Genomic DNA, 144,179 nt, shown 5'->3' on the forward strand with positions numbered 1-144,179 from the left:
GTCAAAGGCACCCTCCACCCACCTGCCCGCGTGGCCCTGGCAGTGTAACTTCTACTCCTACCTACTTCCCATATTTGCCCTGAGCAACTGACCAGGACCCCAGCTCCCACAGCTGTGTGGCCTGCTAGTCAACAGCCAGCAACCAAGGACCTCCTGCCTCCCATGGGATAACATTGTGCAACACTCACTCTGCCCCCTTCTGACACAGTCCCACAGAGGGTGTACCAACTGTACAAACCTGAGCCTGGGGGAACCTTGAGTCTGTGCACAGAACCCTAACTCTGCCAGTCGAGTACTTACCAAACAGCCGATAAACAAAATGTGTTCCATAGGGTAACATTGATTTATAAGACAGTCCTTGTAAGTGTTGAGATCCTAAAAATAACAAGTTTTGCTTGAAAAGAACCAACTAACAGAAATTGAAAAAATCAACTGCTATTAGGAGAGATCCCAATGCTGGATCTTGTTGCCCAGCACTGACCCTGAAACCCACTCACAACCGTACTTACCAATCACACTATTTACTTCCATAGGAAATCATTGCCAGTGACTGTCTAATTTCTTCTTAGGGTCAAGTTAAGTACTTGCTAATTATTTGCGGAAAATCACAACAGCAACTACAATGGATATACTCACATGTTTCCAAGACCTTGCACAGGACTGAATATAGGATCCAGGCCATGACTTACAAAAGTAATCCTGCAAGTAATCATTAACAAATCACTTCAAACTCACATTGAGCTCAATGTATTATTGTGTTTGAAATTGTGTTGCCTATTGCAACAACTTGTAACTCTTAACTACCAAAGTCAATGGCAAATTGCCAAAGTATGTAACTAAGGCCTCACAATCTGAGTAAGTATCTGTTGATACCTATTATTGGTTATAAAATAAAACAGACATATATTTTCATATCAAAAACAGTGGCCTTGAGTTCAGTTATTGAGTGTGTGAGACCACCTGCTGACTGAGTGTGTACAACTAAGGATTTGTACTGTCCTCTGATCCTGCCTTACTGCTTGACCAAGGTAACACTTTATAGAGTAAGGTCATTTCTTACTTTAAACTCTGCACAGACTCTGGTGACTGTGGACTCTGTGCACACCGTACCTATATTGAAACAGCATATACCTAGCCACTTTCTAACAAGATGCATCTGTGACAACATGTACAAGTCTGTTGCAGGACAGAAGTAGTGTCACAAAGAATGATAGCAAAGCATACTCTCCCTTCATATAGCCAAACACGGGACGTGTTTGCCAAAGGTTGATGTGATGTAGCACATTGCATGTCACATCTCTAGGTGTTCACAACAGATTCACATTGCTGAGGAGACCCAAGGGCACAGGTCTAACCTACATATATGGAACTACAAACTAGGCCACACTGAAGTTGAGTCCACAATACTTACTGATTCCAAAGTGCATTGCGTCAGCTAGCTCCTACCTGTGCAAAACCTATGCAATAGCTACTTCTGAACACTGCCATGAAGTGCACATATATCGGCCAATGTGCCCACGGATGTCATGTGAACTGCACTCTGCATATAGTCTTGATCAGTGGAAAGATTACAAGGGTGTCATCACTATGAGACAATGCGATAGTAACAGCTGGGATGAGTGGCTATGGCACTGTTGGTACAGGGAGCAATGCAGCATGTGACCACTTGTGTGCAGCACAACTGTGTATCTGCAAACCAACATCATCAGGTCCCAAGCCATTGCTGTAATGAGTAAGTGTGTCACAATAGCAAGAAACTCGAAGTTAAATCTGTATCCCAGACAGTGCTAATACTCCAAGACACCTGTGAGTGACCTCTATTCCAAAGTCATTACTCGGACTCATATCACTCATGTGACTCACTGACACATTAGTGCCATGTGACATTAACAGTGGAACCACAAATTGCAAACAGCATGCATGGAATGGAGATCGATTGGCCACGGCCAGGAACATGTGAGATGTTTGAGGTCACCATGAACTGTCACCAGAGTAGGCCGTAAACCACACTTGCTAATCTATCAGACATGCAAGGTCATTGTGCTCACATCTAAGGTATCTGGGCTCTAGCCATCCTGCTGAGTGACAGGTCAAGACCATAGTTACACATACACTGATTTCTCCACAGATGGTATGATTTGCACACGATGGTGCAAGACCCACTCCCCCACATCAGCCATGATATAGGTGCGAGCAAAAATCTATGTTCAACCACATTTATTTAACAAACACATATCTATAAAAAGAAAACCTACACTAATCTATGTCCCTAACTCTAGCCCTAACCTAAGTACAAATCAGAATGCTACATAAAACTATCTTAAATAACTATTTACAAATACAGAACATGAATAAATACATCAACCCCCCACCCAAAGATAAATGAAACCTATCCCCAAATCATATGAAATACAAATAGTAGAAACAGTCTAAAACTAACCCTAACTAAGCCTACACTAAACCTATGCTAAAAAACACATACAACTAGGACATGACACAACATAATAATAAAAGGGGGACACTGTGGGAAGGGAGAAGGGGGGAGGTGAGAACTGGGGTAGTGTTCAGGGCAGGTCAAGGTGTTCCCTGATCTCATTGATCTGCCGGTTAAGGTACGAGTACTCATGGCGGAGGTCCTCGAGGAGCTTAGTGTGGCGATTGAGAGTCTGCATTATGAGTGACAGTCCAGGGTCCATGGTGGCTGGTGCCGGTGCTGGTGCCGGTGCTGGTGCCGGTGCAGGGGCTGGTGCAGGGGCTGGTGCCAGTGCAGGTGCTGGTGCAGGTGGCGGTGCATGCTGGCCTGGCACTGGTGCGGGTGTGGCAGCAGGGGGACCAACATCCCGGGATCCCACGACGACACCTGAGGTGGACGGTGTTGAGCCGCTGACAGGGGTGACACATTCTGGCAGCGTCGGCCAGGTCCCTGCCCTCCTCTCGGCTCGGTACCTCCGTGCCATCAAGCGGTAGCCCTTGTGTACCTTACGCACATGGAGGTACCGGTCCTTGGCCACCTGGAACCGGTGCTGTTCCTCAGGTGTCATGTTGTCTGAGAGAATAAAAATCTATGTCAGTTTTCGTTGCCTTACACTATGTAACCGTACAACATGAGATCTGTATCACAAGTGGAAAAAAACATGTTAAGTCAAGGACTGACCTGTTAAACACAATGTCTACGCATGATTAAATAACTACATGCTGTTAAGACTGACATGACAGTGCATGGCATGGGACATGCACTGACACAACAGAAATCTAAGGATACACTACAAACATGGCACCTTTGGACAACCGGGCTGTGTGTGACCTGTACAATTGACTTCATTCGGGAGGCATTACCCCTACGTGCACAGCTCAAACCTCTCCCACCCTGTGACACAGCTGCATCCGAATTACAATGCACATGTGCAGACATGTGTGTCCCCCAGGAACTGTGTGCAGTACAAGAAGTCAGTGGCAAGACAGGCAAGGGGGTATGTGTGCAGTTGTGAATACCTACCTATTGGAGTCTCACACTACGTGCACAATAACACGCCTGGGACTGCCCTAATCACACTTGTAATCATGCTGCATCCTGCCGCACACATGGAAACATGTTTAGGGTATGAATGCGGACTTAGGCACTTACTCACTCCACCATTACTATGCAATTGGTGATAGTCATCCACTGCGAGGGGGATACATCATTGACCCACAACTGCCAGTCATGCATGTGTTATAACCCCCAATCGCAATCCATAGTAGAGATGAGCATGCATGCTTCAACTACGTAAACTGTTACAATGGATTACACTTTGTAATGGCACACTGGGGTCATGAGGATTGTGTAATTGTTACACACAGATCTTGTTGCGGCAGTCCTGATTAGCTGATCTATGTGACATCAAATGATGCATAGCTAATGCATGCCAATGAAATGTGTGTTAAGTGATGTCATAAATTGTGTCCGATGAGTTTGAACACATGATCCTGATTCCAGCCTGGTATGTCCACACGGACATAGCCTGTCAACACCACTGTAGTGCACAAATATAAATTCTCAATTGCCGTACACATCAATGGAATGTGTTTGTGTAACACACCATTGACAATATTGGATCAGAGCTACACCCTGCCACTTCTGCTGCTGTGCTATGCAGCATACCTTAGGCATCACTGTGCCAAGATGTCTGACCTTGTACGGACATTATAGCACTGCCTCATTGTGCATAATGCTACACCCACTGCACGCCGCTTGGACGATGTCAAACGCATGTATGTGTGCCATCTTGCTTAGGCTGCACAAATGAACATGGGAGTAAATGCTAGTGGCCTATTGCCATCACAACTGCAGTGTAAATGCCTAGTTGGCAGCATTATTTGCTCGCTAATAGGCACATACATTGACATGTGTATCAATGACTGTTGATGGACAAAATCACAAGTCTGAATGATGTGCATTGTACTCCTTTACCCTACCATATTAGACACAGTACGGAAAGGCTGAATACCTCAGCACATCATAGGCAATTGACATGCCATACACACCCATACTGATAATCAACGATGTGCTGCATTTGGCACAGACACTCATGACCACGCAACATACCAATGGTTCTTGTCACTACTCACCAGTGGCGTGTGGGTCCCGGAAACGGTCAATGTCCCCCTGGGTGATCGCTTGGCGGCCATCTGTGAGAGGACAAACGCAAATAGGTGGTGTTAGTAAACCCCAGCAAAGGTGGCATATTCACAACGTGAATAGTTACAGTGACAAACAATGCAACATCGCTGTGGTGTTGACTTCATGTTGGCAACCTGACTGAGCCTACTTTGAATGGCATCCACACACAAACATGTTGAAGCAGATGCTGCACAGCCAAAACATCACTGCTGGCCGAGATGCACTACAGAGTTGTTTCACGCAATATCAAGGCACCTCATCCACACAGAGCGCAAACTATACCATTTTAATCATCATCCTTGACCAATTGCAGCGGCTTTCAGCACTGTCTCACAAAGGCCACCAATATGCAGACTCCACAAGAAAGGGATCCAAGACAAGGCCCTCAACTGGATCTGCTCTGTCCTCAACGTACATACGTGTGGGTCAGACCAGGCGTGGAGTCCCCCAGAGATCCTCATTCAGCCCTACAACCTTTCACATCTACATGTCTGGGCACGCCACAATCGTGAATAGCTATGGACTCAACATTGTATCATAGGCATACGACTGGCAGCTCCTCCTCGACACATCCAGCCAACAAAACTACAGCAAACAAAAATATTGCGAACCAATGACAGAGCTTGCTAGATGAATGTCAAAGAGCTGCATACAAGTGAGCAACAACAAAATAGAAGTACCCATCATGCGCAAAAACATACACGCATGTAATTACACAGGCTCCTCACACGACATGGGGGACCCACTCCCCAAGACTGCCCAAGCACGCGACATGTAATCCATCATGGACTTTCGATGTCCAAGATAATTGCAAGATCGATCCGGTCTCATCATCGTGCTTCCACACACTCTGCCTCCTATGTCAGACACTCAAATGACTCCTACTCAGACACACATAGACACTCACTCATGCCCTGTGCAATAGCTCACCCAACTACGGCAACACAGTCCATGACATATTTAACATGAACCACAACCGCAAGCTGCAGGACATCTCAAATGCAACCACAGGACTGATCATCAACACCTCCCACCACCTGCGCACACTCCACAGTCTCCACATCACAGCTTGAGTCACATTCAAAATGTGCAACCAGGATCACACAGCCATCCACAACACTGGGCAAACATACCCTAACATCCAACTCTATTTCCATGGCACATCAAAGGACCCGACGATCCAAGCAGCTGGCCCATGCCATGTTCCCTGCCCCAGAGGGACCTGATTGTGAGTTTGCTCCTTTTCCTAACTTGCAGATATGGCCTGTGGCACACTTACGCTACACCTCTGACAGGCAACATTGGTCTCCATCTCCAAGCACTAACTCTGAACATTGCTCTTCAACAGACACACCCCTGGATATACTTCAACATGCAAACACCGCCATGCCCCTGCAACCCTTCCTGCAGAGTATTAGCTCACATTAGGCATGTGTGTTTTGGGAAGTTTGACACCGGGGATGTCCATTCCTATGTTGTATTTCCAGTGGCACATCCATCACACAACATTGTTCTAAATGTACATGTCACCACTTGCACACGTTACCAGCTGAATTACCAGCACCTTCAAGTTGGTGGTATGTTGCAAATTCTTATTGAAAAGCTATTTTTTGCTTTTTTCTAGGTGACATGTGGCGAACATTCATGCCCTTATGGCATGTATGTGCACCATATGCGCACACATGCTAATTTCAGGGGTGCATCAGGGTGTACCCATGACACCCTTGCACCTTAGAAATAATTCTGATTTAGTGATTACCAATTTTTTATTTGCAATTTGAGACTGACTTCCCATTCATTCCTATGGGCCTCCTGGCCCTTAGTTATGAATGTGAAGGTATTCCTTAATTGCAAAATTGCGATTTGACATTTGCAATTAAGGAATAATCCGAATTTGGTACATATGTGCACATTTTTACATACCTCCCCTTTTGCGATTCTCAAATTGCGATTCTCAACAAATCGCGATTTGCGATTCGCAAATACGGTTTTTGAGACATATGCCCCCTTATCTTCTTCTCACACACGTCACTCATATATGTACGTAACATTAGTAGTGGCCAACAAGGGAATTGGTACTTAAAACCCTGGATGCCAGGCATGACACCGGTGTAATCCAGCAGGTCTGCCTCCCGCGCCAGCATGTCCTGCCAGCGGTGCTTCCACTGCCGCACAGTCCGGGTCAGTTTGAAACAGCGGAGCATCTGCGCCCGCACGCGCTCCCAACGCAACTTGCGCACCGCAACACCATACCCCTGGAGGATGCGCCCTCCCCTCTCCAGCCATAGAGGCAGGTAGCACCGCACCAGCCACAGGAATCCCCCCAATGCCTCCTCAGACATCCGCCCTGACCTGCCCACCCCCGGCATCTCCACACACCCCAGTTCTCAACACCACAAGACAAAACTAAAAACCCAATGAGGAAAATAGTAACAAAAACCCACACAAAACACAACAAGACTGAGGACACTAGACCGTATAAAGTAAATTAAATGTAAAACAAATCAAAAAAACACGATAGACAGGACACAGCACCACAGCAACACTCCAATCCAAACTCTCCAACAGCACAATCACACCAACACCTCCTCACTCAGCCAAATCCAACAAAATGTGCTCAAAAGAGAAAGTGAAAGTGAATGCCACACACATGGAGACAGGAAGCAGGCATAGATCACTTCCTGTGTGTCAGAGACAATTTTTTTCACATAGCAACAAGAAAATGCACGCTAAGGGGCCGCTACTGTACTCTGGCTGATACTGTAATGGGTATGCGGCCCGTTTTCATGATTAGCGATCAAATTCTGCACGCTAAGGACCCGCTAATGTCAATATGCTTACTGTAATGGGTATGCGGCCCGTTTTCATGATTAGCGATCAAATTCTGCACGCTAAGGACCCGCTAATGTCAATATGCTTACTGTAGTGTGTATGCGGCATCTTTCATAGCTTTCAATGGTTTTCTTCACGCTAAGAGGCTGAAACTGGCCTGATGCTGATACGGTATTGGGGAGTGTGTCTAGCCATGTGCCTTACAAAGCGCGTGGGATGTATCATCGTGTTTGCAATGTGGATCTCACATCCTGGAAGTCATTGGCCAGTGATGGACATTCAGGCCAATACTGTGGTCACTGCACAATAATACAATGTAAAGATAGGTTTGAACAATGTCGGCCAACTCCATTTGAGTGTTACCTATGTTTCTAGTAAGGCAGGCTAATGTTGGTAAACAAGCTTGCTGGCTACATCTGGATGTCAGACGTGCACGCATTGTGTGCATTTACACAGTTTATAAGCCGCCACACGTAGGCCGGACGCACACCGGAAGAGCAAAATGAGCCACTAGGAGCGTCTTCCATTTTCCAATGAATAACCATGTAGGACGGAGAAGTGGACCAATCATGAAAAAGTGCCAAAAGACACCCCTCCCCCAATTCGCCTCCCACAACCCCACCTTCCCCAATAGTTTCAGCCTACCTAGATAGAGTAAGCATACACAATATGTGTGTAAGGGGGCCCCCTCGTCACTCCACTGTGTGACCGGCAGTGGATGATTGCCCCATCGTTGTTATGCATCACACCTGCAAGTACTTTGGGCATGTGACTTCCCTCATATCTCTCGACAATTAAGTCACAAAGGGCAAACACGGAGTGGACAAACTCTCTCAGCCTTCCCTCGGCAGCCCAAGACAGGCGCTCAAGAGCTAATAGGTTAGTTAGACATTGTAACCAGAACATGAGCCCTGGAAATGCCATTTCCCCCCACTGTGATAGGATCACAGTAGGATCACCGGCCTGTCTGCCAGCAAAGCTGTGACTATTTGCCTAGCCCTGAGGGATGTCATTGAGAAGGCATTTGGCTGTGAGAGGCCAAGGAGAGTGTACTCTGTTGCGCCGGGCATTGCTATGTCGCACGCTGTCTCTGTTATCGAAGGACTCACCACAATATATCTTCAATTTTTGGCAATGCCTGAGTAAGTGCACAAGTGTACCACTCATCCTGCAGCCCTGACAGCAGCAATCTGGCTGGCTGTTATACCAGACATGTAGTTGCACAGGTGTGTGACAACAATGAGAGCAAACCTTATAGGGGGTTCCAGTCCCCGCTACACTGTGCACAGTGTGGTGTGCGCAATACAGGATACGTTCCTATTCCTTGGCTTATGTTGGCCTCCGCAGCTACATTTCCATCAAAACCTGCACTTTTGTGCACTGACCACTCAGAGTGGTGATGAGCATTTTGTACAGCTCCGATATGGGGAATGTTTGTCCTCCTTACATGCTGACCACTTTGCATGTGACGTAACCAACGTCGAGTCCCGTGACCCAGTGTGTTGTTTGGCATTCTGAATACACAAGAGCATTGGGGAAATCATAATCCTGTATGGGCCACAGACATGGCACAAGCCCTTCCAGATCAAAGATAGACCCTATGCTCTTGCAGCCCAGTTTTTGGCAGCAATGGAATATTGCTGATTCCTGACCCGGGGGCAAATCAATTTTGTCCATGCTGTAGTTTGTTGGTGAGGGGAACGAGGCCCACACCTTCCATACTGCCACACTGTCCAGGACCTTGTGGGTGGGCGCCCTAACTGGCAAAGAGTCCAAGCCCCAGGGCCAGTGCTTATGGGCTAGCCACAGTTAGATCCAGATTTTTTTTCCCACCACAGACTGGTCCATGAAGTTCCGTTGCTTCTCCCATAGCAGCCTTTTCCATTCAACTATGTATCAGGGGCATGTGGCTTGTTAGCAGCCACCAATGAGGTGGAATCCCAGGCAGCCTTTAATTTGTGGCCATGTAAACTGCACATGTGGGAGGCAAGTCCGCTTGCCCTCCCTGACAGACTTAGTTATGATGGCTTGCAATAGTGTGAGTGCACGGTGGTGGGACACCATGTGTCCAAATTGACATACTTTTGAAATGCGTGGACGACTCAACATTTACCCTCCCGCTAGGCCACAAAACATGTGAGGCTCAGTTTTGAGCAGGAGTCGAGCGCCTTATCCGTCTCATCCAATAGTGTGGGATATTTGATCATCGTTGTACAGGCAAGAGTCGGAGCAAGTTGTAGGGCCAGGTACTGTGTATCCCACTGCACACAACAGAAAGGGAAATTTTGTTCCATAGCCAACACTTCCTCAGGGGTATACACAGACTACCTTTTATGTTCAAAGGCAGTCAACACCAAAAATGGCATGTGACATTACTCATCCCCACATCTTTGTGTGATTTCACAGACATTCATTACAAAAAGTGATGTGAATTGTAAGGTTATTAATCCCCTGGGGTGGTCTGTAGGTGTGGGTATGTGTGCATATTGACCCGACAATAAGGGTGGGCATGATGTGCCCTACTCACACGTGCAGCTCCAAAAGCACTGTGGGGGAGTAGGAGTGAAGCTCCAAGTCATCCAAATAGACATGTCTTGTAGTTCCGCATGATAGCATGCTGGGTGTGAGATTGGGTGAATTTGACTTTCATATCATCCATGGCTTTGCTTGTGGCGTAAGGGGCAGCTCTCCCTCTGCCTTGTGATTTGCCGATCCCAAGGGCCAGGTTGTCAGAGCAGCTGTTCCTCATGAGAATGTTGAGGTTGACTCTGTCATGGATGTCTTTGTGGCTGATGTGTAGTGATTTGAATGTGTGTGTGAGTAGTTAGCGGCTTACTTTCTCCTTGTTGTTGCTAAATTGGATGTTCTGTGTGTGTTGCCTCTTGTGTTTGGGATGTGTGTTTCTGAAGACAGGTGTGTCTGCCGCTTTCATGCTGTGTTATAACTTGTGTAGTGGCATTTTGTGTCTCCCTGCGTAGACTTTGTTGCAGTAGTCCAGCCTGCTGTGGATGGGTGCCTTTTGGCCAATTGTTATACTTCCTGGGATTATACGTTGTGATGGATTAGGTTGGGTCTGTAGGCAGCTGGAGCATGCAATGGAGTAGATCTTGCTGGGCAGGATGATGTTGTACTTGGGATGATGGCAAACTTGCGTGCATGGTCTGTCAGTGAGGGCGGGCTCACACGGGCTGTCATCCACCATAGGTTGTCCCATGCGGATGTGGATGGAGCGGAGATGAGGAGGTCAGTCTTCTCACAGTTGATCTTTATTCCGAGGTGTGTCATCCAATCTGCTAGTTCCGACATTCATTCCTGGGAGCTGGCTTTTGAGTCTTCAGCGTTATTCTTGAGGGGGAGGATGTGCTGTGTGGTATGATATGCTTACCCCGTGCTGTCTAGCAATGGCAGTGAGTGGGGACATGTGCATTTAGCAAAACGTGTGTGTTAGTGACGCTCCAGTTGTACTCCAGGAGGGGCCTTTTCCTTGTATCCCCTTGTGGTGGTGTCTGGCATGTGGTGTGTGAGAGGGTGTTTGTGGCTTCATAGAGGTGTAGTAGAATGTGTTGTCCACAATGTGACACAGGTCAAGTGGCATGCATATTTACGCATTGTCAGCATGGTGTAAGTTATTGGTGCTCTGCTTTATACACAAACAAGACTGGGAGTGGTCCATGATGGAGTTCTCTTCAATGTAGCCAGTCATCTGGGTGTTTATGTGTCTCTCAGTGACTTTGTGCACCACGAGGTGCAGGGAGATAGTCAGATAGTTCATCTTGTCTGTTTGGTCATACTGCCAATGTGCTGCTTTTTTTAAAGTAGAGCCGGTCTACACGGTCTTCCAGAAGGTGTCCAGAGATGGTGTGCATGTGAGCTCTGCTGGTGGCTCATTCAATGTCTTGGATGCATGCAGAGATATATTTTCATGCTTGGCACCATTCAACACCCACTTCTCAGATTTGATCGACATTCCATACACAATTTTCAGATTTGTCCTGAAACTTTAACAACGAATTGCCCATGAAATTCATTATTTTGCACTTACAAACACATGAAATTTGCATTTGTAATGATAAGTACACCCTGTGAATCATGGTTTGCATGCGTTTTGACACAAGCATTGGGAATTCTGTGCCAGATTTAACTCCTTGTAAAGCCAAGTTTTGCACGATTGACACCCTGTTGACTCTCTGTGATGCAGGAACATACACCACAGGATTGTCATTTTGGACTCTTACTTGCAATTATTGTACAATGGTAACATTTCATTGTGATATACTGATGCAGGAAAATGACTTGCAGACAGGGTATGTGTGTTGAGTTTGTTTATTGTCACAAACACTTATTGAGGCACATTTCCATATACATGTATTGCTTTTTGTCAGTCACAATGTGATGTGCTCAAGTGAAATAATTGTTTATTATCCTGTCCCTTCGGGCAATTCCAGCAGCATTGGCAGTGTTGTGTGGGCCACCTCGTTGATCTTCCTCATCATCTTGGTGTTCGGCCGGTGCTGCAGGCACTTCGATCCAGGGAGCATTTGTGTGGACACAAATGTTATGCAATACACAACATGCTATTATTATTTTGTTGACCATTTCTGGGCTGTACAGCAGTTTGCCACCTGTAATGTCCAGGCACCGGAAACGTGACTTGAGCACGCCAAATGTTTGCTCCACGATCCCACGTGTGCGTCGATGTGCAGCATTGTACTGCCTCTGTGCCTGGGTGGTGGGGTTTCTAATTGGTGTCATCATCCACGGACAGAGAGCATATCCTTGATCACCTATGAGATGTAATAGGGAGATGTGTACATGATTCATTAGGCATACTATGTTGGCAGTGTTGACATATTTTGCTATTGTTCTTTTTGCTATATTTTGACTTAGGTTAGACGTGTTGCTTCTGGCTATTTAGCGGCATCAATGCTGAGTACATTGCCTCAGTGTTGATCCTCCAATCATACTTTTGCTGGTGTTTGCTGCACGGTTGCATATGTGTCTCTACAAGTGTCCAAAATGGGAATGATGCCTGCAGAATAACCACAGACACCGACAGGCAGTCTGGCTCTCCTAACATCTAGCCATAGCACTGATCCACACTTGTTGCAGTCACCGCCATGTGAATGTTCAGATGACTTCGGCCACACATGGCACAGCCGACATTCAGACATGCATCTCATGCTGATGGCAGACCTGTAACACCACACAAGCCACGCAATTGAATGTCCCAAGGTAATACGGAGTAACAGACCACAGTCACCTCATCTGCAGGGCCCAATGGGGACAGTGAAGGTTGGCACACACCATCAACACTGACTTGTGACACCACGTGAACTTACTGGCCTGCGTCATCTGTCACTAGCAGAGCATTAAATTCACATGACACAACTTCTCACAATCATTCTCACTATGTGGTTTCTTCAACAAGATCAGACTGTCCACACACTTCCCCACGCTGATACACATGGCATGGCTCACCTTTGCACACTTCTTAGCATTTGTAATGGATTAGCATTTGACAGGTCAATTACTACACACAAGTGGCGACCGAATACACATCCACTTACTCATCGGGCAACCACATGACACACCATATGACAGGGTTGAGGCTGTGAAATATTTGTGGCAGAGTGAGAGAGGAAATGCTACTAAACACCATCAACAGCAGCATCCAACAACACTGCAGTCAACAGCAATGGCGCAGTATGGTGGTTTAATGACACAATTTCCGGCCTATGCATGCACATTTGTCCCACTCTCCACTTCCTACAATCAAAGTGCTTTGTTACAACCTTGGTCACAACAGACCGCAGACTTGACACACTGATTGTACATGTGTAAGTACTTGTGAAACGTTGGCTCACCCTTATAGGTCACCGTGAAAAAGTACTGTAACAAAATCATCTTCATCAACCATGCGACCACACACCGTACTGGTATACCAGTCCAGATGGCTTTTATAAGGTACATGGATAGCCAGGTACTGTGGGTTACTCTACACCATGGGTACTCACATACTTTCTCTCTGGTCCCAATTTTGCTGTGTGGTTTGTGTCCCTGTGGCACACAGGTGGTTCGGGGTCAGTGGGGAAGGCGGCAGGGCTAGTGAGTAAGGGAACTGCCATGTGGTTGGACACAGGCCCCTGGTGCGCACACCCTTGGTCACTGAGCCACCAGAACTGGCATACACACATCTCTCTCTCTCACTCTCTCTCTCTCGCTCTCTGCCTCCCTCTCTCTGTCTCCCTCCCCCACTCTGTCTCTCCCTCCCTTGCTCTGTCTCTCCCTCCCTCCCTCGGTCGCCCTCATCCCTCTGTCTCCCTCCCTGTGTCTCTTTGCCTCTCTCTCCCTCTGTCACCTTCTGTCACCTCCCCCCCTGGCAGCCTGGCCTGGGACAGCTTCCTGGGCACACACACAGCCACACCCCAGTACATCACAGGTATTTCATGGTGCATTTACTTGTTAACTAATGTTTGTTGTGTTTCACCTCTTGGTGCACATGCATCTCCACTCTGTCTATTGCTGGACTTGCACAGCCCCCGTGGGGCGGAGTATCTCAGAGTCTGCGCTGTTGCGGCAGTGTTTGGTGGCACTCTTATGAAATCTGCAGACATGGCACACAGGTACAATGTCGGCAACGGACACGGCCAAACAAGACAGTCTTGCCAGGCTGCTGGCAGCACGTGTGCCATACTGTGAGTAGCCATGCTCTACACAGTGGAGCCTGTATACCTCATCCTCGTACACAATACATCCACTTGTGCCCATGCATTTAGTGCCACCCCCCCTTCAGTACCTAGGCAATGTATTTACATTCTCCCTCTAGATGGGTCAACATGATAGTGTTTTTTGTGCATGTGTTGTGTTCAGTTGGTACTTACCGACGAGGAATGTATTTCCATATGTGCCATGCTGGAAGCGCTGGTTTATGATGCAGTGTCGGAAGACGAATGCATCATGCACACTCCCTGGAAATTTGGCAACGACATTTGTGAACAGTCCGTGGTGGTCCACTATTGCCTGCACATTCATTGAATGGGTGTGCTTTCTGTTGCGGTAAATGTGTTCGCTGTCCGCAGGGGGCACAAATGGTACATTTGTGCAGTCAATTGCACCAATCACCTGTGGTATGCCAGCAATGGCATGGAATCCTTGTTTGATGGCAATCTGCTCCTGCACAGTGTTGGGGAAGTATAGGTTCTGCGGAATCAGGCTGTGTATGGCATCCAAGACAGTGGGGAGGAAGGTTGAGAAGGATGCCTGTGATACCCCACCGACTCTGGCTGTTGTTGGTTGGAATGTCCCAGAGGCCAAGAAGTGCAGCACAGCGAGCAGTTTTGTCTGCGGAGGGATATTGGTTGTACGCTCTGTTGGTGGCGTCAGCCTGTGGGCAATGAGGGTCAGGATGTGCTGGATGGATGTCCTTTTGAACCTGTAGTGGGCTATGACTTCCTCTGACCTTAAGTTTGTGAGGTATACACGTCTGCGCAGTGAGCGCTGTCTTTTTCGTCGCTGCATGGGTGGTGGTGGTCCCGGTGGTGGTGGCATTGGCGATGGCGGTGGTTGTTGTAGTTGCTGCTGCAACACTGGTTGGAGTCAGAGCTGCAGGATGACTATCTCCATGGCTTCAGTGGCTGTTCTGGGAGGCTCGGCCCAAATCTCCCTTATATACACCCACTTATCTCCAGTTTAAGTCGGGGTTTTATCAGGTGTTAGGAACTGGAGTTAGCGGGAGTTAGCGTGCGTTTTTTTGTAGCTAAGCGTTTTGGAGATAACCTTGTTAATATGGAGCAGCTGTGTTAGCGACGTTTTTCGTGAAATTTCAGTCAGGAACGCCTACCTTGCATATCATTAGCGATATTTATCGCTGGCTTGGAAGGCGACAAAAATCTGGTCGCTATCGCTGGAAAACTCACGCTAACAGGGGTTAGCGTTGCCTTGTTGATTAGGCGATAGAAATATCGCCGCTTTCTCGACGCTAAAGCGGCGATAACAAATTATCGCCGACTTGTTGATATGTCCCCTTGGGTGGCAGCAAATGAATCTAGAGTTTTGGTTCGAAAGTGAAGAGGAACGACTTAATTTCAAAAAGTGCCAAACTTTACTCTTAGACAGAACAAAATAACTTGATTGCAGTACAAGACCAAGCGTTTATCTCTGAACTAATTCTGAAAGGTCATGCAGGAAAATATGCTACATCTTAAACAAACAACACAGATGAGCTGTATGCATGTATCTTAGATACACACTCGTACCTTCATTCCTCACGAAGCAGATGAATCCATCTTTTGGCACTGTTCAGCAAACAAATATGATCGGGAAACGAACCACACTGCAGTTTTGCACTTTTCTAATGTAAACAATTGGGAGCTGTGAAGAGCAATATATACCTTTTACCAGAGGGTACAGATGTTTCACCCACAGAGATGCAATGCATAACAAAACTGTAACAAGTGCCAGATATGAACCAATTAAATCTCATAGGCCCGTGTATTGCCAGATTTTCCTTGGATGTGGCGTTATGGCTAGAGTTGCCCACTTTGAAACTGGTGAACGAGGTTCGAGTCTCGAGGCTCAACATCCTGTGATTCCGTGCACACACCTAATCTCTCTTTGTCTAAAAAATGTATGTTACCTTGTGTACTGTAACTGGTGCTCATATAAACTTCTCTAATACCCTTGGGTGGAGTTTGTGCAACTTAAAACGCCCAAAAAAGAATTCCAGATTTGGGTTTGAAAGTGAAGGAGCTATCTCTCCTAGTTCTGCAGTAGGCCTCAAAATGAGTTAACTAGGGTAGTTTTGGTACTTTCTCGCAGTATAAGTAACATGTACCTCCTAATCAATTTATCAGCCTTGGAAGAATGAAAGGCTAGTTTGTCCCTGACGACACTGAATCTTGTGACTTGAAGATCACATACACGCACATATGCCTGCACGAGCGAGCCCTTAATTCTTGGCGCCATATTCCCAGCATGCTCTGGCTACAGATACCTATAACTACTAGGACCTCGTAGAATTTGACCGACTGTCAGCTCATAAAGACTGTCTCACAGTCCGCTAGAATTCGTGACATGCAGTATCTTTGCCATATTCAATTATTTCCTTACTGTGGCCGTGTGTAGGAGCTGCCAAATAATAAGTGGGTTGCACCCTTTATTATATGGCAGCTAAGATGTTCACTTTCACCACTTTCCAACTTCCTGTTTTGCTGTGTGTGACTGCTCCTCCATGGCCCTGACCTCGGGCCCAGCAGTCACATGCATCTCTGTGACATGGCTTCCTGTTTTCTGTGACCCAAAGGGGATGCAGCAGAGATCAAGAAGGAAAATCTGCCGAAAGCACACATGCCAACTAAATAAGATAAATGAACAGTATTTATATTCGGCTTTCATGTTCTCTTAACCCATATGTGGCTTTTTGAGCTTTAAATATTCTTTTCTGGTGCATTTCACATAACCTTTTTCCAGCCCTCTGGAGCTGAATGAAGAAATATGAAGAAAATAAATACTAAGAGAAAAGAATAAAACTCCCAAATGTATACCTCGCACATCTCATGATCTTTACAGGCAGTGTCTCCAGTTTTCTAAGGCTGCCTTCTTTAAAAAGCTGACAACTCATGACTGTACGGTGAGTTGAAATTATTGTTATATGACACTTTAGAAGAAATTGCTAAAACCTATAGCTGTCCTTCTAGAGTCAAATGTAAGGATCCTTTCACATCATTAAATCCCCACCAGCCAAAATCTTTAGCTCTTCACACTAAGAGAATCATGCAGAAAATACAGGTGATCTTGTGAATAATACTGTGGAGTAAAGGGTGACACAAGAATGTGTGCTAAACATCACCAAAAATGCTAACGCAACTTTACACATCGCAACCTATCGCGGGAAAATAACCCTGTGTTAACGTGGAATTCACAACACGGCGGTAGCATGCGATAGTCTGCCGAAAACGCGGCCAATGTCCGCGATACAACCACCCCGATGGAGATAAAAACACAAACCACAACACGAGAAAACGTGCGATGAGCCCATTCGTGATGAGGAAAGCAGGGATAAGCACTGCCAGGCCAGCGAAAAACACGGCAGGCAGGAATAAGCACAACAAAAGCCTGAAAAAGAAAGACAAACCAAACAGAAAACAGCCAACCTCAATGGAGGCAACCCGAGCCAGCAGACAACCCCACCAGCCCCATTCGCAACAAAACATTGTACATGGCAGGCCATCTTGGACAAGGTGAATGCAGCCTGAGAGCGGAGGAGGATAATGGCAGAAAACCAGAACTTCCAGAATGATGCGAAAGGCACAAACACGCCAACAACAAGAAGGCAGCAATGCACACCGGAGGTGGGAGTCCAGCGCCACACCAGGAGCTGGATGACATGGAGGAAATGGTGTCCACCACATCAGTCTGGAGATCGTGGCAGGACTCGGGGACCGGAAACTGCCCAAAACAAGACACAACAGCAACAGGGAGAGGAACCAGCAGGGCCTGGGGGGACGGGGGGAGATGGGCACAATGGCACACATGCACAATTAAGCACAGCCCAACTGCAGACAAACCATGCCCAAGAGTAACAACACCAACCAGGAGCACAAGTCACACAACCCGGCAATATCACACCACTGAACAAGCACAGAAGTGAAAGCCACACCGCCTGAAAGGGAGAAGGGTGAGCCAAATCAGAGCTGAAGGGACATCTCACACACAATGCAGCACACACACATAGGAAGCAGAGCACCCCAACATCGAACACAATGTGGTACAAACACCAACTTGTGCACAACCAAACACAGGACACAAGTGCACCCGCCTGTGGCCGGTAAACGGCCATACGCATCTGGCAAAGCACAAAACAGGGACATGATAATGCACAAGTACAAACACACAGTCCTGATTTGGTAGCAATGCATGTATGGGAGGGAGCCAGAGAGTCCATGACACACACATTGGCATACAAATCAAGACACAACACAGTTGGAGACAAGTGAAAGTGCGGAAACTTTATCAACAAGTGCGTGTCAGTACGGCCAAGAGAAGTGCCACGATATGCAGACAAATGCAGCAGCATGTCTGAATGAGGAACGTAGGAAAGCGCCCATGTCCACCTCAGGGGAGTCCCTCACCAACACAAGTCAGTGCCAACCCGCGTTGGTTGTCCGCTCCTGGATCATGAGTTCTGGCCAATGCAGCCATGTCCACTGTCGTCTTGGGACATGTGACCAGATTCCCAACATGCAACCATGTGTCGGGACACGTGCAATGGGTCACATCCAGTTGTGGCTGCAGGTACCTTGTCACTCGTCCATGAACGCGAGTGCAACTGCGTAGGCCAACATCTCCAATGAGTGATCGTCGTCCACCACATCCATCAGCTGACCCGGACAGATGTGCCTACTCCAACAACTGGACCCAATGTGCACCAAAGCCCAATCGGGTAGTGGATCAATGTGCTCACTGCACACGACGGCTCTTGCAATCTCCCAGGTCCAGTTTCCAGCCTGCATGCCAAACATCCATGCATGCCATAAACGGGCATTCCGGTGACACTCCTGGTCGTGGGCCAACAGGGGGCGCACACACACGTCGTAATTCAGGTCAGCTACCATTACGTTGGAGAGGCAGACATCCATGGACCTCTTGAACATGCATGAGCGGCAATGCAACACAGGCTGCACGCAGGTGACGTTCGCAAGGTGGAAGCTCAGCCGGTAACTGATCCGCAGCACTGCCAACGGCAGTGCCCCCAGTACATGCAGCAGACGTGCACGGTACAGGTCCACGTGACTGGAGTCAAGCATGTGTCCGGGATGGTCTGCCATTGCGTCAGTGGCTCTGCTTGAAGCGGCACTGGCTTTTCCTGCGCCAGTCCTGTGGATTAAATGGCACAACTCGGTGCAATGAGCAGTGTCTGTGTGCAACGGGTGCAGGCCTAGGGTGGGGTGGGAGTACGTATGAAGGCCATTTCATGCACGCCAACTACGACCAAGGACTTCTGCGTGTGGGATGTGTACACGTTGGTCTCACGTCGGGCAGTGCGTAGTGTGGGAGTCGCAAGCAAATGCTATCGTATCTGTCAGGGCGTGCTGGTCACATGCAAGTTCCTGCTCAGAGCTGCAGATGTGCTACCGCCTGATAGTTCAGACAAAGGACCTTTCATCCCTACAGTAACCTCACCAGCTGCATGCATACAGGAGATGTACAGAGGCCGGTCGTGGGACGTCTGCGTCCTTGGGAATCATAGATGATATGCCCAGCATGTGGCACATGAGCGGACTCACAGTGTGTCACGTCACACAGCTGCTCCTCCCTGCCACGAGCCCCCACACTTGTATGCGCTGCACGGTTGCATCACATGCACTCCTACGGGACACCATTCGAATGCCTGTCCGCGCATGTCCAGCACCATGCCAACAACATCGTGATGCTGGCCTTCGAAGGTGTGCGCCCACTTGGGTGTAGGCCAATGGTCCGGACAGGGCGGGCACAGGTGTACAGCCCATGGCTGGCTGTGATCGCGCTGCGAATGAAGCCAGGCAACAGACTCATGCATCCGCGGGACTGATACACATAACACTTGGCATGCATGTGCCAAGAACCCGAGCGGTCTTGCGCTCCTACATGTCCCCGTACCTGCGGGCCGCCCTCCTGGTGCATGCCACATTGCAACATCGACTACTGTGGCCCTGGTGGCGACAACACCCCAACACAGAGACACACTTAGTGCACTTCCTGCCCAGGGCCAGGTCCGAGCCACGCCCTGCTCCCCCTGCCGAACCAGCACACGCGGCTTGTGCATGAGGGGGGTAGGGGCAGGGCTACATGTCGAGGGCCACTGCCAACGCTGAGGTGACATGGCAACGTCCGCTGAAGACAACACACTGATGTTGCAGGGCCGGTGCCCATCATGCTGACACAATGAACACATGGACACACTTGCTCAGATGGTGTGAATGGCTATGGGCACATGCGCACGGCCACATTTATTAGCAGGCACACTTACCGAGTGACACCTGTGTTGGATGTGTGTGGGGTATGTGCATACCAGCCGGCAAGGCCTGCCTGGTGCAGTCAGAAATCAACAACAGTGTACATCGTAAAGGACACAACCATTCAACCATAAAGGCCCCATGACTTGTGCTGTACAGAGTTAGTAGCCCCGGATGCACAGCGTCCTGCACGTGCCTGCTGCCATGGGTCGCTGACTTGCGGGGCACTGGGGTAGGGTCACGAGTGCAGAGCAGGTTCCTGAGATGTCAAAGGGCCGTGCCGCGGAGTGTCTCGGTGGACAGTGGAAGGTGTACCCCCAGGGCATGATGCAGAGGGCAGGCCCACGCTGAACGCTGAAACAGTCACTATTGTGGAGATGAATGGAACAGACACATGTCGGACACCAAGTCCGGTCCAGCCAGATAAAGATGCAGAAAACCACTAGGCCATGGGCTCTGACAACACCAAGGTCCAACCAGATGGTGCCCATAACTCACTGCACACAGAGTTAGTGGCACCAGTGCTGTTAGGGGATGCCGCCAGCAATGAGGCGTGTCCAATGGTATGGATTCCTCCACATCCTACCCAAGACACAGTTCCACATGTGTGACCTACTGGACCGCAGTGTAAGCCTGAGGCAGCGGACAACACGAGCCATTCACGGAGTGTTGCCGGCATAGGTTGGATGGCCCATCCGGCCTGCGTAGTTCAGGTTCAGTGGCACCACGGGACGCAAGCTTGCGGTGAACAGGGTTGATGGCACCAGGTCAGTTGTTGAAAGCGTTCGGCCACCTCCGTGACTCTGATCCGGCTTTCTTCCGGGCTGAGCCATATCTTCCTCTTACTCCTCTCCGTGAGTTCACTGGTGTGGACTCTGCCATTCATGATTCGCGACTAGGTGCTGGATATGGGACCGACTGGTCCACAGGGTAGTCCTGGTCCCTCATCCACGTGTCGCCGGCTTGCGTTGAACAGGGTTAGTGGAACCACGTGTCGCCCGCTTGCATTGAACAGGGTTAGTGGCACCACGTGTCGCAGGCCTGCCATATGGAACTATGCCACACTGATCGAAGGGAGTCTGGTGCTGTGGCCGCTGCCCCGGCTTTGGGGTCACTGCCATTCAGGACTCAGGACACAGTTTCACATGTGAGACCTCCTGGGCCGAAGAGGACGTCGGTGGAGTATGTAAATAAGGAAGGAGTAATGTGGGCCAGCGTCGGGGGGCCAGCGATGGTCTGCGGAGGCTGCAGAGGTCGAGGGACTGGTGCTTGCATCGGCACATGGTGGGCCCTCTTTGACATACGCCGGTGTAGGCAGGTGAGCGGAGCCTCGTTGGTGCGCTGGGGCAGACCAGCGGGTCCGGGGACCAGCGTCCCAGGGTGCAGCAGGCACACAGGGACGCAGGCCCTGCCGTGCTCGGCGTGGGACTCGTGGCGGGCTGAGAGGTGCCGCCCTGACAGACGCGTTGTCCATTCCGAATGAGAACCACTACCAGTGCGACAGGCTTTTTGTTCACGCCCCTACGCAGGCCTGGCGTACGCAGGTCCAACCCACTACGTACGCGCATGCAGGGGGGGACGTAACGTGTGACATTTCCGCGTTCTGCCCCACAGCTTATGGGGACATGGTGACGTCCACTGGCCAATACACTCCATGCACCAGCAGTTGATCTCCACATGGCCATTTCCATGGTTTGCACTCTATGGTCTGTCCGGCACCACCTTGCCACACCTGGCTTTGGGTAGGTTCATATTCCTTAGTCACTTTCCACTCTTGCACATGCCTGCTCCATGCCTCTCCTCACATCCTGTTATTGTGTGTCTGTGGTGCCATGCCGTGGCTGGATTGTGGACATGGCAAGGCCGGATACCCAATGGAGTCGTGTTGTGGTGTCTGGTCGGATGGCATGTTGTGCGTCCTTTCGAATGAAGTTGTGCTGCATGTCCATTGGCAGTGTTGTGAGTTGCATGACTGTGGGTCTTCCGGTGTGGCTCTTGGCTGGGCTCCCTTTTATGCTGCTGGTAGTCGTCCTGCTTAATACCAGCAAAAGTCAGGTGTTTATTCCCTGGTGCTACCACGGCTTATCGTCTGTTTTTGGTGCGCATCGCAGATCTGGCAGTTCGTTGTGAAAGTGGTGTTGTGGTTTTTTCGTGTGTTTTTGCACGGGAACGCCTACTCTGCATCTCATTAGGGTTAGTTGGTGGTGTCCATCGTGGAGGTAAATTTTGGGGCAGTTATCATGGGAATACTGGCGATGTTTGCAGTTTGCACCGGCTTGTGAATGGGGTGTTACATCTATCTCCACTTTTGATGCGTTAAGGTGGGAATAAATCGGAGATAAATCCTTGTGAATATCCCCCTAAGTGATTAGGCCAGAATCACAGGATGTTCAGTGTCATTACCGCGACTCAAACTCAGTTCTCCAGATTCGAGGTCGACACCCTAGCTGTTAGGCCAACTCCTCTCGAAATTTGGTTTCGGCTCCCAATCTACATGTTGACCTTGTAGTAAGAGACTACACTCCTCACAGGAATAAGGAAAAATAGATTTATTACAGAATCATTACATTTGCAATCCAGAGAAAAAATTAAGAATCACTTAAAGGCTTGAATATAGTATTGCGAGGTCAAAAATTCTGTAAATCTCCTAGTTAAACAGAATTATTGTAAAACCCAAAAGTCAAATTCATAGAGTGCTGACAGCATCCCAAAAGGGAATCTGAGAACAAATGGACAGAGAATAACGCAAAGCCAAGTGCCAAAAATCAAAAACAAGAAAGTTCAACAGTTTCCCAATACCCAGGTGCTTTTATACAAGAAATGCATAAGCTATTAAAGGATTCTGCAAATTCAGTATGGTATAATTATGGTTCGGGTTGCAATGGCAAATCAAGAAATGTCAACCTAATATTTTAAATCCATAACACTAACCCAATACGTACGGTAAAATAAATCTTAAATCTTCTGTCCTCTCCTCAGCAACTGCACTCTGTACTACACCAAATTAAACCTTTTGCAAATAATGGTTCATAACATTAGTACACTTACAGTGGATCTTCCAACTGAAGTCCTTGAAAATGATATTGGGTATACCATGAAAGCTTAATTCACTAAACACACTTCCTAATACAATTGTTTAATCCCACACCCTTGATGTAATTTACTCGGTGTTCTGCAGAAGCAATGGGAGAAATGACTTGCTGTGGGACTGTGATTCGGAGGTGTCAAATAGCAGGAACAAGATGAGCAGAAAATATCAGAACTACATAATTTATTTTTTCTCCTCATACAGCCAAATCACTAGATGGGACTCCTCTAACCTCCTACCCGAAGGCGAGAGGAGAGCTTTCCCCTCTAGATCACACCATTACCTAATCCCACTCCCGTTCACATATCAGTAGAGGCCCTTGGGTGTTATTAGGGAGGTTAGATCCAATGGTATGCAGGCTTAATCATAGGAATCAAGTTTACTGCTCAATCCAATTTGATAGAGCCATCCAAACTTTATTTTTACTTTGTTGGTCACAGGCCATATCAGATTTGGAAGTATAAATAATTTTTTTCAAACAATCAGCAAAAATCGGAGGTTGTTCTGACTTCCAGACCCTACAGATCTCTCTTCTTGCCAGTATTATAACATAAAGTACAAAATTAGAATCCATATAATTCACACGATAATTTTTCATTAGACCAAAGAAGATCAGGCTAAGACTTACTTCTATCGATTTCTCCAACACAGCTTCCAAGAATTTACAAACCTCCATCCAATAAGTTTGAATTCTTATACATTCCATAAATATGTGTATATCATCTGCCTCTGGATACTTACACCTTGGACAGCAATAGGCTTTCCCCGTCACCTTAGTTAACTTTAGCAGAGACCAGTACACTCGATACATAGTATACAGATGATTTCTTCTCAATGCAGCTGGTTTAACTATGGCCTGTAGCATAACAAAAGAATCACACCATAGTTTATATAAATCCAATTCATTGTCTCCAAACTCTATTCCCCATGCTCTTATAACTTCGGATTCCCCTTCAACCTCTCCATCCAAAAGAGCTCCATACCAGAAGGAGACTTCCTTTTTCCATATACCTGTTCTAGTGATTATATCCGCGTTACAGTTTACCTCCTCCTCCCCCTCATGCCAATCCTGTGACATCAACCAGGATGAAATCTGATAAAACTTAAATCTTGAGAGGGTTCCTTGGGTTAGCCTATCAAAAGCCTCCCAACTCAATAATTTACCATCTTCTTGCATATCGCCCCAGAATTTTATGCCCCCCATTTTTAGGGGCAAGCTCAATTGATCTTGTAGGCACTCAGGTGTCCCAGGGGAGTCCCAGATGGGGGCTTTTTGCGCATAATATGGAATTCTCATTCTGCTACTTATATGTTTCCAAATCTTTAAGGCTGCCCTCAAAATCTTCAGACTAACTTTTTTTTTAAACTTTGGATGTCCATATTTAAATAAAAAGAATTCCTGAGCCTGTGGTATGTCCTTTAGCAGGGCCTGGAATAATAAACCTAAAGAAGATGAGTTTGTTTTATTGGCCAGCATTCTAAAAATTTTAAATTGAAAAGAGTAGCAATATATAAGTAGGTCTGGTAGTGCCAACCCACCCACTGCAAGGCCTTTTATGAGTTTTTTCCAGGCTATTCTAGGGCTCTTCGATGCCCAAATAAAAGTACCTATTCTTCCCTGTAGCGTAGCTATATTCTCAGTCTTAAATGACAATGGGATTGAGTTGAATAAAAAAGTGATTTTTGGCAATATAATCATTTTCACAAGATTAACCCTCCCATAAATATTAAGAGGGAGGTTCGACCAACGTGTAAGTAGGCTATTTACCTCCTTAGAAACCCTCTTCCAGTTTACATTTGGAATATCCTCGAGCTTCTGTACTAACTGGACCCCTAAATACCTCATATGACTTCTCGCCCCCAGACTTACTTTCACTTGGTTCCATTCCATTATTTCAGTTTTTCCTTTATTGATTTTATATCCTGAAACTTCACCATATCTTTCAGCCTTCTCAATTAGCCTAGGAATGGCGTCTATTGGATTTGTAGTGTAGAGAAGCAAATCATCTGCATATAGGGCAAGCTTCAATTTCATATCTCCCATTATGAATGGATGTATATCTGGATCCATCCTAAGCTAGCTGACAAATGGCTCGATATATAGGTTAAACAGGAGTGGTGATAAGGGACACCCCTGCCTTGTACCCCTAGAAATGAGTTTCCCAAAGGTATACCCAGTTAACCTGGTCAAAAGCTTTTGCAGCGTCTATGGCTACTATCGTCAGAGGTGCCCTCTTTACTTCTGCCATATCAATGGCCCCCATTACCTGGAAGGTGAGTTCATTTAATTGTCTCCCTGGTATGAAGCCTCTCTGATCGGAGTGAACTATAGTTTTTATAACCTTCGCCACTCTTGCTGCTAATATACCTGTAAAAATCTTGTAATCTGAATTTAGTAGAGATATTGGTCTATATGACTCAATGGACTGCGGATCTTTATCAGGTTTTAAAATTAGAGTCACCGTAGCTTCCATCCAAGAATCCGGAATTTCTTCCCCTTCAGCATATATTTTATTAAACAGTTCTTTTAAGATTGGTACTACAATCTCTAAAATAGTTAGAAAAAACTCAATTGGAAGTCCATCCGGGCCTGCAGCTTTTCCCCTGACCATTTTCTTGCATTGTGCTCTAATTTCCTCCTCAGTTATATTCCTCTGCAGGGCTAGCCTATATTCTTCGGTCAGTTGAGGGAAAGTAGTCAATTTTAACCACTACTGGATCACCTCTTGTCCTTGTTCAATATCTTTTTTATATAAATCTTTCATAAAGGTTCTCGCCTCCTCTTGAATTTTTTTCATCTTCACTTATTACATTTTGCGAGCCTCTTTGAATTAATTGTTTTATCGAATTCCTAGTTCTATCTGCCCTTGCTTTCCAGGCCAACAGAGGACCACGTTTCTCACCATACGAGAAATGCTGCAGCTTGCTAACTTTCCATCTTTCAGAGAGCTTCCTGTCAAGATTTGCTTGGTATTCTGCCTGCAATTTTTCCAACTCTTTCTCTAGCCTTGGCGCTGCACCCTCATTCTCAATAGATGCTTTCTGTACTTCTGTCTCTTTCTCCTTTATCTTACTTATCCTGTCTGCTTCCTCAATTTTCATAGTCCTCTTTCTCCCAACTGATATGGATATAAAAATCCCTCCTATATAAGCCTTAAAGGCCTCCCATACAGTTTGAATCCTAGCTGTACTATTATTAAATTCGAAATAGTCTTTTGTTTTATTCCGAATCTTCTCAGTAACTTCATCGTCAAGTAACATGGTCCTATCTAGAGTCCACCTTCTTTGTATTTCTCTTTGCTTGAACTCGAATAGCAAGGCTATAGCTGAGTGATCTGAAAGAATAGCTGGAATATGGTATATCTCCTTGGCCTCTGAAAGCAATACCTGGTCAATAAGAAAAAAATCTATTCTTGAATGATGTTTATACTTTTTGCTATAAAACGTGAAATCTCTAATTTCTCTGTTTTTAGTCCTCCATACATCAACTAAGTTAAAGTCTTTGATTATATTTTTTAACAGGAGAGAGGTCTTAGGTGGACTACTATATCTAGCTTTGGACGTCCGATCCAATTCTCTATTTAGGACCAGGTTGAAATCCCCCCCTATTGTTATCGGTATTGAGGTGCTCAACAAACTAGCCTCAAGTTTCAAGAGCGCCCCAGGATTATCCTGATTCGGGCCATAATATACAGCACATATAAGGGGTGTACCCTGAACTGTTAAGGTAGCAACCAACCATCTCCCAGACTGGTCTGATTCTTGTTTTACTACCTTTATTGCAGTGTTTCTTCTAATGACTAAAGCGACTCCCCTAGTGCTTCCCCTTTTATTAGAGCAAAGGACCTCTTGGACCCATCTCGCCTTGCTGAGCTCTTGTTTACATTCCTGGGATTCTAGGTGTTTCTCCTCTAAAAAGCAGAGGTGGGCCTCACTATCCTTTGAAAACTCCATTACCCTAGACCTCTTTTTCCTATTCCTTAACCCATTAACGTTCCATGTTATCATCTTAACTTTATTAAACCTGCTCATCTTGCTTCACCCTGGGCTCTTCCTCCATAAGTTTTTTTTTACTTGTATGAGGACTGAAATTTTTTCCCCCTTTACTCCCTATACCCAGTGCCCCCCCACTACCTCCCATGAGGATCCCCCCTTCTACCTCTTTGGCGATTGTATCGCCTAAGGGACCCTCTACTGTGCTGCGAAGCATTATTCCATATCATGCTCGCCTGAAAAAAAGGAGGGGAAAGAGAAGAGTCATTTTTCCTTCTCTTTGCCTCTCTATTTCTCTTCTCTTTTTCCCTTTTTTTTTCGTTTCTATCTCTCTCCTTGCTGTGCTTCCCTCTTCCTTTCCCTTTTCTTTTCCTTCCCTTCTCTCCCCTTCTTTTCCTTCCCTTCCTTTCTCTTCTTTCTTCTTCCTTTGTTCAAAAAGAATAAAAGTTAAATCTAGATTCTCTATTTACTACATTCTCTATTTACTACATTCTACTGTTTCATTTGTGCTAAGAGAACATCAACTTCTTCAGGGGAGGTAAAATTATACATCTTATTTTGCCACATTATTTTTAACATGGCTGGAAATTTCATCTGAACTTGGGCGCCTCTACCTCTCAGTTCAGGCATCCTAGTCCCTAAATCCCACTGCCTCTGCGCAGTCCTCTTTCCAAGATCCGACCTGATCTGGTATTCAGTCAACTCCCATTGTAGGCTTGTTTCTTTTAATGCCCTCCCCAAAACCAACTCCTTAACTGTATAAGAAAGAAAGTTTATCAAAACTTTTCTTGGGGCTTTTCTTGCTGGGTGCATCTTGAAGGGATCCCTATGGATTCTCTGGATTTCCTTGTCTAAATCTATATCAGGTCTGTCTTTTAGGATCCCCCCCGGAGAAGGTTACATATGAATCCTTTTAAGTCTCCACCTTCAGCCCCCTCCGGAATTTTGAGGATTCTTACATTATTTCGTCTTGCTTCCATTTCGAACCTCTCCAGATCCTCCTGTAGAGCCTTGTTTTGAGTCTTCAACTTCTCTAAATCTTTAGTATTTTCTGATACCGTCGCTGAAAGTACTTTAACTTCAGACTCCAAGACTCCAGTGCGTAAGGCTATGTATTCCAGTTTTTTTTCTAAAGACTCGCATTTTTCATGGATTCCCTTTTGATTAGCCTCGGAGATTTCAAACTTTGAAAATAAATCGCCTCTTAGATTTAACAGTATTGACTCCAGGTCAGGCTTATCTCCCAATCTCGATCTCGATCTCGATCTCGATCTCGATGGGGTAGTTATTTTTTCTTTGTCCGGAGAGACACCTTTTTCCGGTAATTGTACAGATTCCAATGTTAAGTTTGTGCTGGGAGGGTGTGCTATACCAGGGATAATGCATCCCATATCCAATAGCCCCTCTACTACTGCATGATGAGCCTCCTGCTCCCCCTCCTGCCCCCCTCTTCATCTGCTGTTAACAATGTGTATCGGTTTTTTAGAGTTAATATAGTGGACTGCTGTGACCCCCACTCCTCCCCAATCTGCCCCTGCTCCTTCTCCTGCTCCATTATTTTGAAATAGGATTTCAATGAGGGGGTAGTCTTAACTAATAAACACGCAGACTTGGGCTCTCGTCGCTTCTTACTCTCCACTGGTTTTGTTGCAACCTTCTTTTTCCTGGGGGTAACCGGGAGTACCCCCTTTATGCTTTTTCCCTCCACTGCTGATTTTCGCTTAAAATCCGGTTGAGAGCGTCGCTGGTACCTATTTCTGCTTCCACTTCTTGAGAGGGGGACTGGATTTCCTATAGGCAGGTCAGAATTTTTTTTTTCCGCCTCTTGTCCTTTCAAATTTAGTTCATCCTCTCCACATTTCTCAGCTGAGAACTACATACATTTTTGATAAAAATAATGATTCACACAAAAATGTGGCATAACTTCCTTACAATCTTACTTACACTTTCAGGTGGTTTAGAAAATGTATTTCGAGGGCAAGCTCATTTGTTCAACAACTACAACGCTATACATTATTAAAATAATTATTTCCACATTTTCTAAAAGCTATTACAATAGCCACAACTGCCAGATACCGGCAGACACACTAGCAACAGAGCAACTGACCACTAACCATAATGTGCAACAACGTTTCGCTGAAAATTCAAAATTACCATTAGCAAAGGCAACAGGTCACATTTTCCCAATTCTATTGTAGCCACCACTATTGACTTTGCCATTGCCGGCAACTTTTATACTGAACTGGTGGGTGTTGTTATAGCAAATAGCAGAAACAGCCAAGCTAAAAGCATTACAAAAAATTCTTCTATACGTTCAAGATGTCTGCCACATTATGTGATACAATATGACTACCCATTGAGGCAGCCATCTGCAAAGTAACGAAAAAGTTCTTTATTTTCTATATTCTCAAGATGGCTGCCACATTGCATCATGCAATAATGCAATGTCATAAGGCACAGTGGTGAGGGGTGGGGAAGCAACAGAAGGGGTGAGCAACTAAACGGTGTTGGCGAGCAGCAGAAGTGAGGTGGGAGGGGCAGGGGAGCAATGGAAGGAGGACTGCAAAAATAACAAGCATTTGCAATGCAATAGGTCTCGTATTTACGCAAGTTTGAGCTATCGACATTGCAAATGACAATGCCTTTTTTTATTTAAACATAAATAAAAGGCATTGTCATTTACAATGCCAATAGCTTAAATTCGCATAAATGCGAGAACTATTGCATTGCAAATGCTTGTTAAATGTTGGCACAATAAAGCCAGATACTATGACCCTGGTTACAAGTCAGTCGGAGAGATATTCCTGTGGGGAAAACCACCGCAACTGATTCAGAGTGACCCAATGTCACAGGGCACGAAATGACCGGGTGCAGAGACCAAGTGCAGACTGGATCCCAACCGATCCCCTTCAACAGCAGAGGGGAAGTATGCAACACACCAAGAAACTGGCATGTTAACCAACACATAGCAACTCACTGTGTCCCGGGCTCACATTTACTGCCTGGTAGTAATTGTCCCCAGAATCTGGTAAAATCTGTGGTTCGTTATCTGGTAACTTTGACCCGCGTAGTTATTCACCATTACTGAGTACCTGCACTTCTCTTTTTCAATTTCAAACACTGCTCACAATGATCTAAACGCTTAGCAAAACGTTCCTAGAGTGTCCATAAAGTGGGAAGTTGGCCACTTAAAACATAAATAAATAGTAAATATACAACATGGAAGTGTGTAACGTGCCCAAACACCAGCGTGCCCCGTTTCATTTCTGCTCTCCACCTCTACTCTATTCACTCCCAGAGTAAGCTCACGTGCTCCCAGGGTCGAGTGTGCACGAGCTGTACCCGTCACGTTTGAGGCCCTCATAACGAAGGTGTGAATATGTGCATCGCGTTCTCTCCACGTGCCATTTGCAGGTGTGTAATTGGCCGTGGCAGCTCGCTATACTGCTTGCGTCAAACCCTGTCTCTCCCTCCATCGCGACAGGCCGGCAGATCAACTGTGTGCGACGAAAAGGGCAGGCCTTAAAGAGTAAGTACCGTCACCGGCTGACTCGTCGCACAGGATCAGGGCGTGTCCACTAGTGCTCTGCCGCGCTCCTTTATGCTATAGCGTGCAGTACCATATATATAAACCCGTATCATAATCTGCATATCATGTTGCCCCCCCCCCTCCTCCCAGCGGGCTATGCATCCTGATCACAAGCTGTGCAATGTAGCCCTCTGCAGCTTCAGTATCCACACTCATGGCAATCGGTGATTCACATTCATAATTTTCACACCAGACAGCCACCTGCAGTCTCTACACCTTCACAATCTGCACAGCACACAATTCCTGCAGCCCCTGCACTCCATCACAAAATTTAGAACATACAATCCGAAATCCCATCACAATCAGTAAAACACACAGCCCTGCACCCCATCACAATCTGTACAGCACACAGCCTTGCACTCCATCACAATCTGTAAAACAAACAGCCCTGCACCCCATCACAATCTGTACAGCACACAGCCTTACTCTCCATCACAATCTGTAAAACATACAGCCCTGAACCCCATCACAATCTGTACAGCACACACCCCCTGCACCCCATCACAACCTGTACACCACACAGCCCCTGGGGCCAATGTGCGCCATCACAATGTGTAAAACATACAGCCCTGCACCCCATCACAATCTGTACAGCACACAGTCCTGCACCCCATCACAAGCTGCACAACATACATCCCCTGCACCCCATCACAAGCTGTACAACATACAGTCCCTGCACCCCATCACAAGCTTACAACACACAGCCCCTGCACCCCATCACAAACTGTAGAATATACAGCCATGCACCCCATCACAATCTGCAGAACACAGAGCACCTGCAGCCTCTGCAAACACGTTCATTGCAACAAGCAGCCCTTACAACCTCCACAATCTGTACACCATGATATCCCTGCAACCTTTGCACCCCATCATACTCTGCACTGTACACCACAGAGCTCCTGCACACCTTTCAAAATCTCTACAAAACACAGCCTTTTTTTACCCCCCCCAGTCCTATCACCATCTGCACATCTCATAGCTGATAGCTCTCTGCAGTCACAATATGTACATCACACAATCACAATGCATCTCACTTCACAATCTACACAGCATAGCACTTCCCATTCCAATCAGACTCCGTACAACAAGCAGTCCCTCCAGCCTCTGCATCTGCCATCACAATATTTGCAATACACACCCAATCTTACTATCACAATGCCATAGGCCACCCATTTCAATCTAAGTCTGCAATATACAATCTCTACAACCCAAACATTTCATAGTAAACCCCATCACAATCTGTACAGCTCAACACCTCCAGCAGCCTCTGTGTCTCCCACCACAATCAGTACAGCATAGCGCATGCATTTCCATTACACCTTGAAACACACAGCCACTTCAAGTCTGTACATCACAGTCCCTCCCTCCAGCCTGCACAATCTGTGCAGCCACAGCCTACTAGCATAGTCGGGTTCGATGGACTCTATTCCTCAGAAGGAAAAGGGTCCCCGGCTGCTGTTTAAATTATGATACAACAATATTCAGGGTTCAATGAGCCCCTCTGGGCCTGGGTGCCACTGCACCTGCTGCACCAATGGATGCTCCGCCCCTGCTGCTGCCCTCGCCTCACCGCAATGCACACCTCTGCAGCCTCTGTGTCCTCATCACAATCTGTCTATCACGCCGCCCCTGTAGCATCTGCACCTTCCATCAAACTCTGCACAACACACAACACTGCACAATATGTTCTGCGCCTTCCTCCTGCAGCCTCTACATCCACCACCCTGACACTTCGAACTGTAACACACACAGCTCCTGTGTCCCCATCACACCTGAACAACACAGTCGCCTTCAGCCCCTTCATTGAGGCCCTGAAGCCCCATCACAACACACAGCCCCTGTATTCCCCACCTCAACCTATAACACAGGCCCTGCAGCCTCAGGGGCGTAGGAACCGTGGGAAACAGGCGGATATATCCACCCCCATCCACATCTTTGAGTGAGTGGTGGAGAACATCCCCTCCCCCAGATGTTAAAGTCGAAACTTATTTCAGACAGTGGCAGATGTGTCTCCGAAGCCATGCTACACACCACAGCTTACTGAAGCGCTGTAACAGGAGGGGCAAACTCTCTGGGGTCTCCTGGTTTCTTTGCTTTGTTAATTATTTTATTGCAGTCATGCGGTCGAGGCTCTTCTGGAAGAGTTCTTTTGTCAATACAGGCCAGCCATAGGAGTAAAGGAAAGCAAGGCATGCTATTTTATGATACTATTACTACTGGCTCAGCTGACCTAAGAAACAAGCTCAGGGTCGGAGGCCTTCGCGCAGTCTGCACATTAAGGTGCTGACTGCGAAAGCATGATAGTCATCCCGGCTTCCACCTTCACTGTGCAACCACAAAAGGAACAAGCTTTGAGAATTAATCACGCGGAACTTCCTGAGAGAGCCCCATGATTGATTGGAAGGGAGGGGGAGGGACAGCAGAGAGAGTGGGGTGGAGGAGCTGGGAAAAGACACAAGAGGGAAAACAAAACAAGCCTCGATCCCTTGTCTTTATGGGGCCATGTGTTTCCTTACGACAGAAGGAAAGCAGGCGAGCTAGTCCAAGTGGGCTGGCACAAAAAGCCAAAGGGAGGCAACATACATAGCTCATTTCCAATGGCTGGCCACTGTTTAGCATAAACGGTGACACCAGCCAGTGGAAATGAGGGGTGGGGCTTAAAGCCCTTTTCTGAAAATCCTCTCCTACAAAATCTCTCTCCCTGCAACGCCACGGGAGACCTAAAAAGCAGGATAGAGAGGGGTGGGGAATCAATAGACAAACTGGGGATGGGAAAGCAACACAAAGAGTGTGGCGGCAAAGATATGACCGTGTAGGAAATACAAAGGAGGAAGGGGAAAGAGCAAGAAAAACTTGCACTCCCATGGAGTGCTAAAAGCAAAAGAAAAAATAAGTAGTTCCCTCAATGTAAGCAGTGGAAGAATGCAAGTTACAGTTAAAAGGTTGGTGAAAAAGTTGTTCTTTGTACACAAGAAGAGGAAGGAAAACCATTGAATAAGAAGAAATCAAATGAGATTCAAGAAAACCAACCAATGATGTGCAAGGGGCTCACCTCAGGCCCACTTTAAAAATTGGTATTTTCCACAATAGGACTTTTGACAACCGACTTCACATCTTTGTGGAGGCGAGACCTAAACAGAAGCCAGACCTGCCTCCAAAATAACCCAAGAGATACCTTGCCCAGAAAACCCAAGAGAAACCTTGCCACCAAAATGTGGTAATTCAATTCTCCTAGCCTCTTTGTAGGAACTTAACAGTTAGGTGCCGATTCCGATCCTGTAAAACCCGGGTACCAATGGTCGTACGGAGCGTATTCTCCGTCCGACTCGTACCCGGGAAAACCACCTTACAAACCTGCAAGTACGATTCGTACAGAAATACCATTTCCGTACGAGTCGTAAAAAACACCGACCGGCAAATAAATACCCACAATTCCGATCCGGGACATCGCGTACGTGACGTCCGGACGGAGTCAGGCAGCGTTTTACGGACCAGCAAGTACGATCCGTGCCCACGTCACTCCACACCGCTCATTTTTTACGGCAGCCAAAAACTCCCGGGAAATTGAGGACGACGCGAAGAAGGAGCACCGGTACGTGACGGACAGCCATGGACCCCATCCTACGTGTCATCCCGGCCCTCCTAGCCTCCGACCTGGTGCACAGAAACCGACGCAGATGCCGCAGAAGGTCAGAACAACACCCAGGGACAAAGGGGGGGGGGCGAGGGGCAGGAAACATAACCCCCACCCAATGTAAAACATATATATCCTGCACATAAATTACCTCCATGGTCTGGTCACTTCGGGGGGCGTGTCCACCAATTCCACGTACCGCCACAACGGAAGTGGACGTGGACGTGCGTCACCACTACAATGGTGGTACGGCACGTACCCACGCCCCCCAGAGCGTGGGTACGGTCCGTACCACCATTGTAGAGGTGACGTAGGGGTACGCGTGGTATGGACCGTACCCACGCTCTGAGGGCATGGGTACGGGCCGTACCACGCATACCCCTACGTCACCCCTACAATGGTGGTACGGCCCGTACCCACGCCCTCAGAGCGTGGGTACGGGCCGTACCCCTACGTCACCCCAACAATGGTGGTACGGCCCGTACCCACGCCCTCAGAGCGTTGGTATGGCCCGTACCACCATAGTTGGGGTGACGTAGGGGTACACGTGGTACGACCCGTAACCATGCCCTCAGAGTGTGGGTACGGGCCATACCCCTACATCACCACAACTATGGTTGTACGGCCTGTACACACGCTCTGAGGGCGTGGGTACGGGCCGTACCCTTACGTCACCCCAACAAAAGTGGTACGGGCCGTACACATGCCCTCAGAGCGTGGGTACGGTCCGTACCACCATTGTAGTGGTGACGTAGGGGTACGCGTGGTACGGACCGTACCCACGCTCTGAGGGCATGGGTACGGGCCGTACCACGCGTACCCCTACGTCACCACTACAATGGTGGTACGGGCCGTACCCACGCCCTCAGAGCGTGGGTACGGCCCGTACCACCATAGTTGGGGTGACGTAGGGGTACGCATGGTACGACCCGTAACCATGCCCTCAGAGCGTGGGTACGGGTCATACCCCTACATCACCACAACTACACACACTCTGAGGGCGTGGGTACGGGCCGTACCCCTACGTCACCACCATTGTAGTGGTGACGTAGGGGTACGCGTGATACGGACCGTACCCACGCTCGGAGGGCCTGGGTACGGGCCGTACCACTCGTACCCCTACGTCACCACTACAATGGAGGTACGGGCCGTACCCATGCTCTGAGGGCGTGTGTACGGCCCGTGCCACTATTGTTGGGGTGACGTAGGGGTACGGTCCGTACCCAGGCCCCAGAGCGTGTGTACGGGTCGTACCCCTACATCACCACAACTATGGTGGTACGGCCCGTACACACGCTCTGAGGGCGTGGGTACAGGCCGTACCCCTACGTCACCCCAACAATAGTGGTACGGGCCGTACACACGCCCTCAGAGCGTGGGTACGGCCCGTACCACCATAGTTGTGGTGATGTAGGGGTACGGACCGTACACACGCTCTCAGAGCGTGGGTACGGACCGCAGCACGCGTACCCCTAGGGCACCAGTACATCAGTGATACAAGGCGTACACACGCCACAAATGTTGTCATAGGGCCTGGTGCAGCATCCAACCAGTATATTGGGGGGGTGTATGCCCAGGAGAGCAGTGTACTGCACCAAGGGTGCAGGCGAGTGGGTGGGTGTCTGCCTAGGATTCACATCAGTGGACAGAGACATGTGAGGGGTGGGTGCAGAGGAATACCTGCAGTGGACAGAGACATATGAGGGGTGGGTGCCTATCACTCCCAGCAGTGCCCAGACATATGAGGGGTGGGTGCCTATCACTCCCAGCAGTGCCCAGACATATGAGGGGTGGGTGCCTATCACTCCCAGCAGTGGAGAGAGACATGGGGGTGGGTGCAGAGGAATACCTGCAGTGAACAGAGACATATGAGGGGTGGGTGCATATCACTCCCAGCAGTGCCCAGACATATGAGGGGTGGGTGCCTATCACTCCCAGCAGTGCCCAGACATATGAGGGGTGGGTGCCCATCACTCCCAACAGTGGACAGAGACATGGGGGTGGGTGCAGAGGAATACCTGCAGTGTACAGAGACATATGAGGGCTGGGTGCCCATCGCTCCCAGCAGTGGACAGACATATGAGGGGTGGGTGCCTGTCACTCCCAGCAGTGCCCAGACATGTGAGGGGTGGGTGCCTATCACTCCCAGCAGTGGACAGACATATGAGGGGTGGGTGCCTATCACTCCCAGCAGTGGACAGAGACATGGGGGTGGGTGCAGAGGAATACCAGCAGTGGACAGAGACATGGGTGTGTGTACATCATCCTCAGATGACCACAACTCCATGGGTGTATGAACGCATCCACAATGTGCGACTATGTTGAGAGTGCCATAACAACACATCACTGACAGCAGTGTCCCACTCCCATGAGGATGTATGTCCTTCCCCCACTGCATGACACACCACATGTGTGTGTGATGACAAATAACACATGCATACCCACCCCTGGCGGATGCAGCACAATACACACACTGAGATCATGCCACAAGACTGTATAGTCATGTTAAAGCCTACTAAACTAAGAGAGCCAAAGGGAACACACACTGTCACGCACATTCCAGGACTGATAGGAATGTACATGGAAGGAATAGGGTGGAGTTCCCACAGATACAATGCTCACAATTGTGAGTCAGGTGCCCAAATACCCTGCAGAACAAGTAACATATGTGTGCTATGCTGGGAGTACACACATGCATAGTGCGTAAAAGGGACAATTTCTACATGAAGGCATGGCAACATACTCTATACACAAGTACAGTGACTACCAAGGATGGCACAGACGATGCAGGTGGAGACATTGATGAGCAGGAATGGCCATAGTTGAAGGGATCCGTCACCCACAAAGGAAATGTAGACACAGGTCAGCACAACAATTGTGCAACTCCCTGCAGGGAAGATGTCAGGTGCCACAGAGGAAGGAACACTCCTTGGGACAATGTCTCCAAACACAAAGAGCATACACGACCAAAGATTCTTTTCATAGAACTTGTGATGGCACGCAGATACCAGGGTCCACCCCATGAGCAGCAGACTACAACATTTCCCAGATACCCAACACATGATCACCACCCCAACTCATGGAGCATCAGCACCAACATCAATACCTGAAAACCAATTGTGGTCAAAGGAAAAACAAAATGCTTTATTCAGCATTAAATTAAAAGGTATAAAAGGACAATATTTACAAAGGCCATAGGCCAGTCCAGATGCGAAGTCCTGGGGGGAGACACATGTCCCCGCGTCTCCCCGAGCTTGCCTGCACATACTAAACCTCTGGTTCAGCGACTAGGGGGGGGGCATCATGTGGGGAAGGACCAGGCACCGCAGGGACAGGAGAGGGAAGGGTAGGTGTTGTGGGTGCAGGGACGGACGACTCCACCACAGAGGGTGGGGCAGCGCCAAAGGTGGAGGTTAGCATGGCGCTGCACACGTCCGCAAGCTCGGCCAGCGTCTCCCCTGCACCCGAAGGAACCACAGGCCCCAAGGAGGGGGGGGGGGTCAGAGGGATGGGTTGCAGCGCTACTGGGGGAGGTGGTGGACGGGGGGGGACTCAACTCCCCTACCCGTGGAGTGCCTTGCCCGTTTGCGTGATGGTGAACCAGTGGGGCTGAGGCCCAGCACAGCCAAGTATGTCTCCTTCTCAGACTGTGGGGCAGGGGAGCCGAGGGAAGTGACATTGGAGGGACTGGGGAGTGAGGCATGCAGACTTGGACTGTGGCTGCGTGTCTGCCTGTGTGCCCTAGACCCAGTGGGTGTGCCTTCTTCCCCCTGAGTGTGCGTGACAGGAGGTGTGCGCTTGCCCTTCCCTGTTGGTGTGCTGCCTGTGTCTGGTGGGGTGCGTGGCTGGGAATATCTGTGTGTGCTTGGGACAGGCATGGGAGTGGGAAGTGTGGATGGTGCAGGGGTAGGGGGGGGACGAAGCACTGCAGGAGACTCACTGCTGCCATCAGTGACGAGTCCATGGACCTCAGCAACATCCGTTGGTCAGACATCGCTGATGGCATGCCCTCCATGTACGACACCATCTGTGTCAGCAGTCTGGTGTGGCCATGGAGGACAGTCAGGATCGATGTCTGCCCAACCTGCAACTGCCGCTGAATGTCCACAGACTCGGCAGTGAGGGCAGCAGGGGAGACAGGGGCAGGGGGTGCGGTGCCTGGCACGAAGGAGACATGTTGTTGCCCTACACGGACAGAAGGAACCCGAGCAAGTGGGAGGGCGGTGATGGGAATGGAGGAGCCTGTGACAGTTGTAGTGCTGCTGCCAGCTGTTGGAGCAGCCTCCGCCCCCTCGGGGAGCTCAGCCTCGGACCCGTCAGCGTCGTAGTCGGTGTTGGTACTAGACAGGTCCTCCGCCTGATTCCCCTCGCCCTCCGTGCCACTTGATTCCGCCGACTCCCCAGCAGTGGTGGCACCGGTGCTCGATCCCTCCTCCTGGTCCGTGCAGGTGTCTCCCTCGGTGTCCCCCGATGATGCTGTGTGCAAGGTGAAGAGACATGAAATAATCAGTCACCTGTGTACATCTGACACATGAGTCAAAACAAAATCGGTCACAGTGCATATCAGGAAATGCATCATGAGTAACATCTAGAATACTCCGCACATATGTAAGCCATGCACTCCCCAGCTGGTTCACCCACCATGCCCCCTGAAAAAATGAACATCAGGACACAACAGCAAATAACTCGATATCAAATTATACTGAGAAACTAGTGTCTGTGAACAGTGGAGCACAGCCAGACTATGAAGGCATGCCACCTCTTGTTCACTGTGAAAGAAACAGTATTGGTGCACCCAAGGCCAAATAACAGACGCCAATGCTGAAGGTGTCCCCACACTCAGAGACCTGTGACTACCTAGTAAACCCTAAAGAAATACATTGTGATCCCTTGGGAATCACAACACTTTACACAATCGGCATGTTTGGAATGTGTGAATGTGCCACTTTTGGAACAGAACACACATGTGCCTGGATAACAGAAGTCACACAAGGCGGTGCACAAAAAACTACTTTTACACAGTCATTGTATGAGCTGCCAGCCTAATGCAAACAAGCCACTGTTAAGAAGAAATGTGGTATCAGGAAGTACATATACAGGGCACCACGGTAGTCTGGATGACTTGACACCCGTAAGTTGGTATCAGCAACAACCGAGGAATAACCCTAATGCAACCACACTGTGGGAACATGTATATGTATAATCTCTAATCAATTTTATTACAGAACTGTGCCTTTGTTTTAGGTTTAACTCTTTTATTAGTTTTAACCTGGATAAAGTAACATCGACAGCATCAGCAGCTTCCGCCTACAACCCTGCGGGCCGGAACGTTACTGAATGGCTTATCAGCACTCCTACCGGGTCCCATGAGTAGATCAAGGTTAACACAGCATGTCGCCTACAACCCCTCAGGGCCGGCCGCGTCTCATACTATCGAAATTTCGAAAGGCTGCAACTGACATAGGGTGTATCCTGTGCGGTCGGGCCCGCAGGGCACCCTTCAGAGAAGCGTCCATACTTGATGAACCAGGGTCCGGTCTCTACCTCTGGCCCGTTGGCTACAGTTCGCCCCTCCGGGCTGCAATCCGTCGTGATACTCAGAAAACAAAACGAAATCCCGCCCCAACTCCCTCCGCCCTCTCCCCGTCCCCCCACCCACAACCCTCGGTCCCTACCCCCCCCCATCCCAGTCCAGTGCGTGCTGCCCGTGAAGTCCGTTAGGTCGTGTTGCCTGTTCCAGGGGCCATCCTGCCGACCCAGTCAGTAGGCTCTCTCAAGGGGCGGATTCCTCCTGCGTGGTGAGTCTCAGGAGTCGTAGGTATCGGGGGCAAGTCAATTCTCTAAATTCTGTGGTCAATAGGGATCGGAAAGGTTGCCAGATGTCATTAAATGCCTCCGTGTCTCCTGCCACTATCAACGCAGTTTTTCCATGCCTAACACGTGCCAAAATCTATGCAACCAGCCCGTGATCGTGGGGGGTGTGGGCGTACGCCAGTGTACCAGTATGTTCTGAATGGCAGATCCCAACGCTATGGCGATCTGCCTGCCTCTGCGGGATTTTAATGGGTACATCAAGTCGTTGGGGAGGCCCAATAAGATATAGGCCGGAAAGCGTGGCAACTCAGTCTGGAAATGGGAGTCTACCTCAGCTATCACTTCTTTCCAGTAGGCGGCCAGCAGGGGGCAGTCCCACAGAATATGTGTCAGTGTTTCCGTTTGCCCACAGCCCCTCCAACAAGTGTCCTCCTTGCTGCTATCCATAGCGTGTATACATGCCGGGGTGTAGTACCAGTATGTGGAGACTTTGGTGAAAGTTTCGGTGAGGCCCGTGTGATATGCCGAGTGCCTAGCCCTATAAGCTATCTGTCTCCATTCGTCATGACTCGGGGTCCTTCACAGCTCCCTCTCCCATCGTTCACGTCCCGGGTTATAAAAGAGCGAAGGGGGCACCTGGAGAAATCCATACAGGTCGCTGATGAGTTTGGTGTCGGACGTCCGCGTTAGCAGCCAGCGTTCGTAGGGGAGGAGTCGTCTGTCCGCCGCCTCGCGCACCTGTGGGTGCAGCGCCCAGTGGCGAACCTGTAGGTACCGTAACCTCTCTGTTTCTGGCAATGCATAATCTCGTCTGAGGTCCGTGAAGGAGATAATCCCTTCCGCATCGTATAGATGGCATAGAGCTCTGCATCCTGCCTCTCGCCAGTGCCCGAACGCACCCCTCTCCGTCCCCGGAGTGAAGTCTGGGTTGTCCGTCAAGGGCGTCAACGGGGAGGGGAACGTAGTCAGCCCGTGCGTGAGATTTGTGGCGTCCCAGATCTGGAGCTGCACTCTGGTGATAAGGGAGGCATATAAATTAGCGGGTCGGTGAGCTCTGCGCAAAAATGGGACCTCCTGTAGAGGCCTCCCCGCCACCGCCTGATCCTGGAAGAGCCAATGCTTGTCCGACTCCCACCTGCTCCACTCCACCAGGTAACGCAACTGTGCTGCGTAAAAGTATTTGCGGAGGTCCGGGACGCCAAGCCCCCCCCGCCTCCGGTGCTAGCAATGAAAGTGCTCTCCTCATTCTGGGTTTCTTGCCCTGCCAAATGAAGCGTCCCAGCTCCGACTGCATCTGACGGAGCCAGCCCGCTGGTGGGCGCAACGGGAGTGCCCGAAACAGATATAGGATCTGAGGCAGGATTGTCATCTTGACTGCTGCCACTCTGCCCAGCAAGGAAAGGGTGCCTCGGTCCCAGCGCGTCAGTTCTTCCCGTATTTTCCGGCCCAAGGCGGTGTAGTTGGCCAGCACCATTGCTGGTAGGGTCGGAGCCTGAAGGACCCCCAGATAGAGCACCGGTTCCCGAGACCAGACTATTGGGACCGGATGTTGTAAGAGGGTCCTGGTCACTGGTGCTAGGGAGAGATCTAAGGCCACTGATTTCCCCATGTTCATCTGAAATCCTGCCACCTCTGCAAAGCAGGTTAATTCGTCAATGCAGGCCGGTAGAGCCGAGAGCGGGTCGTCTAAGGAGAGTATCACATCGTCCGCGTATAGGCTGATGGCATGACTAAAGCCACCGAATTTCACCCCTCTTACCGCCGGGTTATCCCGGATTCGCTGTGCAAAGGGTTCCATGTATAACGCGAAGAGTAAGGGTGACAGCGGACATCCCTGTCTCGTGCCTCTTTCAATGTTGAAGCTCTGCGAGCTGTACCTGTTGACTCTTACTACGGCCGTTGGGGATCTGTAGCAGTTAAAAATCATGTGGCGAAATTTGTCCCTCACCCCCATCTTCTCCAGCACCTGTTCTAGGTACGGCCAGTGTACGCGGTCAAACGCTTTTTCGGCGTCCACCAATAATAACATCCTCTCCCCTCGGATTCGTGACGCCTTCTCAATGAGGTGTGCAATTCTCTTGGTGTTATCGACCGTTTGCCGTCCGGGAACGAAACCCGCTTGGTCCGGGTCGATGAGACCCGGCAAGAGGGGGGCCAGACGTGCCGCCAAGAGTCCCGTGTATAGTTTAAGATCGATATTTAGGAGCGATATCGGCCGGTAGGAGCCACAGTGCGATCTGTACTTTCCCGGCTTGGGGATGACCGCAAGGGACGCCCGCAGCAGATCTGGAGGGATTGCACCCGGTGTTGCGAAGGTGTTGAACAGGCGCGTGAGGGTCGGTGCCAGTAATGTGCAAAACTTTTTATAGAAGAGGGACGTGAAGCCGTCCGGCCCCGGGGATTTACCATGTTTGAGACGGGCTATAGCCGATATCACTTCTTCGGTCCTAATGTCCCCCTCCAGTGCCTCCGCCTGGGAGGGCGTTAAGGACGGTAGGGAGACTGGGGCCAGATATCGCTGCGCTGCGAGGGCGTTCGGAGGATCTCCAGCGTACAGGTCCGCATAGTACCTGCGAAAACGTTCCGCTATGTGAGCATCCTCCGTAACCGTGGACCCCGTGGGATCGGTGATCGCCTTCACCGTGTGTTTCTGTCGTGTGGTTCTGAGCTTGCTCGCTAACAACCTACCGCACTTGTCCCCTCCGGTGTAATAGATATGTTTAAGGCGCAGCGCCGCATATTCCGCACGATCCATATCCAGGGCCGTCAGGAGCTTTCTCGCCCCTTGGAGTTGCCGCCAGATCCGGGGCGCACCCGTCCGGCCATGCATGTGTTCCAATTTGCGGACCCTCTGCGTGAGCTCCTCCCGTTTCTCCCGTCTGTTAGCGTTATCTGCCGATGCAATCGCGATAAATTCCCCAAGAAGTACCGCTTTCAGAGCCGCCCATTGGGTCGCCCGAGACGTGTCAGGGGTCTCATTATGGGCCAGATATTCCTGTATCGCCTTCGTCACCTGCTGGACTACATCTCGTCTACTGAGCAGTGTGTCCCGCAAACGCAAGACCCGAGGAGGGTATGAGGCCGGCGGTAAACTGAAGGCGGCTGTCACAGGGGCGTGGTCCGACACAGAAATCACTCCCATGTCTGCCTCCGTGGCTAAAGCGCGTACCGGTCCCGAGACCAAAAAGTGGTCCAGCCGTGCATACGTCTTGTGCGCATGCGAGTAGTACGAATAGGACCGTTCCGCAGGGTGCATGTGCCGCCAGAGGTCCCCCAAACCCATTTCTGCTAGGTGTGCCTTACTCTCCTTCGAGAACTCCCCTGTCTGTGGAGAGCGCTGGGCGGATCTATCGGCAGCGCCGTCGAAGACCATGTTGAGGTCGCCCCCTATGATAATGTGCCTATCCTGCGTAACCGCGATCTCCTCCAGTGCCGAGCTGAGGAAGCGTTCTTGCCGTTCGTTCGGGCTATAAATAGACCCAATCGTGAATGTGAGACCAGCCACGCGGACTCTATAGGCCAGGAATCGACCTTTCAGTTCTGTTTGTTTGTGAAGTATTTCCACTCTAAAGCGCCGGGCCACTAGTATCGCCACCCCCGCTGTTTTAGTGTTGCAGGATGAGTAAAATTGTGTAGGGAAAGCGGAGGATCGCAGTCTGGGACAGTCCCGGGGCAGGAGGTGTGTCTCCTGTAGGAGGCAGATATCTGCCTGGGTGTTCTCTAGCAGGGATAGTACGGCCCGTCGTTTGATCGGGTTATTAAGGCCCCTGACATTGAGCGTGACAATTTTAAATGTTGTAGGTGTCATGTTGTAGACTCGACCAGACCGCCCCTGCCTCCTGAGAATCTACGGACTATGGTGCGTTCGCCACTACGGCGGTTGCGTCCCCGGACACGCACTGGACTGCCTCCCCTCCTCCCCTGGTTCCTCCCCCCCCCCCATTCCCTTCCCAGCGTCAACAAGTACACCTCCCTCCCCACACCACCCACCAGCTCCCCCTTTGACAATGAACCTACAACCCTGAACCCCTTTTCCCCTGTATATCCCTCCCCAACCCCAGACCCTGAGTCGTGATGAAACCCCAACAACCTTTGAACCCCTTCCGTCCTCTCTCCCACCCCCAGCCCCAAAGACCCACAAACCATAGTCCCAGTCCGTGGAAAGCTACCTGAGTGGACGTCCAGCCACTGTCCCCTCTCAGCGGCCCCCTCCCCCCCCCCGGCCCCCAAACCTGCAATATGAAGTATGCTGCGATGATCTCCCCCCGGAGTGTTCTTAAGCCGTCACCGCAGTGTCACTGGCGGCAGTGTCCCGGGCCACCTCGAGCACCGCGTTTTCCATGCCGGCCCTGACGGTAGAAGAGTCCGGCCTCCCGGCACGTCCACGGGAGCGTCTCCTCGACACCCTCTGCCAGCCATCCCTAGTCGGGCGCTCCCGGCGCGGGGTAGTCCCCTCTTCCTCTGTTGCGGTAATGCCGAGGACCCCACAAGTCTCCTGCAAGGAGCGCAGTTGGTGCATGGCGCCGTTCCACCTGAAGATAAGGCGGAAAGGGTGACCCCAGGCGTAGGGCGTCTCGTGCTCCCTCAAAAAGTCTGTGGCGATCCTGAAGGCTTTGCGTTTCTGGAGCGTGATTGCTGATAAGTCCTGATATAAAGCAACAGGGTGGCCGCGAAAGGTCAGAGATCGTTGCTTCCGAGCTTCAGCCAAAATGCGCTCCTTGAGCGGGAAGTCCGGGAGGAAGGCCAGAATGTCCGGTGGCGGGGCCGACGCCCGCTGTGGCGGCCCCACTCTGCGCTCTGTCTATCCGAATGGGGAAGTCCACCGGTTCTCCCATGATCTCCCTAAACAGGGCCTGCAGGTAGCCCGCCGCATCGGCGCCCTCCTCCGAGGATGGCACTCCCCGGACCCGAATGTTGTTCCGCCGGGATCTGTTTTCAAGGTCCTCGTTGTGCGCCTGGAGATCTAGCTGTTGGTCCCGAAGGCGCAGCACCTCCTGCTGCAGCTGTTCGATTTCGTCGTCTCTCAGTTGGCTTGCGCTTTCCACAGTGGCCACCCGTCCCCCCAGGTCATCCACCTCTCTCCGTACCTCTCGTACCTCGCCGGCCACTTCCTGTTTCAGCGTTTGAAAGTCATCTCTGAGGAAGCTGAAAAGGGACTCCAGGAAAGATCTCGTGACCGGCGGCTCCTCGTCGTGCGCGGTCCGCGGGCTCCCGGAGGGGCCTGGCGATGGCTGCCCCCTCTCTGTCCGCTGGTGGTGCTTGCTGAGCATCTCTGGGAGAGTACGGTCTCCCTTCTTACCGCCTCTGTTGCCCGCCATTGTGGTGAGAACAGAGATCCGCCAACTGCCACAGTGCCACGCACCAGTCCCTGGCACTGTACCCTGGGAGGTCTCCTCGCACCCCTCTGGGCACTCGTCGTCGGCCTGTGCCGTGTAATTAGTCACAATCCACTCTCATGCACCAGGGTTCTACCAGTCTGTGCCACGTTGCTCAGGCCTGTGCCCGCCCGCCCCGCAGAAGGGCCCGTTAGGCCGCACCGACCCAGGGACTTGAACCGCTCCAGTCACCACTCCCTCGTACCTCTTGGGGCAGCGCTGGGCTGCGAGGCCCACTCCGCCTCTGGGGTCGCGCTCCGCAAGCCGTCCGCGGCGCAATCGCCAATGAGAGGAGTGACCGCTCTCCACACTCCAGGGGCTTCGCCAGGCTCGTCTGCCCCCTGCTTCTGCTGCCAGGCCCTCGGTCAGCGGCTCCGCCTGAACCGGGCACAATCGCCAGGGAGACTAATCCCTTCCGTTGCTGGGCAAGTGGTCCCCTCCTCAAGGTCGGGCTACGCAGTTCTACTGCACAGCCTTCACCACGCGGGACTTTGGGGGCTCCCTCCGTCCTTCTCTACTACCCCCCCCGTGCCTCCTCACCAGAGGCCTCGGCGCGCGGCCTCATCCGCGTCGCTCCACACCATCGGAGGCGTCGTCGTTTCTCGATGGCCTGTGTGTCCCCGGGGGTCTTCCTCTCCACGATTCCGCCGACACACCGTCCACGTTGCGCGATGGGCCCGACCGGGTGCTTCTCGGCCGCCGGCCGCCCCCTGCTCCGTGACCGCTGCCCGGCTCTTCTCCGCTGCCCCTCGCGCTCGGGCTCTGGGGTGCTCTGTCTCCGGCCGCACTCCCAGCCAAGCTCAGGGAGGCGGCGCCGGTCCCGGGGGTCCTGTCCCGTCCCCAGCCGCTACCGCAATCCCCCGCCCAGCGTGGCTTCTCCGATGGCGGTATCACCAAGCGGGGTTACGCCGCGCTGCGCGATCTCCGCCAGCACCCCGGCCACACTTCACCAGGCGCTCCGGTAGGCCGCAGGGCCCGGCCCCGCCTCCGCGCTGCTCTCGCCCGCGTCTCTGGGTCCCGGCTGGACTCGGCTGGCCTTCACAAGCTGTAGAGGTGTCGCCGTCAAGCCTCCGCCGCCACCATACCCGTTTCCAGCAGAACGGGGGGAGATGCTGCCAAAACGAGCGGTTCAGGGGCCAAAGGGCTCAGGAGCTCGCGGAGAGTGCGACCGCTCACCCCACCATCTTGGCCACGCCCCACCCCGCCTTTGTTTTAAATGTGCCAGCGTGTCCCCTAAAAGTGTAAAGGTGGTTTCTTGTGCACTTACTTGGGAGACATCTGTCATGCAGGCACATTATTGTCCTTCACAACAAAAAATCAAAGTCAAGCATATAAACTATTGGGACATGTTGACAAGTGTAGTCAGTGCCAAGGTACAAGACATCTTGACTAACAACTTGAATCATGCCACCTGTCACATGGCCATCCGTACCGTGATGACACAGTTGGCAACACATCTGACCCACTACCTGTCATGTGGAGTGGCACACATGTCCAGACACAGGACAATGCATTAGCTAATGGCCCTGTAATTGTGTCGGAATAAGGAGCACCTGCAGTGAGGAGACACCCTCATGGGAACCAAGAATGTCCACACAGATGTCAGCATACACAGACCAAACTACGTAGCATCTGGAGCACACACCGGTGCCAAAAATGGATTTGCAGGAAACATGTCTTTTAACTTTTGCCACATGCTGCAATGCACAAACATTACACCCTGCACAACATGCCTGGGTCACTGCACATTGAGTTTCTGTCCAGACAATTATCACACACAGGTCAGACCTGGCAAGGAGACATAAGGTTTGGACATGTAGGCCTTGCCTGTACAAGCCCCCCCTACCTGAGACAATGTGATTGAGACAGAGCAAGTAGTTACACCTCTTAATCTGGGATTACTAAAATGTGCATCAAGAACTCCTAAATGTACTCAACATCACCTTGTGAGGCTGACCACACATATTTGTGACAAACAACCATCAACAGATAGTTGTACATAGACACACAGGCACTGGCCAGTGTGAGAATGCACAAGCCTAATGGGGTCACCATGGACAGTGGACACATGTAGCACACTTTACGTAAATACAAATGAGGCCATGGAACAATGCCACAGAGGCCAACCTATGCTGAACACACAGTGAATGGGCACAGTGTTTGATGCCACACATGATTCCTAGGAAAAGGTGTCTCAGGGGACTGTAGTGGGCACACTGCTCCATGGTCCTGGAATGATCTGACTGTGACAGGAGCAACCATCCCGGCACTATGCATATCTTCCACTCATGCACATTATGTCTGAGGCCACTACATCGGTCATGCATGCTGCAAGTCTGTTTATTTGAAACCTCACACTCCAATGTTGAGACTCAGGACAGTGCCAACAATTATGGACCTCCAAATGAGTGAACAGGAGAGGGCACAGGCAAGGTACCAACACATGTCACAGACCACCCCCACCCATGATGCTGAAAGCAGTGTGCACCTTGATTAACTTGCAGCCTAGATGACCATGTGCAATAGTGATTACACACAGACCAGGGAACACATGTCAAGAAGGGGAAGGGAGGAAGAACAGCACCGGTTGACTTGGGGGAACAGGATATGCACTGCACATATAAACCCTGGCAGTGTATCCAGGCGACTGAGCACTTCCAAAAGCTGGTGACACACAACAAACACACATGTACCTACCCCCTTCCTGCTGCTGTCTCTCCTGTAACCGCCTATCCATCTCAGGGAAGACCACCGGCAGGAGACGCTTCATTTGGTGGGTCAGGCGCCGGCGCCCGCCGTGGGGGCGTGGCGGTGAGTCCCCCAGCAGGACCCGGGCGATCCTCCTGGTTCAGCACCGGATGTCCTGCCAGCGTTTCCTCACTTGGGGCAGGCGCCGACTGCAACCCTCCACCGTATTCACGGCCCTGAAGGCCCTCTTCCAAATTCTCCCCTTCTGGTAGGCGGTTACCTGTGAGGATGACAAAGTGAGACTAAATCACTACACCTGCTCCATGTCACAGAGACACACATTTTAACATCTTTGATTTGTTGAACAGGGCATAGTATGCTGCCAACTAATAGCACCTTTCTCATAGGGACATTCGCCTCTGTGTAAGCGCCAATGCACTACATGGCATTGAAAGTACACAGGTGGCATGAGGGGTTCGACACACTCCCTGATCATGGCACACACTGTGCATCACAAGCAACACAAGGCTGATGGACAGCACCTCCAAGCAGTCACATGCCCCATGCCACTGACGCAACCTCAGCAGAGTACACAGACACACACAGGCACAGATCATTCACCTGCCATTGGCAACAGCGGATACAAACCTCACTCTGTTCATGTGCCACTGGGGGTGTCACAGGCGTGGGCCTAGCCCAGCAAGTCAGACACACAGCACGGCTTACTTCTCACATCAGATGGGTAGAGCAGTTGCTTCCTCCATGCAGCTCTGGTGCAGCACTCCACATAGACACTCACCCACATGACAAAGAACATTCACACACATCAATGTCCAGGGGGCGTACACATCATTTGGACACTCTCACCACAGCTCCACTCAACCCACACACATCTGTGGGTACAGTCACCTGTCACACCGGGGGGACCACTGATTCACCTCAGGACTATAGAACAAAAATGCCCAAGAGGATTAGCCACGCTGAATGTGCCATGCACCATGCAGTGAATGTCATAGTAAGCACAATCCAAGTGAGGAGGGCACACATGAACCACATCATGCTCTGCATGAGAGACATAAGCCATTCCCCCCTCCACCCCCCCGGGATCCACTCTAAACAACATTGCATGTCTGTCACACCTGGACACAATGCCAGAAGTGACATTCACAAAAAAAGGGGCACAGTCAAAGGTAGTGGAGTCAGCATGCACCTGCTCCCCTGGTCTCCCATACAGGCTGGGGTACTGTGGGAGGATGACGTCCAGCAACGCCTCATTCTCTTCCTGTGTGAATGGCTGGGCCCTCTCCACAGACCTTGACATGGTGCCAGAGGAAGACAAGACAGCAGCAGTGGTGTCGACTGACATGTTGTGCAGGCAAGTGCCCTCTCATGGGTTCTGCCTGACTTATATCTGCCTTGCTGGCCTATTTCATTTACAGGAGTAGAGTGATTGGTCAGACTCATTTGCATCCTACGTTTCCTCCAATCCCTGTAAACATACACCAGTGACAGCATTAGCATCTTTCAAATTTGCAGCAGCATGTCAAATCAACAACCACTTTGCAACAATGTATAATGTGGCCAACTGCTTTTTCCAGCCCACATGATGGAAAAATGTGATCTTGAAACTCGGTATCCATGACAACCAGCATGCATTTAGGCCCTAATACTTGTCCCTTATGTGTCCCCATTGTAATTTTCAAATCCCCACACAGGTACGGTGCGTTTCACACGTACCCCTAGGGCACCACTACTATAGTGATACGGCCTGTACACGCGCGTGTACGGGTCGTATCCCTATAGTAGTGTTGCCGTAGGTGTATGCCATAGTGATACGGCCCGTACACGCGTGTGTAAGGATCGTATTCCTATAGTAGTGTTGCCGTAGGTGTACGCCATAGTCATACGGCCCGTACACGCGTGTGTAGGGGTCGTATCCCTATAGTAGTGTTGGCGTAGGTGTACGTCATAGTCATACGGCCCGCACACGCGCGTGTACGGGTCGTATCCCTATAGTAGTGTTGCCGTAGGTGTACACCATAGTCATACGGCCCGTACACGCGTGTGTAGGGGTCGTATCCCTATAGTAGTGTTGGCGTAGGTTTACGCCATAGTGATACGACCCGTACACACGCGTGTACGGGTCGTATCCCTATAGTAGTGTTGGCGTAGGTGTACGCCATAGTGATACGACCCGTACACGTGCGTGTACGGGTCGTATCCCTATAGTAGTGTTGCCGTAGGTGTACGCCATAGTCATACGGCCTGTACACGCGTGTGTAGGGGTCGTATCCCTATAGTAGTGTTGGCGTAGGTGTACGCCATAGTGATACGACCCGTACACGCACGTGTATGGGTCGTATCCCTATAGTAGTGTTGGCGTAGGTGTATGCCTTAGTGATACGACCCGTACACGTGCGTGTACGGGTCGTATCCCTATAGTAGTGTTGCCGTAGGTGTACGCCATAGTCATACGGCCTGTACACGCGTGTGTAGGGGTCGTATCCCTATAGTAGTGTTGGCGTAGGTGTACGCCATAGTGTTACAACCCGTACACGCACGTGTATGGGTCGTATCCCTATAGTAGTGTTGGCGTAGGTGTATGCCTTAGTGATACGACCCGTACACACGCGTGTACGGGCCGTATCACTATGGCATACACCTACGCCAACACTACTATGGGGATAGGACCAGTGTGTACACGTACGTGTACGACCAGTGTGTACACCTAGGTGTACACACTGGTCGTACATGTACGTTTACTACCGTAGTACACGTACGTGTACACACTGGTCGTACACGTACGTGTGTACGGTCCGTACACACACGCGTACTCCTACCCAAACCCAATATAGTGATACGACCGTACACACGCCCTCAGAGCGTGTGTATGTTGCGTTTCACAGCTTACACTGGTGATAGGAGGCGCACACGAAAGGAATGGAGGTTTCTGACTCGCACAAGGCTGTACATCAAGTCATTGTCAGTGCAGTCCTTCATGTCAAGGGCCTAGGTGTGTCAGGCAGTGATGTGGCACATGTCTCCTCATGTTTTGGCACAATAGATGTGTGGTGACCTGTGTACACATGTCATGTGTGATGGGGCACTATGTTGCACACTTCCTCTTCACACTTTGCACATGTCTGCATGTAGTACAAACGTGTCAAGCACTGCATCACTGGTATGGCACAGTCCCCAACACCCGCAACTGTCCCCTGATGCCAGGTACACGGATAATTACACCTGACATCTAACTACCAGCGTGCCACGATGTGACTATGTCATGTGTGTGTCATGTGTTCCCATGAGCTTGCTGTTGGTGTTCCGTCAACTGCATCTGCTGTTGCTGCATCCAACATGTGTCTGTGTGTAAATGGGCATGGCACACAATTACGCACACCATGCCACATGTGGAATCCCATGTAACGTGTGTCTGTATGCATCGAACATGGTATTTCGACCTGAGGACATATCTGCGTTGTCTCAATGTCTGTGTTATCAGTTTTGACATGTACCCTTTCATGGCAATGTGTGTGATCTGTACTTTTTAAATGACATGTGACGTGTGCGTCTAGCTTGCCGAAAGCTGTCTGAATGAGATAACATCCTTTGAATGCAGATATGTGGATGTATGTCACTTCTATAATGTGTCTGGCTGTTCACTTACACTGGCCCACAGCTAGTTTCATGGCATGTCATGTAGACCATGACAATCAACGTTTGTAGCTGGCTCTTCGTAGGAGTATCACCTGGCTGGCATACGTGTCCTGGATGTATTGCACGGACCAGACTCTGTATTTAGCAGATGTGTGTTAGCTGTTGAACATGTGCTCAGTTCATTGACATTGGTGTTGTAATGTACTCAATCTTTGTTATTCCTTCCAAATTTCTGCAGGGCACCGCCTCTCCCCCGACCAATGCCAGACTTGGGTGCCATGAGGGAACGTGACTGCATACGCCGTTACAGATTCACCCAACAGTTAATTGAGGACCTGACAAACAGGCTGGCACCACACCTCCAACCGCGACACAGTTATCCTACTGCGCTGACCCCCAAGATGAAGGTGATGGCAGCCCTACATTTTTTTGCCACCGGTACATTTCAATTCACCATAGCTGATGTGGGTGGCATGTCCCAGACCATGTTCAGCCGTGTCCTGCATGATGTTTTAGAAGCCATGTTGGAGCACCTGGATGAATTCATCCATTTTCCAACTCCTGAGCAGTTGACAGGTATCAAGGGTGAGTTCTATGCCCTGGGAGGGATGCCCCATGTAATTGGGTCCATTGATGGGACACATGTGGCTTTAGTACCACCACAGGCACAGGAGGTAGCCTATCGAAACCGAAAACATTATCACTCCATTAATGCCCTTGTGGTGTGTCTACCTAACATGCTGATTTCCCATGTCTGTGCACGTTTTCCAGGGTCAGCACACGATGCTTACATCATGAGGCGTAGCAGGGTGCCAGAAATGATACTGCGGCTGCACAACGAACGAGCATGTCTTGTTGGTGGGTATACTCTGTTTGTCCTGTATTTAGCATTATCTTTGTATCTTACTGCATCTCCTGGCCCACATCTTTACATGATGTTTCCATGTAGGGGACTCTGGCTATCCCAACATGCCATGGTTGATGACGCCTCTCCGCAACCCCATAACAGCTGCAGATCACCGTTATAACAACACCCATGGGCAGACCAGGCTAGTGATTGAGAGGACGTTTGGCCTCCTGAAGAGCCGATTCCGGTGCCTTCACAAGACAGGCGACTCCCTCCCATATGCACTGGTGAAGGTCTGCAAAATCTTCATCGTGTGCTGCATGCTGCACAACATGGCAGTGGAGAAAGCTGTGCCACTCATCCTGGATCCGGATGAGCAGGAACATCCACCCGTGGAGGATAAAGGGCTTGGTCACGAGGCAAGTGAGGAGGAGGAGGAGGAGGAGGAGGAGGAGGACATCCGGAGTCAGCTCATACGCAACTTCTTCTCATAATGGTGAGTCCCTGGGTCTGAGTGTGCACGCTTTGAGCCTTGTGTGGCATGTATTGCAATGTGTGTGTCTAGCTGACTGTATGCTAAGTGACTTAGAGGTGTGTTCTGATGTGTCACTCGAGTGATGATGTCATTCCACACATTGTAGCTGAGACAGTAAATTTAAAACTAGCATGGTGACAACCTTATTCCTGTAGAGTAAATGACCATGCATGCGGTTGACTATCTTTTCGCTGACTTCTTGTGTGTCTGTCATCCCCAGGTAGTTGTGCATGCTGTCTGCTCGTGGCATCGTTGGGCTCCTGCTATTCCTCATGAGTATTGCAACGTGTGCTGAATCAGCGTTACATGCACAGACATGGTGAAAAGTCTCCTTTGGGTAAGGATTGCAGCAAGGCATTTTGGGTGTGGTAGTTGTTTGGAACGTGTGGGCACTGCTCCTGTGCAGTTTTTATTACTATGCATACGTGTCGATTCACCATGGGGCACATGACATGTAGCATGACTCCCATGAATTGATAGTCACCCTACGTGACAGTCATCTGTAATGGGATCGTGGATTGTGATGAAGGCATCAATGTGTGTAAAACTTCCCTCTGAAACATACGGGAGGCTACGGGTGGACATAGTGTTGGACATCCCCATAAGAGGCTCAATGGGGAATTGCAGCCTCTCCGTGTGCAGCAGGGGTTGTTTGGCTCACCCCCTTCACTTGTGTGCCAGTTCAATGGATTTACAGCATCTGTGGTGTGAAGGGGGTGTCCAGTGTAGGTCCCACATGTTCAGCCAAATGACCTGTGAGTCTGTTCATATTGATGCATTTCCCTAGGTGTGAGCCTGAGTAATAAAGGTGTTCCTCACCCTCCAAGGTGCCTCATCTCTGTCAATGCAGGTCTCTTGCCACTGTGCATGCGGCATCTCTGGCATAGTTGTCAAAGATTGTGCATATGAGTCTATGTGTAGATTAGCAACATGCATGCTGTTCTTCATGTATTTGATTCTCTATTGTGCATGAAGTCCATGGGTGTGTATGTGTTTTGGCAAGTTTGTCCCCACAACGCGCCATCAACACCTGCTGAGGGTGTGTTTCCTGTGCGCAGCTCGGCCTTCAGTTTCCTGATCCGGTGTCAGTCATCTTTGGTGATTGTGCATCCATTGTCTCTGGGTGTGCCATGGAAAACCGGACACTCCTTCCTTTACATACACCTGTTGCAGTTGTCCTTTCTGACATCCTTGTCTTTGTGTGCAACTTGTCGCATAGTTTCCAGGACATGCCGCCTGCTGTTGCAGCCCCTGCAGCAAGGGCACACGAAGTTTCCGGATTTGGCAACACACACACATCAAAGATGCTCCTCCCTTTCTCCCTCAACCCATTCATTTGGCTGTCATCAGCTTGTCTGTGCCACAGTTGCGGCCACGCGGTGCCAAAGGCTGGACCGTCTGCACATGCAACGTGCACATTGCACGACCCTCAGGTCCTTGCATGACGCACATCACACTACAGTCTGATGTTGCAGCCACCCTCCAAGCAATGTCCATCCTCAAATCTACCGCCTGCTCTCAGGCATACACTAAGCGCACACACAACACCTTTGCATGATGAGTGTGCAACTCCAACTGCCTACACAGCACTGCCACGCCTTCCAGGCCCTGTCACACCAACCAGGTCATGTCCCTCCTACTCCCCACCGGCTCTGTACCCCAGCAAAGCCATGGGAGTGGGACTCAAGGCTTCTGCATGTAGTATGGTGTCGTCGTCCGGCACATGGCACAGGTATCATCTCTCAGCGTGTCATTCTACAATGTTTCCAGGACCCCCCTCTCCACCATCACATGCGCACAGCACCTCATCATCAGCTCGTATGCCATTGACAGCCAGGTGCTCCTCACCCTCACCAAGGACGCAGACATTGCCAGTTCTAATATTCAAGAATGCATGAGATCCATTGATGAATGGCTGAACATCAGCCACCTGAGGCTGGAATTGTACAGGACTGAGGTCAACATCTGAGGATTGTCCCCTTACAGCTGGGTCAACTGCTTGTGTCCCACCTGCAAGAGCCCTGCACAAGCACCCAGTGTCCACGCACACAAGATGGTGTGCATCATGGATTGCTTGCTCACATTTGCCATGATAATCACCAGCATATGTGCCTCAGCCTGCAACACCCTCTGCATTATGCACATGATCCCCAGATAGATCCACTCCAAGGAAAGACGGACCATCCCCCAGGTCCACGACAACATCCGTGTCAAATACTGCCCTGCCCTCTACGGAGCAGGCACATCCAAACTCCCGGGAAACTTGTCCACATCCAGGGTGCATCTGCACACCTCAGCTTCAACATCCGGCGCACCAGCCACATCACCGTCCAGCAGAGATAGCTGCAATGGATCACTGTCTGCTGCAGGATGACCTTCACACTACACACCCACACTCAGGAGGCAGGCCACAACCCCGAACCCAAACCAACCTTGTACCACTGTCATCCGAGACCCCGTTGGGCCATCTCCGTGCATCCAACCTTGCCCTGGACACCATTCTTCACATCCACCTTACTCCAGCATGCAGGACATAGTCCTCCCACCTGGCCACACATAACTGGGACTCCCTCCCCGGGAACCTCCACATGAGCCATGACCTCTGCGCCTTAATGATACTCTTCCAAATAGGTCTGTCCGCACAGTATTGCAAGCCCCCCCTCAGCAGCTTGAGGACATCACAGGTGAGTATTGTGCTCCATGTCTGCATTGAATGATACATTGTGACCCATGTGTGTCCTGTACCAGACTCAGATCCCAGGGTATGGATGGGTGGAGTTAGTTCAACACTCATGCATAGTTTGACATTTACAAACACATATGTTGTGGACTAATGCAAAATGACAGCAACATCTCATGAAAAAATAAAGATTTTTATTTAGGGTGGGGTACGTGTTTTGGTAGATAAACTAAGGTGCTCTACCGGGTGCATAGAATCCAAAGTTCACAGGGGGAGATGGGATCCTTTGCTTTGGAAGTCATCAGAGTCCAGACCACAGTGTTGGTCATCATTGGTCAGACTGTGACCAGCAAGTCCATGTGGCAGAGAATGTCATTGGATGAGGTGCTGCTGTTGCGTCAGAGGGCCAGGTGCCAGGCCAGGTGACCTGGGAGATGTGGATGGTCCGCTGACTCTCACGGTCTTTTCCGTGGACGACCCACCTTCCTGGGGGGACCCTCAGATGCAGGCCTTGACGATGCTGGTGATGCTCCGTCGGACGAATCCTCCTCCTCCTCCCTCCCTGTGGCTGGTGGTGGTCTTCGCCTGGTGGCACAGGGAGGGTTGCCCATGTTGTCGGCGATCCGACGGAGTGAACGGCTAATGTCCGTTTGCACCGCCAGGAGCTCAGCCAGTCTTGCCTCGATCCGTCCTTGGTGTTGTTGTTGACTGGCATGTTGCTCGGCCTGCAGGTTCTTCATCTCGTCGAGGGTCCCCTTCATCTCTGTGAGGCTCACCACTACCTGGCTGATGCCCCTGGTGTCACGCCGGTATGTGTCCAGGATGTGGCGTATGTGTGACATACAGGTTCCCTCAGCTGGCTGGTCAGATTCGCGCCTCCGCCTGCCTCCACTCCCACCACCCCTGCCCACACGAGCCTGGCCTGCTGTTTTGGGCACATCGGGTCTACGGGACCCCTGAGGGATGGCATTTGCGGGGTTGTCTGCCTCCTCCTGGGTGGCCGGAGAACCTTGTCCCTCCTGGTCAGACTGGCTCTGTTGTTCAGTGCGAGCAGGGCTCCTGGGTGTCTCCTGGGATGTGGCAGGAATGGGGGTGGGGGTTGGCACAGATGTACCTGACGCAGGTGCTGCGGGGGCTTGGGCACCAGAGGGGCCAGGTTGGTCGGGGTCATCCACGGAGTGGTGAGAGTCGTCGCTGCCGGTGGGATCATCTTCACGCTGAGCCTGGGACTGTGATTGTTCCCCCCCATTGTTGGGGGGAGGACCATGACGTTGCCCTGTGTGTGAGAGAGAGACAATGTTAATGCTGTTTCATGCCACATCCATGTTTCATACATATTCAAGTTGTCACAGTTCCTCCAGGTAGTTGGATGTGCCTAGCATTCCTCTCAATGTACACTTGGGGATGGGTATGTTGCGGGGAACAGATTGATATGTTCTCCTGAGTGTTTGACCAGTAGAATTTTGGCTAGGATGCTTATTTGGCTATGGATTGGTCATGTTGTGTCACATGTCCATTGTGAGAGTGGGTAAATCCGTTGCCTGCCCCGGGGGTGTGTGCTTGTGTAAGGGGGGGTGTGGGACCGGGCCTGCTGTTGGGTGTAGTGTGATTTGTCATTGGGTCTCCCAGGTGATGTGTCTGTCCCCTCATGGTGCATGCTGGCATGACAGTGAGTGTGAGTTCCTGTGCTAGATATCTGAGCTTGTGGAGTTGGTGTTTGAGTGTACAGTGGTCACAGGAGGGCCTTGTGCTGCATACAGCAGGGCAAAGTGTCAGCTACCTTGTCAGTACTTTGCCAGTCCAGCGTGGTTGAGCGTGGTTTTTGAGTGTGGTTGTGTGCGGTGAGGGCTTGGGGGAAGTTGCGTGCATTTGGTGTATTTGTGGTGTGGATGCCATTCCCCCTATGTTACGTGAGTTGTTTGTGTACTCACCAGGCTATGCAACTCCTTCGACTCCGTGTACTCCCACCGGCGGAAGCAGGGCCATCACCTTCTCCTCCCAGGGATGGTAATGTACCGGTCTGCGGGGCAGCCCACCTCCAGTGATGTTACTCTGGGCGTATTCTTCGTTCATTTTCCTCTTGACTGCCCTCCGCAGATCGTACCACCTGGCTTGGCATTCATGCCTGGTCCTTCGGATGGGCGCAACAGCATTCACCTTAACGACGATCCTCTGCCACGGGCTAGTTTTTTGGGCTATGCTGGTCTGTCTGACCAATGTTCCAAACAGCTGTGGCTCGACTCTGATGACTTCGTTGACAAGGAGGTCCAGCTCCGCCCTTGTGAACTTTGGATTCTTGTCTGTGGGCATGGTGTGGGGTGTGGGTGTGGATGGTTGTGGGTGTGTGGGTGTGAATGTGACGTGTGTGTGGGAATGTGAAGAGGGGGTGTTTGTGAAGGAGGTTGTGTGAAGGTGTGTTAGTTAAGGTGTAGTTAAGGTGTAAGTAAGGTGCAGTTGTTTGTCTGTGGGGTCTGGCAGCAGTGGGTCTGTTGCAAAGGCTCATGGGTTGTGTGTGTGGGCCCTTTTTATTGGTCCATTTGTGGGTGTGGCTGGGTTTGAAATGTTGGTGGGTGTGTTATAAGAGGTGGTTGTGATTTTGGGCCTCTGTTTGGATGTGGCAGGTCAGTCATTGAGATGTATTTTGTCATGTAGACGTGTTTTGTGGTGTTGTGCGAGTCGAATTGACCCTCCTTGTGCTGTTTTACAGTGTCCTGGTTCTGTACGAGTCTTTTTCGCGTAGGTGAGGTCCGTACATACGCGATGCTGGGTGAGGGTGCTGGAGTACGGTGTTGTGGTGCAGCGCGTACAGGTGCGGGGCTAGTGTACGTGCCTGGGGTACGGCGCGTGCAGGTGCGGGGCTGGGGTACGGGCCTGGGGTGCGGCATGTACATGCACGGGGCTGGGGTACGGGCCTGGTGTGCGGCGCGTACATGCACGGGGCTGGGGTACGGGCCTGGGTTGCGGCGCGTACATGCACGGGGCTGGGGTACGGGCCTGGGGTGCGGCACGTACATGCACGGGGATGATGTACGGGCCTGGGGTGTGGTGCGTACATGCACGGGGCTGGGGTACGGCCCTGGGGTGCGGCGCGTACATGCACGGGGCTGGGGTACGGCCCCGGGGTATGTCGTGTACAGGTACGGGGCTGGGGTACGGGCCTGGGGTGCGGCACGTACAGGTGCGGGGCTGGGGTACGGGCCTGGGGTGCGGCGCGTACAGGCACTATGGGCATGGGGTATGGCACGTACAGGTGCGGGGCTGGGGTACGGGCCTGTGGTACGGTGCGTACAGGTACGGGGCTGGGGTACGGGCCTGGGGTGCGGCGCGTACAGGCACTGCGGGCCTGGGGCACGGTGCGTACATGTACAGGGCTGGGGTACGGGCCTGGGGTGCGGCACGTACAGGCACTATGGGCCTGGGGTACGGTGCGTACAGGTACGGGGCTGGGGTACAGTGCAGACAGGGGGGGTACGGTGCTGACATACGTGGGTACGGTGCTGACATATGCGGGGAGAGGGGGCTGTATGACTCTTATCCGGGCACAAGTTTACCCGTGTACATGTGTGCTATTGCGTTCGCTCCGTACGGGGCCTTTTACATGCGGTTGTGTATTCGGACGGGCGGTTCGGATCGTACTTGCACGCTCGGACTTCTGTTTTACGATTTGCACGTAAAAATGTCCGGCTCCCTCTCGTACACTTTTCCCGACGCTATTCGGACTTAAAAATGTCCAGCTCCCTCTCGTAACCTTTTCCCGATGCTATTCGTATGTATTTTTCACGTACGAATCGTACTTCGCCGTTTGTACGTTACCTGTACGATTCGTACGTGAAAATATACGGATACGAGTCGTACGCAAATTCATTTTAGCGGATCGGAATCGGCACCTTAATAGTTAAGTTTCTTGCCGGGAAAGTCTGTACCTGGGCTCACACAAGTTGAATGGAGTTTCTAAATTGAAACTTTATCTGGTGAACATGGAACACCGCTGGGTACAGAACCTGTAATTATAGCACTGTTTGGGTTATTGAGTTTTACTGGGAAAATACTTGCTCGTCTTACTTCGTCAAAAGAGGATTACCTGGCCTCACTTATCTTCAAGATAAACAAGCATTTACAATGCAATAGGTCTCGCACTGACATTATTTTGAGCTATTGACATTGTAAATGATATTGTTTTTTTTTGTTTCTCTTTTGTACAACATAAATAAAAAGCGTTTGCGATTTGACTATTGACATTGCAAATGACAATGCCTTTTATTTGTGTTTTCTTTTTTAAAACATAAATAAAAGGCATTGGTATTAACAATGCCAATAGCTTAAACTAAACTTTTAGCTATTGGCATTTTAAATTGCAATGCCTTTTATTTATGTTTTACAAAAGAAAAACCCAAAAAAAACAATGTCATTTACAATGTCAATAGCTGAAAATAATGTCAGTGCAAGACCTATTGCATTGTAAATGCTTGTGTTAAAATTTCGGAGGACTCCAGGGTGACGTGTATGTTGAAGTAACCTCTTGCATGGAATCAAGGTGCCTAGAAGAATCTATTGGTGGTGTTGGTGTGGCTCTGATTGCTGTAGATATGCTTTTAAGGGAGGGAAATCAAAACAGAGTGGTGTAAAGGGCCGGAGAGGAAATTATTTTAAAATATTCTCACACGAGCTGCTTGAAACAAATTCTAGTTGTGTGGAGAAAGATGGCTGGCAAGAGTGCATAGCAGGTAAGGATCACAGTATCATTTTATTCAATACATGTGGTGAAAATGGCAATGAAGTAAAGGGGGCTAAAATGGAGTGAGAATTGACCAGGTGTGCTATGCAGTGATCTTGCTACTCAGTATTCTAATATACATTGATGGCCATCTATGTTAACAAGCGGTCTGCAGATGAGAAAACATCACCCTCTATTGTGTCTACAATTGCAACTCCATGTGAAGGACAACTACAACTTGGCAACGAATGCTCTTTTTAACTGAAGTCAAAGACAGCTTTACCAGGTGATTCCAAGGCATTGAAGACACCGTGTTCCAGACCTGGTCTTTCCTTTTCATAAATCAGTGTTTTCATGCTTATTAGTACAATGGGGTCACCTAAAATGAATCAAGACTACAACTCCCAGAATGCAGTATGTAGTTAAATGGACGTAAAGAACCATAAAGCTGTCCCTTGGCTGGTAGCTAAGATAGCAAGGGAGTGGGCAAATCCTAAATGTGTTTAGCCCAAAAGAAAGATGCTTCCTGGAACGGAGGCGGAATTAGAAATGAGACAAGCTACTAGATGGCATGATAATTCCTCCTTCAAATAACATTTCGAAATTATGTCAAGGCATCTATTAAGAACACTTCGAAATCGATGCCATGCTTAAATTACTTTGCTGTTTCTAGTGAGTGGTTAAAATTAAGAAGAAGAAAAAGTGCAAATCGGATCACATCAACTACAAAGACAGTCATCAATTCGTAACCAAAGTTTCAATTTACTGCCCACGACTGTACCAGGTAGTCTGATGTTTTTCTCATTGTATTTTTGTTTCAGCTAATAAACCATAGAAAATACATTAGATTTCTATATAAAAGTATAGCAACTACGATGATTAAATATAAGTAGCTGAGTTAGGTTTAATAGAGAAATTACAGTTTTGCCTTGTTATTTTCCAATTTGATAAGATACCATTTATGTTTAGGAAATTGGTTAAGGTATATTTAGTAGCTCTCACCCGAAACACCCAATTCTGTTCACAACAGTGAGCCTCTCCTGCAGTTCTCACCCAAAACACCCCATTCTGTCCACACCAGTGAGCCTCCCTCGCAGCTCTCACAGTGCGCCTGGGGCAGGACTTAAATCATTCAAGCACTTCACCAGGGACCCTCGACTTCAACTCCAACAGTGCCCCGTACTCCTTGGTGTAACCTAATATGATGCCCCCCTCCCCCAGAGTGTGAAGAGGGGCCCTGGATCTCCCAAATATTCATTGGCCTTGTGCAGAATGTGGCCCTCCGAAAGGTTGTTGGGGGGCCCTGTGGGGTTTGGCCCCACCAGCGTCTTGGGACTGTTATGACCCTGTCCTCAATCAAGATTTGAATAGCGTATTCCGTTGAAACGTTGCCCCTGAAACCAGCCACCAGCTCTCAGCTGCACCTCGATACCCCGAAGCACCCCATTGTATCCAGCACAGTGCTTAGAACCCCACCTGCGACTCATGCTGCTGCACGTGTCGATAAGCGCCTAGATGTCATTCCGTTTGCACAAAACACTACACAAAACAATTGCACGCACAAAGAACACCAAGAAGTACATTTGCGCTAAAAGAGGGACAGGTCAAAGATTACTCCCTGTCGCAGACCTTCAGCAGGGTCGGGCTGAAGGAGAGGTCCATCATCCGGAGCTCGGCCAGGCCCTCCTCTTCCTCCAGCAGCGTCTGCCCCAGGAAGCCCCCGTCTACGGTCACCAGGCACCTCACCCCTGCGAGGGAGGGCGACATGATGGTTTCTGAGGCCACGCACCGTCCCACGACACACCCGAAGAGGGACTCCTGTCCTGAGGCCCGACTTCTGCTGTCGGTGTCTGTCGTGAGCCTCGACTGCTGCTGTCGGTGTCTGTCATGAGTCTCAATGCTGCTGTCGGTGCCCTGGTAAGGTTCTGTGATGCTGTCTGCTGTAGCGATCTGTCGTGAGTTTCTGTCGGTATCAAATTTGAGATGTGGAATCAAGTTGTTTGTCGGCAAAATATCCTCCTGTATCATCCACACGCGAGCAATTTCCTCAGGAAAACAAAGGGGTTTATGGGAAAAAACAATATTTGCGGCTAAACCAATACACGCAATTTTGTGTTCTTTTTCTTAACTGAATACCAAATGCTTGTGAACTCTTCCTGAACCTTTCGAAGGAGGTGAGCGGCCATAAATCGCAGGATAATGGTGGACGGTTCCCGGTTTATCCTCTACGTCTACCCCTTCTCACGTCCTTTCTGGGCCTACAAGCAGACTCCAGACAACTGGTTAGCAATTTGAATTCCACCAAGTACGACAAATGCAGGGCAATAAACTGGTCACTCAGAGCCTTATCCCAGATCAAGAGGAAAGACTTAAACCACCCCGAGAAGACGACGGAAACCCGTTGCCACTGGGATTTTCTCCAATCTCTTGCCAGCAGTGTGTGCTTCTGGCAAGATGTCGGTGCAAAACAACAACAACAAACAAGCATTGGCATAGCCAATAGGTCCCGCCATAGTGACCTTATAAGTGTTTAACCATGCAACAGTTGATGTTGGTGTACCAAGGATATTGTGCTGTATACCTAAATAATTATAAGGTCCCAAAAGCGAGACCTATTGGCTATGCCAATGCTTGTTTTACAGTGCTATAAATATAAGCACCGACAACCACTTATTTGTACACATTTATGCAAGTAATGAAAGATGCCGGGAACCCCCACCTGAGTGCACAATGTCATGCCCAGAAATATAGCTTCACCAACAATGACAAACACTAAACCAGGAAAAGCAACATTATGTTAAATCTGCTGTGTCTAGTGTCAGCACTGTTTGGCCCCAGCATCTTCAGATTCAACACACCCACCCCAAACTACTCACACAGTTCTCAACAACACCAAATATTAAAGTACTCAAAGCATTAGTGTCATACCAAAGGCATTGGTCTTTACACTCTGCAACCCACTGCCTATCAATAGAGTAGACAAACCCTGCCCAAAGAGCCTCAAACAGACACAGATTGGTATTTATGACTTGGGTAGAGATAATACTGACGTTTCAGGGACTTAGCATGTTGCCAGACTCGTAAGAATGACATCTGTTCAGGAGACGGTAGGGACTGTGACACATAGCTGTACAAAACAAGAGAATACATCACTTACCAATAACCCTGAAATACCCAGGCTAACAGTGTGGTGTAATAGTCGAGACTGCTAATCTGATATGACCCTTAAGCCAGATCTGTGAAAACTGTTCTGCACACATTGCTACATGAGGAGTCAGGTCTTATCTTTTGGGCCATTTAAGCTATTGTGTTCCCATTAATACTTTTGGGCATACACCTAGCTAAAAATTGGAGCGGTTGAAGTTTCTATTTTCATACAAAGGTATTTCAACTAAAGTGAGGTACTGAAAGCGGGTGTGCTTGTAGACTGCTGAAGGCGTGAGACCTGGCTGTTAATTCAAACGCTGTGAAGCTGCTGTGTTCGCTTGTAAATGTATTCGGAAGGCTTAGCCCTCGTTCCAAACATAATCATAAAGTGCTCGCAGTGCAGCCAGTGTTCAGGGGGTGACCTAGATCGCTCCGTGGGGATTCGGAAACTGTTCTGCTCACAGTTCTGAAAGTAGATCACAAAAGTTACTGCCAAAGGTCGTGCAGTAGCTCTACTCACGCACACTACTGGAAGTGGGTGATCTAGATCTCACTACATGAGTTCTGCAGCAGCTGTTCTCACAGTCCTGAAGGTGTGTGACCAAGATTCTCTATGGGTTTTGAAACAGAAGGTGCCTTGCTGACACGTCAGCCAAATTCATTAAATGTGCTTCTTTCGCACAAAAGGTTTGTCTTGCAAAGAAGGCGTTGTGATGCCAAGACATGGGACAGCTATGCCCCGTTTTAATTCAAGACAGATGACTAGAAGGCACTCATACATCTGTCTGTCATCCAGGAAGGTATTCTGTCTTCAAACCAACAAGCGTGTAATAATCTTGCAGTACTTAATCTGGGTTGATTTAGGGTTCCAAGTCGCAGTTAGCAGAGTCGGGACTTTAAAATAAAACAAGTATACTTCTAGAACCGACTTAGTAATGGCAAACAGCACAAGCATTGATCGCGATCAAACATCAAAGCGGCCGTGCGGCCGCGAAAGTGAAAGTAATTGCGGTGAAGCGCGGCGCGCGCGGCCGCGCACATGCACTGTAGCTTTAGGCTGGCCTGATAGCACTTTTTGGAGCCCTCTCAATAAGTCTTGCCAGACCAGCGCATGCGCTGGGTCAGGCGAGACCTAAAAACGGAAAAGTACCACGGCGTTTATATTTCATGTTGCAAACACTGCAGCATGTGTGTGCGCTTTGATTGCGGGTCATATTCAGATGAATTCATTCTATACTTACACTTGCTGGCAACTCTTAATTCATTTTAAGAATGAAAATCCAATATGAGGGCGCCCGAATAAAACGCTGAGCGCTGCCCACTGGTTATTTAGCAGCCCGGGCCCTCCCGGTGCATATCAATGCACCTGTCAGGGCGGTTGCCCCAAAATGTATGACTGGGCGTGCATGGCGGTAAGCGCTTCGGCGGGAGTGAAAGGAAAGGCGCTTCCCAAGCCCTGGGACTCTCGGCTTTGTATAACAGGCCTAGGCGTGGGAGGAAGGCCGGAGAAGAAAGAATCCCAAACTCCGCACATTTCTCCCTTTTCGTAGCCCGCGGGCCCGGTTGATATAAAGTGCCTCGGAGCGCGGCCGCCACTATTTGCTTTCTTCTGTGGAAGACGCCGGCACTTCACTCCGAGGCTCATCTGTGAATCGCGCGTTGTATGTGGATGGTATGGGGGTACGGCTTCCCGACAGAATCATACAGCGGCACGGGGCTGGGGGTCCCGACCGCAAGGAATGGATGCAATCTTCTGGGCTCTCTGCTCGCACTTGGTTTGTTTTTGTTGTTTACGGGGGAAGGGGGGGGGGAGGTACTGGCTGGCTGCATTTGTTAGGGTCCCGATTATGTGGCTAAAAGGAGTTTTGGCTGCCGCCCGGCGTGGCTCACTGCTTAACAAAAGTCCTCTGGGAACGGAATGGCTGGTACGGGGCCCTCACAGAGGCCTACAGAACAAACTTTTCACCTCAGTGTTTCGGATGCTAGTTCGCGAACATTTTTTAAATGACTGCGACAAATGACTGCTAAACTTTAGCCACTGTTTCCAGCCTCTTCCGGTTCCGCCGGCCTCCGATTATGTGGCTAAAAGGAGTTTTGGCTGCCGCCCGGCGTGGCTCACTGCTTAACAAAAGTCCTCTGGGAACGGAATGGCTGGTATGGGGGCCCTCACAGAGGCCTACAGAACAAACTTTTCACCTCAGTGTTTCGGATGCTAGTTCGCGAACATTTTTTAAATGACTGCGACAAATGACTGCTAAACTTTAGCCACTGTTTCCAGCCTCTTCCGGTTCCACCGGCCTCCAGGGGTCCTCTTTAGAAGTATTTGATTCAGCCCTGTACCTTTGTGACCCGATGAAAGGAATAGGCGCCGTTGCTTCGCTTGGGACAGCGAGTCTTCAGCGTGTCTTGCTCACGCTGCCTGCACGTGCCAGTAGGCTCTCTGATTGGTTGACACGCTCTACCAATCAGAAAGCTTATTTGGTAGTTGCCAACCAATCAGAGAGCCGACTGGCAGAGAGCAGAAGCACTCACCATGACGTTTTCGTTTCACTTTTTAGGCCGTCCCACTTGGACAGCCTCGCCTGCTAAAAGGTTTGCGACGAACGCAAAGTAGGTGAGGCCGTCCAAATGGGACGGCTCAGAAAGGCAAGCGAGTACGTCACCGACACCTCTTTTCCAATGGCTGGCCACCGTTTACCATAAATGGTGACGCCAGCCAATGGAAAAGAGGGGCGGGGCTTAATGCCCCTTACAGAAAATACCTGTCACACTAAATCTCGCCAGCGAGACTGCGCATGTCTGCGCAGTCTTACGCCAGGCGAGACCTACAAATCATACAAGAGAGGGCGGTATGGTGACTGCAGCAGTTAATGAGGAAAAAATTTGACTGTGTGCACGAGAGGGGCCACACCTGCCTGCTTGAGAAACAGCAGCGAGCAAGTGAGGTGACTGAGTGCTCAAGGATGTTTTTTCTGCACAGCAGTCTATGTTGTATGTTTTTCACCACAGAGACCTGGTGTTACAAATATGTGCAATGTTACCTGCCCTCAGTCAAAACATCAGAGCCCAGGAGCCGCTATCAGGCACCAACTCTCGGCACCGAGCCCAACTATAGAGTACATTTACAGCAGACAAAAAGCTCTTAGAAATGCTCGAGCTCCTGATTTCTAGCCTCTGGAACATCTGGAGGCAGTAGTGTAGCAAGGGGGGGTGGCCTGCCCCAGGCAGCACAAGCTTTGGGGGCAGCGGATTCCCCCCACTCTTACCTGCCATCTTGGGGTGGCAATCGCAAGCATCCCCTTCCCCTCACTCATCAATGCGGTCCCTGCGGGGCAGCAAACGCAGGGACCGCCACAGACGGCCAAAGGGCTAGCTATGCCACTGCCTGCAGGAAGTACTACCTTTATTTTTTATAGGAACTCTCCTCTGCTTTGATGGAAGGGAGACCGCATTATTCAGGTTAGTCCAGAATCTCCCATATAGGAGCTGCCTGACCCGGACCTAGCCTATGGCGGCTCCTCCGCTAAGGTGGAGGAGCATCGTCCCACTGCTATTTAAGCAGTGCACAAAAGAAAAATGAATTGATAATAACAGGACATTATTATTATTTTATTTTCCTATGCGGCACTTGGAGCCAAGTGGGGGCGGGACTGGGCTCCGTGATGCCAGCAGAGTGAGGAGTGGTTTGCACTCCTTTAAGTGCACATGACAGTTTGGCCGGCCCTCTGGGCTCAGACCAATCACGATGCTGCTTCTGCAGCGTCTTCATTGGCTGGGAGAACCCGGAAGCCTGAGTGCTTCCGGTGCTGTAGCCGACCTGAAGAGGACAGAGGAGAGGCGGCAGAGAAGGAAAAGATAAGTTAAAAAAAAAAATCCATTTACAGCATTCCCCTCTGCCCGCACGCCCCCCCCCCCCCCCATTCCGAGGCAGCCGCCACTGCTGCTAGGCCACCTTGATCTCTCTGCACTAGACAAAAGCTAGTAGAGTTTCAGAAAAATGGGGAAAGAACAGTGTCTCCACTGTTAACATGGTTCTTTCTGGTTTTGTCACCAACACTATGAGGCTGCAGATGCCACGTGCATAGGTGAGCCAACAGAGGCCTCCTGACTTTGTTTTGTAACTCAGCGATTAGTGAAATGATAAGTAAGTTTCGATCCATCTGAAAGGTAAGCTTTGTTAACTTTGTGAGGGCCACATATTGTTATTGTCATTTAATATAAGAAATTAAGGGGCATATGCATCAACATTAGCATTTGCGATTCCTTATTAGCGAAAAATAAGGAATCGCTAATAAGGAATAGCAAAAGGCTATGCATGTAGGAATCGCTATTCAAATAGCGATTCCTTAACATTCCTTATTACCGAATCGGTAATACCGAATCGGTAATAAGGAATACCTACCCATTCATTCCTATGGGCTTGGAGGCCCATAGGAATGAATGTAAAGCCATTCTGTATTAGCGATTCGGTATTACCGAATCGCTAATAGCTGGAGCACTTTCAAGGGTGCCAGGGTGTCAAAAGGACACCCTGTTGCACCCCTGAAAATGATATGTGCACATATGTTGCACACACACATGCTCTAAGGGCATGTGTGTGCGCAACATGACACTTTGAAAAATGCACAAAAGTGCATTTTTCAAAGTTTTTGCAAATTACCATGCAGTTCATCTTCATGGTAATTTGCTCCCCTTATTAGCGAAATCGCTAATTTTTTAACTTTGATGCATTGAATTTAAGGAATCTCACTTTGGGATTCCTTAAATGCAAGAGCTATTTAAGGAATCGGTATTTAAGGAATCCCTATTTAAAGAATCGCTATTTAAGGATTCCTTAAATACCGATTTCTGCTTTTGGGATGATGCATTGGGATTGGGTATTTTCTACTTAATACCGGGAGCTAATAAGGAATCGGTATTTTACCGACTGGATTTTGGCTTGATGCATAAGGGTGAAAGTTTCTGAGCGATAAGAAGTGTAAACACTTGTCTAGAAAGAGATATAATTTCTAACCCCTATTGGTTGCCAACTGAATGGTAGAAGATAGTGGAGTTTACAGCTCACGAAATGCTGGAAGATTTACGGGAGAAGGAAAGTGAAAGAGATACCATTTATAACCCCTATTGGACGGTAACTAAAGGATCACATCACAAACTTTGATAGAGGATTGTGGAGTCTACATCTTACCTAATACTGGAAGATAAGTGGTGGAAGGAAAGTGTAACAGATATAATTTCTAAACAATATTGGATGCTAATTGTATGATCATATCACAAACTTTGATAGAAGATTGAAGATTCTACATCTTACTCAATACTGGAAGATTCACGGTGTAAGGAACCACAGGGAATACCATCCTATTGATAACAAGCATTTACAATGCAATAGGTCTCGCACTGACATTATTTTGAGCTATTGATATTGTAAAAGACATTTTTTTCATATTGTTTTTCTTTTGTAAAAAATAAATAAAAGGCATTGAAATTAAAAATGCAAATAGTCAAACGTTTTGTAAATGCAAAACCTATTGTATTGCATTTAAATGAGTGTGAGCTATTGGCATTTTAAATGCTAATGGCTTATATTAATGTGATTTTTTTTAAACCAGATAAATATAATGCATTTTTAATGCTAATAGCAGAAACTCATGTAAATGTGATACTTACTGACAACTAAAATGAAGTATTTTCCTGGATATTTAAGGAAGCAATGCAATAGGTTTTGCATTTATATTAGTTTGAGCCATTGACATTGTAAATTACGTTTTTTGTTTTAAAACATAAACAAAAGGCGTTGTTAGCTTCAATTGCCAATAGCTACCAAACGTACTAATGGGATTTACAATTTGTGGCCTTTAATAAGGTACACAAACACAGCCTCGTTACTAAAGAATTAACATGGTAAGTAGCACGTATGTGTTGTACAACGTGCATATGTAGTTTTTGGACGATTTGTGCTCCTGTTCCCGTAGCTTGGCTAAAAGTGGGCGAACAACTCATAAAACACCCAGCCATGCCACTGCAGCACTCCTAAGGATAGGCTTTGCAAGGATGACAAAGTAGGTTCAGTCCATGTGTGCGCAGGGAAGACAGGTTTTCACGTGAAAGGGACTTAAAAATGTAGAAAGTCTTCCCTATAAACAAATGGGGGAAACTGGGATCGTTGAAACAAAATATGCTGATGGCACATAAGGCTGAAATCGGTGAACACCCTAAATATCGATTCCAAAATATCGACTGCCCAGAATATCGAAGTTAAAATAAAGAGTGCACAGAATATCGAATTATCAAAATATAGATAGGTCAGAATATCGAAATTGGGGTACAAAATATTGATTTCCATAATATAGAATTAAAAAATATAGAATTCCATAATATCGATTTTTAAAATATAGATTACCATAATATCGATTTTAAAAATATAGATCTATAATATCGAATTTTTTTAAGTGTTATGTATGGTAGTATATGTGTTAAAATGATGTATTATTTTTGTAATGTATGTTTAACTTATTTAAACTAATGAATGTTATGTAATTTAATTTTTGCGTAATTTAATTCCGTAGCAGGTTGTGGGTTTTTAGGGGAATAGGGTGGGAAGTAATTTAATTATGGTTAATTAAATATTAATTATATTTATATGTTTTGATAATTAATTGATTGATAATTAATTAATAATTGGTAATTAATTTATATTAATTGGTAATTAATTTATATTAATTGATTAATTGATAATTATGTTAATTGTATTTTTTATTATTAGGAGCGGGTTGTGGGGAATTTGGTGGGAAGTAATTTAATTGTAATAAAGTAAATTATTTTTTTATATATGTGTATTGATAATTAATTGATAATTATTAATTGGTAATTAATTTGTATTAATGGGTAAATAATTTGTATGAATTGCTAATTAATTTTTATTAATTGCAAAATTATTTTTAGTAATTGATTAATTGATAATATTAATTGTATTTTTTATTATTGGGAGTGGGTTGTGGGTTTATAGGGGAATTGGGTGTGAAGTAAATTAATTGTAATAAAGTAAATATTTTTATTTATTTATGTGTATTGATAATTGATAATTAATTATTAATTGGTAATTAATTTGTAATAATTGGTAGTTCATTTTTATTAATTGCTAATTAATGTTTTTCAATTGTAATTAATTGTTATTAATTGGTAATTATTTTTGATGAACTTTGTATTGGTATTGATAATTAATGTAATCTTATTTTAAATTTAAATCATTACTTTCCCTACTTTTGCACTCTCAGGAGTGGGAATAGTATTGTTTACCCTCCGCTATCCAACGCTTTCCCTACTGTTACACTCTTTGGAGTGGGAATAGTAATTTTTACCCCTACACTATCCAGCGTTTTACCTACTGTTGCATTCACTGGAGTGGGAATAGTAATTTGTACCCCTACGCTATCCAACGCTTCCCCTACTGTTGCATTCACTGGAGTGGGAATAGTAATTTTTCCCTTCCCGCTATCCAACGCTTTCCCTACTGTTGCACTCTCTGGAGTGGGAATAGTAAATTTTATCCTCCCGCTATCCAACGCTTTCCCTACTGTTGCACTCTTTGGAGTGGGAATAGTAATTTTTACCCCTACGCTATCCAACGCTTTCCCTACTGTTGCACTCATTGGATTGTGAATAGTAATTTTTCTCTTCCTGCTATCCAATGCTTTCTGTACTGTTGCACTCTCTGGAGTGGGAATAGTAATTTTTACCCCTACGCTATCCAATGCTTTCCCTACTGTTGGAGTCACTGGAGTGGAATAGTAATTTTTCCCTTCCCGCTACCCAACGATTTCCCTACTGTTGCACTCTCTGGAGTGGGAATAGTAATTGTAACTCTCCCGCTATCCAATGCTTTCCCTACTGTTGCACTCTTTGGAGTGGGAATAGCAATTTTTACCCCTACGCTATCCAACGTTTTCCCTACTGTTACACTCACTGGAGTGGGAATAGTAATTTTTACCCCTACGCTATCCAACGCTTTCCCTACTGTTGCACTTACTGGAGTGGGAATAGTAATTTTTCCATTCCCGCTATCCAACGCTTTCCCTACTGTTGCACTCTCTGGAGTGGGAATAGTAATTTTTACCCCTACGCTATCCAACGCTTTCCCTACTGTTGCACTCACTGGAGTGGGAATAGTAATTTTTACCCCTATGCTATCCAACGTTTTCCCTACTGTTGCACTCACTGGAGTGGGAATAGTAATTTTTACGCTCTCACTATCCAACAAAAGCTCTACTTTTTTTACATTACTTTTATTATGTTTACATTTTAAGCTTTTTTATATTATATTATGTATGTTTTATTTAATTGTTTTTAATATTGAATTACTTTTATATTATTTTTAATACATTTAAAAAATTCGATATTTTAACTAACTATATTTTAACATTCTATATTTTGGTATCGATATTTTAGTACTTACCTGTTTGTAGATAGGGAGTCGATATTCTGTCCTTCTATACTTTGGCGTCGATATTTTGGGCATTCTATATTATGTCCCTCGATATTTAGTCACTGAACCGCTGAAATCGAGGGACCCAGCATACGCTTAAATGTATTTACATCAGCCTGTTTTAAAAGGGGATGTCTCCTCCCCTGTAAAATGGCCGCAGCCTAGACTGTGGGTGGGCTTACGTCCACCAACAAACTTGCCTTCTTTCCTACCTTAGCACACTGCTCCATGCACTGTGCATTTTACAGGGGTCTCTAGAGCAGACGTCTTCAATCTGTGGGGCGTGACCCCTAAGGGGGCCGTGGAGTCCTGGGAAGGGGGTCGCGCATTCCCCAGCCTCACTTTGCCTGGATTCTAAAACATGTGCTTTCAGTTTGGAAAAAAGACAGCCCTCCTGAAACAGCAAAGTTCGCTCGTTAAATGCTGTATCTGAGTCTCCTGTGCTGTGTAAAGGTTTTGCGCCAGGGTGCCTGATCGTCTAAAAGAAATGCAAATGTGCCCAATTAGTTAATCTGTAAGTGTGAAGGGTGCTTGGGACCCCATGAATCACTCAAAGCTTTGCGATGACAAAGAGTTGCTTTTTTGAGTGGTAGAACAAAGAGTTAACAAATGGGCTGTGAAGTGTTTGCTTTTAAAAATAACTGCACTTACACAGCCCTTACTACCACTAAGGAGGTGTTGAAGCGACAGTTATTTAAAATATAAATTACATTACATAAGCCCTGGTATTCCTAAAATCTACATTTTAGAAGAACCATTTTATTGTAAAAATATTTACACATTTTGGTGCCGATTACGATCCTATAAAAAAATACCCCGTACGACTCGTATCCGGTCTTTTTACCGTACGAATCGTACAAGTGCCGTACAAACTGCCAAGTACGATTCACATGGGAAAAAGTCAATACGAATCGCATTGGGAAAATTTCCCCACACGTCCTCGGGTCGGAAAATGTGCCCGACACGTCCGCGGACTAATTACCGTACAAATGTGAAAAGTGAAGTCCGACCGCGGAAGTACGATCCATCCTGTGCATCCGATGTTACAACCGGATGGAGAAAACACCGTCCGCACCGAACTCCTATAGCAACCATGGAGACATGTGCCCGCATACGCGCCCAACACCCCCCCAGCCCCCGTATGTACGCGCCCAATCACCCCCCCAGCCCCCGTATGTACGCGCCCAACCAGCCCTCGTATGTACGAGTCGAACCCCCACCCGTGTATGTACACCCGTGTACGTACGAGTCGAACCCCCACCCGTGTACGTGTATGTACACCCGTGTACGTACGAGTCGAACCCCCACCCGTGTAGGTACACCCGTGTACGTACGAGTCGAACCCCCACCCGTGTATGTACGAGTCGAACCCCCACCCGTGTATGTACACCCGTGTACGTACGAGTCGAACCCCCACCCGTGTATGAACACCCGTGTACGTACGAGTCGAACCCCCACCCGTGTATGTACACCCCCGTACGTACGGCCCGTACCCCCACCCGCGTATGTATGGAGCGTACCCCCACCCCAACCATGTATGTACGGCCCGTACCCTCACCCGCGTATGTATGGAGCGTACCCCCACCCCAACCGTGTATGTATGGCCCGTACCCTCACCCGCGTATGTATGGAGCGTACCCCCACCCCAACCGTGTATGTACGGCCCGTACCCTCACCTGCGTATGTATGGAGCGTACCCCCACCCCAACCGTGTATGTACGGCCCGTACCCCCACCCGCGTATGTATGGAGCGTACCCCCACCCCAACCGTGTATGTACGGCCCGTACCCTCACCCGCGTATGTATTGAGCGTACCCCCACCCCAACCATGTATGTACGGCCCGTACCCCCACCCGCGTATGTATGGAGCGTACCCCCACCCCAACCGTGTATGTACGGCCCGTACCCCCACCCGCGTATGTATTGAGCGTACCCCGACCCCAACAGTCTAAGTACGGAGCGCACCCCAGGCCCCAACACCAGCACCTTCACCCAACATCGCGCATGTACGAGTCGCACCAAGCCAGAGACAAGGACAGCACTGTACAACAAAATGGCCGATGTACACACCGTACACACGCTAAAAACACACGTACACAACCAGGACAAAGCAAAACAACACAAGAAGACTCTATTTGAATCGCACAAAGCCACAAAACATGTCCAACAAGCACAAATACAACACATTCACTGACCTGCAACTGCCAAACTCCCAAACAGAGGCCCAAAACACAACCACTCCTTATAACACACCCACCCAAAGTTCAAACACAGCCACACCCACCAATGGACCAATAAAAGGCCCAACACACACAAACCATGATCCTTTGCAACAGACCCACTGCTGCCAGACCACACAGAGAAACAACTGCACCATACTACAACCTCCACTACACCTTACACCTGCACATCTTCACACAACCACCTTCACAAACACCCCCTCATCACATTCACACACACACCTGCACAACCACACCCACACACCCACAACCATCCACACCCACACCCCCCACAACCATCCACACCCACACCCTCACCATGCCCACTAACAAGAATCCAAAGTTCACTAGCCAAGAGTTGGAGGTCCTTGTCGACGAAATCCTCAGAGTCGAGCCACACCTCTTTGGAACATTGGTCAGACAGACCAGCATTTCCGAAAAAACAGCCATGTGGCAGACGATTGTCGATGCTGTGAATGCTGTTGCGTCCACCAGAAGGACCAGCCATGAATGCCAAGCCAGGCGGTACGATCTGCGGAGGAGGGTCCGAGCCAAAATGACAGACGACCACAACCAGGCCAACATCACTGGAGGAGGGCCGCCCCGCAGACGCGTACAATACCATCCCTGGGAGGAGAGGGTGATGGCCATACTGCCGGTGGTGGCAGTGGACGGAGTAGAAGGACTCCGAGAGCCTGGTGAGTACACAAACAACTCACCTCACATGGGGGAACGTCATCCACAACCAAACTCACAATCATGCACGCAACCACCCCAAGCTATCGCATGACTCAACCACACTCCATAAACACGCACATGCTACTAGCGCCACCATGCTCCATGCACCCAGCTGGACAATCCCAAGTCACAGGCCACAGAAAACACTAACACAAGACACGGCAACCCGGATGGCGGGAGTGTGGGCCTCAAAAATCACATAGTGCAACTCAGAAGCAGACAACAATGCCCTCTGCCCATCTGGCCTAGGTCACAGACAAACAGTGTGTCCCCACACAGGAAAGACTTGCCAGCAAATGGCAGACGCCTTGCATGAAGACATGGGAGTGAAGGCACTTTTTGCACATGACAGCAGCTAATGAACAGCCAACACTGTGAAAGAGTGGCAGCACACACCACCACAGCAGCAGCGCAGACACAGACACTACACCCAATGGGTGCCTGGAGATCAGAAACAAACTCACATGAACAAGCCAAGGGCCATTCAAAGATCTGCAAAAAGTGTGTGCCTAGGAAGCTGGGCTGAGGTGACAGAGGGTGACACACAGAGGGAGGGAGAGGGGGAGAGAGAGGGAGGGAGACACAGGGAGACGGACAGAGGGAGGAGGCTGACACAAGGAGGGAGGGAGAGGGGGACAGAGGGAGTGAGAAAGGGAGACACAAGGAGACCAATTCAGCCTTGGGTGGTGTGGGAATGTCTGCTCGTCAGCAGGTGGACTGCGTGCATGTAGACAAGGGTGGCCAGTGCCTGAATCCCCCTCTCTTCTCCATGGCAAAACACTGGGCCATGTCTCAACCTGTGCACGAGCACAACGCCAGCTACCTGCATTATGTAAGTGTGTGGAACAACTCCATGTGCCCACGTACAGTGCAACACGGAAGGCGCCAATGCATGGCTCGCCACACCTGCTCACTACACTGCTGACTGCAGTCACAATTGACGCAGCAAGTAAGACTGTATCACACATAGGTAAAGTCTCAAAAGCTGTGGCCAAGGGACATACCCATGCACAAGTGCACTGTGAGTGGAATGCAAGACATATCCAAATACCCAGAGGAAATGTGCCAACTTTGAAACGAATGAAACATGGATGTTGCATGGAACAAAAATAACATTGTCTCTCTCACACACAGGTCAACGTCGTGGATCACCCCCCAACACTGGGGGGGAAGACTCACAGGACCCGGCTCTGCGGGATGACGATCCCACCGGCAGCGACGACTCTCACCACTCTGTGGACGACCCCGATCAACCTGGCCCCTCTGGTGTCCAACCACCTGCAGCACCTGCGTCAGGTACAACTGGGCCAACCACCACCCCCACTCCTGCCACATCCCAGGAGATACCCAGGATCCCTGCCCCACCACCACACCGCAGCCAGGCTGACCAGGAGGGACACGGTGTACCGGGCACCCAGGAGGAGGCAGGCGACAACGCTAATGCCACCCCTCAGGGGTCCCGGAGACCCGATGTGCCCACAAGGGCAGGCCAGGTGCAAGTGGGCAGGGGTGGTGGGTGTGGAGGACGGCGGAGGCGCGAGCCTGAGCAGTTGGCTGCGGAACCGGTATATTCCCATGTGAGAAACATCCTGGACACATACCGGCAGGACACCACGGGCATGAGCCAGGTTGTGTCCACCCTCAACGAGATGAAGGGGACCCTCGAGGAGATCAAGACCCAGCAGGCCCAGCAACATGCGGAGCAACATGCCTGTCAACTGCGACACCAAGGGCGGATGGAGGACAGACAGGCTGAGCTCGTGACGGTGTTCACGGGAATTCACCGTACACTCCGTCGGATAGCCGACAACATGGGCAACCCTCCCTGTGCCACCAGGCCAAGAACATCACCACCCACAGGGAGAGATCAGGAGGAGGAGGAGACATCCGACGGAGCATCCCAAACATCGTCACGGCCTGCTTCTGAGGGTTCCCGCAGGAGGGCGGTTCGTCCGCGGAAAAGACCGTGAGGGTCGGCGCAACAGCACCATCTCCCAGGACACCTGGCCTGGCACCTGGCCCACTGGACCAACAGCAGCACATCAGCAAAAGACATTCTCTGCCACATGGACTTGCTGGTCACTGTCTGACCAATGTTGACAAAGACTGTGGCATGGACTCTGATGATTTCCAATGGCAAGGACACCAACTCCCCCAGTGAACTTTGGATTCCACACACCCGGAAAGCCCCTCTTGTCATACCCCCCCCCCCCCCCCAACACGTACCCCAACACAAATAAAAAGTTACACGATAAAGAGATGATGCCTACATTTTGCATTATTACCTTACATGTGTCTTGTAAAGTCTAACCATGCCTGAGTTCTCATATGACTACAACCATCCATACCCTGGGTCCTGAGTCTGGCACAGGACACACATGGGTCACAATGTATTAGGCAAGACAGACATGGAGCACCATACACACCCGTGATGGGCCCAACCAGCTGAGGGGGTGGCCGCACAACCGTGCCGACAGACATATTGAGTACAGCAACAGTCATGCGCAGAGGTCAGGGATCATGTGGAGTGTCCTGGGGGGCACCCAGATATGTGTAGACAGGTGGCAGAACCATGTCCTGCAAGCTTGAGTCAGGTGGATGCAGAGAATGGTGGCCTGGCCAACGTTGGATGCATGGGGATGGCACATGTCACAATACCCACACAGTCATGGACATCATGCACAATACAGAGTCTAATCCCACACAAACAGCTTGCATCTTGCTACTCTACACATAGACACATAGCCACTATCACGGAAAACCATGCCAGACATGCCGTATGCACCGTGGCAACACACCAGCATTGACTGAGAAGAGGCACCTTGGAGGCATAGGGACACCTTTATTAGTCATGTATTCCTGAATGCAGAGGCAACTCGGAGTACACATACACAGGTCATGTGGAGTAACATGTGGGTCCAACACTGGCACCCCCCTTCTGCAGCACAAATGCGTGATAGCCATGGAACTGGCACACAAGTGTCGGGTAACAGCTAAACACCCCCTGCTGCTCACGGAGAGGCTGCCATACACCATTGATCCTCTGATGTGGAAGTCCCACACCATGTCAAGCCAATGCAAACCGTATGTGTCCGAGGCCAGTGTTACACACATTGATGCCATCATCACAATCCACTATCCCATCACAGATGACTGTCAACAAGTCTGACCATCTATTCAGGTGTATCCAGCTACATGTCATGTGTCACATGGTGATGCGACATGTCTGCAGAGGAACCAAACATCGACAGGGGCAGTGTGCACACATCGTAAACAACTGCCACACCCAATACACCCCTGATGCATCCCTTACCCTAAGGAGACTTCCAAACTTGTCCGTGCGTGTAACGCTGAGTCAGCACACAATGACGTGTCCATGAGGAATAGCAGTGCCACAACAATGCAACCAGCAGACGGCATGCGCAAGTACCTGGGGATGAGAGACACACAAGAAGTCAGCCACAAAAAGCACAGCCACTTGCATGTGCATGTACTCGACACATGTAAGGATGACAACATGCTAGGTCACAATTATGACTGTGGAAATACACTCATCACTGGCACCATCACTCGAGTGACACATCCACACACACCTCTGACTCACGTGGCATACATGCAGATGGACACACACATGGCAACACATGCCACACGGGGACCAATGCGTGCACACTCAGACACTGGTACTCACCACTAAGCAAAGAAGTCGCGTATGAGCCGACTCCGGATGTCCTCTTGCGGAACCACATCCTCCACATCACTAGCCCCATTGCCAAGCCCTTCGTCCTCCACGGGTGGATGGTCCTGATCATCTTGATCCAGGATGAGTGGCACAGCTTTCTCAACTGCCATGTTGTGCAGCATGCAGCAGACCATGAAGATTTTGCAGACCTTCGCCGGGGCATATGGGAGGGCGCCGCCGGTCTTGTGTAGGCACCTGAATCGGCTCTTCAGCAGGCCAAACGTCCTCTCTATCACTCGCCTTGTCCGGCCATGGGCGGTGTTGTAGCGGAGCTGGGCCGGCGTGCTGGGGTTGCGGAGAGGTGTGATCAGCCATGGCATGTTGGGATAGCCAGCGTCCCCTACATGGAAACCACATGGACATAAGTAGGACAGGAGAAGCGGTCGTGCTGGAAGTCTACGCAAAATACAGGACAGACAGAGTGTACCCACCAACAACACATGCTCGTTCGTTGCGCAGCTGTGTAATTATTTCAGGCACCCTGCTACGCCTCATGATGTAGGCATCGTGTGCTGATCCTGGAAAACGAGCACAGACATGTGAAATCACCATGTTGGACAGACACACCACAAGGGCATTGATGGAGTGGTAGTGTTTGCGATTCCTGTACGCTACCTCCTGTACCTGTGGTGGTACCAAAGCCACATGTGTCCCATCTATGGACCCAATGACATGGGGCATCCCTCCCAGGGCATAGAATCCACGCTTGACCCCTGTTCAGGAGTTGAAAAATGGATGAACTCATCCAGGTGAAGCAACATGGCCTCTAAGAAATCATGCAGCACACGGCTGAACATGCTCTGGGACATGCCACCAACATGAGCTATGGTATATTGAAAGGTACCCGTGGCAAGAAAATGTAGGGCTGCCATTACCTTCAGCTTGGGTGTCAGTGCCGTAGGATAGCTGTGCAGCGGTTGCAGGTGTGGTGCCAGCCTTGCCGTCAACTCCTCAATCAACGGTTGTGGGAAGCGGTAGCAGCGTATACAGTCATTCTCCCGCATGTCAGCCAAGTCCGGAATTGGTCAGGGAAGAGGCGGCGCTCTGCAGTAATTTGGAAGTGACAAGGAAGAGTGAGTGCACTACAACAACAATTTCTATGTACTGAGCACATGTTAATCTGTCAATACACATATGCTACATACGGAGTCAGGTATGTGCTACATGCCCTGGACACGTATGGCTGCCAGGTGACACTCCTACCAAGACCCAGCTACACACGGAGATTGTGAACCTCCACATCCCATGGCATGGGACTAGCTGTGTCCCAGTGTAAGTGAACAGCCAGACGCAACACAGGAGTGACATACATCAACACATCAGCAGAAGTAGGATGTTGATTGCAGAGACAGGTAGCGGAACACTAGAGCCACAGGTCACATGACATTACACTAGGACAGCCCACACACCTTGCCATTAAGGTGTACATGTCATGACTCACCACACATACATTGAGAGGATGCAGACAGGTCCTTGTTACGCTACTCCGTGTCCCATGCATACATACACACCTTACATCTGATACCACATGTGGCCTGGTGTGCGTAACAGTGTGCCATGGCCATCTACACACAGACACATTGTTATTGTTATTGTTATATTGGATTTATATCGCGCCCAATCACCTGCAGGTCTCTAGGCGCTCGGAAATCGATGGTATCAACAATAAACTTGGCAAAGGAACAGAGTAAAAGACACTCCCTGGTCTAGATTACACTCAGGATTCTTCTAAACAGCAATGTTTTTAACATCTTTCTAAACCGCAGGAGGTTCCCCTCCCTGCCCAGCACCTCAGGCAGCGTGTTCCATAGTTGAGGAACTAACACAGAGAAGGCTCTTCCTCCCTTAGTTACAAGTTTGTAACGGGGACAGACCAATAGCTGAGAATCTGAGGATCTAAGTGTTCTCATTGGGCTGTACACCTCCAAACGATCTGTAATGTAGGCAGGTGCCTGACCGTAAATTGCCTTATGAGCCGTGCATAAGTTCTTAAATTCCACTCGCTCTTTAATGGGGAGCCAATGCAGGCTATGTAGCAGGGGGGAGGCCTTAGTTCTCCTTGGGAGTCTAAAAATAAGTTGTGCAGCGTCATTCATCACGACCTGTAATCTGTTAGTCAGAGTTTTAGGTAGGCCGAGATAGAGGGCGTTTCCGTAATCTATCCTTGAAATGACAGTTGCTGCTACGATTGAGCGCATCATCGATTGAGAGAGGACAGGGGCTAACTTCCGTAGCTGTCGGATGATATTTGTACAGCTTCCCACCACGGAGGAAATTTGACTGGCCATTGACAGGTCACAATCCAACTTGATCCCCAAGCGCTTTACAGTCAGACTTGGTTTTGAAGTAAGGCCTAACTCCGCCGGCCAATAGAGGTCACTCCAAGGTGAGGCGGTGGATGGAATCACCAATACCTCAGTCTTATCTGGATTGATCTTCAACAGATTTTCGGTCATCCATTGTACAGTGTACCTCAAGATGTTCTGGGCTTTGAGTTGTGCGGTCCTTGTATTGTCGACACTCAGCAACAGCTGCGTGTCGTCCGCATAATTAAAGACTCTACAGCCCCTGCTGGCCAATGATGCAATCAGAGGTTGTAGGTAGAGATTGAATAGAAGTGGGGATAAGGCAGAGCCCTGTGGCACCCCACATTCCAAAGTCCCCACCTCAGATGTTTCATCCCCCAGTTGTATCCTTTGTGTCCTTCCCAAAAGGAAGGATTGCAACCATTTAAAGGCCAGGCCTTTGATCCCAAAGTCATTCAGTCTATCCAAGAGTAAGGCATGACTTACCGTATCGAACGCCGCTGATAGATCTAACAAAATCAGGGCGCTCGGTTCCTTACAGTCAGCCATGCCTCTTAATTCATCCAGCACCGAGAGCATCACCAACTCGGTGCTGTGATGAGCTCGGAACCCTGCCTGTCGCTCATGGAGTAGATGGTGAGACTCCAGATACAGGGACAGGGACTTTAATACATGCTGTTCCAGTATTTTTGAGAGGAAAGGCAGCTGGGAAATAGGCCTGTAGTTCTTTAACACTGCAGGATCCGCACCAGGTTTCTTCAGTAGAGACCTTACTCGTGCCTCCTTGAATTCCATCGGTAGGTACCCTATTTCCAAGGATCTATTAAGGAGGGAGATAATACATTCCTCCAATAAGGGACGAGCTACACGAAAGACACTGGGTGGACACGGATCTGCTGGAGAGCCAGATTTAATTTTACCCATCAGTTGCTCCAGACTCAACGCATTCAGCTCTGGAAACACTGTGATAGTGCAGTCAGCTGAGTTATAGGGGGCCGAGGTTATGGTAGTCCCATTTACCATACCACTCTTTATTTCCATGATAATGGTCTTCACTTTTTCTAAAAAGTACCCCTGAAAAGAATTACAATTTATAAGGGACTTGGAGTTTTCAGGTTGTTTACTCAGCTCTGACAGAATTTTAAACGTCTCTTTCTGGACGTTAGCTGCCTTACTTAAGCGGGACTCATAATGTTCCGCTTTAGCTAGAGCAATGAGCTTTTTATATAAGTGAAGGGAGGCTTTATAAAGATTCCTAGCTGTATCCTGCTTAGTTTTCCTCCAGCCTCTTTCCAAGGCTCTGAGCTTTCTTTTGTGCTCCCTTAATGATGGCGTAAACCAAGGAGCCCCCTTACCAGGTCCCTTTATTAGCTGTGATCTTACTGGCACTATCTGGTCGATAGCCTGAGCCAAGCTCCGTGTTAGATCCGCGTATTCTCGGTCCAGACTACATTCCAGAACCAAGGACTGGTTCATTGGCGATAGCGCCTTGGTCAGAGTTATTAAGTCAACCTCTGCCCATTTACGGGTTCTCCTAGTTTCCAACGGTAGATTGTGTATATGACCGTCGATGCGTATCTCGCAGGACACTAGATGGTGGTCTGACCATATGCATGGTACAACATCTTTGAGGGTGACATTTGAGTCTGTAGTCCACACGAGGTCAAGAACATGACCTTTAGTGTGTGTGGGAACTTCCACAAGTTGTTTAAAACTCAGGGCAGCCATCATGGTGTCCAATTGGCGAGTGGCCAGGTCCCAGTGGGGGTTGTCCCAGTGCAGGTTAAAATCTCCTGTGACTAAAATGTTTATGTATCGGGTACATAGGTCCGACATAATAGGCCCAAAAAAGTCATAAAAGAGTGGGGTTGAATTTGGTGGGCGATAGACTGACAAAACCACCCAACAGGAGTTATTCATGGTTATCTTTACCCCAAGCAGGTCAGCTAGGTCTATTGACTCAGATAGCAGTCTTTCAACTGACAGGATCTTTTTAAAAAGGATCGCTACCCCTCCCCCCCGCGCACCTCACGGGCGGTTATGCCATATGGCATCATAGCCCCCTGGGAGAGCGGCAATGATGTCAGGCATCGAGTTATCACCCAACCAGGTCTCCGAGAGGGTCAGGACATCGATATCATTGTCCTGAAGCAGGCTATAAACTTCCACATGATGACAGTGGAGTGATCGAGTGTTTAAGTTAGCAATCTTCAGTGTAGAATGCCGGCCTGAGGGGGTAGCCTTATGAGGGCGAGATATAGCATAGTTATTAATATTCATCAGGGTTACGCAGTCCGGGCACCGCTCACCTTTATCCAGACTGCGCAACTCCTCTGAGGAGTAAGTACGCCTGTAGCCCGACAACCGAGCCTCCGGGCCCGACCGCGCGGACGGGCACAGACGGGCTGAACCCGCCGCGCATGCCCGCTGCGCGTCGACATGACCGGCATAAGTACCGGTCTAGCGTCCTTGTGACGACTAGACCGCGAGCACACCCATAGTGATAGTGAGCGTACGCGCGTGTGTACGGTCCGTATCACTATGGGTACGCATACGCGAGCAAACCCATAGTGATAGTGAGCGTACGCGCGTGTGTATGGTCCGTATCACTATGGGTACGCATACGCGAGCACACCCATAGTGATAGTGAGCGTACGCGCGTGTGTACAGTCCGTATCACTATGGGTACGCATACGCGAGCACACCCATAGTGATACGGACCGTACACACGCGCGTACGCTCACTATCACTATGGGTGTGCTCGCGTATGCGTACCCATAGTGATACGGACCGTACACACACACACACGTACGCTCACTATCACTATGGGTGTGCTCGCGTATGCGTACCCATAGTGATACAGACCGTACACGCGCGCGTACGCTCACTATCACTATGGGTGTGCTCGCGTATGCGTACCCATAGTGATACGGAGCGTACACACGCCTGTACGGGCCGTTGCTATGCATTTGGGGTGCCCTAGGGCCCCGGAACGCACCGTACCTGTGTGTGAATCTCCAAAATACATAGGGGACACATGAGGGACAAGTATAAAGGCCTACATGCATGCTGGTTGTCATGGAGACCAAGTTTAAAGTATGAATTTTTTTCTGCAGGTGCACAGCAAACGTCGGTTTGAATGAATCTACTTTGTTGCAAAGTGGTTGTGGAGTTGACATCATGCTCAAGAACAAAAAAAAAAAAAAACACTGACTGTGCTAGGTTTAAAGGGATTGGAGGAAACATAGGTGGCAAATGTGAGTGACCAATCACTCTGTACTCCTGTGCATGAAACAGGCCATCAAGGCAGATATAAGGCAGCCAAGTCCCATGAGGGACCACTTGCCTGCACATCTTTGGATTCTACGACCCAGCTGCTGCTCCTGATTCCCTGGAACCATGTCAAGGTCTGTGGAGAGGGCACAGCCTTTCACCCTGGAGGAGAACCTGGCATTGCTGGATGTGATCCTCCCACAGTACCCCATGCTGTATGGGCGACCAGGGTATCAGGTGAGTGCAGAGTCCACTAGCACAGACTGTGTCCCTTTTTTGTGACTGTGACTTCTGGCATTGTGTCCAGGTGTGACACACATGCAATGTACTGTAAGCGGGGTCCCAGGGGGGGGAATGCCTTATGTCTCCCAGCCAGAGCATGCTGTGGTGCATGTCTGCCGTCCTCACTTGCATTGTGTTTACTGTGACAATCACTGCATGGTGCATGCCACATTCTGCCTGTCTTATCCTCCTGGGAATGTTGCCTCTACAGTCCTCATGTGATTATGTGGTCAGCCCAGTGTGACAGGTGACTGTACCCACAGATGTGTGTTAGTTCTGTGTACCTGTGCTGAGAGTGTCCACATGATGTGGGCGTACCCTGGACATCGGTGTGTGTGTAAGTCCCCTGTCATGTGGGTGGGTGCATATGTGGAGTGTAGCACCCAAGCTGCATGAGGGATGGATATACCCTGCCCATCTGATGTGAGCAGGGAGCAGTGCTGTGTGTCTGACGTGCAGAGCCAGCCCCACACCTGTGAGCCCCCCCCGTCTAGTGGCACATGTGCAGAGTGAGGTTTGTAGCTGCATTTGGCAATGGCAGGTGAATGTCCTGTGCCTGTGTGTGTCTGTGTACTCTGCTGAGGTAGCGTCAGTGGCCTTTGGCATGTGACTGCTTTGAGGTGCTGCACATAATCCTGGTGTAGCTTGTGATGCACAGTGTGAGCCTGGATCATTGATTGTGTCGTTGCCCTCATTCCCCCTGTGTACTTTCAATGGCACGTACTGCTTTTGCCCTTCCCCAGAGGATAATGTCCCTATGACAAAGGTGCAATGCGTTGGCTGCATACTATGCCTTGTTGTAACCAGCAAATTTGTTCTAATATGTGTCTCTGTGACATGTGCCAGGTGTATTAATGTAGTGTCACTTGTTCATCCTCACAGGTAGGCGCCTCTGCCAAGAAGCAGATCTGGATGAACGCCGTCAGTGCCGTGAGGAGGACGGAGGGTCGCAAGCGGCGCCTGGCCCAGGTGAGAAAACGCTGGCAGGATATCCGGTGCTGGACGCGGAGGATCGCACGGGTCCTGCTGGGGGACTCACCTGAGACCCATAAGAACCGTGGGTGCCGCCATCTGACCCACATCCACAAGTGTGTGCTGGCGGTGGTCTTTCCAGATTGGACAGGCGCTTACGGGAGAAGCAGCAGCAGGAAGTGGGTAGGTACATGTGTGTTTGTTGTGTGTCCCCAGCATTTGTAAGTGCGCAGTTGCATGGATACACTGCCAGGGTTTAAATGTGCTGTGCAGATCCTGTTACCCACAGTATAGCGGTGCTCTCCTGCCTCCCTTCCCCTCCTTGCAATGTGTTCCCTGGTCTGTGTGTAGTCACTCCTTCACAAGGTTATCTAGGCTGGCAGTTTATCCACGTGAACAATGCCTGTAGCATCATGTGTGGGGGTGGTGTGTAACAGGTTTTGGGACCTTGCCTGTGCCCTGTCCAGTTCAGTACTTGTGGGTTCCATGTCAGTTGGCACTGATGCTGAGTCCAGACATGGGAGTTAGTCTCAAGTGTCATGCCTTACTGCACACATGTCCTATGTTGTGGCCTGTGACATGATGTGCATGAGTGTGCAATACGCATAGTGCAGGGATGGTGGCGTGTGTTGCAGTCATTCCCATTCAGGACCATGGAGTTGTGTGGCCACTACTGTCCCCTGGGGCATATTTTCCTAGGTGTCATGTGTGTCATCACAAAATGTGGACACTCTCAGTGTCTACAGCATAGGTTGTGCTCTGTGCCATTGTCCCCTGGCACCATGTATATTGACGTAAAATGTAGTACAAGTGTCCACTGTACAGCCTGACCTGATTTTCCTTGTTCATACTCACGGTGGCCAGTGCCTGTGTGTCTTGTTACAATCATATGATGATGCACATTTGTACATAATTCTTTGGACAGGCGCACCTTGGGTATTTTGTGTCCATTCTTGCATTTTTCCAGCCCATGTGTATTTCACCCAGACTAAGAGATGTAAGTGCTTCCTGTGTCTCAACAAATTGTCTCATGTAGGGGGTGGTTGGTGCGGGCAAGGCCCACATGTCAAAACCTGAAATCTCCTTGCTAGGTCTGGCCAGTGTGTGATGTTTGTCTGGACATACACTCAAGGTGCAGTGAGCCAGTCATGGTGGGCATGTTTTCAGTATTACCTATGCAGCATGTGCCTCAAGTTCATGGATATGGTCCCTGCTCATCCCTATTTTCGGCAACGCTGTGTGGTGCAGATGCAGTGCTGGATTGTCCCCAGAGCCTGGCTCCTCTGTCAAAATCCATTTCATGTCATTTGCAATTGTGTCATGCTCTCCATAGTTTTTCAGTGGCATGGTGGGTCAACCAACTGTGTGTTGCAGGGCCTACATATGTACCTTGTATTGTAGATGTTACTCATCTTTCTTTTCAGGCTATGCACTGTAACCTATGTAGATTGGCCTCATTTGACATATGTATACAGGTGTATGATTAATTCCTGTCTCTTCACCTTGCCCACAGCATCGTCGGGGGACACGGATGGAGACATCAGCACAGACCGTGCAGAGGGACCGAGCACCAGTGCCAGCAGTGACATCTTGGCTGGCACATCGAGTGGGACTGAGGCGGAGGGGAGTGAGGCGGAGGACCTGTCCAGTGCCACCACAGAATATGAAGCTGACGGGTCCGAGGCTGAGCTCTCCGAGTGGGCGGAGGCTGCACCACCAGCTGACAGCGGCACAACATCTCTCCCCGCCCACTCCATTGCCATCAGCCGCCTCCCACTTGCTCGTGTCCCTTCCCAGCGTGCCCGGTCACCACATGTCTCCTTCCTGCCAGGCACCGCACCCCCTGCCCCTGTCTCCACTGCTGCCGCCAATGCCGAGTCTGTGGACATCCAGCGGCAGTTGCAGGTTGGTCAGGCTGCGATGCTTAATGTCCTCCATGGCCACAGCCAAGTGCTAAACAACATGGAGGCATACTTGGAGGGCATTTTCTCATCGCAGGCTGACCAACCCAACTTGCTGAGGTCCATTGACTCGACACTGACTGCAGCAGTGGGTCTCCTGCAGCGCTTCGTCCAACCCCCTACCCCTGACCCATCCACACTTCCCACTCCCATGCCTGTCCCACGTACACCCAGACGTCAGCATGCACCCACCACAACAGACACAGGCACCACACCAGCAGGGAAGGTCAAACGCACACCTCCTGGCACGCACACACAGGGTGCAGTAGGCACACCCACTGGGTCGGGGGGCAAACGTAAGACACGCAGCCAGAGTGGGAGTCTGTATTCCACAAAATCCACTCCCTCCAAATCCCCTCCCCTCAGCTCTCCTGGCCAAGAGTCGGATACAGCGTCAGTCCTGCCCAGTCTGTCCAGCCCCAGTGTGGCACCACCCCGCAAGCGGTGGAGGCAGGACACCAGCAGGGGAGTTGAGGCCCCCCCCTGTCCACACCCTCCCCCAGTGGCGCTACGACCCACCCCTCCGACCCCCCCCCCCCTCCTTGGGGCCTGTGGTTCCTTCGGGTGCAGGGGAGACGCTGGGGAACCTTGCTGAGGTGTGCAGCGCCATCCTGACCTCCACCTTTGGCGCTGCCCCACCCCCTGTGGTGGAGTCCTCCGTCCCTGCACCCACGACGCCTACCCTTCGCCCTCATGTCCCTGCAGTGCCTGGTCCTTCCCCCCCACATGATGCCCCCCCCCCCTTCTGGAAGACAAAGGAGTCTGACTGTGCAGGCAAGCTAGGGGACACGCGTCCCACTGTGTCCCCCTTCCGGATTGGAGTCATGGACTGCCCTATGGGCCTTGTATATATTGACATTTATAAGGATTATTAGTTAGATCCTGCTGAATAAAGCATTTATTTTTTTGTTTAAATAAACAGTAGTGTTCTATCTGGTATTGCTGTTGGTGGACCTGCTCCATTATTTTGGGTGGTGGTAATGTGTTGGGTGTGTGGGAATTGTAGTCTTGTGCTGGTCATAGGGTGGACCCTGGTATCTGTGTGCCATCACAAGCTGTTGGCTACATATCTTTGTTCATGTAAGCAGTTACTGCATGGTGACATCGTCCCAAGGTGTGTTCCTTCCTCTGTGTAACCTGACATCTTCCCTGCAGGGTCATTCCAATATGTGGTGTTGAGCTGTGTCTACATTGGCTGGGTGTGTGACGGACTCGTTAGACTTGGGCCATGCATGCTGAGCGATGTCTCCACCTGCATCATTCGTGGCATCCTTGGTGGTCACTGTACTTGTGTATGTAGACTGTTGACATGACTTCATGTGGACATGTTTCCTTTTCGGCGCTATGCATGTGTATACTCCCAGCCTCGCACACATGTGGTACATGTACTGCAGGGTCTTTGTGCACCTGATTGACATTTGTGGCCATTGGATCTGTGGGTACTCCACCCTTTTCTTTCCAGGGGCACTGCTGTGAGTGTTAGGCACCCACCCCTCCTATGTTTGGGCACTGCTGGGAGGGCTCTGCACCCACCCCTCCTGTGTCTGGGCACTGCTGGCAGGACTCTGCACCCACCCCTCCTGTGTCTGGGCACTGCTGGGAGGACTCTGCACCAACCCCTCCTGTGTCTGGGCACTGCTGGGAGGAATCTGCACCCACCCCTCCTATGTGTGGGCACTGCTGGGAGGACTCTGCACCCACCCCTCCTGTGTCTGGGCACTGCTGGGAGGACTCTGCACCCACCCCTCCTGTGTCTGGGCACTGCTGGGAGGACTCTGCACCCACCCCCCTGTGTCTGGGCACTGCTGGGAGGACTCTGCACCCACCCCTCTTATGTCTGGCCACTGCTGGGAGGACTCTGCACCCAACCCTCCTATATCAGGATATGTACGCTTAGAACATACACGGGTGTGGGTTCGCTCCATGCATACGCGGGTGGGGGTACGGTCCGTACATACGCTGTTGTGGTGGGGGTTGGCTCCATGCATACGCGGGTGGGGGTACGGTCCGTACGTACACTTTTGGGGTGGGGGGTATGCTCCATACATACGGGGGTGGTGTTACGGTCCGTACGTACACTGTTGGGGTGGGGGGTACGCTCCATACATACAGGGGTGGTGTTACGGTCCGTACATACGCTGTTGTGGTGGGGGTTGGCTCCATGCATACGCGGGTGGGGGTACGGTCCGTATGTACACTGTTGGGGTGGGGGGTACGCTCCATACATACGGGGGTGGTGTTACGGTCCGTACATACGCTGATGTGGTCGGGGTTGGCTCCATGCATACGTGGGTGGGGGTACGGTCCGTACGTACACTGTTGGGGTGGGGGGTACGCTCCATACATACGGGGGTGGTGTTACGGTCCGTACGTACACTGTTGGGGTGGGGGGTACGCTCCATGCATACGCAGGTGGGGGTACGGTCCGTACATATCCGTACCCACGCTGTGGAATGCTTGTGCGGGCCGTACCCACCCCTCCTGTGTCTTGGCACTGCTGGGAGGACTCTGCACCCACCCCCCTGTGTCTGGGCACTGCTGGGAGGACTCTGCACCCACCCCTCTTATGTCTGGCCACTGCTGGGAGGACTCTGCACCCAACCCTCCTATATCAGGATATGTACGCTTAGAACATACACGGGTGTGGGTTCGCTCCATGCATACGCGGGTGGGGGTACGGTCCGTACATACGCTGTTGTGGTGGGGGTTGGCTCCATGCATACGCGGGTGGGGGTACGGTCCGTACGTACACTTTTGGGGTGGGGGTATGCTCCATACATACGGGGGTGGTGTTACGGTCCGTACGTACACTGTTGGGGTGGGGGGTACGCTCCATACATACGGGGGTGGTGTTACGGTCCGTACATATGCTGTTGTGGTGGGGGTTGGCTCCATGCCTACGCGGGTGGGGGTACGGTCCGTACGTACACTGTTGGGGTGGGGGGTACGCTCCATACATACGGGGGTGGTGTTACGGTCCGTACGTACACTGTTGGGGTGGGGGTACGCTCCATACATACGGGGGTGGTGTTACGGTCCGTACATACGCTGTTGTGGTGGGGGTTGGCTCCATGCATACGCGGGTGGGGGTACGGTCCGTATGTACACTGTTGGGGTGGGGGGTACGCTCCATACATACGGGGGTGGTGTTACGGTCCGTACATACGCTGATGTGGTCGGGGTTGGCTCCATGCATACATGGGTGGGGGTACGGTCCGTACGTACACTGTTGGGGTGGGGGGTACGCTCCATACATACGGGGGTGGTGTTACGGTCCGTACGTACACTGTTGGGGTGGGGGGTACGCTCCATGCATACGCAGGTGGGGGTACGGTCCGTACATATCCGTACCCACGCTGTGGAATGCTTGTGCGGGCCGTACCCACCCCTCCTGTGTCTGGGCACTGCTGGGAGGACTCTGCACCCACCCCCCTGTGTCTGGGCACTGCTGGGAGGACTCTGCACCCACCCCTCTTATGTCTGGCCACTGCTGGGAGGACTCTGCACCCAACCCTCCTATATCAGGATATGTACGCTTAGAACATACACGGGTGTGGGTTCGCTCCATGCATACGCGGGTGGGGGTACGGTCCGTACATACGCTGTTGTGGTGGGGGTTGACTCCATGCATACGCGGGTGGGGGTACGGTCCGTACGTACACTTTTGGGGTGGGGGGTATGCTCCATACATACGGGGGTGGTGTTACGGTCCATACGTACACTGTTGGGGTGGGGGGTACGCTCCATACATACGGGGGTGGTGTTACGGTCCGTACATATGCTGTTGTGGTGGGGGTTGGCTCCATGCCTACGCGGGTGGGGGTACGGTCCGTACGTACACTGTTGGGGTGGGGGGTACGCTCCATACATACGGGGGTGGTGTTACGGTCCGTACGTACACTGTTGGGGTGGGGGGTACGCTCCATACATACGGGGGTGGTGTTACGGTCCGTACATATGCTGTTGTGGTGGGGGTTGGCTCCATGCATACGCGGGTGGGGGTACGGTCCGTACGTACACTGTTGGGGTGGGGGGTACGCTCCATACATACGGGGGTGGTGTTGCGGTCCGTACGTACACTGTTGGGGTGGGGGGTACACTCCATACATACGGGGGTGGTGTTACGGTCCGTACATACGCTGTTGTGGTGGGGGTTGGCTCCATGCATACGCGGGTGGGGGTACGGTCCGTACGTACACTGTTGGGGTGGGGGGTACACTCCATACATACGTGGGTGGTGTTACGGTCCGTACATACGCTGTTGTGGTGGGGGTTGGCTCCATGCATACGCGGGTGGGGGTACAGTCCGTACGTACACTGTTTGGGTGGGGGGTACGCTCCATACATACAGGGGTGGTGTTACGGTCCGTACATACGCTGTTGTGGTGGGGGTTGGCTCCATGCATACGCGGGTGGGGGTACGGTCCGTATGTACACTGTTGGGGTGGGGGGTACGCTCCATACATACGGGGGTGGTGTTACGGTCCGTACATACGCTGATGTGGTCGGGGTTGGCTCCATGCATACGCGGGTGGGGGTACGGTCCGTACGTACACTGTTGGGGTGGGGGGTACGCTCCATACATACGGGGGTGGTGTTACGGTCCGTACGTACACTGTTGGGGTGGGGGGTACGCTCCATGCATACGCAGGTGGGGGTACGGTCCGTACATATCCGTACCCACGCTGTGGAATGCTTGTGCGGGCCGTACCCAGGCCTTTGCCACGTGGGTATGAGTCCCGCCATTGTTGGGGTGATGTAGGTGTGGGCGTGGTACGACTCGTACCCACGCTCTTAAGGCGTGGGTACGGGACGTACCTGTATTGTTGTGTTACCGGTTCGCGTCGTCAACTACTTCCGTTGTGGCGGACGCTGGCTTTGCTGGACACGCCCCCACCCCCTCGTAGTGACCAGGGCCTGGGGGTCGGGTATGTCCAGGGCATGTGTGCTGTGTGACTTGGGTGGGGGTTTTGTGGCCTGCCCCTGCTCCTGCCCCCCCACCCCCCTTTTCCCCCTCCCTTTGTTGTTCTGACCTTCTGTGGCGTCTGCGGCGGAACCTGTAGAGGAGGTCGACTGCTATGAGGGCCGGGATGACACGTAGGTTCGGGTCCATGTCTGTCCGTCGCGTGCAGGTACTCCTTGTTCGCGTCGTCCTGATTTCCCGGCAGTTTTTGGCTGCCGGAAAATATTCTCCGTGCGGGATGACGTCTGTGCGAATCGTACTTCCTGGTTCGTGAATGGCAGGCTGCGTGCGTCCCGACGTCACGTCGGCGCTTTCCCGGATCACATTTGTATGTGTATTTTCGTCGGTCTGTGTTTTGTACGAATCGTACGGAAATGGTATTTCCGTGCGAATCGTACTTCCATGTTTGTATATTGTTCCGACCGGGTACGTGTGTAATGCAAGTATGAAATAAAGACTTACATACTCACAGTGCTTTCCGTCACAGGCTGTGACCTCATAGCACCTAAAATACACTATTCTCCAATGCACCAACTAAGATTTAATTATGTGTCTCTCTGGTTACACACAGACCTCTGCAGTGCATTAACTAATAGAGGTTACAAATGTACTACAGTGCACTTCCCACTGAGTAACATCTTTTTACATTTATTTTTTATTTACGATGCCCATTATTTTATATGTAGGTACCTGATGGTGAAAGACCTAAAAAAAAACATACAGAATATTTTGGGGCTCATTTATGAGAGGCTTGCGCTGCCAGAGCACCAGTTTTATTGACGCTCTGGAGGCGCAAGCGTCTCAACCATATCTATGAGGCAGCGCACAGTCACCTTGCATGGCTTTGCATGGGCTCATGGATATGGAGTAAGACAAAGCAGGGCAAGATGCTGCCTTGTCTAATTCTGCATCAAGGAGGTGTTCCATGTGCGCTGCGTGGGTGTTCCCATGCAACACCCATGGATTTTGATGCTGCCCCATACTTACAAAATCACTTAAACCTGGGGCAGCACCAAAAACATATGCCTCCCCAGTGAAAACATTTCTCCTTGTTTTTTCCTCTTTCCATATGTGCTGCATTTTTGCAGCTCACATAGAAAGAGGAAAATATCTCTCAGGATTGTTTGTGTGCAGGAAGCTGTCCTTCCTGCACAAAAACAATCCTGCCTATGTTGGTGCTAGGCAGCAATTTGTGCGCCAACGCAAGAGGAAAGGACAGGAATGGACCATATTTCATAAATATGGTGCATTCCTGCCTTTTCACATTGGCGCAGAGCACCGCAGCAAGACTACTTCTGGCGCTGCCCAACGCCAATTCCTCATAAATGAGGCCCTTTATCTTTAGCTTGTTAATAATCAAACGGTTGAGAGGGGAATAATGTGGGCTAGTTCACTTCCCCTGGTACAATAGGTAAATATCAATGAGAACTAGCTTATTAGTGGAAGCTAGATGTCCATGTCGGGAGGAAAAACCTTTTGTTTTTTATGAACCTTGGGTGTGCTTCGATGCCTGACTTCAGCAGAGCTGGTTTTGTGTAGTGAGAGTGCAGTACAGTGAATGAATGTGAGTTAAAAGCTGTCCAATATGTCCCGTTTGACTAAAGGATTTTAATAATGGGCCCTTGGCAGTATTTAAAACAACAAGGCAGATATGTGAGGAGTTACAATTATGCTGGGCCGGACTGGGACCTAAAACCGGCCCTGGCAAAGTGCCCCCCCCCTCTTTACCACGGCCGGTTTTCGGCCGATTTTGTTACAGGGCCGATTTTGCAGCTAAGCTGCAAAAACGGCCCTGTAACAAAAAAACGGCCCCCAGGGGCCCAAAACCGGCCCCCACCCGTGCAGCACACCGGGGGATTGCCTGGTGCCCGCTACGGCCAGTCCGGTTTCAGCCAGACTGCTGTGTATGCTGGCTTTCATCAGGACCTATGTGTATGGTGAGTTAGTGATGGTCAAATATGGTTTTTTTGACCAGATATGTGTCGCACGCGCTAAGGTGTGTTTAAATTAGGGAGGAAATGTTCCTCTATTTGCTCAAAACCTGTTGGGAAAAGGACAACAAACAGAACAAAAACATAGACATTAAGCAACTGTAGCTTCTCATATTCGCACGCTAGTAATGTGACTAGATGAGCGCTGTGTCCGTAGACTATGTGGCAAATTAGCGGTAGTGAAATGGATAGTGACGCTTGTGAGAAAGTGGCTGTTATTTAATGCCGATTATTATGCGCTTCTGTGCCTTGATCAATAGTGTCGAGTTATCGGTATGTTCGTGGTTTAAATAACATGAAAAAAGAAAATGATGCAATGCTTACAATGAGATTTTCAGAGTGAGCAACATGAATCCCGTGGGGGGGCCGGACCTATAGTCACACACTATATGTGCGGCGAGAAAGAGAAACGAAAATCGTTTAAAGGTGGAGTACCCGGTCAGCATGGGGAACTCCGTCCAAAAGCTGGAAACGAGGCCCCAAACACCCCACTTACTTCATCAAGATCACTGGCCCCCTCCTCATACCTCTGTTTTTAGCTACACCTCTGACCACGCCCCCACGCTCACTGGCCTTTGGTTGGCTAAACACTGTCTAACATTATTTCCACACTGTAAAAATTGGGAATTGGGGGCGTTTATGGTTGTTGATGATGAGGAGTACCAAGTTCTAGAAATTTTTGTCAGGAGGGGGTCCTTACTCCTAAAAAGGTTTGGCAAGGGGGTCTCGGCATCAAAAAGTTTGAAGACCTCTGCTCTAGAGTGTCAGCTATGCCTAGAATAGCCTCTTAGGGCGAGGCAAATAAATCCCGTCCTTTTGTGCTGAAAGGCTTTTTGCGCCCCAACCCCCTACCCCCTGTTTATTTTAGTGCTTGGGCAGTAACATTTATTATTGTAGCGCTTTAACACTAGTGATTGTTATAGCAAAGTAACACTAGGGATGGAAGGCGGGCACGCGCTGTGAAGCAGGGATGTGTGTGTGCGCTTTTTGTAGTACATGCTGTTTTGTTGGGGTGTTGGCATTGTTTGTTTTGATTTGGTATGGCCTGGGGCGATGTTTTATTGCCTGGCATTTCCAACGGAGGACAGCGTTTCTTCTTTAGCAGTTGCGTACATTAGCGACCCCTGTTATATCCTATTGTGTTGCACTCCTATTTCTTGCGCAAATTATTACACCTTAGGGAATGGGCAGCAAGAACTGATAGGGATGCTAAACTGACTCTTTGTAAGATGATAAAACACTATGCTGGTAGGATAGCTTGGTGAGCTAGTGCGCCTGCTGCAGAGATCTGGGTGGAAGCTATGTGCAGCTGGGTGTGGTCGCTGCAGGCTAAATCAGTATGATAGTTCTGAAGATGCACAGATGTGTACAACTCAGATAGGCAATATGTAATCTACAGTGAAACAAAGTGCTAGTTTAAAAGAACAATTGATAATATTAATTATTAAACAACAGGGTCTAGCGCCAGTCGAACCTTAAATATGCAATGTATTTTACCCATGCAATAATGTCAGGTTATAGCGCAGCTTATGTGATATTGAAGTTTACAAATGCCGTTCGCAGGATCCCTTTATTGCAGCAGATAAACCCGCCACCATGTTATATACTCTATGTATTGCAGGGGCGGAAAAAGTAGGTTTGAAGCAGCAGACAACTTTAAGGTATTTATCTGTAAACCAGTATGTATGTCTGTTGAATAATCCTTTAAAAAGTCCCACATGTTCACAACTGAAATCCCACATCCGTGTTGCGAGGGCTTCGCTGCAGCCACACTGAAGCGTGGCTGCTATGCACAGGACGCCATGAACCTTAAGGATAAACGTGGTGTCTCTAAACGTGAAAGTTTGAGGCCTGCTGGGAACTGTAGTTCTATGGCATATAGCGTGTCCAGCACTCTGTGATGACCACCAGGCTTTCCTTCATTGCAACGATCAGTGCGCGCGGCTTCAAAGCACTGTTTCCTGCACACAGACCACACTAAGCCGGAAGCGGAAGCATGACTTCCAGTCCCACCCCCTGACAAGGCTGTAACAGATGCAATAAGCTGGCAATGCAGCGTAGTGGGTTGAGCATCTGTTGCGGGGCACTGTGTGTGACATCCAACGCAAAGGTTCCAATAACACGGGGCCAGCGCAGCCTTTCATCCTCCTCAGACTTTTAACATGAATGCCATTGAGTGGACGATAAATACACTTATTAAAAAACCGCCAACAGAAAATATAGTTTGTGGTGAGCACTACATGAATGGTCATGCTAATCACACACATACCCAGCACAGTAGCATAATAAACATAGTCTACAGCACACCACACTCATAACCTGAAGGGCACGCATCAGGCACAACACTGCACACACGTCTGACATAGCAAAGCGGGAAGTAGGGTAGTGCTGACTACAGCCATGCCCACGAAAACATACACAGCGCGTTACAAGAGCAAACGTCAGGACAGAACCCCCGAACACCTCCTCAACCTACGATGGAACTCGAGAGCCCTCGCTGGCAAGTTACTCACCACAGAGGGAGTGGGCATGAGTGCCAGCCGAGGGGATGCATAATATGGTACAAGCAGCCCTCCGGCCACACCCACCCTCACACAATGCCGCATTACTGCCACTAACCTGTTCAATGGTACTGAGTGGGACGGGACCGGCGCACACCCCCGGCTACAAACACCCGACCCAGCTACAAACAGCAAAGCCCTCGCCACCCTAGTGCACGTCACATGGAGCTCTGGATTGACCTCACGTTGGGCTGTAAGACAGAGTGTGAGCAGTCTGTGAGGGGAGGAGAGCAATGCCCCTGAGCCGGCCGGTGTCCGGGAGGTGAGCCGTGGCGCGATCCTGACTAGGAAGCTGTTGAGACACAGAGTCAGGATAATCTTAAATAAGATTTATTTAAGAGGATAACTGTTAGAAGGTGGTTCTGACACTATGGGCCGCCCGGATTTTTCGCTTTTTGAGCACCTAATTGTTGAGCTTTTACTGTGGGGGAGCCTCTTAAGTTGGGACTCACCCACAGTGAACTCAGAATGTAAGAGACTGCATGGGGATTTTACTGGTGTTCCTCTGGCTTGACCAGGCCACTGCGCAGCAGCTGGAGTAAGGGACACCGGGCTGGTTACATGCAGACACGTGTGTACATGGAATAGGCTTTATAGGCTGGAAAGAAACATGCCAGGGAAAGTCAGTGTGTTTTACTGTGTTTTCTCTTCATTATTCCCCTAAGGGATTTGTGGCCCATGGCTAGATTAACTTCTGTTAGGCCTACAGATTCCAGACACGCACTTAAGTCCAATGTAGCAAATGTGAAAATAAGTATTCTGCAGAGTCCAAAGTCATATTTATACTGCTCTTGGGTCATCCAGAACTGTCATATTTCTCTGAGCCAGCCATGACCAGACACAGGCTGAGGGCTGACCTCAGCTGGATGGATTGATAACCTTTCTTCCACAAGCGAGGGCCTCCTCTCCAAGAAGAGAAGATGGGTGGGACTACAGGCCAATCCATCAACCGCTGTCGCTGGGTGCTAGGCACCAGGCTGCACCAAGGAGGGAAGGCAGCTCGGTGGGAAGGTGCTTCCGAGACATGTGGCAGAAACCCTGGACGCCACCATTTTGAACAAGCTCAGAGGCTGGACAAGAAGGAGGGAGCAGGGGCAGGGACGTGATGTGTCGCTGTTTGATAGGACCAACAGAGACTTCCTGCCAGCCCCCTACTCAACTTTTAAAAAGTGCTTGCACAGGAAGAGAAGGTCTCTCTGGGGTGTGGTCTGCTGAGGGTGAAGGTGCTGGAGCCTGGCGCAATGGACAGTTGGAAGGAGAGACCCCCTGACTGCCCCCAGGACCCTATCAGCACCAGAAGAAGAGCCCAGAACTGGTGCACAGAAGCAGGGGCCTCTGCGCAGGGAGAGAGGCCCAGAAGGAGAGCCTAACGAAAGGCTGGCGCAGGGAGCCAGTGAAGACAGCACACTGCTGAATCTACCCTCTCAGAGACCCAGAGGGCAGAGGAGAGTGTTCCCAGTGGTTGGGGCTGGTAAAGAGGAGCATGAAGCGCCCCATAATGCCTCGTCAGGCATTTGGAAATCTGACGTTTTGGTACTTTGTGGCCCCCAGAGGAGGGGGTCACCCTCATGTGTGAAAAGGGGTGCAGGGGGGCTGCAGGAGCACCGCAGCCTCCCCCAGCATAAAGAAGAACAGTCCACCCATAAGTTTCACGGGGCATCTGAAAGAATAACCCCTCAAGGGCTCAGCCAGCCTTTAACACCTTCTAGGCTGGAGCTTATGTTCTACAGCTGAGGGTGTACTATGAAGTGCATCATGGAGTGAAGGGTTGAGTTGGGGATGTCTGGAGAAGGGCATCCCCTGGAGGTGAAGTGGTGTAATTGCACTGAAATGCATTTACTATTGGTTATTTCTTTTTAGGTGGACTGAAAGTCACATGTGTAAAGTGAAGTACCTGTGTAAGGTGATGTTAAGCTAAATGGAGTTATGTTGCTGGACCTTCCTGCTAGGGGGTCTGGCTGTATTTACGTAATCCCATGCTTTTACCTGTGATTCCTTTTAAAGTGAAGAGGCGCACTGCAGGAGAAGTGTAGTTGCCAGGAGTACTTCTTTTGAAGGGACTGTAAGTCACATGTGTAAGGTGATGTTAAGCTAAATGAAGTTATGTTGCTGGACCTTCCTGCTAGGGGGTCTGGCTGTATTTACGTAATCCCATGCTTTTACCTGTGATTCCTTTTAAAGTGAAGAGGCGCACTGCAGGAGAAGTGTAGTTGCCAGGAGTACTTCTTTTGAAGGGACTGTAAGTCACATGTGTAAGGAGATGTCATAAGCCAAGTGGGGCTATGTTGCCAGACAGTCCTGCTAGGGTGTCTGGCTGTATATGCGCAATCCTGTGATTTCATCTGTGATGCCCTTAGGGGCTGTAATTGCAATGCATTCAAATGATCAACCAAGGTGATGAGTACTGTCATTCTAAAGTGTGCGTAAACATGGATTCTTGCTGCTGCGCTTAGGTGAAGACCCCAGATTGCTAGCCCTTAAGATATAGAGGTGCATACTTTATGGTCAGTAGGAGATGCTCAGTCAGGGTCATGTGTCACCAAGGCAGGTTTACCCCTTTTTAATGCTTGTTGAGGTAATGGGGTGGGTCGCCACTGGAATGGTGCCAGTGCGCAGAGCCCTCGCTCCAGGTTATGTTCAACTAACTGCATTGGGGGCAAGTTGATGTGCATACATGGGAGTGGTGGTACTAGACCCCACCCCCCTTGCGGGAGGGGTGGAGATGTTATGCAATGTCACAAAGTAATTCCAACAGCTTATGTATATTTGTAAATTGGTGCATAGTATTGAGTGGTGTGTGTGTTTAATAAATGTACTCTTACTTTTATAAAGCAAAGTACAGACTGGACAATCAATTATTGAGTGTTATTTTTGTGCACCTGCAAATGGCGATTACTAGCCCACACCACCTCCCTTGAGTAAGCCTCAGACTGCTCTGCAACGCTCCCCTCTGAGAGTCAGGCGCTACAATTGGGTATTTCGGTTCCCAGTGAAGGACAAATGGAGTCATGTTATTTGTGCAGGCCTCACAGATGCTGCCTCATTTTTCCAACAATAACAATAATATTAAAGCCCACTCACAATTTGTCAAGTCCAAACATAATAAACAGAAGCTCTTTAAACAAGCCGAGTGCCCACTGAGCAAATCCAGAACAAGCCCGCTAGTGATGCGCGTGCATGCCACAGCGAGCGATCTGTTTTCAATTATCGCGCCCATGTCTGGGCACGATAACTGAAAACAGATGTTGGCGTGCGGGTAACAGACACCAATAGGCCATGGGCGGAGCAATGCAACCACCTATGGCCTATTGCGTGCTGTCTTTCTGAAAAAGACGACCGCAAACGCCAATACCGTGGACCAAAAGGAATCGCACACGCATGAGCGTGTGCAATTCCAGGCTCCGTTTTGGAACCCTCCACAAAAGGACTCTTGCTGCGCAAGCAATGCTGCGCACTGCATCGCTAGGCGCGAGACCTAAAAAGACTACCATCTAACAACCGAAGTAAAAGGGCCAGTCCTCATAGGATGTTACAAGTGAAGCCAAGGCGGTAGGTACTAAGGAGGGACTCCCAAGCCTATTGACTTATCAAAAGCCAGCATTTACAAAGGACAATGGCACAAGCCAATGACAAATATGGGCGGAAGTGGGCGGGGTTTCGATTCCATACTCCAATACAACATGCGCTGTCCAGGCTCGACCTAAAAAACGAGTTTACAGTTGGAGGGTTAAGGTCCCAGGACTATGAGGGACTTCAAGTCAGGGAACATCATAAAAGGTGAAGAGTGTTATCTATTTGGCTAGGTAGCCTTGGGTGGCACTACCACCCCCAGGCAGCTGTGCCCATCCCGCAGTGGTGGGAGGACCAGCTGCTCGTCTCACAAGGCCGCCGGCAGCAGACTGTCGCCACCTCGGTGCCACCCGAGCCGTCCATCACAGCAGATTCTGTCACAGGCCGTCAAGGCAGAGGAGCCGCTGCTACCAGACACTGAACCCTCACAAGAGCACACTGAGAGCTCCGGCCACCCCAAGATACATAAACACAGTGAGGACAGCATGCTATCCTATCCCCCAGAAAATCCCCTCTCCCACCGGTTGGGCCGGAAAAAAAACTAGCACCGCGGACGTTTTCTACATTTAAGGTGCGACAAATACAATTCACATTCTTTATATTATAACGTACAGAGGTGGGTTATATTTTTGAGTATTTTCTTCCTTATAGCCTGTACATGGGAAATTGCAGAAAAAAACACGTACTTTCGTTTTGCTTATAGAGAGACTGTGTTAAAAGCAGGGTCCCACGGTACGTGGAAGCCATCTTGTCTTTCAAAGCATGAGGAACACCTGATAAATATTGTATGCATTTCACATGTGTCCCAAGCCATTTGAAGGTAATTGTGCAGTCTCCCCCCTTGGTACTCCCTGGCACAGATAGACACACACCCAGAGGAACTAACTATGGCATCTTTTAAATGCAGCATCCTCTCACAATTACTCTTCTGAGAAGATACTATTCGAGTTTATAAACCACATTGTAGAATGTGCACTTGAAACTTAATAAACAGCTGAAGCAGACCACCGCCCGGCCAGGTCAATACCCAGATAAGATGGCACGTGCCCCCTTTCATAATACGGCTCAAGTTGGGGACTCCTTGCAGATGAAATTATTGAAGATATGAAAGTCTTTCTCAGCTGGCAATATCTGACTCCAATGTGGAAAAATGTAGTAATGAAAAAGACAGCCTCCAGCTAGACATGATGCACCAAAAAGAGATAAAAACAAATGCTTGGAATTATCTGAATCACTGGTATTGACTGGAAAATTCCATTCCATCGCTTTCAGTTTTTTGTATTATTACAGACTCGGACCAACTTGTATCTGACCGATGAGGCTCAATAAGTTCAAAATGTGCTTAGGGTTTTGCCTTGTAGTTCTAGCTGGACTCCTCAGTTTGGAGCGGGGCCTGGACTGCTTTACATATGGCTGGTGCCTATCTGCAAAGGCAATCACTAAATGACAAACAATACAAAACAAAAGATAAGCGATCACTGCTTCAGCCTGGAATATATGTTCCAAATATGAACATCAAGCCAGAAGGGCAGGAGAGAGGGCTTCACTGGGCTACGAGGAGTGAATAATTAAATGAAAAGTTGCCCTAAGTGCTGGGGAAGATGGGGTCTCTTAGAGGCGTCACCTTTCATCATGGAGTCCGCTATCACTTGTTTATCCTCACCAGCAGGGCCGCACGCAAGGGAGCTCTCAAATAATCTGATTTTATGCGAAGAAAAGTCGGTTGGTGCACAAGCGATCTAGTTTGGACTAATTTCTGTGAAGATTTTTTCACTTTCGCTTGCATTCCGGTCATAGTCGGATCATGTAAGGTAAACGTACAATGTCAGGAAGTGGATTCTTGAAAAGATTTCGAAACTGCTTTCCTAGCTAATTCAAAATAACTTTACATGTGTGCATTTGGGGATGTTGGCTAAGAGATTGAGGCCCCCACCTAAAACATGGCGCATCACACTTGTGATGTTTGAAATAAGGAAAACAAGTTGATGCCATTTGTGTTTATCCGCCGACAGGCAAGTTAAAACAACAAGCGGCAGGGAAAGCGTTCGCTTTCACTTCCACTTGAAAAACAAAGAAGCCCGTGAGTGGTGTGCGCGCGCCACTGCGGGCCATGTGCTTTCAATTATCGCGCCCATGTCTGGGCACGATAATTGAAACCACATGGCCTATTGGTGTCTATTACGCGCACCAAGCGTGTAATAGACACCAATAGGCCAAGGGCAGAGCAATGCGCCCGCCTTTGGCCAATTGCGTGCAGTCTTTTATAAAAAGACGCACGCAAAGGCCAATGGGGTAGCACAAAAGGAAAAGCACACGCACAAGCGTGTATGATTCCAGGCTCCGTATCTGAACCCTGGACAAAAGGACTCTCGCTGCGCGAGCAGTGCTACGCACTGCATCACTAGGCGCGAGACCTAAAAAGGAAACAATGATAGCAGCCCAAGCACTCTGATATGCCATTAACATTCAGAAAAACAATGCCAAAAGTAACTGCAGATTATCTAGAATGTTCTATAAAAACACAAATTATTACTTCTAATGTAATTCAGTGGTAAGTACCAAACAGACAAATTCCACTATACTCGAGAAGAAAGCCTCTTCCATTGTTTCCCTTCCTTTCCTTCATCGTTTCTTCTCTCATTCCCACTTCTATACGACCTTCACTCACACCGTTTCTATTCCTATCTCATCTCTCTGCCTTCATTTTTTTACTTTCTCCTCCTTCTCCTAACCCTCAAATCAACAAAGGGGTAAAATTAACACACTTTCGTAGCGGACCTTATGACGCATATCATCGTTAATTTGAAGGGGTTCAAGAGTAAACCCTTATTTCTTCAAAATACTTGTCTTACTTATTCATGTGAAATAGGCATTAATTTGAAATGAGAAAGATTAACACTTGTGAATAAAAAAAACATTCGGAATCCAGTCTTCAAGATTTTCAAACTGTGAGTATTAATTTCGTGATGAGCACCTCCCTCCATTGCATACTCACAAAGCCACTCGTAAACGAAGGAGAATTGTTAGCTCATCTTAAAATGTAAGCTATCGTAACACACCTTGAAGAAGGTTCTAGAATTATCATTATAGACAAACCGAAACGCTGCATCAGCAGTCTAAAACAAAATAATGCAACCATATATTATATCTTACAATTTCTAACAAAAAACCTACACAGGAAATAACGTCAAGTTACTAAATTGTACAATTCGTCTGAATGGTGAGTGAGGTATTACTGTGAATGTTTCATATTAAAGTTGTACATTTTCAATGGTTTAATCTCTATTATGATAAGGTATGGTGAGTCGTGAAGTCAGTAATTGTATTTTTGTACAACCTGATAAGGGGGGCAAAACGGGAGAAATAAGAAAGAGAAAGAAAAGATAGGGAGATGAAAAGAAGATAAAGAAGAGATGGAACAACGAACAAGGGATAAAAAAGAGACAGGGAGAAGAGACGGGGAGAAGAGACACGGAGAGAAGAGACGAGACAGGGAGAAGAGAAGAGACAGGGAGAAGAGACGAGACAGGGAGAAGAGACGAGACAGGGAAAAGAGACGAGACAGGGAGAAGAGACAGGGAGAAGAGAAAGAGAGAAGAGAAGAGACAGGGAGAAGAGACGAGACAGGGAGAAGAGAAGAGACGGAGAAGAGAAGAGGGAAAGGGAGGTAATAGAAAGGAAGAGAGAAAAGGGAAAACAATGGAGACAGAGAGAAGAAGAGAAAGGGAGAGTGGAAACGTGAAGAGAAAGTGGAAGGAAGAACAGACAGACAGAGAAGGGAAGATAATGAAAAGATATAAGAGGTAACAGGAGAGATAATAGAGGAGGCAACAGCGGAGGAATAGATTAGACGAAAAGAATTAGAGAAGGAGAAGAGAGGATGAAAATGTTTCAGAAATTGAAGATAGATAAGAGAAAGGGAGATTCGAAGAGTGAATAGCGTTATTAAGAAAAGTCAAACAGAAAGAAGAGGAGTAATTGAGGGAGGAAGAGTGGAGGAAAAGAAGAATGGGAAAGAGCAATGAGGAAAGAAAGCATGAAAGGGCGAAGAGAAAGGGAGCTATGGGATAAATAGAGGCTATATGGAGGGACAATATACAAAGGGAGTGCAAAGGAGGAGGGAAAGAGAAAAAGGGAGAGGTTGTAGATACTGGTAAAATAAAGCAAGAACAGAAAGGAAGGGAGAAAGGAGGGAGAAGGGAAAGGGTAATAGGTTAGAAAAGGTCAAGAGAAAAGGAGGAGGACAACAAACGGGAAAAGGTTGTAAGAAATATAGAGGGTGAGATAGGGCTGAGAGCAGGAGTGGAGGGAGAAGAGCAGGAAGAGATGAAGAAAGGAAGGTGAAGATTATACAGCAACAAGCATTGGCAATGCCACTACGACTTGCCTATGCAAGAGCTATTGGCATTGCCAATATGTTTTACCAATGTTGTACACCAGTGTGGCTGCTGTTCAGCATGGCTAAAGGTTAGCAGGGTAAAGGAGAGTGGAGTGGAGTGCCGCAAAAGTGGAGCAGAGTGGAGTGTAATTGAGTGGCATAGAGAATCGTGGAGTGGTGTGGAGTGGCATAGAGTGGTGTAGAGTACAGTTGAGTGGTGTGAAGTGGAGTGATGTGGAGTGGCATGGAGTTGCATAGACTAGAGTGGTGTAAAGTGTTGTGGAGTGTCATGGACGAAGTAGAGTGTCATAGAGAGGAACGGCATAGAGTACACCTCTCAAATTACTTTCATATTTCACTATACTAATTCAACACTAATCCTTTAATGGGTTCCGGAGTAGCATGCTACTCTCCAAAAAAGCACTTCAACACCCTAACAGGGGGAGCAAGTGCTATATAAATGCAAACCTTTTACCCTCCTCTGTCCCTCCGCTATCCTTCCCAATCCAAATAACTGATCAACATTCACCACTCAAATTACTTTCATATTTCACTATACTAATTCAACACTAATCCTTCTTGGGTTCTGGAGTAGCGTGCTACTCGCCGTAAAAGCGCTTTGACACCTTGTCAGGAGTAGTAAGCGCTATATAAATGCAATTACAATCCAATATAATACAGTAGAGGTAAGTAGAGTATCAGAGTGGAGTACAGTGTCAGAGTAGAGTGGTATAGTGTCGTGGAGTGGTGTAGAGCTGAGCGGAGTGATGTAGAAGGGGTTGCGTAAAGTGGAGTAGAGTGTTCTAGAATAGAGTAATGTAGAGCGGACAGGGGCGGCTGCCTCCTACCAGAAGTGGTGGGCGGGAGAATGGGTGGTGAGGGCATACACATTCAGCAAAATTACATTAAATTGCCGACATGCATTACATTAACATTTTAAAGTTAAAACTTTAACTGTCAAACGGTAATGTAATCCATGTTGGCGATTTAATGCACATTACAAATAAAATGCACATTTAAAAAGAAAATTAACTTACCTTGCTCCATGTCCTTGCTCCGGTATGTCCTCGCTCCAGTGTCCTTTTCTCCTACAAGCGAGCCCCAGCCAACTCCCCTATACAATTCTGGTGCTGCTCTGATGCTATAGACCAGCATGAGAAAAGCACGAGGATTGGATAGAGCAGGCTCTCTTAGATTTCCTAGGAGCACTGGAGGCCTTTGCTTACTCTCAACCCAGCTGTCTAAGACAGCGGGGTTGAGATGTTCAAAATGTGCACATCTGGCTGACCGTTGTAAGATGGACGGCCAAATAGACTTGCACATTTTAAACTGACCCGACCAGCCCACCACTCCTCCCTGCTGCTGCCAATCAGTAGCGGCCCGCTCCATCCTGACACTCAGCTTGGGAAGCGGGTTCTTAAAAAATAAAAAACTTTATTATCATTTTAGTTTTCAATTCTGGGGCATGGACAGCATTTTAACCAGTGGGACGACGATCCTCCGCTCAAACGGAGGAGCCGCCCATGAGAGCTGAGTAGATTGTCATAGAGTGGAGTGGCATACAGTGGAGTAATGTAGGAGAGTGGAATGGCATAGAGAGGATTAGAGTGTTGTAGAGTCAAGTGGTGTAAATGGAGTGGCATAGAATATCAGAGTGAAGTGGCATAGAGTGGAGAGGCATTGAGTGGAGCTGTGGAGTAGAGTGGAGTAGTGAGTTGTGGAAAACAGTAGAGAAAAGCGGCATGGTGTGGCGTAGAGGGAGTAGTATTGTAGAGTGGCATAGAGGGGAATAGATTGTTGTAGAGTGGAGTAGAGTGTCAGAGTGGAGTAGAGTTTAATGTAGTAGAGCGTCATAGAGTGGAGTATCATGGAGTGCATTGTTGTTGAGTGGACAAGCATAAAGTGGCGTAAAGTACAGTGGTGCAGACTAGATTGGTGTACAGAGCATTGGTTCTGAGTAAAGTAGTGTAGAGAGCATTGGGGTAGAGTGCAGTAGAGTGGCATACACTTGAGAGGTGCAGAGTAGAGTGCAGTGGCGTAGAGAGCAGTGGCAGAAAGTGCAGTAGCATAGAGTAAAGTGGTGCAAAGTAATGTGTTGAGTTCAGTTGCAGAGAGTGCAGTCTTGCAGATTGGAGCGTCATAGAGTGCAGTGTCATAGAGGGCTGTGGCATAGAGTGTAGTGGCATAGAGTACATTGGCTTACAGTAGAGGGGTGCAGAGTAGAGAGTGTCGTAGGGTGTAGTGTTATATAGTCCAGTGGTGCACAGTAGATTGGAATGGCATAGAGGGGATCGGCATAGAGTGTAGTGGCCTAGAGTGTATTACAGTGGCATAGAGTGAGAGTGGTGCAGAACAGAGTGCAGTGACAGAGTACAGTGGCATAGATTTCAGTGGCAGGGAGTGCAATGTTGCAGAGTAAGGTGCCATAGAGTGCAGTGGTGTAGAGTGGCATAATGTGCATTAATGTAGCGTGCAGTGGCGTAGAGTGGTGCAAAGCAAAGTGGCGTAGAGTGCAGTGGCATAGAAAAGAGTGTTGCAGAGTAGAGTATAGTGGTGTGGAGGGCAGTGACGCAGTGTACATTGGGACAGAGTGCAGTGATTTTAAGTATATTCTGGTAGAGTGCAGTGGCATAGAGTGTAGCGATGTAGAGTGCAGTGGTGTAACAGAATGGCATAAAATGCATTGGGGTAGAGTGGAGTGGAAGAGCACAGAGTAGATTGAAGTGGTGTAGAGTGCGGTATGAAGTGTTTATGTGGGAATTGAGGGTGTAGGGTTGGGGGAGAAGAGGCGATGGAAACTACGCAGCTAGAGTGTAGAGTTGGGCTAAACGCAAGTTCTATTTTATGGGATTAGTGTAGTAGGAGACTGTTATTAATACTACTATGTCTATGACTGCCATTGAACAAGTAGGTGTGAGATATAATATGGATATATTGCTTGTTTGAGATGATATGTACACGATGTTTAAATGATCGGAAAATAAAGTATAAAAAAAATGTGGTGTAGAGTGGAGTGGCAAAGAGCGGATTGGCACATAGTTGAGTAGAGTGGTGTAGAGTGCTGTGGCATAGAATAGATTGTTTCAGAGTTGTCGTAGAGAGCAGTGGTGCAAAGTAGATTATAGTGGCTTAGTGTGGATTGGCTTGGTGTGCAGTGGCAAAGAGTGCAGTGGTGCATAGTAGAGCAGTGTGGGGGGTTAGAGTGCATTTGCACAGGTTAGAGTGTAGTAAAGTAGCGAGGTGTCGGGTGAAGTCGAGTGGAGTGGTGCAGAGTAGAGTGCAGTGAAGCAGTATGGAGTGGTGGAATGGCGTGGTGTGGTATGGTGCAGAGTAGAGTGCAGTGGAACGGAGTGGTGCATCGTGGTGTGGAGTAAAGTGGGGTGGAGTATGCATGGTGTGGTAGCACATTGCCATTACAGAAAACACATCTGCAATTGAAATTACCATTACATTTGCACAGTCATATAGTTTTACTGATAAACGTATACAGCGCACAAACAATAATATGCAAAAATATCATCACCTAGTTTTGATCATATTAAAATACTTGTTTACACCACACTTCAGAATAACCACAAAAAAAACTTTGTATGTGCTTTCCATATTCTGAAATATATGCACAGTTCATTTAGAAATTTTAATTTGTTTTGTGCTAGAAATATAACGTCATACAGCACATCCCCACTAGCCAGCATGATTGTCACATAAATCCTCTCACTTTGAAGTCAGGGAAAGTAAAGTAAACATCTGAAAGAAACACGTTAGTTAGATTCCTCACCTTAGAATATCCCCAGGCGTCAGACTGGATCCGGAAGATTTTTCATCAGCAATACCCCTTGCGCGTCGCTAGGCGTCGTCTGCGGCTCCGCGTCCGTCATCGGCGTCGTGCGCCGGGATGACGTCGTCGGAGTACTTAGACGCCGCCCTCGCGCGCTGACGTCAGTTCTTCTTTTTTCCGCGCCAGTAAGCACAGATCCGGGAGAGCTACCCCTTTAGTCAATTTTTGACTAACTTTTTTGATCCTTTTTGATCGTGTCTCGACACCGGTGCCGGTAGGATGCCTGGGTTTAAAGCCTGTACGGACTGTAACCGATTGATGTCGGTTACGGACCATCACCGCCGGTGCCTTTACTGCTTGGGCCTCGATCACGACGCGGAGTCGTGTTCGGACTGCAAGGCCCTGACCTCGAAGGCTAGACGGGAGCGGTCCCGTAAGCTTCTCGAGATTCGCCACTCGGCTCCGTGCGCCTCTCGATCCCGGTCCAGGAGGAGGTCCAAGGATCGGTCGCGGAGCCGCAGCCGACGTCACCATCGGTCGTCGGGATCCAAGTCTTCGGGTAAGTCGAAGCATTCCAAGAAGTCCAAGAGGCGACATCGCTCTTCGGACTCCCCTCGCCGGACGCGCGACTCGGCCGAGGGTCAGGGTGGTTCCACCCCCGCGGCTCCGGCGGAGCCGCAGGCGCCGCGCCCGTCCCCATACCCTCCGGTCCCTGGGACTAACGCGACGCCGGCGGAAGTCAGTGCCTTCCTCTCGGCCATGAGGAACCTGGCTCCGCCGTCGGCGCCCGCTGGTGCGCCTTCGGGCCCCGCGGACCCGACTGGGCTGCCTTGCCTGCCAGTGGCTCCGGCCCCGGCGCCGTTGACGGCTCCGGCCTCGACGCCGCAAGCGCCCGAGGGACCCGTTCTCGAGTCCCCGTCGACGCCGGTTAACCTCGTCACGCCTCCTCCGCCGGCGTCGACACCGGTACCACCCCCGACGCCGACGTCGACTCCGCTCGACGTCGTACCCCAGTTCAGTCCCACTCCGGGCCCGGCACCGGTCCGGCGTCGATGGACGCCGAGATCGGCGCCGCTAGAGACACATTTTGTCTACCGCCCGGCTCCGTTACTTTCTCCTCTATACCAGGAGTCGGATGATGGGGACAACTGGGAGGGATCCGAGGATCCTATGGCCGCTCAGGCTCAACTGTCCCAGGACTGGGCAGATGAACTGGGGGAGGCCAGTGGCCTGGATACCTCTCCAGACACTGGATTTGTCTCTCCTCCGACTGTGGCTTCGGAGGAGGGCGCTGCTTTCTCTGTGGTGCTGCGCAAGGCGGCCGCAGCCCTTGGGCTCGAGCTGCCTGCCGTGGCTGTGAGGACTAACGTCCTTACTGAGGTGCTTCAGTCTGCAGCAAGCTCCACTGAGCCTCTGCTGCAATTCAATGAGGCCCTCATTGACGTTCTGCAGGGCACCTGGTCCAAGCCCTCCACAGTTCCCCCTGTGGACAGGAACGTCGCCAGGCGCCACCGCCCTGCTCCGGGCGACCCCAGTTTTCTGTCCCAACACCCTACCCCTGAGAGCCTGGTTATCCAGGCCTCCACCTCCCAATCCTCTTTCCCGACCGCCCCGCCGGACCGGGATTCCAAGAGACTAGAACAGTTTGGCAAGAAGCTGTTCTCTTCCCTTAGTTTGGGCCTGCGGTCTTTGAACACCGCTTGTCTCTTGGACCGTTATTCCCACTCTCTGTGGGATGCGGTGGAGGACGCGCTGCCCCTGTGTCCGGAGGAGGTCCGGACACGACTCACCCAGGCTCTGGCCGATGGGAGGGATGCCGCGCGACATGCTATACGTTGTGGGCTTGACACCACGGACTCGCTGGGTAGGGCCATTTCTACCACAGTGGCGCTTAGACGTCACGCCTGGCTGCGGTCCACGTCATTTTCGGGCGATGTCCAGAGCACTCTCATGGACATGCCGTTTGATGGCACTCGCCTTTTTGGCGAGAAAGCGGACAGTGCGCTGAACCGCTTTAAGGACTCCCGAGCTACGGCCAAGTCCTTGGGCCTCTCGGCCCCGCGGTCGCAATCTTCCGCCTTTCGCCCCTTTCGTGGCCAAGGAAGGGGTGCCTCCTCACGTGCGCCTAGCCACCAGCCGCAGAACCAACCTGCACGAGGTCGCGGACGTGGTTTCTGCCGAGGCGGTTCTGGAGGACGACGAGGTCAGCCCACATCCACCCCGGCAGCATCCGCCCCAAAGCCTTCCTAGTACGAGCTTTCAGGCCCATTCCACGCCAGTGGGCGGCAGAGTTCGCCATCACCTGCTCCACTGGCGGTCCATCACATCGGACAGGTGGGTGCTGCAAATCGTCCGAAGGGGCTACTCCCTCCCCTTCGAGACGACCCCTCCAGCCATGCCACCGCAGCACCACCGTATCTCGGGGGATCATTTGAATCTTCTCCACGAGGAAGTTTCGGCCCTCTTGGCCAAGGGGGCCGTCGAGCGCGTTCCGAGTACAGAAGTAGGTCGTGGTTGTTATTCCCACTACTTTCTGGTTCCCAAGAAGGGCAAAGGGGGCCTACGCCCTATCTTGGACCTCCGGAACGTCAATGCCTTCCTCCGGAACGAAAGGTTCAAGATGTTAACTTTGGCTCAGGTTCTAGCTGCCCTAGACCCCGGAGACTGGATGGTAGCGTTGGACTTGCAGGACGCATATTTCCACATCCCTGTCCTGCCGGCCCACCGGCGTTACCTGCGGTTCACGGTGGGCCAAGAGCACTTTCAGTTTACCGTGCTCCCCTTCGGCCTCACCAGTGCCCCTCGGGTGTTCACGAAAGTGATGGCGGTGGTCGCAGCTCATCTGCGCAGATCAGGGGTTCCAGTCTTCCCCTATCTCAACGACTGGTTGTTGAAGGCGGGCTCGCCCCAGGCAGTCGTCTCCCACCTCCAGACTACGGCGGATCTCCTGCATTTGCTGGGGTTTTCCATCAACGTGCCGAAGTCACACCTGAGTCCCTCTCAGAAGCTCCTTTTCATCGGAGCGGTTCTCGATTCGGCGCAGTTCCGGGTCCATCCACCGGAACAGCGGGTCCGGGATATTCAGGCCCTGATTCCCATCTTTCGGCCTCTATCCTGGGTTTCGGTCAGGCTAGTGTTGCGGCTTCTGGGGCTGATGGCCTCCTGCATCCTACTAGTGCATCACGCCAGGCGGCGCATGCGGGCTCTGCAGTGGGACCTGAAGTTTCAGTGGGCCCAGCATCACGGCAACCTGTCCGACCATGTCTTGATCTCGGTGGGCACTGCACAGCAGTTGCAGTGGTGGCTCACGGACCACGATTGGGTCATGGGCAGAAGCCTCTCCCTTCCCCAACCGGAGCATGTCGTAGTGACGGATGCGTCCCTCCTGGGATGGGGTGGCCATATGGGAGAGGCAGAGATCAGAGGCCTCTGGTCTCCGGCGGAGTCTCGTCTCCACATCAACCTGTTGGAGTTGAGAGCGATCCGACTTGCACTGAAAGCCTTCCTTCCCTCTGTCAGGGGAAGTGTCGTGCAGGTGTTCACGGACAACACCACCGCCATGTGGTATTGCAACAAGCAGGGCGGGGTGGGGTCGTGGACCCTTTGTCAGGAGGCCCTGCGCCTCTGGACGTGGCTGGAACACCAGGGCGTCACCCTAGTGGTTCAACATCTGGCGGGCTCTCTGAACGCCAGAGCAGACGAACTCAGCCGCCGGTGCATGATGGATCACGAATGGCGTCTGAACTCCGAAGTGGCGCAAGGTCTCTTTCAGCAGTGGGGAGAGCCTTGGTTAGATCTATTCGCCACCGAAGAGAACGCGCAATGTCAGCAGTTCTGCGCGTTGGAATTTCCAAGGCGGCACTCGCTCGGCGACGTTTTTCGTCACGAGTGGAGTTGCGGTCTGTTGTACGCCTTTCCGCCTATACCACTTCTGCCCAGAGTGCTGAAGAAGATCAGGCACGACCGGGCCCAAGTCATCTTGGTGGCTCCGGATTGGGCACGAAGGTACTGGTATCCCGAGCTACTCAGTATGTTGACCGATCCTCCGATACGTCTGCCCCTTCGGGAGGATCTTCTGTCGCAGCAGCAGGGGACGGTCCTCCACCCGAACCTGTCCAGCCTCCACCTCCATGCGTGGAGATTGAGCGGCGGCAGTTGATGCCATTTGACTTGCCTCCTGAAGTCTGTGATATCATTCTGGCAGCCAGGCGTCCCTCCACAAAGACGGTATACGCCTGCCGGTGGAACAAATTTGTGGCATGGTGCACAGCAAAGGCTGTGGATCCCCTTTCCGCCCCTCTTTCTGAGGTTCTCCTCTTTCTTCTTTCTTTGGCCCGGCAGGGCTCTGCCCTGCGCACCCTGAAAGGATATCTTGCTGCCATCTCTGCCTTCTTACGGCTTCCTGATCAGCCCTCTCTTTTCAAGTCCCCTGTAGTTACACGCTTTCTAAAGGGCATTACTCACACGTTCCCTCCTGTCCCTTTTGTAATGCCTCAGTGGGACTTGAATCTTGTTCTCACATTTCTAATGTGTGCTCCCTTTGAGCCTCTTCATAATTGTCCTCTTCGTCTGCTGACGCTTAAGACTGCTTTTCTGGTAGCCATCACCTCGGCTAGACGGGTGAGTGAGCTCCAGGCTTTATCTTCAAAACCTCCTTTTCTCTCTGTTCATCCGGACAAGGTTGTCCTTCGGCCTCGTCCCTCCTTTCTTCCGAAAGTGGTGACTCCATTTCATCTTGGGCAGTCTGTCACCTTGCGCACCTTCTTTCCGCCTCCGCATCCTTCCAAAGAGGAAGAGAGGCTCCACCGTCTGGACCCAAAACGTGCGCTCTCCTTTTATTTGGACCGCACAAAGCAGTTCCGGGTGGACGACCAATTTTTCGTTGGATACGTGGGTGCTAAGAACGGGAAAGCTGTGCACAAACGGACCATCTCTCGGTGGGTCGTTTTGTGCATCAAAATTTGTTACTCCTTGGCAAAAAAGGACCCTCCTGTTGGGCTGCGCGCCCATTCTACTCGGGCCACAGCGGCTACTACTGCTTTGGGACGGGGTGTCCCTTTGCAGGACATTTGTCAAGCGGCAACGTGGGCTTCGCTACACACGTTTGCCAGGCATTACTGCCTTGACAGCCAAGTCCGGAGGGATGGCTTCTTTGGCCATTCTGTCCTCCAGGACTTTCTGGTGTGATCTTGGTTCGCAGACCCACCACCGGGGATGGTATTGCTTGGGTATCTATTCTAAGATGAGGAATCTAACTAACATGTTTCTTTCAGATGAACAAGTTACTTACCTTCGGTAACGATGTATCTGTAAGAAACATTAGTTAGTTAGATTCCTCACCGACCCACCCATCCTCCCCGTTCTGCGAACTGACATCTAGGGTTAAGGTTATCCTTTTCAGGCCCCTAGATTTTATTTTTGGCACCAGTGTCGGTCTTTGCATGGCTCTGCGTTCCTGGCGCGGAAGGCTATGTACAAGAACTGACGTCAGCGCGCGAGGGCGGCGTCTAAGTACTCCGACGTCATCCCGGCGCACGACGCCGACGACGGACGCGGAGCCGCAGACGACGCCTAGCGACGCGCAAGGGGTATTGCTGACGAAAAATCTTCCGGATCCAGTCTGACGCCTGGGGATATTCTAAGGTGAGGAATCTAACTAACTAATGTTTCTTACAGATACATCGTTACCGAAGGTAAGTAAATTGTTCTTCAAGCTCCCTGAACGAGAAAGCCTTACATTTGACCTCTGTCTTTTAATGCACAGCAACTGTGACAAGACAAGAACAAGATTTAAAGGCCTGTTTACAGAAATCCAGTACTGGGGGAAGAATACAGTAAATAAGGTTTGGGCAATGGAAGGGCTGTACTAAGACCTAGACAGCCAAAAACAAATAAAGCCAACAAATAGAAAGCAGGCAAATGTGAGTTACAAACCACAAAGCCAATGGTAAGCAATGTGCGGAATGCATTCCCTTGGAAACTTTCTGAATGTCCCCAAGATGTTGTGTGGTATCTGGTAGGCTTCCAACTAAAAATGGCAAACAATAAGGGGGAGAAGTGTTGAGGAAAAACAAGAAATAAAGAGAAAGAGTGAAAGTTAAATAAGAGAAAGAAAATTACAGAAGAGGAGTGGAGAAAGTAAGAGCCGAAGCGCGGATGGAGGAAGAGAGAAATAAATCAAACGGAGATAAAGGCAGAGAAGAGGGAGAAAAGAAAGGTGAGAACAAGAAAGTGAAAGTGTGAAGGGAGACGAACAAGGGGTAACGGAGAGAAAAAGTAGAGAAATGTTGTGTATACATATTGCATACGTATTGTATTATTGTTTGAATGTGTTGGTTCACGGCGCGATCTTGTTGTTCTGGAACCGAACTTCTGATCGCGACCGTGATCCAAGACATACAGTTGTAAGGAGCCTGCCAGAGCTTGAAGATATGTATCTGGTGATGCTTCTATTTTCATGCAATAAATCTGTTTTTATCCTGTTACCAGTCTTCATCGTACTGAACATTTGGCGACGAGCGGAAGGAAGCATCACCATATGGACCTACACGTGTAAAGTTGGATTTCCTCCGGATTTTGATTTGAGCATATTTCGCTTTATCAAAGGATTTTGTTTTATTTGTTGGATATTTTAAGTGATAATCTTCTTGCCTACTTGTGGAGCTGCGGTACAAAAGGGGGTGGTGATGGACGGAGCATCAGAACCAAGCCCGAACTGCCAAGCCGTCCCTTGCTCACTTTGCCACTGGATTCAAGCAAGCCTGGCTGAAGACGGCTGAAATGCCAGAAACCGGTCTTAGGAAGCTTGTTTCCGGTCCAGGGAAGACATGGCTTGGCAGTTCGGGCTGGACTGTTCCCATGAGGCACAGGGTCAGACTGATTTGCATATGGCCATGTCTGAACTGGGGTGGCAGAGTGGGCTAAAGAACGGTGATGGATCAAACCCAGATCTGTTGACTGGGTGTGAGTGTTTGATTGGTTCTGATGCTCCGTCCATCACCACCCCCTTTTGTACCGCTTTGTTCGCCATACGTTGGCAGGGTATGCTCAGACGTTGAGTCCCTTGCTCACTTTGCCACTGGATTCAAGCAAGCCTGGCTGAAGACGGCTGAAATGCCAGAAACCGGTCCTAGGATGCTTGTTTCCGGTTCAGGGAAGGCATGGCTTGGCAGTTCGGGCTGGACTGTTCCCATGAAGCACAGGGTCAGACTGATTTGCATATGGCCATGTCTGAACTGGTGTGGCAGAGTGGGCTAAAGAACGGTGATGGATCAAACCCAGATCTGTTGACTGGGTGTGAGTGTTTGATTGGTTCTGATGCTCCGTCCATCACCACCCCCTTTTGTACCGCTACTTGTGGAGCTGTGCAGTCGTTGGTTGGATTAGTTTCAATTTTTCCTGCATGGTTTTTCGCTAATTTGGATTCAGCTGTTCTAATTTTGGATACAGCATTTTTCAAAAGCCTTACCGGTGTTTCTTTTCGAGAGTTCCAGTTCCTTGGCTACAATCGTAGGGCGCTGCCTGGGTGTTCAACATTCTTCCTCCAAGGAGAATTTTCCGCGCTGCATCCTTCCATAGATTCTTCTGCCAAGGAGTGTGTATAACGTAACACGTTTCAACGTGAGCTGTCTGTGTCGAGGTTAACGCTCCGCTCTCACGCTGCGTTTTTATGTCATTACGCTTGTTTCTATTACGTGAGTGTGCCATCAGGTTTGGTTTCGTTTTTTAGACCAACAACAAAATTTTGTCAGCTCAATTCTACTTCGTGTGCATATTCATTCAATTGCGCAAGTGTACATTTACTTATCGGCTTAACCCTTATGGATTCCTGTTTATTCTGCAGTGTTTATTCTGCTGTAGACAATCACCGGTGAGAGGCTTATTTCCATAACTCTTTCAATTCATTGTTTTTTTCTTTTTCTTCTATTTATCGGATGCTCCGGATCGAGGAGTCTTCACTAAACTTTCGCCTGCATTGTTTAACAGGGTGAAGAATGGACACTGATCCGATTTACATTTACCAGTGAACAATTCCCTGTTTCTTCATTCATATACATTTATTCCTACATGGCTTGACTGGATTGTATTGGTATTTACTAGTCTTTAACATATCATTTGTCTTCTATCTTCTTCTATTCCTATTTTTTTCTTTCTACCTTTTTGCTGCTTTTTTTTTCTTGTTTTTATTTCTCTTTCTCCTTCTTCAACCCTTACATTTTGTTCCACCATGTCTACTCAAAGCTATTCTTTAGCTCTTCGTCAACCATTTTGGGCAGCCGGGAGTTCATCTTGTATGCGTTGGGATGAATGGAATGCATATTTCTTAAATTACATCGATACTCTGGATGCTCAAGGTAAAATGTCTGCGGGTCAAAAGAAAGGTATTTTCTTACATTCTTCAGGACCTGAAGGTCTAAAGCCTTCAAACAGTTACCTAACAGTGACAGTCAAGGTGATAGGAATGTATTTGAAAGCCATTGCTGATTTTGATCGTTATTTTTCACCGAAAGTATGCATAGGCATCTCTAGATATAAATTCTTTCAGAGAAAGCAATGAATTTGTAGATTGCTATGTTTCTGCTCTTAAGTCTTTATCTCTTGATTGCAAGTTCGGTAATCTGCAGGAAGAGTTAATCAGGGATGCATGTCAATAATTCCACCATTCAGGAAAGACTTTGGGTGAATGGTGATTTAGATCTTGAGAGTATTTTAGCTATTGTGAGGAAATCTGAGATGTCATGCAGAAGTGCTAAAGAGGTTAAATGTGATACTGCTAGTTGCGTAAGCGAGACTATAGCTGAAGTTAGAACAAGTACATGAACAGAAATGATGAATTTAAGAAGAAGTAGTAGATCAATTCCAGTAAAGGAAGAATTACAGAAATTAATAAAGAAGATTTAAGGTGTTTCAGATGTGATAGTAAATCACACCTTGCCAATAGCAAACTGTGTCCGGCTGTCAAACAGAAATGTGCTAATTGCGGTGTTATGGGACACTTTGCAAAAGTGTGCAAGAAAAGTAAAAATAACAAGGTCAAATGCATTGATGACATTGATGGTAGTGACAGTGAGCTATCTAATTTTGTGTACAGAGAGTGGTGCTTTTATACTAAATATAAAAGATTCCACTCCTGCAATTTTGAATATCGATAATACCATTATTAGGAATACATCTGTGTGCAACATGGTTATTGGTGGTCAAGAGATCATGATGTATGCTGATTCTGGATCACCATATTCAATTGTGAATGAGTGTGTGTGGATGTCTCAGTTTGCTGAAAGATTAGGAAATGACTTGGAAATGTCTGACATCAATCCTGAGGGTTATTCGGTGAAAGAATAGAGATTATTGGTTTTAGGACATTAGTTTTTAGATTCAAAAATCGTCATTGTACTGCTAAACTATATGTTTCTAAAAAAGGTCCTTCTGTTCTGAGTTGGTTTGAACAGGGGGAACTTGATATTATTTTAAATCCAAATAGTCCTGACCCTGTCATGGTTATTGATGACCAAAATGGTATTTGTGATCTCATCTTTAGAAAGTTTCCTGACGTTTTCAAAAGTGAAATTGGAAGGTTAGCACATTTTAAGCATGAAATACGGCTTAAGGAGAATGCATCCCCCAAAATTTTCAAAGCTTGCAATATTCCTTTTGCTGTACAAGAAGGGGTTGAAAAATAATTGGAAATATTGGTCAATGAGGGCATTATCGAAAAGATTGAGTCATCCGAATGGGTTTCACCCATCGCAGTTGCCAGACGGGCCAATGGCAAGATTAGGCTCTGCATTGACTTGCGCCATTTGAACAATAACTTTGTTGTAGACCAATTCCCGATACCGCACATTTCAGAGATGTTAGCTACTGTTAGTGGGGCCAAGTTATTCTCAACAATTGATCTGTCAGCGGCCTACCACCAGATTGTACTACATGAAAAGAGTAAGGATTTAACTGTGTTTATCACACCTTTTGGTTGTTTCAGATACAACAGAATGCCGTTCGGTCTAGCCTCCGCGGCAGCAATCTTTCAACACATTATGCATGACCTGTTTAACAATCAAAAAAATGCTATATGCTTTCAAGATGATATTCTAGTTTTTGGGTCCAATGAACAGGAACATAATAATGCTTTGGAAGCTGTTCTTAGAGTGCTTAATGATAATGGGTTGACTATTAAGCATTCAAAGTGTAAATTTGCTGTAAAATCATTCACCTATTGTTAGAAATGGGATTTTTTGTAGGCTAGGGCTTGTGCCAAAGCTAGGCAGAAACCACCACTCTAGTCAGGATAAGGGAGTTACACTCCTAAAATAACCCCTGCTCACCCCCTTGGTAGCTTGGCACGAGCAGTCAGGCTTATCTTAGAGACAGTGTGTAAAGCATTTGCACATAACCAACAGTTATACAGTGTAAGCACTACAAAAGGACACAATACCAGTTTAGAAAAATATCCAATATTTTTATATACTTAAGACAAGACCAACAAGCATTGGCATAGCCAATAGGTCTCGCCTTTGGGACCTTATAAGTGTTTAGCCATGCAACAGTTGCATAACTAAATACTTATAAGGTCCCAAAAGCGATACCTATTGGCTATGCCAAGCGGCTGTGCGGCTGCGAAAGTTAAAGTGATCGCGACCAAACATCAAAGCGGCCGTGAAAGTGAAAGTAAATCGCGGTAAAGCGCGGCGCGCGCGCCCGCGCACATGCACTGTAGCTCTAGGCTGGCCTGGTAGCACTTTTTGGAGCCCTCTCAATAAGTCTCGCCAGTCCAGCGCATGCGCTGGGTCAGGCGAGACCTAAAAACGATATAAATCCACAATACAGTACTTAGAAATCTTCAGTTATCAAAAAATGCTTGAAAAAGAGTTCCTTGATGTTGATAGCTCTGTCCGGGGCTATCACGGCGTCGTGAACAAACAAATCCAAACATTTCTGGCTGACTGCGTTGCGGGCCAGCTACGGTGTTGGAAAGACCCGCAAACAGTACCTTTTCGAAATGCAGGGCATCGGCAACCTCTCGTGGAGTTTCCGAAAGCACCGCGTCCGCAGGCATCGGTTCCGGAGGTCAGTGTAGGAGTCGTCGGGGCTCTCGAAGCAACGCGCGTTGCAGATCGATCTCCTCTCCGTTGGAGTCAAGAGCGCTGGTGTCGGCAGGCATCGGGTGCTGCAGTGCGAAGTGCGGCGTGCGGTGCCCTCAGGTCGCAGTGCAAGCAGCGGCTCGGAGGCGTCGTCAGATGGCATCGTCCATGACACCAGGGTTGCGTTGTGAGAACCAATGCGGTGATTGTCGCGGTGCTGGCAGGTCATGGTGCAAGCAGCGTCGTCGTCGTTGCTGAGGCGCTGTCATTAGCTGGAGTCGATGGCGCCCGCGTCGCTAGGCCATGGCTGTGGTACGGGAGGAGGGTGGTGCGTTTTGTAACTTTACGAGGGGTGCCCTCAAACCACGGTGCAAGCAGCGGCGTAGATTTTGGCATGGAGCATCGTCGTTGGGGATACCAAGGCGTCGTTGTGAAGTGAGGCAGTACGAAGTGCGGTGCCCACAGGTCGTGGTGCGAGCAGCTGCTCGGTGGCGGCATCAGGAGGTGGCATCGGTGAGACCAGCGTAGCGGTGCGGCGTTGCAACCGTGCCCTCTGCGGGGCCTTCAGGACACGGAGTCGGCAGTGGCGTTGTAGACATTGTCGGGTTGCTTTTCTTCTGTTGCAGCACAAAACACACAGTCCCCAGTGCTGAGGGCAGAAGAGTGTGAAGTCTTTGCTGTTCCTGAGACTTCTTGAACAGGGGGCAAGCTCTACCTCAATCCCTTGGAGAAACTCACAAAAGTAGATTCCAGAAAGTTCAGTCCAGTCCTTTCACTGCTCAAGACAGAAGCAGCCACTGCAGGCCAACACAGCAAAGCACACAGCAAAGTGGTAGTTCCTCCTCACAGCTTCTCCGGCTCTTCTTCTTGGCAGTCTTGTTGGTCCAAAAGAGTTCTAAAGTTCAGGGGTCTGGGCCCCAATATTTATATCCCCAAATCCTTTGATCTCTTAGGCAGAGAGAGTGTCTGTGCCCAGCCAGAACCAGTTCTGCCTTCTCTGGTGTGACTTCCTGGCAGGAGGTGGAGACGGCATGGTCAGAGGCAGACCAGGCCCTTTGAGGTGCAAGGAAATCTCCTCCCCATTGCAGCCCAGGTTTATTCGGCCCTTTCCTGACCCACCTAGACTATCTGGAGCCACTCCTGCTCCCCAGCCTTCTGTCATCCAAAACCCAGACAGGCAATCCACATTCCAGCAGAGGCACACAAGGTGACTGAGCAAGAAAATACCTACTTTCTAAAAGTGGTATTTTCATACACAGAATGTAAAAATCACTTTCACTAAAAGATGCATCTTTAGATTCTGAGTTCAGGCATACTAAACTTTATTTTCCTACCTAATTCCCCGGGCCAGTTATGTTCATATGTGGAACAGGTAGCCGTGCAATAGTGAAAACCGAAATTGGCCGTAAATCACTATAAGGACATGCAACACACACCAGGGCATGTCCTACCTTTCACATACACTGCACCCTGCCCACAGAGGTACCGTGGGCCTACCTTAGGGGTAGCTGACATGTAAGACAAGAAAAGGTGAGGGACTGGCAAGTGTGTGCACTGGCCAAGTCGACATGGCAGTTACAAACTGCGCGCAGACTCCGCAATGACGGGTCGGAGGTACCTTTTCCGGGCAACTCACGTGGGTGGCACAATCAGTGCTGCAGGCCCACTAGTAGCATTTGATTTACAGGGACTAACACGTAAATCAAATATCCTATCACGGAAACACCAATCCATAACACAATTTACCACAGGAGCACTTGCACTTTACCACTGATCAGCAGTGAGAAAAGTGCGCAGAAAAACTACGCCAGCAAAAACAGAGCCAAAACCGGGAGGTCAGAAAGCAAAAACTCAGGGGAAACACGCCAAAAGATGCCAAGTCTAACACCTATTTAGGACATGAATTATGTGGGGAAGGCATTAAAACAAAAACGGATCTGGTAGAAGCCATTCGTTCCGCACCACATCCTAAATCCAAAGATGATGTGAGATCCTTTTTATGACTGTGCGAGTTCTACTCTACAAAATTTTTCATGCAGAATATTTAATATTAGACAATTAATGAGGAGCAAAGTTAAGTTTGCATGGTCTGATGTTTGCGAGAATGAGTTCCAATATGTTATCTGTGAAGCAACTGCATTATGTGGTTTTGATCCATTACTCACTTGCATTATTACCACTGATGCCAGTTCAAAGGGCCTTGGAGCTGTGTTGGCACAGAAATGTAATTTGGGAAGAGAACTTATTATTGGGCATGCATCCAGAGCTCTCACACTAGCTGAAGAGAAGTATTCCACTATTAAAGAGAGACACTTGCGTGTGTTTGGGCTCTTGAGCATTTTAGAGTTTTTGTTTGGGGCAAAGAGTGCATGATAAGAACTGATCATAAACCTTTGGTGCGTTTTTTAACCGCGGAAGGTATGCTTAACGCGTCTGCGTGCATAGCTTGCATGTCTATGGGACTTCAGGATTTTATTTACAGCATTGTACATGTACCTGGTAAAGATAATGTAACAGCAGATTTTTTATCCAGGTTACCCCTTCCCATCAAGGAGGATGTTCGTAATGGGTGGGATGAGTTTCATATTGCCCTAGTGCATGATAAGGGCATTATGCCTATTGACAAGATGGTTTGGAGTGAAAATGTTGCAAAAGATGAGTTAATGAAAAAAGTGGAAAACTACATTTTATGTGGTTGGCCTGGGAAAAATCTTATTTAACCTGATCTTAGGAGTTTTGGGGAAGTAAAAGATGAGTTATCTTGTGTTGATGGAGTGATCGGGCCATTCCCACCTGTAATTTGAGACACAGTATAGTTTTGCATGGACATTAAGGCCACCGTGGCATCGTGAGAACTAAACAAACTGTTAAAAGAGGGTTCTGGTGGCCGGCATGGGTATTTTCATTGAAAGTATAGTGAGAAATTGTATCACATGTGCCAATTCCGATAAATCCCTTAAAACACTCAAGCCCAACATGGGTAAACATGTTATTCCAGAAAACCCATGGGATACCATTGCTATGGGCCTAATGGGTACTATTGGTCCAAGCTCAAAATACATTTTGTCCGCTATTGACATCTTTTCTTGGTGGCCAGTGATTAAAATTGTTGAGAAAGTTGACACTAATGCTGTACTAGTGTTTTTAGATGAGATTTTTACAGAAGACAGCTTACCTGTTCGTCTCAACGATGTTCAATATTTATCCGGCAAAGCTAAGAATTATTTTAAAAGAGTTGGAATCAATCATTGCACCACATCTTTGTACAATCCCAGTTGAAATGGAGTTATTGAGAGATTCAATAGGGTACTTAAAAGTGCCATACAAATTGCAGGTGTTGATGATGACAAGTGGGAATTACACGTTTTCAAAACAGTTTGGATGTACAGGACCACCACCAATGACATGACTGGGTGTTCTCCTTTTGAGGTTATGAGGGGTAGACTACCCAGAACTAAATGTAATCCTTCCTGGTTGGTGCAGTCTACTTCTTCTAGTTTAGATTTGAAAGTGGTTAAAGATAGAATTGCTAAATCACATTCTATCAGCAAGGAACATTTTGATCAAAAGAGAGATTCGAAACATGACACCATTGTCAATGTAGGTATGTTGGTAAAAGTTAGAAAACGTGGAAGGTGAGAAAAGCTGAAAGCCAATGTATGGGTCTTTTTAAAGTGAAGGAAGTATTAAAAAACTCTGTGAGACTTACTGATGGCAGAGTGTGGAATTTGAGCAGAATGGCTGTTCTCAACGCTGACAAAGATGTTTATGAAAGCAAATGTAAAGATACATTTGATGACCTGGAACATGTATCTATTCATGCAAATAATGCTAATTCACAGTATCCACTTGATGAAGATGTAATTGTAGAAAACTCTGTTTTAGTTCCTGATGTTTGTAATAATTCTGTTGTCGATAAGTGTAATGAATGTATTAGCAAACGTCCTCGGAAAAAAACAGGATGAATGTCAGATTTTGTCTCTTTCATCAAAAACAAATTTGTAGTCTAGTTTTTTTTGTGTTTATTTTTTATTTTTATAAAGGTGGAAGATGTGTTGTGTATACGTATTGCATACGTATTTTATTATTGTTTGAGTGTGTTGGTTCACGGTGTGATCTTGTTGTTCTAGAGCCCAACATCTGATCGTGGCCATGATCCAAGACATACAGTTGTAAGGAGCAGTGGCGTAACAAAACTTGAGGGGGCCCCCCTGCAAGGTACATGAAGGGGCCCCACCCCGGGTTTAGTCAGGATCTCTCGGGCCAGAGAACTGTGCTGAGGGGGCCCCCTGCAGCTCAGGCCCCCCTGCACTGCAGGGTTTGCGGGGTCCTGTGTTACACCACTGACTCTCAGTGGTAGCACGGGTTGAGCAGCCCAAGGCTTCTTGGGGCCAGCTCCCCTTTTTATAGCCCATTTCAAGAAACCAAATGTTATTTAGGGTCTGAGTCTTTGCAGGGAGTATGCTTCCTTTTGAAGTGCCCACTTCTCTGTCCTGCCTCCAGAAATCAGCCTGACACAGCAGGAGCGACTCCAAATCTGACAGCTCCACAACACAGGCCACAGGAGTTACTAGAGAGGTTCACACCTCGATGTCAGCCACAGTGATATGTGCATCAAAAGTTTACCACAGGGCCCCAAGTCCTACTCTTTATGATTTTCTTATCCGCTTCATCTCTTTCCTGAGATCTGCACAGGCCCCCTTATCAGTAGCCTCTCTGAATCAAAGACCACCTTTTGAAGTGTACTGTAGGGCCTCTTCTCTGCCTCCAGTATGCCGATCCACATCACATCACATGTCTGGGGTGGTGGGAGGGATTCCTCTATCTCCTCATGGTACCTCCAGTCAGCCCTAGGTTTCTCAAAATGGAACCCAGAATCTCCAAAGTATTGTATCATTCACAGGCACACATGTACCCAGCACATGCATACAACACACACACACACACACACTGCACAGCACTACATACTAATTTAATGTATGCCGAGGATGAGTTACTCACATAGCAACAGAACTTGCCACATGCAAGTCTATAGGCCTCACTCCAGTGATACAGGTAAAAAGCCCTATTCACTTCTTCTGATCACTATACGGTATGCTGCCGCCACCACGCTTGTGATACTCAAGTCCTGGCAAACTAGCCTTTCTCTACTATCAGGGTAATACTTTCAGCTCCCCTCCCAGTCCAATAAGACTCCAGTCTCTGAGGAGGCCTATGTCATGGTGCATGATAATGATTCCTGTTTGCCTATAACAATAAAAAATTGGACTAGGAATGCAGACATCATTGCAGCTGGGACACTGAGGGTAGCAGTGCACATCTGTTACCATGCAAGGGATATTTTCATCCCAACATTTATTTTTATATAATGTTTTATACTTTGCTACCCTTAAACCTGTAAATTATTGGTAACTCTCATGGTGCCACACCTGCAACCTGTGTCGCATCCATTCAAAACATGGTCTATCAAATCACCCAGATATTGCTTCAGACACACAGTACCTCTGCTGCTGCAGCAGTTAACAGAGGTAGGGCAGAGACTGTGTAAATTCTTTAGTTTCATGTGTACTGAAGATATTACTTATACAGCTGTAACTGTAGAAGGTTATTTTGAAGCAGCTCTGCTTCCTTATAAGTAACTGTGCTCTAGTCAAGAACAAAGCTAGGTGATTAGAACTAGAGAACTACTAAACACATCAGCCATCTTACAGGCATCACAAAGTAAAATAAATACTAGTGAAGTTATTGAAGATATTTTAAGAATTGACCAGCAAGGCTGTTTTGACAATTATTTTAGTTGCCTTCATACAGTTTTTTTGTTTTAGCTCCACGTTATCTAACCTGGAATATATTCACATATAGGCTACGATTAGCTGGGTCAATCTCTGGTCTGCAAGATCATTTTCATCTGTCAGGCGCAATAGCACCAGTAGACACTGGATGCCTATGATATGCTTAGAGTAGGAGAAAGTAAGTCTAAATGTCAGACTATAGGCAGTCTTCAGGAAGTGCTTGGACATAGAAGCACCATACTGGGGTCTGAAGCGCTGGTGAAGGAGTGGGTCACACTCCCAGTCCTTGCCGCTCCCTCCAACTACAAAGCAACAAAGTCGACGGTCACTCTCAAGCAGGAGCTGACACTAGGGCTTTTAACTTGGCACTGATATCTTCTGTTGCCGTGCCCTGCTCTGCTTGTCAATGAGGCTATTGTTGAGTTGAAATTGGCCAGCCTCAAGGCCAGACCAGGTGTCTGGAGTTTCACCGGGAGGCTGGAAGGGTGGGGGAGCCGGTTTTGTAGCAGGGCAGACGTTTTTAGGTCGCGCCTGGCATAAGACTGCGCAGACATGCGCAGTCTTGCTGGCGAGATTTAGTGTTAACAGGTATTTTCTGTAAGGGGCATTAAGCCCCGCCCCTCTTTTCCATTGGCTGGCGTCACCGTTTATGCTAAACGGTGGCCAGCCATTGGAAAAGAGGTGCCAGTGATGTTTTCGCTTGGCTTTTCGAGCCGTCCCATTTGGACGGCCTCGCCTGCTTTGCATTGGTCGCAAAAGGTTTCTTATCTTTATGGGGCCAAACACATGGCCCCATAAAGACAAGAAACGTTTTTGCAGGCGAGGCGACGGCAGAAAAAGCCAAACGGAAACGCCATGGCAGCGTTTGTTCCCCCTCTAATAAAGAAAGTACTTGTTCACGCTACGAAATCTTCCTCTCCTTAAAAGTGGTGACGAGCGGAACTGCAGAACAGTAACGATACCACCGACAACGACTTCTTGCGGAACTGTGAAACGAACCTTGCGGACCTTGGAAAACGAGATCGTGAATATGGACTGCTTACTGCCAACCACGGCAGGCTACGAGTACACTCGTAGTGAGTAATGCAGTTGATTTGTTTTCTGCGGCATTTCTACACGGCCTAGTATTAATTATATCAGCGAGCCGGCATTCAATGGTTACAGAGAGCGACCTCGGAGGGATAATTGAGCCTCGTGCTGTACAGAGCGTGATCATCAGCAGCAAGGCAATCACGTGCACTTACTAGCTTACCCCACATCACAGTGCACCCCATGTCACAGTGCAGCTCATCTCTTGTTTAAATTCCCTCCCATCACTTATTAAACTTGCGTACACCAGGCAGAGTTTGGTTAACCCCCCCCTCCGCCCTTTTGATATGTGCAGCAGAGGGCAACCCTTCACGAACTGCGACCACGGCTTCTCAGATGCAACTTTTCCGCCATGAAGCGCTCCTACCTGCGAGCGCCGTCCGCGAGCCGCACTCCCTCCTTGTGCCCTCATAGTCCGCGAGCTGCAGTTACACCTTGTGCCCGCAGAGTCCGCGAGCCACGACCGCAGCCTGCCAATCGTAGTCCGTGGAGGGATCGAACTCCGTAAAGGGGCAAGAAAAGTGCCCGTGGACGGGTCAGTCCGTCTGTACCAAAGGCCGCTATGAAGCACACAGTGGCAAGCGAGGCACTGTTCTTCAGCAGTTGAGAATACCAGCTTTTATATAATGACTGCAGGTCTTGTATGCTCGACACTCAACGATAACCCCTAAACATACCCTCTATGCCAGAATGATTCCAATTCGTTTAGCAATTCGCAATAGTACATTAATTCTGGACTTTACTTTTGTGGTAATATGAATCACGATGTGTAGCATTTACGCGAGTTTGAGCTATTGGCTTTATAAATGACAATGCCTTTTATTTAGGTTTTAAAAAAGGAAAACAAAAAAAAGGCATTGTCATTTACAATCTCAATAGCTCAAACTAGCGTAAATGCGAGATCTATTGCATTGCAAATGCTTGTTAAAACATATGCTGCAGAGTTTCTTGTATATCAAGTAGTTTCCAAGCAACAATAAAAGTGTAAAGATAACTCTGGTAATGAATGTACCTGCTGGGGAGAGATCTGAGCTTTGTCTAGTGGACGTTTTGACTCACCTAATGTAGCGCGGAAGGTTAATATGCCCCCTGCAAAGGACGTGTACCATGCAGATCACAGAATAGTATTTTAAGTGCATTGCTTGGTGGGTTACTGCTTTTGTCACAGAGACCCATTTGTTATAGTACAGTTCATAAGTTACAATCATAATTCAGTACACTGAGTTACTAAGTGTCATCAAAGAGCTGCATGCAAACTACATGGTACAGGTTACAAAGTTATGTTTTTCTGAGTCTTATCCTAATGTTGCTAAAAAGGGTTTGTTTGGATAGAAATAAATTCTTATTAGTAAAGCCAACCATAACTACTGTGTTGTGTTCTGAATCCTGAGTTTGTGCCTCTCCAGACCAAGCATTCTTAAAAATGCCAGCAAGTAGGTATGACATGAATTTTACGCCTTGTAGTATTGTATTGTATTGTATATTGCTTTTGTATAGCGCGACTGTCACCCTACGGGTATCCTGGCGCTTGGAGACAAGATGATAAAAACATATTAAATGTTCAGTCAGCTAAACAGGAAGAATTGCTATCTCTTCTTGGCAAAAAGCCAGGTCTTGAGGCTTCTTCTGAAGCCCAGCAAGGATCCAGCCAATCTCAATTCTCGGGGGATCTTATTCCAAAGACATGCAGCAGCCGTGCCACTCATCCTCGCTAGTTTGATTTTAGCGATGGAAACTAGTCCTTGATTGGATGAACGAAGAAGTCTTTTAGGTTCATACCATGAAAAACGCTCTCGCAAGGGTAATGGCCCTGTATTGTGTAAGGCTTTATAGACCAGAACCAGGGATTTAAAACTGATTCTGTCTTTTACGGGCAGCCAATGTAAATCCTTCAGTGCCTGCTGCACCGAGGAGTCACGTTGTCGATTCAGGGCCAGTTTGGCTGCCGAAGACTGGATTCGTTGCAGCCCCTGCACAATGTATTGGGGAGCACCCAAATACAAGGAGTTACAATAATCCAGTCTACTCAAAATTACACTCTGGACCACCAGAGGCCTTGCCTCACTGGGTAGGAGTGGAAGAATTTGACGGAGGGCTCTCAGCAGGGAAACGCAGGTGCTAATTGTTTTGTTGGCCTGAGTTTGCATCTGGAGGTTCTCATCCACCATAACCCCCAGATTGCAAACTTTTTTTGCGGCTACTATGGGGGCATCCCCCGGACGGAGCCTGAACTCACCCGAAAAAAGGTTGGATGTTCTAGCAGCATGACAGTACAGCAACTCAGTTTTCTCGGCATTCAGCTGCAGGGAGTTAGTTTTCAGCCAATCTGCCACCTGCCCCGTACATTCTTGAAAAGAACTCATGGGGACCGCATCATCACCTTCAAAGGAGAACAGCAGTTGAATATCGTCCGCATAGTTGACCACTTCGATCCCGAAGGATTTAATAAGGGGGATCAGTGGGCCCAGATATACATTAAAAAGGATTGGACTTAACTGCTGAGCCCTGAGGTACACCGAAACGATCCAGGGACCAAGGGGAGATGAAGGGTGTCATCATAACTGCCTGTTGCCGGTCCGCTAAATAGGAACGTATCCATTCCAGGGCACATCCCTGAACCCCTAAACTTTCCAGTCTTGACAACAGTATAGTATGACTAACCGTGTCGAAAGCGGCCGACATGTCTAATAGTACTAGTACTGAAGACTTTCCATTGTCAGCTCGCATACGAAGTTTGTCCAGTATTGTTGTCAAGGCAGTTTCTGTTCCATGCCCCGGCCGAAATCCAAACTGGTCCCTGTCCAGCAGCTGATTCTCTTCCAGATAATTTGACAGGGACTTGCTGACCACTTTTTCCAGAATTTTAACTTGAAATGGCAATAGAGATATGGGGCGGAAATTGGCAGGCAGCGTGGGGTCCAGAGAAGGCTTTTTCAACAGGGGAGTGACTATCGCCCGTTTCCAGCAGTCTGGTACTATTCCCTCGTTCAGAGATTGGCAACATATTTGCCACAGACCAGGGAATAGATTAGGGCCAAACTCCTTCCAGATCTTATGAGGAAGGGGGTCAAGAGGCGAGCCAGATGATATTTGCCGAGCTATAATGCTAAAACTCTCCTCTGTGGGAGGTGAGAAGCAGCTCAGGAAGACATCCTTACTGACAGCCTCGCTGGTGGAAGGCATTTCCAGTATACTGCAATCAAGGTCTCCTACAATTTTCGTGACTTTGTCAATAAAAAAGGTGGCGACCTCATTACACAGGTTTTGCGATGGCTTGATACTGTTGGCCATGCAGCCAGGGTTAGCAAGGTCTCTTACAATATTGAAGAGAGCCGTGGAGCCGTTGGGTGCCTGTAGGATAGAGCTTGCATAAAATTGGGACTTTGCCTCCTTAATCGCCTGCTTATATTTAACTTGAATTGATTTTAAAGCAATTTCATCAGATTTTAAATAGGCCCTGCGCCATCTCCTCTCCGACTGCCGGCGGGCTACACGTAGCACTCTCAGCTCCTCATTAAACCAGGGGGCCGAGGGTGTGCTTCTGATCTTAAGCTTTTTTGGGGGGATATGTTCTTCCAGAACATTATTGATGGAGTTACTATATCTCGTGTAACTTGCCTCGACTGCCTCCCCAGGTTTGAGTTTGGTCTGACAAGGAAATAGGGCTGGGCTGAGTTTAGAGAGTTTCGCCCAGTCTCTTCCCTAGTAGTGCCCTTAGTTTTCTGTAACATTCTCTGTATACTGATTTACACACGTATGATACATTGACTCTGTATTTGTGTGTGATTTTATAGCGCCTCTCATACATGGGTAGGGTGTCGGAGCACCCGACACTGGTATAAGAGGCGCTATAAAACAAATGAAATACAACTGAGAGTGGTGCTATGGCGAGATGAGGGGAACTGTTGAAGAGTGATAGTGAGGGAATCATTGCAGAGCCCCAACAAAGATTGTTGAATCCTGGTGCACTCTGTCAACAATTACTCTGCTTTAAAAGTTAATACATTTGAATATACAATGAAAAATGTGTTGTAGAATGTATATACAATGAAAAATGTGTTGTAGAATGCGTCGTTTTTTGTCCAAATTTTCTTGTGGGAAGAACCCCCCAAAACCTCTTTGTAGTGATCTAGGCTCACTAGTTGCACTCACTATGCAACGTACGGAGGCTGGTCTGACAAAATGTGCCAGGGCTGCTTTGAGTCCCAGTCCGGCCATGTAGGGTGACCAACCGTCCGTAAATTTCACGGACTGTCCGTTATTCGGGCCTCTTGTCCGTTGTCCGTCAGGAAATCTTTCACGGACGCCTTTTGTCCGTAATTCTTGGCATTGGTGCAAGCTGTACCCCCTGCAAGCAGCCTAAGAGTTCTCTAACTCTCACTGCAGGGGGCCAGTTCGCACTGCTGTGAACTGAAAGGCCTGCAGCAGCCCCTCCTGGCACAGATTGCTATCGGCTATTATCATTCTGAGTATCAACACAGAATGATGATGGGCCCCTCTGTACAGATAGGCATTTGCTGGGCCTCCTCCTGCCAGAGGTCTTCATACTGTGGGGAGCGCCCCCCTGGGGGTCTGTGACTGCATTCCCAGGGGGGCTACAAATGCCTTAGCAAAGAAGTGTAAATGAAGAGGGCCTGGAAGTGTGGCCTTCTTTATTGGCGCAATTCCAGGCGGTTTTCATTTACAGACTTGAAGTGTAAAATATACAAATCCTGCTATGGGGGCTGGGGTCATTGAGAGTGGTGGCAGGGTCAAAGAGGTGGCTGAGAAGAACAAACTATTCTGTAAGGACTTTATTTCATAAGCAGTTACGAAGGCAAAAAAGTAACCCACACACAATGAAATACAAAATTAATTCAGGTTTAAACATTGTGTTATTCTGGCAAATCCCTTAATCTCCGGTGCCTACAAACTAATGTGACCTTGTGAAATGTAATATGTGCTGATGGCATTCTGCTTCTGTTCAGAAACTAGTGATAAATGAAGGCGTCCAAAGGTATTAATGTAAGACGTATGATACTTATCAGAAGATACTTGTACTACTTGTCACACCAGTAGGTACACTGAAAAAACCTGGAAGGGTCCATAAATATTCAAATGAAAAAATATCCAAATTGGTATAACATACATTATATTTGTGAACAGTGTGGCAAATTCAACAAATGCATATGCCAGGGTCAGTTCACCCAAACTGATTATAGTGTTCCTGAGCGTCTGTATGATGCTGGTGTCTCATCTCTCGCACAAGGGACAGGATTCCTCTCCGTTCATAACAAGCTGTGCAGCCTGCAATAGAATTACTCAAAACACAGCTTTGATAGAAATGGCTCTGGTCTAATACCACTGAGGTAGTTGAGCCTGTGGATGAGTATTCTCAAGTAAATTTAAGAAACTTAGAATCTGAGGTTAGTTTTTCATTATTCGCCATAGTCCTTTCCAGATGCTGCAAAAGTGCTCCATTTTCCAAAGTCATTTGCCTTCATTTTATTAGGGACTTTTGCCGAAGTGTACACCACACCCAGAGCGAGGAAGGTGTCTTATTTTTTTTTTTAGACTAGGTGGGATGCCTTCCCTTCTGCCACTGTAAAATGCTGACTCAGCAAATATAGGAGTCAATAACAAAGGTTTTCCAAACATTTGCCCATTTTCATGTTATAAGCATATATGATTTTAATTTATGATTTGCGACGGTGAGAGGTATGCGTGTTTGTGTTATTTTAGCAACTTGTGATGTCACTGGATTTATGGGAGTTCCTACTCTGTGCATATGATGTGGCATGTGTGCGTGATGGTCTGTGTGTGCATGTGAGGGTGCATCTTTATGTGATTATGTATGATGTAGGGTGACTAACCATCCATAAATTTCACGGTCCGTCCGTAATTTGGACCTCACGTCCGTTGTCCGCGAGGATCCCTTTTACGGACGCCTTTTGTCCGTAATTTTGGGCATTGCAGGGAACAGCACTGTTCCCTGCATGAAGCCTCAACTCCCTGATGGGGCCGCCTTGCACTCCTCCTCGGAGCACAAGAGCAGCCCGCCTTGCACTCCTCCTCGGAGCACAAGAGCAGCCCCACCTGCCCAATGTCATTCTGTATGCTGGCTGATTGCCACATACAGAATGACAATGGTCCAGTCTAGGCTGGTAAAGCATGTGGTGGGACTCCCCCAGGATCTATCTAGGGCAGGGCATTCTGTCAGACAGAAGAAATGTGCAAAAACGCCAATGTTTCTACATGAGAATCCAGCTCAACAAAAGGTGCTGGTGAAAGTAGTTAAAAAGAAGGGGCTAGAGTTCTTTCACAGTCTCGTCATTTTAGAACTGATGCATTTTCAATATTATATTCAAGGAAGCCATGATTGCTACTTTTTTTTTTAATGCAACTAACAACCATTGACAACGCCAATAGTTCTGGCTTGTTGCAGGTGTAACATTACTTGTTGTTATATATCTGGATACAATGACAGAAGAGGCAAAATACCAGTCAGGCATCACACTATGCTAAGCACAGATTTTTAGTTTACGTGTTTTAAGCCACGCCCTTAATTACATCAAACACCCCCTTTGGTTAGACCCCCCGGTATTTTCATCCCACTTAGAGCCCTGGAAACAACACCATGTCAAAGTCACCTCAGGGCCTGGCACAGTGCATCATGCATGACCCATGAATTTCATGTTTTCAGATTTCCTATGTGCCGGAGCATAGGGAACCCTACCCCCACCCATTGCCTTAGGAACTACAGCAAGGGTGAAATTCTTGATGGGCCTCTTCTGCCTGCAATTCTACAGACAAAGGCTCAGCTCATTATTAATATGAAAAGGTGGGCGAGTGAGTAAATGAAGGGATGGGTGGATGGCTGGATAGATTAGTGAAAGGGTGAATGGATGGATAATGAGAGAAAGGATGTATGGATGAGTGAGTTGAAGGATGGATGAGAGAAACAGTAAAAAGATGTATGTATGGGTGGAAGGGTAGATCGATGGGTAAAAGAGTGGATGGAAGAGTGAAAGGATGGATGGATGAGTGAACGGGTGGGTGATGGGTGAGTTAATGGGTGGATGGATGAGTGAAATGATGGATGGATTGATAAATTGATAAGTAAAAGGGTGAATGGCTGGACAGATGAGTGAGTGGGTGGATGTAAGGATGGATGAGGGAGTGAAAGGGAGGGTAGATGGACAAATAGATGGATAGATGAGTGAAAGGGTGGATGGATGACTGATAGGGTCAATCGAAGGATTCATGAGTGGATGAGTAGATGGATGGGTAGAAGGAAGGATGGCTAAGTGAAAGGGTCGATGGAGAGAGAAAGGGAGGATGGATTGATGACTGAAAGGGTGAATGGGTGGAAGGATGAGTGACTGGGTGGATGGATGAGTGAGTGAAAGGATGGCTGGATGGGTGAAAAGATAAAAGGCTGGATGGACAAGTGAATGGATGGGTGGAAGAGTGGATGGATGAGTGTACTGATGAATAGGGTGAAAGGATGGATGGATGGATAATGGATGGATGGATGAGTGAAAGGGTGGATGGAGGGATGAATGAGTGAAATGATGGATTGAAGGATACATGATGGATAGGTTTGCAAATGATTAGATATGTTTGGATATGGATGGGCTTAATTATATTCTATTGCGCGACCTCCTCTGATGTGTCTATAAAACGTACCTTTTGTCCCAAAATTTTGTCCTGAATTTTTACCTCCTGTCAAAAAATGTTGTCCTGAATTTTGACCCTTTGTCCTGAATTTTTACACTCACCGTCCTGAATTTGCACCCATGTCAGTTGGTCACCCTACGGCCATGGCCAGCCTGGTTGCAAATAAATCCTTGTACAGTCAAAAGATGTCACTGGGGCTCGGCGTCTGAAGGGTTCTATACAAACTCCCAAAAAGGTTCTGCATTTATGCCATCTTTTCAAATGCAAAAGATGCTGAATTTAAAGAAAAAGCAAACCTAGTTGCTATCGCCTTATATCTTCTAGCACTGGAATCCCTCGCCTTCCAAGAGGCTGCATTGGCGCTGGAACCTGGCATCTCGCTATCCTGAGGCGCAGCCCTGCTGGGCTCAAAGCGAGCATAACGCCGCAGGGACCACTCGAAGCTTCGGAGGCCGAGATGACTTGAAAATTCGGTGGTTTCTTTAAGGGGCACATGAGCTAATGCCCCTTCTCCGCACGCCATCCCTAAGAGACAAACAAGAGAGCAGGACACAGAAGCGCGAGAGACGCACAGGGAAAGTTCTTATGTACGCACGCTCTCAAAAGGCGGAGAACCTGACACCACAGAAACTAGGCATGAATACGTGCACGCCCGCAAGGTAGCTGGATGAAGTGCATACAGGGGGCCACTCTGTGCTGAGTGGGCCCCCAGAAGCTCGGGGGCCCACTGCACCACGGGGGATGCGGGGGCCTGTGTTACGCCCCTGGTAAGGAGCCTGTAGACGTGTACCTGGTGGTGCTTCTATTTTCATGCAATAATAAACCTTTTTATTCTGTTAACCGTCTTCATCGTACTAAACAAAACAATTAGACATGAAATGTGGAGGGAGGCGAGAAAAGGAGGGAATAGAAGAGGGAGGTTTTAGAAACTGGGATGAGACAGCAGCAAAGAGAGGAAGGAGAAGACACGAAGTAAGGAGAGATAAGAAGACAATGTGCGTGGATAAGAAAGAGAGGAGGCAGAATAGTAGAGTCACTTTGCAAAGACTGCTGGGAACTAAGCCAAGAGGCACATCAGCAACAACTGCCAAGAATATTTCCTATAACTTAGTGAGTGAGTGGGGAGGTGGTGGAGCGTGCAGGCTTGGGGAAAAATGGAAAGTAAAAGAGAGAATGAAAACTCGCATGGGAGAGTTGCAGCCAGATGTCAGCGGCGCCAGGAAAACCATGGGGGAAAGTCCACTTGGTAATGCACGAGAGAGCGAGAGAGAGCAAGAAAAAACAGGCACGGAGACAGCCTGCAACCCGCTCGGCCTGGGTCAGGAGTGCCCCTAAATCAAAATCACCGAAGAGAGACCATCGCTCAGGGAATCTGGGGAAGGGTCGCGTTTAGGGGCGGGGAGGGGTCCCGAGGCAAAGACGCCTCCTTTAGAGCACGGTGTTTGGATTAAGAGGTAGACAGAGTGAAAGCAATAAAGAGACAGAGACAGAGTAGAAAGCACAGATATGCGAAATATTTTAAAAGACAGGGCGAATGGGTATATAAAGACGTAACACTAATACAAGAAGCAGATTTTCTGCCGCTGACCGCAGGGGGCCACTAGAGCGGTCGGCGCCCTAGTGTCGCCTGGGCACCGGTCACCCCTCCCCGCCTCCCCCTCCTGGGGGGCAGGGACCCCGGCCGATGTACCCCTCCTCCTTCCTGCCCGGAAGTGACGCTATGGGCGTCACTTCCGGGGCTCCTCTGGGCGTAGGGGGAGGCTATATAGCCCTCCCCCACCATGCTGGCGACCCCTTGTCGCCTCGCACGCCGCATACCACGCCGTCTACTCCTCGCCGCCGGAGCTGACCCGATAGACAGTGAGTGCAGGCCTTGCCCGCCCGCCCCCCCCCCCCCGGCGTATCGCCCCTGCCTGGTGTGGTGGCTTAGTGGTCTGAGGCATCCAATGCAGGGGGCCTGTGTTTGACCTGATGGGCGCAGGTTTAAATCCCCACGGGCTACTCGCACTTTTGCAGGCGATTAATGGCGGGCGGTCCACCCTCGGCTGGAGGCCGCCGGGGAAGGGTGGAGAGCAGTGGGCAGCTCCGGCCAGGTCGCGCGGCCAGTCTCGCTCGGGCCATCCCAGTAGGGAGTTAACTCCATTGTAGAGTGCTCGCCCAGCATGCAAGAGGTAGCGGGATCGATGCCCGCATTCTCCAGGATACATAGTTTCGGCGGCTGGGATGCGGTGTCTCCTGCAGCCTCGCCCCGTCCGGGTGAGTGGGGCCTCGTGCCCGCCCTCTGTTTTGCCCGGGGTTCGCGGTTCGGCCGGAGGGGGGGGGGGGGGGGGGAGTGTGCCGCCCCCGTCCTATGCGGCCTGGCTTGGTGTCGAGCCATCTGCCTCTGTGGCGGGGATCCTGGGGCTGAGCTAGGCACGATTCTGGCGCTGCTGGGTACCCAATAAATGTCAGGAAGCACCCCCCCCCCCCCACGCGCGCGCTGCGGCCCAGACCTGCGGTGACTTACGGAGCAAGGTCTTGGGCGCGTGGTTGCTGCCGGCTTCTCCGGGGTCTGCAATCAGGGTTTCGATTCCTGCCATCGTTAGGCAGGAACGGTTTGAGGTTGCAGTTTCGGGGGGCCTCTCCTTGCTGCCAGTGCGGGGAGGCATCGGGTGTTTCCTGGGAGCGAGGAGGCCCCCGGCCTGGGAGCTGCGGCTCCGCCCGGGCGCTCCCAGTCTCCTGTTTTCCATGGGGCCCCAAGGTGCCCGGTGCCCCTGGGGTCCGCAGGGGTCGCGGTCCGGCGCTGGTGTCCGACCACAGGGCAGGAGCTGCGGGGGCGGTGCCTCCTGAGCATTGGCGGGGGAGAGGATGTGGCCCGTCGGCTGCGCTGCCGACTTTGGTGCTAGAGCCAGGGTTCGGGCCTCGGGGTCGCGTACACATCCTGCGATGCCGTGCAAATCACTTGGTCCCCCGTGCCTGAATGTGTAGGGTAGATACGGTGCTCGTGTAAAGCGCTCAATACCTTCGGGTCAAGCTTGCGCTAGATAAAAGATGCAAAATAAAAAACCAGGCCAGTTGTGTTTGAGGGCTCCCTATTGGTCCGGGGGCGGGGCTCGGGTAACGCCACGGTTTCGACTCGCGCACCGTGTGCTATACGGGTCTGCGGCCCATTAACAGAGGCCCGTCCAGGAAGTTAGGGGCTCGGATGGCACAGGCTGTCACGCGCCATATATAGGTCTGTGCCTTACCTTGTTTTGTTCGGAAATAAGCTATGTGCTGGGTGTTGCCACCCCCACTGTTCTGTATGCACGATTGCCGGGTTCCTTCACCTCTTCCTGCTCGGCTGTCTGAGTTTTTAAAGTGCAGATGGTTTAGAAATCGTGGTGTTTCAGGAACGTCCAGCAGGTCGCACATATTATCAAAGACAATTCGCTTCAGAGACCATTGCATCGGTGACTCTTTTATTTGCACATTGACATTTTCTTGTCTTCGGCTGCCTTCTTCCTTTGTTCTGCTTAAGGCGAAATTTTCATTGGAAGCGGATGACTAAACACCCGCTGCATGAAAGACTTAGTATGAGGCTTTGCCAATGGCGCTGATATGGGTCCTTGGCACGGGTCGCATACACACCAGTGAGTCTGGACTAGCAACTCTGGCAGGAATATATTATGATAATACGGTGCTACCGAAGATGCATGCAACCTGCAGGATATAGGCTAGAGCCTTATGATTTCCCCCCAGTTTTTACATTATCATAATGTTGCAAAATGGGTTCATTTGGTAGAAATCAATCCTTATTCTTATTATCAAAGAGACCCCCTCCATCCAGGGTGCTGGGTTTTAAATTCTAAAGTTTCTGATTCTCCTGACCAAGCACTCTTAAACTATCCTGCCGACATGTAGGGATGACCGGTGACTCCCACACCGTCTTGTTCTACCGCTCTCCTATGCATTGAAATACACACTAAGGATTGATCGTCTACATGAAATCTGTGTGACGTAAACTGTTCCGACACCCTTCACTGATAGGAGCGGCGCTATAAAATGAATTAAATGCACATGAGACTGAATGGTTAAGGAGGCTTGAGGGGCACTGTGAAAGGATGGTTATGAAGAATCGGAGTAGAGGTGGTCATTGGGGCGCGACAATCATTGTCGCACCGTGCGCCACGAGCCATAAAGCCAGCCCTGAGGGAGATCAGAGAAACAATTTTACAAGGATCCATGCCGGAACAGCAGGGGCTTCCAGAGAGGGTCCAGTATAACATGACAGTTATGGATAAATGATATCTAAATTAAACAACCCCCCCTTTGTCTCCTGGCATGCTGTTTCCCCGATCGTGACGCGGTCTTCCGGGATACATGAGGCTGGGAAGTGCAGACACTGCCTCCCCCCCCCCCCTCTCTCCGTCCCACCTCGCGGCGATGCCCGCGGTACTTACTCTGCCTCTGCTGCACACCCTGTGGTCCGGCCCCACAGGAGGTCCGCCGGCTCGGTGCTAGTCTGTGCAGCTGTGTTTGTGGCCCGGAGCGGGGGCAGAGTTGGGAGGAATTTTCAGCCGGCCTCTCCCCGATCAGGTGATCCCAACTCCAGCGCGCGGTGAGCGGGCTGGCTGTGCGTCGCACCCCCAAGCAAAGAGGTTGACTTTAGGCGCATAGTACCAAATCGAGGTGTCTGCCCTTGAGCTGGTTCGGCTAGAGGTGTCGGTACACACAGGTGCGGCCGGCGGGTCACGGGGTCGAGCCCCGATGGGCCAAGGTATAATGTCACCCCACCAGCCACTTCGCACCGTGCGCGCGCTCACAGATGTGGCCCCGGCGGGCTGGCGGGGGGGGGGGGGGTTTGCAGCGAGCGGCGCTATGCAGAGGACTTCGACCAGCGAGCCAGCATTTGCGGGGAGATTGCCAGGAGAGCCATTGGGCCCTCCCCGGCACCACAGACAAGCTGCTTTCGCCCCAGCTTCACCATGCTGGGGCGGCTTCGGAAGTGCGGGGTGCCCGGTTCAGTGAACCGCGGCAACCTCGGTTGAATAGTCACGGTATTGTGGGAAGCAAGGTCGAGGCAGCTGAGTGATATGAATCACCACCGAGTCTATGCCATGAGTGGATCCCAACAGGGCCCATTCAGACTCGCACCTTGCGGAAGGCCGTAGGGAGGGACTATGTTGGGTAACCGTTAAGCACCGGAATTAGACCCTGTGGGTGTATGTTGCGGCGAGCCCGGCTGTGCTCCAATGCGCCGGGAGTTACGATGAGGCACACATTGCTGGTTGTGACCTCTCCTTGCTAATAGCCTACGGCCTGCCGGAGAACAGTATTACTGGAACGCACGAGTCAGGCAGCCCGACACCCCATGTAGAGTTCTCCCCCGATAAACGCAGCGCTAGGACTGCACACCCTGCCAGCTAATTATCCGTAGCTAATGGCGATGCGAGTTTTCAGCACGCAGCAATGGGGTTTCAGATCATTTAGCTTGGGGCGCACATGGCTGTCTGCAGGCACCGGAGGCAACAAGCTCCAGACCACCTGTTACGATGGTGAAGGCACGGGGTCACGGCACAGGGAGGCCCACACCTGCCGCTCCAATGTTGAGTGGCAAGCTGGACATATCACAGCAGGGGCATTTTACAGTCACAAATTTGAGAAATTTAGTTTTATGTGCGAAAACTCTTGGGGCGAAAATCTAGCAAACAATTGCAGTCACTGCAACAATGCCCAACAGCCTGGAATCCTAGGCAAATCACTACCCCCCCCGTGCCTAACAATATGTAACGTCTTCAGGTTACGGAACTGGTGCCCATGTAGAGTGCTGCCCGGTGACCCGACGCCTCGGTTCGCAGTTCGCGCCATAGGAAAACTCTTTATAGAATTTAAGAAAACAAATAGTCGTAGTCCAGCCCTGCGGGCATACCAAGATCCAGTGACCCAGCTGCCCACAGAAAAGGCAGTGCTAGCACACAGTGGATACATGCTACCGATAAAATGCAGGGGCTTTTATGGATCTTGTCAGGGACCCTAACGCATGCAGCAATTTTGCACTGGCCAGTCGCAAAGGGGGACTAAAAGCAGCTACTTTGGCTCTGGTGCGCTTACCATGGCATTTTAAGGATTGAGGAGGAATGCCTACTTGCGTACTACAGCACAGGCGGTAGTATTAGCAGCTGCCCTTGGTAAACACTTAATTGAGGGCCCCTGTTTGGGAGCAGAGTTGGTTTTGATAAAGCCCAGCACCCCTTTTATGCCCACTTAAGGGAAGGTACTGACAGTACACGGGCACACCCTTCCAATTGCTAAAAATGAGTTTGCAGACAATATTCAGGGTGGTGGAGCGTTTTCAACATGGTTACACAGCAGCAGCTCACTATTAGTACAGAAATAACAGGTACCCTCCCTCTTAGCATACAGGAGGTGCTGTTTTACCAGTGAAACCGGCTAGTGATGGTAAGTGTGGAACACATGGCCTAAGCAGCGCATGGGGAAGCTGTGCAGGTAGGCATACCAGGGTCGTTAAGTGAAGCGCTGTGGGTCGGTATTGTGACCATTGACGTTCGTTTGCTCCCACAGGTGAGAGGATCGAACAGAAACCAGTTCTTGGTTGGCACCAACGGATAAAGGACGGCGTCCTTTGCGAGCACTAGGAGTTGGCTAACCAGCGGGTTGCTACATACAATTAGGGGGCCATCCACGAGGGGGGTAATTCAAAGGGTGGTCCAAGCAGACCCAGGCATCATAGGTTTAAGGCATTCAAGAAGGATATTAAGGGACCAATTTGAACATGCCCCGATACCCTAAAGGCGTCGGTGTTCTCAGGACTTCAGCTTTGCGAGTACGAACTCCTGGAGCTGCCCCGGTCCACTGGTCTTCGGTTAATAAGCTTTCATGGCTGCAGCTCCAGGGTTTTCAATTTCTGTTAGGTTCAGAGATAGCTCTCCACCAGCCAGGTCACATGACCGCAGATTATGCGTAGGCAGGTAAAGAAAGCACCTTATGTTAGTCAGCTCCAGATACCACCGGGGAAAGGTATTCAATTAGTCAGAAGTGGAAAGGTGAAGGTTTTGTTCCCACTAGCACAGGAGCTTTTATGCATGGGTGCTGTCATTCGCCAGGCTAGGAAGATGTGGTTAGAGCTCGACTGCCCACAACTACCTGCACAGTCAGCTTCTCTATTTCAAAAAGGGCAAGTGTCGAGTATGTTACTCCCTGTCCTCTTATCCAAGTACGGGCTAACTTCTTGGCATGTTGGGATACTGTAGCAAAAGGGTTATGGGACACATAGGCTGGGTGAGGGACGTACTCAAGATCTGTTCTCACGCCCAGGGCCTGCCTGCCTTGCCACTGGTTAACAGCCCTTCAGTGGGAAGTATAATTGCACTCTCACCCTGGTAGTTACAACCCAAAGAGAGGTGCTGCGAAACGCTGAGCGGCATCCGGTCCGAGGGCCTTATACTAACATCGGCTGGCACCAAATAGACGAATACCATGCACTTGGGTGGGGCATCCCTCTGCAACCATGGATAGGTTTGGGTCGCCCCCGTAAGACATAATTACCCGCGCTTTAGCCAGGACAGCAGGCGGGTGGTGGTCGTGCCATCTAACGGGTGCTGCGACGTATAAAAGTTAGTATACACTGCGTTAGAGCCTAGTGGCAACGGGGTATTAATGTCCTGGCATTACCTTTTTCCGGAAAAGGGCAAGTAGTTGCACAGAAGGTTCCCCGTCTGTCTCCCACAGGCTTGCCTCCCCCCCTGGGTTCTCCTGCTAGGGGCTGAAGATTGGAAGGGGCACCTCCTGTCACGTATCACTAACACGGGGATAGTCAACGCCGGGGTACATATACCATGAAGTGCATGTTTACTACTTTGGTTTTCCATAAGTTTTGGGCGTCAAACTAGGTTGGAGCTTTAAATACACAGTCCTTAGGAAGCACCTAGCATTCCGCCAATCCAAGTAAGGGCAATTGGCGATAGATAAGTAACAGCAAGGTGGGTAACAGACACCGGCTGGTCAGTGACAGCGGGCCCCGGGGGGCACTCGCGCTTCACCACCACAGAGCGGCAACCAGTCGGGTGCCAGGGGGTACGCACAGGTGAATACGGTGTGCTTCTCAAGGTTCTCATGACCAAGACGGTTTGTGGTAGCACACTAAGCTGAGGGTTTAAGGTCATCCTGGGCCGCAATTACACAGCCGAGTAGGAGCACTTCATCTGGGGGGAGCCAGGCCCATTTAGAGGCACGCCTGGGGGGAAATGCGGGGCTCCCTAAGGTTCCCATGACCTAGGCGGTGCGTGGCATCGCCTGCAGCAAATGTTAGGCACCATAGTACAGACAGTGCGCCCTGTATTGAATCAGACAGTCTCCATGCGGGTATGCCTAGGGGGCTCCACCAGAGGGAGCTGAGCGGGCGAAATTCCCTGCAGGGAGAAGGGTTGCAGGGCAAGCACTGGAGGGCAACCTGGCTCATTGTCGCAGGACGCCTAGTCATAGACATTCCTGTGCGCCTTTATTTGGCATGCACAGGGACCGTTCAAAGGTTAAGTATAATCCTCCTTGCCTTAATATCCAGAGTAGGCAGGCGGGTCGGGGAGTAGTCACCTAGCGAGTGGGCTGCTGTCCCTTAGATGGGCACGCTGGTGTTCAGACACACTCGGCGCTAGTAGGACGGCAGCTAGGTGAGAGCAGCAAATAGATGGGGCTTTGTGAGCCTGGGAGTCGGCATCGCCCCCGCCCAGACTTGGCTCGGGGCTGAGGCAACTCAAGCAGTGGAACTTTCCCTCATGGGGGTGGATAGTTCTTGGCACAACTTCCCAGGCCTAAGTGGTCTTTTGTTTCATCAGACACTATCTGACCCAGGCTAGCGTCAAGGGCTTTGGGATATAGATGGGGCCATCTATAACCAGAGGGATGGTTCTCTTTCATCTAGATTGCAGGAAGCTCCAGACAGGAGAGGGGCAGGTAAGACTGTAGCTGCTTTGGTGGGGGACTCTGGCGGCGACGGTGGCCGCCTCCAGAGCTGTGGCGGAGTTACAGGGCGATCTGGAAGCAGGTCGGTACCAAGGGTACCTCTGCGCGGCACCATAGGGGGTGCCAGAGCCAAATCCGAGGAGCCTCATGGGAGGGTCCCGGA

General features: G+C 49.5%; 1 long non-coding RNA gene across 1 annotated transcript; it reads right to left on the bottom strand.

Annotated features, from left to right (window-relative positions):
• Positions 1-2,311: 2,311 nt before the first annotated feature.
• LOC146871852 (uncharacterized) lies at positions 2,312-117,024 on the bottom strand. Its single transcript, XR_014959616.1, has 3 exons — positions 116,927-117,024; positions 4,609-4,668; positions 2,312-3,046 (listed from the first exon to the last, which is right to left on the bottom strand). It is a non-coding gene; the product is annotated as an uncharacterized LOC146871852 (long non-coding RNA).
• Positions 117,025-144,179: the final 27,155 nt, after the last annotated feature.

This window comes from Triturus cristatus, chromosome 1_1 (assembly GCF_964204655.1).
Source record: "Triturus cristatus chromosome 1_1, aTriCri1.1, whole genome shotgun sequence".
Classification (NCBI taxonomy): domain Eukaryota; kingdom Metazoa; phylum Chordata; class Amphibia; order Caudata; family Salamandridae; genus Triturus; species Triturus cristatus.